Genomic DNA, 128,568 nt, shown 5'->3' on the forward strand with positions numbered 1-128,568 from the left:
GTCAGTCTAAGGATGATCGGTGACGTGACAGGACGGGCAGGTGGTGTGGGCGGGGCCAGGTGGCCCAGGAGTCCCGTCCCCCACACCCTCGGCTCACCTGCCCAGGTCCTGTGTGGCTGGAGACACTGTCAGCCCCAGGCACGTGGCCCTGGGTCCACATCCCCTGGTCAGCGATCTGGCCCTGGAGCTGTGCTGAGGGGCTGCACAGGAGCCTCCCAGAGGATCCGAACACCTCAGGAAGCACGTCCCCTCTCCAGCGCGTGGGAACCAGCACAGCCTTGCTGCCTGGTGTGGGAAGGTCCGTCTCACTTCCCGGGGGGCCTGCTCGGTGTAGCTTCCTGTGATGATCTGGGGACTTGTGGGGCTGACCGTCAGCGCCTACAGAATCCTCAGCAGTGGACAGCCCAGAGATGCAGACCTGTGCCTTCGGAGACCTTTGAAGACCTTCGGAGACCACTAGAGACTCAGGCGTGGGCTTGAGGCCAGTGCCCAGTGTGGACTGTTCCCCTGGGCACACACTCCGGGCCTCCCAGGCTCCCCCACAGTGCTTGGGCTTCCGCACACCAGCCCAGCCGCCAAGACAGGCCCGCAGCTGCCCAGCCAGGGAACCCAGCGTACTGGGCAGCATTAAGGAGAACTGCTCTGTCCAGTGCAAGCTAGCAGGAGGACACTGGACCGACAAGCAGAGCTGGCACAAGCTGTCCAGCCGACACTTGAGGCTTCACTGCTGGCTGACGGGCTCCCAGGGTCAGGACCACTTTCCCCCAGGCCACTCGCCTCCTTCCTGCTCCGTGTGCCCCGGCCACCTCCCTGTGCCAGCGCCTCCTCCTGTTGGCCCGATGTGCTGAACCACTGGCTGCTCTGGAGACAGGAAGGCAGGAGGGAGTGGTGCCCCCGCAGCCCTCCCACCCACGTGTGAACCGCCTGGAAGCCCACCGCGTCCAGCACCCTCCACTCCACGCTCTGGTACATACCTGGTGTCCCTAGAGACCCTGGGCTGGTACACCACGCACGAGATTAGCGTTTTCATGAATGACCAAGTACTTCCTGTTGTTCCCAGACTGTGAATCTGTGGATACTTATTTCGGCCCAAACATCCAACACTGAGACCCTCCCCAAGGGCGAGCTCTGTGGTGGAGGAGAACCGAGGAAGAAGCGCCCCATCCCAGCAGGCCCAGGTGTGGAGAGAGACACGCCCACCCAGCCTCCCCCAGAGCACCTGGGAGGGAGAGAAGCAGAGGGCAGGGAGGGCAGGAGGGAGGTAGTCCTTCAAGTCAGCCTAGAGCTGAGCCTAAAGCTGTGCTCCAAGGAGGCCCAAGCTGGTGGCCTCCATCCCTGAAGGAGGCTGCAGGGGCGTGCTGCAGAAGACCAGAAGGCCTGCCCTGCAGGCTGTGTGAGCACAGCCCAGGCCCAGGCGGGAGGTGCGTGCTAGCCCCAGGGGTGGGCAGGCTCCTGGGTGCCATGGGCTCCCCGGCTTGGGGGCCCTGGACTAAGCCTCACACCTCTCAGCAGACACTCCTCCTCAGGCCCCGCACCCCAGCCAGGCTCAGCCGCCCCAGCAGCCCCAGCATGCACCCCATGGCCACTGGGGCCTGGTCCCAGGGCCTCAGAGCCTCTGAAACAGCACCTGCAGGACGAGTCCAGTCAGCCCTGAGGGGTCCGACCCCGGGCTCCGCCACTCCCCTTCCCCGTGCCCTTGGGTTTCTGGGCTCCTGCAAGCTCTTTGCAGGAGATGAGGGTGCTGACGGAGGCCTGGGTGGAGGGGCGCCAGGTGAGCTGAAGCGCCACCCTGAAGCCCAGGGCCTCCTTGGTGGCTGCAGACAAAAGGGTCCTGGGCACCTGCTGAGGGTGGGGGGAGCGCGCAGCACCCCTCCCTGGGGCCTGCCGGACCAGGAGGGCTCTGGAGGCAGACCCTCCGGGTGCAAGCCCAGTCGGGCTGCATGCTTCCTCCCGGGCCACCAGCCCAGGCAGCTGGAGCAGCTTTGGCAAGACCCTGGGACTCGGGTGGTGACAATGGCAGGTCTCACTGCCACTCTGGGAACCAAGGACCCCTCCTGAGGGAGCAGACAAGCAGCTCAGAGGTTCCTTCCTTCCTTTTTGGAGCTGGGAGGGTGGCCTCTGTCCAGGTAGACACGGAGCACCCGGCAAGGGTGGGACAAGGGGCAGAGCCCCAGCAGGCACAGGCCAAGCCCACCATGGGAAGCACCAGGAGGACCACCAGGGAGGAGGCTGCAGGTGAAGCCCCTTCCTGTCCACAGCCAGCCTCCTTCTCCAAGGCCCACACTTTCCCAGCCTTGCAGCCAGGGGCCTGGGATTGGATGCTGCTTCCCTTGGCTCCCTAGGTAACGCAGCGATGGGCAGGGCTCCCCTGTCCCCGGTGACAGCCCTGGCTGCTCCCTCCACTCCTGCCTTCACTGCCCGTGGAGACTCACAGTGGAGGAGTAGGAGCTGGGCCTGTGGCCTGCAGCTGCCCGTGGGGAGTGTCGGAATGTGGCTGCAGGCTGACCACTGGCAGGGTCACAGGAAGCATGCCAGTGGGGCAGCAGGACCCTATCGGGGTGGCCCCTCAGCAGGCCAGGACCTGAGACACTGGCCGGGCAGGGAGGCCTGGCCCCCAAGGCTCCTGCTTCCCTTTGCCTGGTTACAACAAGGACCCAGGCCTGGGGAACAGCTGCTGGAGACTGCCAGAGGCCAGGAGGCCGGAAGCAGGAGGCCAAGCTTCCCAAGTCTGCCCTGGGCCTGCTTGTCTGAGCAGCTGCCCCTCCTCAGACACAGCGTCCACCTGGCCCACTACCTTGCAGGGAACTGCCAGCTGCAGTCTCAAACACCACCCGCTGGACCTGAGTCTGGGTGGGTGGTGGTGCCACCACGGACGCCTTGCAGAGAACAGCGCCTTGCAGACACTTACTCTCAGACAGCTCCCCTGTGGCTGGTGACCACCATGGTGAGGAGGCTCTGCTTGGCACTTGGCCTCAAACTGCCTGGGACGTGCTTGGTGGCTGATGCCATCCTGGGCAGGAGGAAGGGAGGCCGGGGAACCTGGGCACCAGGGGCAGCCCACCCAGCCAGCAGTCCTCGCTCAGGGCTCCTCCTCAGTGACCAGGGCACTCAGCACCACGAGGCTTGTGGATTTCTCCAGCAGCAGCACAGGGAGATCAGTTGTCAGCTCTCTCAGGACAGCAAAGGAGCCCCCTGTGCTGTCCCAGGCCAGAGGACACCAAGACACGGGACAGTTCTCTGGCCTGTGGAGAAGCACCAGCTCAGTACCCCTCGGCCACATCACGTCCTCCTGCGAGGAGGAGGCTGCTGGCCATGTCTCAGAACCAGTTGGACCACCAAGGGCAGTGCCCTGAAAGTCTTAGTGGGCATAGAGCAACACGATCAAAGTATATGGCGAGGGCCACCGAGCACTGCCGTCCCACACCCGGCACCTCCAGCACCCGGCACCTCCAGCACCCGCCGAAGAGCTGGTGGGCTGTTTCAGAAATCAGGTGCGTGGGGTCCAGGAAGGAGTCCTGCTGGGCACACTCTGACCTGAGAAGGGGAGCTGGGCAGTCTCCTGCAGCTCCTGAGCTCTGCTCTGACTGACAAGCTCGGCAACACCATGGGAAGAAGCATGAGACACCCTGGAAACCCGTTTTGTGAAGAGGCAGGGTCTCCACACAGATCTGCATGGGCATTTGCCTGACACTCCCCTGCTGGCCACATGGCTTGGACCCTCCAGAAGTGCAGCTATGTGTGGCGTCTTGGGTCAGAGGATTCCTGGTCAGGATGAGGCCGGGGTAGGATGTCCACCTTAAGAACCCAGTGGTTTGGTGACCATCAGGAGGGCCAGGGTGGGTCCCCTTGCTTCAGACCCACTCTCAGTTGCCCTTGAAAGGGAAGGCTCCTGTGCTTTGCCATGCTGACCGTTGTGTCCAGGCCCCAGGAGAAGCCCCAGAGCACCAGTGTGTAGGCTGGAAAGGAAAGCAGGTGGGGACAGAGCTGGCAGCAAGTGCTTCCTGCACCACTGCCTCTGGGCCAGTCCACCAGTGTCGGGAGAGACCTGCAGAAAGCACGGGGCTCCAGGGTGGTCGTGGGCAGCAGGAGGTCACCTCGTGCCCTTGAAAGCATGACAATCCCTTCACAGCATGACGAGCACTCACCCAGGTAAGAGCACCCAGAGCCACAGTTGTGCATGGAAGGGGACAGTCCAGACTGACCAGCAGGCTCTCCCAGGCGCCGGGTTTGTCCTGAGCAAGACCCCAGCTCACAAGGCGGTCAGCGTGCAGCACGGAGAAGCGAAGGGGGGGTGCATGCCCCTCAGACTGCAGCCGGGGCTGCCCCGGGAGAGGCGGCACCACGGCAGGGATCCACTGGGTCCCCCAGAATCCCAGGGGCAGAAACAGGTCCCGCTGTGAGGGGTGGGGCGTGCAGCCCTGAGGCCAAGTACAGCTCCTGGCGGGCACAAGCGCGGGTGCACATGTGCATGCGCACACGTACACACAGGTGTGCACAGACACCTCCGCTTCCCCTGCCAGGCTGCGGATCTCCCTGCATTTCTGAAGGGGTGAGGACATGGTAACAGCAACGCCTAGTGACAACCACAGGAGCAGACGGCGCTGCCGGCGGCCACACGGGCCATGTGTGAGAATAGGCACGTGCTGCATTTCATGAGGACAGTGCGGTGCCCTGGCCTTGGCCTCCCTGCAGGGCAGCCGGAACACCTGCAGTCCAGGATCACAGAACAGAGCACGTGTTGCGGGGGCCCCGCCGCCTGTCCCAGGTCGCAGCACAAGGGAAACAGGCACAAGTGGCAGGGTGGCTGCAGCCTGGACGCAGAGGTGGACACAGAGCACCTCCTCATCTTAGGGATGAGGGCAACACCTGAGCACTGTGGACAGATGGACAGATGGACAGGCAATGAGCTGCTGGAAGACACGGCCCCCACAGCCCTCCCTGAGCACTGAGTGCCGATCTATCTGGGGACAGAGCTCTCTGCTGCATCCCAGGGCTAGCAGCACACAGCTCACATGCGGGACGCAGGCTCCACCTGCCCCAGCTGCACTTGGCCTTCCACACCAGCAGCCTGAGGCATGAGGACACTCACCCCACGAGGCTGCTGCTCTGGCCAGGGAGCTGAACTCAGGCCTTCTGAATGACCATGGTGAGAGGGGTTGGTGGGAATGGGCCTGAGAAGAACCTGAGTCCAGAGCAGGGGCCCCGACAGGCCCACAGATGGGCAGAGGCTGTGCTGCGAGCAGGCTGTGGCAGGACACGCCAGGTGACATCGTGTGCAGAGGGCGCCAGGGCTCAGGGCGAGGAGTCCACTGACACTCCTGCCTGTGTGCCTGGGAAGCACAGCCTGTGGCCCTGCCCACTCGCTACCTCCAGGCCTGTGACCAGACTTCTCCAAGAAGCCTCTGGAGTCCCAGGACCAGGCTCAATGTGGCCCCATGTGGCACTGGCATGGCATTCTCTTGTCTCTTTGGGTCAACAATCTGTCTGTCTGGCTGAGGGTGGCCTGGGAGTGGGACAGGAGGGGGCAGTGGTCACCCTGGAAATGTCCATCTGTCCCTGGTTCCACCAGGCTGGAAGCCCCTGGCCACCTGGCTCTGCATGGCAGGTGCCTCACATGCACCAGTTTGCTCTGCCTGGTTGGCCTGAGGTGAGCCAGGAGGGCAGGAGGCAGGTGGGCTCAGGGGTGCCTGTGCCGCCAGAGCCCTTCCTCCCGTGGACTCTGCCAACACCCGGGTGCAGCCGGGCCCTGACGGGTGACCAGGCCTTCCCCTCCCCGCTCTGCCAGGGGCTTCCCTGGAGCCATTCCCCGACCCCTGTGGCTTCTTCCCCTGTTGCCGGGTGCGGGGGCAGCTTCCAGGAGCTGCCTACGGCCCGCCTGGCCACAGGAGGATGAGGTCAGGTAGGTTGGGGGCCGCAGGGTCCAGGTGGGTGAGACCCCAGCCCCGCAGGCCCATCCTGCCCCCCACGCCTCTGTGGCTGTTCATTGCCCTATTCGGGCAGGTGAGTTCGAGTTCCTCAGAGTTGAGAACCCTCAGGACCAACAACCCCAAGGGGCTTCCCTGCATGACCTCTGTGCCCATGGGCCAGGTGGTGGAGGAGAAAGTCAGACCCGAAGACTCCAGAGGCAAGCCCCGGAGCACTCAGAGCCAAGCAGAGAGGAGAGGCAGGGGCTCGGAGTGCTCCAGAAGACCCCACGGAGGCTGGGTGTGCATGGAAGGCGAGCAGAGTGAGCAGCCCGGAGGTATGGCCTTGCACCAGAGCAGATGAGGGACTCCTGCAGCCCAACAAGGGGATGGACACCGGATCTGAACACACGTCTCCAAGAAGACAGGGAGGGACACCACATGGCCCAGCAGCAGGGACCGGGGACACATGGAGCAGAGTTGCTAGGTATACCTCACACCCAGGAGGTGCTAGAGTCTCACACTGTGGACATGCGTGAAATAGTGCAGGGCCCTGGAAAGCTGCCCGGTTCTGAGTGGAAGCAGTCAAGTACTCAGCAATTCCGTGTGCACCAGAGACACAAGGGCAGGTCCACAGCATGCTGGGCACAGGCATGCACAGGACCTCGGCCACTCCAGTCAAGGCACAGAAACAACCCTGCGCCCATCAGTGGGCACGTAAGCAAGCCCCACACAGAGGAAGCACTGCCAGCAGGCCCTGTCCAGGGCATCCCTGAATACATGCTGCACGAGAGGAGCCAGACACGATGGACTGCCCCACACGGGTGCCCTGAGGGGCAGGCCTGGAACAGGGAAGCCCACGGAGACAGAAAGCGGTTGGTGGCTGCCTGGGGCTGGGTGGCGTGGGGGTGCTGGCCCAGGGCAGGAGTTACTCTCTGGGGCAACTATGACTTCTAGGACTGACCACGGGGATGGCCGCACACACTAGGACTGAGCTGAAGCCACGGGATCACACAGCTGGCATGGGCTGGGGGGATACGTGAATTATCTCAATAAAGCTGTAAGGAAACTGTGAATGACGCCCTGCTAACACAGGTCAACAGGACACGCCGGGAGGGTCTGCTCCAGGGTCTGCATTTGCCCAGCTCAGCACCACAGGAGGGACAAGCCAGGCCATACCACCTGCCTCCAGGACACTTGCCCAGTGCCCCAGGTCCCGGACAACTGCACTTAAAGACCAGAGCCTCAGTCCCAAGAAGGAATAAGGCAGTGACCCCTACCCCAGTACACCTGGCCAGGTGTCTCAGCTCCCTTCCGCAAGACCACTCCCCACCATGCCAGCACCCAGGGAGGCAGGTGTGTGTGCATACATGCACTGTGAGCACGCAGCAGCACCCAGGGAGGCAGGTGTGTGCACCGTGAGCACGCAGCAGCACCCAGGGAGGCAGGTGTGTGCACTGTGAGCACGCAGCAGCACCCAGGGAGGCAGGTGTGTGCACCGTGAGCACGCAGCAGCACCCAGGGAGGCAGGTGTGTGTGCATGCATGCACTGTGAGCACGCAGCAGCACCCAGAGGCTCTGGATCACGTAGGAGGGCAGACGTCCTTCGGGCATGTCTTTATGGGGTCCCTCATCTGTTTCCTGGGAGCACTGGGCAGTGGATAAGACACAGCACCCCTGGGACTGGGTCTCTCCACTCCTACTCCACATAACACACAATATTATTATTGTCACAGCAAGTTAACAGGACACCTGGAACCACAGATGACCGGCTACCACCTTCTAGCTTGGGAGTCGGAGTCCACGTGGGTTGGTTGGATGGGAAGGAGGGGGCAGGAGGAGCCTGGAGGGGGCAGGAGGTACCCTGGCCTTGGGACTGGGTCTGTGTGGAGGGTGCTCTGGGCCAGAGCAGGGGTGGGATCAGCAGGGTTGTGACTGGGTGCAGCCTTCTGCCCTGAGGTGTGGGGCACTGGGGTGCAAGGGGCTGGGTCTTCCAGGATGCCACACTCCTGGGGTCTTGGAGCAGGTGGTGGGAACAGTTTACAGTCTGGGCTGCACAAGGTGTAGTCCACAAACCACCTGGCATGCAGCTCAGCTCCCAGCAGATGCCTGGCCAGTGCCAGTGTTTGCTAGGATTGGGGGCAGGTCTCTGTCCCAACCTCTGCCTGTGTTGCGCACCAGCTGTGCGTCCAGGGGATTCCGAGGTGTTCCAGGACTCCATAATAGGGAAATGGCAGCACCTGTCCCAAGCTGACCTAACTGGGCAAGATGGTGGAGCTGAAACATCCTGTGGACATTAGCTCCTTCCGTGCAAGTTGTCCCAGGCAGGAGGCAGGGAGAGGCTGTGGAGGCTCCGTTGAGAATCAGGGGACAGGGGGCTGCTCAGCAGGGAACCGGGTAGACCAGAGGAGGCCTGGCAGGACCAGAGCTGAGCAGGGGCATGGCCTCAGCCATCAGCCACAGCAGCGGCACCTCCCAAGGTTAGAAGCCAGCCGTGGTGGGTGGTGCCCTCAGCAGCAGAGGCTGGATGTGGGGGGCAGCAACGGTTTGTGGGGAAATGCTGCTTTTATTCTCGAAATCCCTGTGAGAGACAGGGTGTCCACAAAACAGCACCAGGGGTGGCGGGGCGGGTCTGGAGCCCTCCAGGGGAGGAGTGCTGGAAGAAGCAAGTGGGTCCCAGGGGCAGTGCAAGGCAGTTTCTCTGAAGGTGGCACCCGGCAAATGAGGGCGGCAGGGGAGGAGGCAGAGAGGGGCAGTAGGACTGGCCACTGGGGACAGGGCCACCAGGAGCAGCACCAGGGACACACTAATTGTCCCTTATGGCATGAGGTCTAAGAGAGGGGTGGGGCTTATCCACGCTGAAGACCAGGCTGGTCTTTCATCAAGGTGGGGCAGAAAGAGGCTAGAGTCAGACCCTGGGAAGGAAGGAAGACACATTCACACCAGCCAGGCCAGGGTGGACTTTGGCCCTCCTAACCCTCTCCCCCTCAGATGCCCTACCAGCCATGGGCGCCAAGTAGGGTCCCTGAGGCCTAGTGTCCCCAGGATCCTCCCTTCCAACGAAGGGGTTCAGGCTCCCCTAGAACTGGCGGCACCAGGCGGAGATGGCCTGTTGGAGGGCGGAGGACATCACCCAGAGTCCTCTGGCAGCCAGAACCCGGGGTCCACAGCAGCCCCTGAGCGCACTCACAGTCTGCCCAGACAGGTCCTTGTCGCTCGGGCGCAGGGTCCCGCTTCCGGCGTTGGCGGTGCCGCAGCGGAGCAGACCCCGGGCTGGTGCGCTGGGGCTGCAGGCCGCGGGGGTCCTGGGGCTGGGGCGGGCCGGGAGGCGGGCCGGTGCGCTGCGGGCCGCGGCCGCGGGGGGCGCTGCAGGGGCCGCAGTTAAGGCTCCGGCGCGGCGGGCGCGCGCGCTCAGAGGGAGCCGCTGGCGCCGCTGTCGTCTGTCGTCGCGCCGCCCGGGCTACCGGAGCCCAGCACGCAGTCCGGCCCTGCGGCCCCGCGGACGCCCGCCCCGGCAAGGGCCGGACCTGCACCTGAACACGCCCGGCGGGCGGGGTCCGGGAGCGCGGCTGCGGCATGGGGAAATTTCAGTCCAAGCACGGTGAGGTGCGGGCCGGAGGGTGGGCGGGGCGCGGACGGGCGGCGCCACTCACTGTCCTTCCCTCTCCCTGCGCCCGGGCCGCGCCGCAGCCGCCACAGCCTGCAAGCGGAGAGAGAGCCCCGAAGGTGAGCGCGGGGACCGCCCGGGCCGGATCCCCGGACCCCGAGCCTGGCGCGCGCCCTGCCTCGCGCTCTCGTCGGGGGAGGTGGCCTGCCGTCCCGCCCTGCGCGGTCCTCGGGGCTTGGGGTGGGCGCGCTGGCGGCTGGCGGCGCGAAAGCGCATCCCGCGGGGCTCACGGCCTCTCCTTCCTCCTCGGTGGGTGCTGCGTTTCCCGCGCGTCCGTTCGCCGCCCGCAGGGGACAGCTTCGTGGTGTCTGCGTCCGCGAGCGGCCGCAAAGGCGCGGAGGAGGTGGAGCGGCGCGCTGGCGGCGGCGTGGAGCGCCGCGCACAGGACAAGCAGGTAGGCTGTGACTGGCGAGCTGGGCCAGCGCCACTCACCCACTTCGCAGGGCCAGAGGAAGTGGTGCCAGAGTTGTGCCCTCTCGCCCAGACCCAGACTCAGAGGGTGCGACCCAGAGGGCTGGCCAGAGTAATGTCCACAGGCCCCAAAGAACCAGTTGCTCCCAACCTCCAGGCTGGGATCCTGGGGGAATGCGGCATTGGTATCTTCGGGGGGAAGCCAAGGCTGGGGATGGGCTGGGTCCCACCCCTCAGGCTGGAGAGCTGGGAAGGGCTGTGGGAAGGAACCAGGTCTGGATGGCCCCTGCTGGTGTTCTGAGAAGTTGGGTGTCCTGGGGCATCCACTGGTTATGGGGTCAGCTGGCATAGAAAAGAGGATCCCACTTAGAGAGCAGCTTTGCCTCCCATATTCCAGACGGGTGACCACAGGCCAGACAGAGAGGGTCACCAAGAGAATGGACAGCTGGTGAGCTATGGCCACCTAGACCACATGTGCAACTAAGGGGCTCAGGGGTCTTGCTCAGGATTCAGGTGCTCCTGAGGGCAGATAGTGAAGTGCTATGTCCGGGAGCAGAGGGCCCCGGAGGGGTCTTGGAAAATCAGACGTGTGTATTTGCAGAGCTGCAGGGAGCGGGCATGACTATCATCATCGTTAAGGGGAGCTGGGTCCTGCCAGGTGGCTGAGGACACCCTGGCCCGTTGCTGGATGCCCGGCACACAGGGAGAGTCAAAATACCCTTTTTGGAAGGGTGTTTTTCTGCTGGTTGATCAAAGAAAAGCTCTGGGTATTATTTGTGAACACTTCTGCTCAGAAACTAACACACAGTCGAGCTTGAGTTCCTGGGAGGGTCTTGTGCCGTGTCTGTGAGGGTAGGAAGTACATTCTGAGATATTTGCTGGGTACAGCAGAGGAACGTGGATGTCCTGAGCCTCTCTGTCCTGGGCGAGGACCTGGGCAAGGCTCTCTGGGCTGCTCAGCCCTGCTCTTGTCCTCACGGCCAGTTGGGTTTTCCTGAGCAGAATACTCGTGGCCAGATGGTGCCTGTTGACACCCTGGTTCTCAGCTGTGTCATTGGTTAGAGATGCAAAACTGGGGCTGGCTGGAACCTGGGACTAGCATTCGCCTGTGGCTGAGAGCTTGGTCTGGCCCCTGTCCCTTGGCCCTCCAGCCTGGGGACCTTCTCCCTGGCAGGCACTGTGGGCTCAACCCTTCGGGTCTTGAAGCGAGAGAATGATGTGTCCAGGATAAGACTGGGGTAGGATCTCCACCACAGAAACGTGCCTCCAGGGAGTGGGGCCAGAGGCGTGTGCTCTGGAAGATGGCAGTTCGTGTGGCCATGGAATCGCCTGGGCAAGGGCTGTGCTGGTCTTCAGGACCAGGGTCCTCACTTGGGGACATTTAAAGAGCAGTGTGGGGTCTGGCTACGCTGTTGCTTTCTGAACAAAGGGTCTGTCTGTGGTGGGAAGACAGCCTCTCAGAGTCCAGCACCGTCAAGCTAGATAGGCCGTGGCCGCCCGCCAACAGCACTGCTTACCCATGCCTGCAAGCCCCCGGCGGGCTCCAGCCTGCAGTCAAGACCCCTGCCAATGCAGCCCCTTGCAGCCACCTGCAGTGGGCGGCTCTTGGCCCAGGTCCAACGGGGCTGGTCCTCTGTCGGCCTCTGCTGCCTGGCCCGAGCTCGGCTGGGAGTGGCAGGCGTTGAATCCACGTCCTTCCGCCTCCCACCTCTGCCCTGCCTTTCCCATGGCACACCACGCTCCATCCATCACCAGGGACCTCCCAGGCAGTGTCCCCGAGGAAGGCCAGCCCTGGTTCTCACTGTACCCTGTGACGTCTGGCAGGGACCAGTGTGGGGGACCAGCATGGGGACCATGCTTCCTGGTCTCTGCCATTGCCTTATGGGCACTGTTCTGCCCTAGGAGTAATCTCATGGTCAGTAAGTGGGCATTCGTAACCCCACTCTCGCCTGCCCTGTCCCACCTCAGGGTAGGGGCAACTAACCAGGAGGAGTTGCTTCCACTAGGACCGTCCACAGGCCTGCAGTGTCCAGCATCCATGCGTCCAAGACGCTTGCGAGTGTTAGCACACCCCCGGCGGGTGGCCCACCCCTCCAGTGGCTCCCCACGCCATTCTGGGAAGCCATTGCAGGCTGGTCCTGGCAGGGCCAGCAGGACTTTCTGAGTGTCTCTGAAGGGCCAGGCTGTGAGTTTGCTGGTGATGGTCACCGAGGCATCTAGAGTGGTGTATGACATCAGGAGCAACTGAGGTGGCGGTGCCTTAAGGTTCCCAGCAGTGACGGGGAGGGTGGTGGCTTTGCCAAGGCGAGCTGCTGTGGAGCAGTGGCCCCAGGTTCTGTGCAGGAGCATCCCCTCACAGGGGTCCCCAGTTTGTCCAGTGCTACCTGAGACTGGTGGGAAACAGCTTGGCAGACAAAAATCACTGTCAACAACTGGATTTTTCTTATGAATTATTTAACACAGATTCCCTTAAGTGCTCAGCCTGAGAAAGGAGTGTGTGCTAACTCAGGGAGGCAGCTGGCCCGGGCCTCGTGTGTGTGTGGAGGAGGCTGTGGGGCCTGCGGCCTGGGGGACTCTGGAGCCAACCCCATCTGCAGGAGGGCAGGATGCAGCTGCTGGGCCTGTAGTGGGCAGCCTGCTCCAGGGCCCTCAGCCTGTTGTGTGCAGCAGGCTGGTGTGCTGCCAGGAGCCTGTCTCCCGTGGAGGTGGCCCTGTGGGACACAGGCCAGCGTGAGTGTGCGTGAACACCTCCAAGGCTGAGCTCTGTGTGGGGCCCAGGATCCACCTGCTCTGGCTCTGGCTTCCACAGACACCCACAGGTAGCTTCTGGAATCAGGCTTGGCCACTGTGGCTTGGCATCTTAGAGCAGTGAGAGTTCCCTGGAGCTGTCCCGGGGCCTCAGTGCCCATCTCCACAGCACTGAGGCCCTGTCCTGCTGTGCTGAGGGCCAGGCTGTGCTCCCCTATACCCGTTCTGTTCAGCAGGAGCCCCGCGCCTGTGGGATTCACAAGCCTTAGCCTTCTGCTCACCTGCACACAGAGCCTGGCCCTGCAGACCAGGGTGCGGCCTTGGGCCGCAGCACACAGGGAAGCAGCCCAGGCCACAGGTGCCCAGCAGGTTCCAGTGGGCTCCTTCCCCCCTTGTCCACTTTTGCAGCTGTGACTGGAGGCCTGGTCTCCCCTGGAGGACTTGCCTTTTTGCACATGGGGAGGGGTCCTGCACCGACACCCACCCTAAGCAGTTCTGGGGGTCAGGAGTTTTCTGTCCCTGCTACGGTGTATGGAGGTCAGCTTCCAGACTTGCTGAGTGGTCCCTGGAGTGACCAGTGTGGGGCGCTCACCTGCCCCTGGGTCTGACCTGTGTGGGGTGAGAAGCTAAAATCCCCCAGAGTGAGAGGAAGGAACCCGTGCCCCGCACAGGCTGCTGTTGGCCCCATGCATGTCCACGTGCCTCAGTGAGACCCCTGCCGCGTCCCGGTCCCTGTCCTCTCCTCGATGCGTGTTTGATACCCTTGAACTCTGCTGGATTCCTCCCTGGGCTGCTGCGGCCATGGGCAGCGATGTAAGCCCCGACTCGCACGGAGCTCCTAGAGCATTCCCAGAGTGGCTGCCGGGAGACAGTCCTGGCTCTCCTGGCTGCTGCCCCCAGCAGCCTTCCTCGCAGGGCAGAGGTACTGCTGCCCAGAGCCTGCTCGGCCCCTCCCCCGGCCCCGTTCACCCTGTGGGGACAGCTGCCGTGGGCAGCCCAGGTGGACGGAGCCGGTGAGCAGGAACCTGCTGGCCTTCACGCCGAGTCAGGGCTCCCCAGCAGGGTTTGACTGCAGACCTCAGTGTCGAAAGCGGGTGGTTCATCCCTCACTGCCGATGGGCGGCTGTCCGACACGGGAGGCTCTCTCAGTCAAGGAGAAAGTTCACGAAAGTTCACCTTGCTTCCTGCACGCCGTGGCCCGTGGCTGTCAGTCTGCACACTGGTAGAAAACAGCTGGAAGGTTCGAGTGGCCTGCTGCGCTGACCTAGGGACAGGCTGAGAGCAGGAGAACCAAACCCAGCCCCACAGCAGAGCACCGTCCAGAATTCCCAGCACCGACCAGAAGGGCAGCCGGGGGAATGGACCAGCAGGCCCAGGGAGGGGTCTGCAGGCGAGGCTGCTGAAGGAGGGACTGACACGTGCCCAGTCAGCAGGTCCAGGAGACTCGACGTGGTGAGGCGCGAAGTAGAACGAGACCCCAGAGGCCCAGTGGGCTGACAGACAGTCACAGTGCCGAGACCAGAAACGGGATGGGCTTGACTACAGCTCAGGCAGCAGAGTTCGCCCGAGGTCGTGCCTGAGACAAAAGGCTGGGAAATAACAGGAGCAGGGTCCACCACAATGGGGCTGTGCCCAGGGCCCAGCCCACGAGACAGGATCCAGAGCGAGTGTGGCAGACCGTCCAGGTCAGACCGCACCTGAGCCGCAGGCCCCAGTGCTCCGTGCAGCCCGAGCAGAGTGCAGGAAACCACTCCAGGGCTGCCCTGGTCGGCCTGCTGGGAACCTGTGGAGCAAAATCTCAGCCAGGGAGGAAAAGCCCCATTCGCACCGGGGCGGGTGGTGAGGAGGGAGGCCAGCAGGAAGAGAGGCCCGGCACCTCACACAACGATGCCCTAGGAGGCGCCCGGACCCCCAGGTCCTGTGGGAGATGCTGTCCTTTCCCCATTTGGAAAGGAGACTGAGGTGTGATGGGTTAGGAGACTGTCCCAAGTCACCCTGGGACAAGCCCTGGAGCCAGGTCCCCATGCAGGGACAAGCCACCAGAGCCTGTGTCCTGGCCCACGACTGTGCTGCCTTCTCCGTGAACTCCTGAGCCTATGCCACAGGTCCCCATGGGGCGAGGCGGTGTGGGAGAGGATGGGAGGGCAACCGCATTGATGTGGCCAACAGATGGTGGGGGAGGTAGTGCTGATGAGTGCCTCCAGCTGGGGGGCTGTGGGTGCAAAGGCCCTGAGGCAGGAGCGAGCAACACATGGCAGAGTCGGGAAGCAGCAAAGGAGTGGCCACCAACGCACGCACATTCCTCCTCCAGGAGCCACTCCAGGGTGCCTCCTCCTCCACCCCGGGAGGCCCTTGTCTGACAGGCATCTCAGCTGGACTGGGGGAGGGGCAGCAAGGGAGCCTTTGACCTACATGTGGGATGGAGGACTCACCCCATGGCGTTCTGGGGGTGCTGAGTGGGGAGGGGTGCCCTTTCTTTCCTCCCACTGACTTGTTTAAAATGTGGTTTCCTAGGAACCCAGGAGACTGGCTCTGTCCTTGGGGATGGGGTGTCTGTCAGCTTCTCCTGAGATCCCTGTGAGGCTGGAGCCGTGTTGATGGTCAGGCGTTGTCGGGCGTGGCTAGGCCTGGCCGAGGAGACAGCCACGTGTGGCGTCCTCAGGGCCGGCGGTGCCCAGCGGCCTCATGGGCTGTGCTGGACAGTGGGGCCCATCCCTGCAGTGGACAGGTGAGGTGGCAGGGAGCTGACCACTGCCCTTCCATGGACTGAGCCCTGTCTGGCAGAAAGGCCCAAGGCCAGTGTGGCCAGGGGACCCTGTGCTGGCCCTGCTCAGCGTACCCGTGTCATGTCAGCATGGACGCTGTCCTCCTGGTGGTAGGGTGGTGCCGCCCTGGGGCTCTGTGGGCCTGGCCTGGGGCTCCCTTCACGAAGGAGCGCGGCACAACTGTGGGCCAGAGCGGGAGGCAGCCTGGGTGCCACGCGTGCTCCAGGGTTTCTTGGGGAGCAGCAGGTGGACACTGAGCAGCTCAGGGTCTGGAAGGCAAGCTCTGGATGGAGGGCAGAGTGGCCAGGCCGGAGCGCCTGCCTCCTGGGCCACTTTCTCCGGCTGTCCCCAGCCCGGCGGCAGGAACAGTGAGTGCTCAGCCATCCAGCCACGGCCCGGCGCCCAGCCTGGTCTCTGCTGCTCTTCTGCGGTTGGACCCACCCAGCCATGCTGCGGCCGGGACTGCTGTGTTCCCAGACAGGCTGGTTTGTCCCGGGCTGGTTGGTGTGTGCCAGGCTCCAGGGACGCTTCTTGTCTTCACACGTGGGCCTTGGCTGCGTTCCTCCGTGGGTGGGTTTTGGCTTTCATTTGGCGAAGGAGCTTGGGTTTGGTCTCTGCTCCTTTAAGGCCCCTCTGGATGCAACCAGATGTCAGGGCCCTGGCACGGCCTCCCCTTTGATCTCCCACGGCCACTGCCAAGAACAGCAGGGTGCAGGGAGCGACTCTTGGGTTGTGTACAGGGTATGTTTCCACACCGCTACGGAGCGGCACGGAAGAAAAGTGGATGCTTGCTGTCCTTTTCTCAGCAGCACTGTCCCCAAGGCTGGTGCTGTGACCAAGAGCGGGCCTGTGGGGTTCAGGCTATGCCTGGCGGGGACGCTGGTGTGCTGGCGAGCTGCACCTTCTGAATCCAGAAGACAAAACGGAAGAGAGTGGCCTCTGGGCAGCTCCGCTGGAACAGGAAGCTGAAAGCTCTCCAAAACGAGGAGACCAGCTGTCCAGTGAGCTTCCCCTGCAAGTCCCACAGAGAGACCCTCCAGTCTGCACTTGAGGTGCAGTGCAGCCGGGCGGGACCGCATTTGGTGGTTTTGCCGCTCTGTGTGGGTGAGCTCAGTGATCGACCACCAGAGAGGGGCCACCCACCCGTGGTCCCCCTTCCCCATGGAATCATGCGTCGGTGCCCCGGCCAGAGGGGAGAAGGTAGGCCCACATCTGGCTAGGCTGACACCCAGCATCAGACTGAGGACAAACCTGCAGTGCTGGGGTCACAACCCGGCAGGCACGTCACAGCCTTGACCTGGACAGCAGTCGCACATGCCTGTGTGTGCCGACGTGTGCGCGGTGTGCCGACGTGTGCGCGGTGTGCCGACGTGTGCGTGGTGTGCCGACGTGCGCGGCCTGCGTGCCGAGCACACTGCGTCCCAAGCCAGGACCCCGCTTGAGACACCTGCAGCCCAGCCACACCTGGCAGAGGACAGCCTGGGCTCCTTCCTGCTCTTGCTGGCAGCCCGGCACGTCACCTGAGCCCCTCCAAGCCCAGACTCTGTGCCTGGTCCTTGCCCAGCTCTCGCTGACGCTGTTGCCCCCCGCGTCCTTCCCGTCTCACAGGTGGCCACTGGCCAGCCCCTCGCTCGCTCAGCAGCTCACTGCACTGGGGCCTGCCTGCTGGTGGGCATGGCCTGTGGGCACTGGGTACCCTGGGGTAGTGCATGGCTGGTTACCCCTACACCTGGGATCCACGTGTTTTGGGTGGGAGCATGTGGCCTACAGACCAGGGGTGGGCGTGGGGGACCCCCATCTTCCTCACGGAAGCCTCCGCCTGCTGAGATGTGGTGGGGACGGCAGGTGGAGGGAGGACCCATGCCCCTGTCTGGCGCGGGAGCTGCTTTCCGCACGTGCCGCTGTGGGCTGAGACCTCAGTGTCACCAAAGCCCGTGATTCGGACGACCCAGAAGTACAGCAGCAAGGCCAGGAAGAGCCCTCTGACTCTGCGCCTGCTGCGTCCTGGACGGACTCGGGTTTCACAGCCCCTCGCGGCCCCTGCTGCACACGTGCTGGAGTCATTTAGCCCGTACAGCGATGGGGTCCATCTGAAACTGCTCAGCTCTGGACGGAGACGGCGACTTCAAAGCCAGCTGTGGCGTTTCCAGACAGAAGCAGGGGAGCCCCTGGAAGCGGATCCGCCCGGCGCGCAGGCCTCGCCTCCGTGCCCGGGAAGCTCGCTGCACCTCGACCCACGAGCACGCGCCCACCCACCAACGGCACCATCTGGCCACACGCTGAGGACACATCTTGTGTCTGGAGTCCCTGCAGAGCAGCGAGGCTCCTTTGCCGTTGAGGGCCTGGGAAGCAGAGACCCAGGCCCGCGTCCCCTGCCTCCAGGGTTTGACAAGTTGGCACGTGTAAGTTAGTGCCCCTGGTTTAGTTTGATAAGTTGGCACGTGTAAGTTAGTGCCCCTGGTTTAGTTTGATAAGTTGGCACGTGTAAGTTAGTGCCCCTGGTTTAGTTTGATAAGTTGGCACGTGTAAGTTAGTGCCCCTGGTTTAGTTTGATAAGTTGGCACGTGTAAGTTAGTGCCCCTGGTTTAGTTTGATAAGTTGGCACGTGTAAGTTAGTGCCCCTGGTTTAGTTTGATAAGTTGGCACGTGTAAGTTAGTGCCCCTGGTTTAGTTTGATAAGTTGGCACGTGTAAGTTAGTGCCCCTGGTTTAGTTTGATAAGTTGGCACGTGTAAGTTAGTGCCCCTGGTTTAGTTTGATAAGTTGGCACGTGTAAGTTAGTGCCCCTGGTTTAGTTTGATAAGTTGGCACATGTAAGTTAGTGCCCCTGGTTTAGTTTGATAAGTTGGTGTGACATGGGACATCCACGTGTCCGGGTGCTCCTGATCTAGTTTGACAAGTTGGCACGTGTAAGTTATTTACCTCTCTGCATAATGGTGGTGCTGGGCAGGTGGTGGGTGTCCACTTGTACAGACAAGGAGTGGAGTCATCTACCTTGGCACCTGTACTCAAGCCGGAGCTGTTCATGGCAAGCTACTGCTTTACAAGATGCAGTGAGCCAGGGTCAGGCACAGCCTGCGAAACGCTCTTCCGTATGCCACGGGGTGACTCAGTGGCCTGCTCTTGACATCTGCTGTGCCCAGCCTCATCTGAGGACCCTGAGGCTCAGGGATTTGGCTGCTCAGGAAGTAGCTCAAGAAGGGGACCTACATCTGGCCAGTGGCCCTGGACAGGTTTTATAGCGATTGAAGCTCTCGACCCTTCTATTTAACCACAGTGGCACAGATGAAAGGGCATTTTCATGTAAACAGGACAGATTTAACTTAAATCACTAGTCATGGAGAGCACAGCGACTGTGCCCACAGGCACGTCTTCCCTTTGATCCCCTCTCTGTTCTGAGGCTGTCTGCATCCAGCTCTAGAATGTTGGGTGTCTTGAACTGGGTGTGGTACTGTCAGGGTGGGGCGCTGGCTGCCGTGCCCCAGATTGCTTCTTGTAGCCTTTTTGGTTATTGTAGCTTTGGTTGTTCCTGGTAGCCTGGGTTGTTCCTGGTAGCCTGGGTTGTTCCTGGTAGCCTGAGTTTTTCATGGTAGCCTGGGTTATTCCTGGTAGCCTGGGTTGTTCATGGTAGCCTGGATTGTTCATAGTAGCCTGGGTTGTTCCTGGTAGCCTGGGTTGTTCATGGCAGCCTTGGTTGTTCATGATAGCCTGGGTTGTTTATGGTAGCCTGGATTGTTCATGATAGCCTGGGTTGTTCCTGGTAGCCTGGGTTGTTCATGGCAGTCTTGGTTGTTCCTGGTAGCCTGGGTTGTTCATGGTAGCCTTGGTTGTTCATGATAGCCTGGGTTGGTCATGATAGCCTGGGTTGTTCCTGGTAGCCTGAGTTTTTCATGGTAGCCTGGGTTGTTCATGGCAGTCTTGGTTGTTCCTGGTAGCCTGAGTTTTTCATGGTAGCCTGGGTTGTTCATAGTAGCCCGGGTTGTTCATGGTAGCCTGGGTTGTTCATGGTAGCCTGAGTTTTTCATGGTAGCCTGGGTTGTTCATGGCAGCCTTGGTTGTTCCTGGTAGCTTGGGTTGTTCATGGTAGCCTGGGTTGGTCATGGCAGCCTGGGGTGGTTATGGTAGCCTGGGTTGGTTGTAGTGGGGAATGTCTCTGGAAGACTAACCCAGAGCCTGTGTAGACTGTTCTTGGTATGTGGTCTGTGTGTACACTTGTGTGTGGAGCTGGGGACAGGGCCTCGGGGTTGCTCTGCTTGTCCTTTCCCACTGAGCTCTATCCAGCCCTTCTGTCTTTCATGTCCACGTTGCCCATGCCCCCTGGGTTTATATTCTGGTCCATAATGCAAAAGCAGATGCTCAGATTGTTTGTAAGACAGAGTGGAACGTACCCCTGAACGTCAGCTATTTTAACTTCATGCTGGACACCCACGCGGAGGGCTGTCAGTGCCAGCCTGTCCCCTCACCCCTTGTTCTTACACCCTCCAGCTTCCTTGGCTTCCCACCCTTTCCTGGGAGCTGCTGTGTCCAGCTGGCAGTGGGGTCACGGGCGATGGACCCCTAGCTTTCAGTGAGGGCTGCTGGTGCGTGGTGGTTCTCAGGCAACGCATCATCTCTGTGGTCCCTGTCCTGTTCGCAGCCGTGGTACATCTGGAGACCTGCAGGATGGCCCTCCAGCCATTCTGGGAGGGGCTGAGACCAGAGGCGGTGGGGAGAGGTTCACAGTTCCCTGAGGGCAGGTGCCAGCGCCCCAGGCCAGGCCTGCCCAGCACCTGCCCTCCCAGCACACCAGTCTTGGAGGTGGCAACCGTGGGTGCTGCAGCCAGCTTGCTGGTACCAAGAAGCAGCTTAAAAAGACACAAGGGTCATTTGGGCTCAGCTCTGGAGGTTTGACCCATGATCCAGGGGGGCTCTTGCTCTGGGCCTGCGGCAGCAGGTCATGATGGGGACACAGCAGAACTGCTCACCTCGCCGGGAAGCAGAAGAGGGAAGGAGAGGCCAGGGGTCCTCTGCCCTCCAAGGACATGTTCCTAGTGTCCTCAGACCCCCCACTGGGCCCCGCCTCTTAAAGGTGTACCACCTCCCCAGGGCTCTGAGCTGGGGCCCCAGCCTTCACAGGTGGCCTTGGGGACAGCCCAGGTTGGACCTCAGCATTCAGCCTGGTGTCCTTGGTAACTGTGCTTCGTCAGCAGGGGACCCACAGTGCCCAGCTTATGCCCTGGGGTGGGGCCCCGTGTCTGCACCTGGTCCTCCAGGAAGAAGCTGAGCCCACAGAGGCCACACCTGGAGGTCCAGGCAGCACTCCACAGGCTGTTTTGTTTTGCAGAAAAAATTAACCAAAACTCAAATTTTTAGAAGTTACTGGGTTTCATCTTAACATCCACCTGGGACAGAGCCCGACCCTGTCCCTCGGGTCGGAACTCAGCTCAAGTGGACGCCGTGTGGTTAGTGTGTAGATGTGAGCAGGCTTCGCGGGGCTGGAGCCAGCTCAGTCCCAGGCAGGTGCAGGTCCGGGCATGTCAGGCTGCTGAGGCTGCTGACTAGTGCGGAAAGCGTACCTCTGACCATCAGGTGTGCTTTCTACTGACACGAGCTCTCGCGTGGTACCCAAACACACCCTCCATAGTAGCCTTTTCCTGACAGCCTGAGGTGTGGGGAGATGGGGAGACAGGGAGGTGCTAGGCACTCGGGTCTCGGCTGGTGATGGGTGTTATTGGGCGCAACTTAAGAACAGACCGATCAGCACTGCGAAGTCCAAATTTGAGAGTCTTCATTAAGCTGGCCGCTGACTGTCTCACACAATGCCCCAAAAAATGGCTATTGGGAGAACAGCCCCGACCACAGGGTGTAGGGGTTCTTATACCAAAAATCACATCAATCATAAGTGTCTGTTGCTATGATTCAAAATTACACATTAACATCATGAGATCATCGACAGAGGGGGAAGTGGGTCAGAATGACCCTTACCTAGGTACAAACTAAAGAACGGTTACTAACATCCACACAATCACTGTTCACATGGTACATTGTTTAGGAGCAATAGGAATCAAAAGAGAGCAATTCTTCACTACAGAGGAGTTGCCATTGTATATTATTAAACATGTCACACCAAGTCACTGATGATGGGCACAGAGGCTGGGTGTTCCCATAGGAGAAGCTTCTTTCCTACATAACATGGAGTCTCAGAGCAAAATGGAGTCTGTTTAGTCATTTCCCTTAGAGTCTGGCCTAGAACATTCTCATGGAGCCAGATCTGTCAGCCATCACAATGGGCAGCTTGCCCCTCTCCCCTGGAGGGCTCTTCCTGCCTGGGCCCTGCAAGCCAGCCGCTTCGGCTTCCATGAAGCCGTTTCTGCGGCAGGGGCCACGTGCCTGGTGCTTTCCCGGGACGGTGCTCAGGTGCCTCCCCAAGCTTCCAGCAGGACAGGCAGTCTGTGCACTGGGTAGAACCATCAGGGCTTCTCACAGCTGTCCTTTGCTCTCTCCTGCTGAGCCTCAGAAGGGCAGGCAAGAGGCCGGGTGTCCTCCCTGGCCGTCCCCCTGTGTGGGGCTTTAACTGCACCCTGTGCTCTGGGACGGAGGGAGGCCCACCACCACACAGAGGAGCATGGGCCCCGGAGGTGGTGCCGGGTGGCCTGGCAGGAGGGTGGCAGGTCGGGCTGGTGTCCCCGCATCCTTCGAGATGAGGAGGGCCTGGCTCCCGTGGTCACTGTGGGCAGGGTGAAAGTGCTCCAGGACACACCCGTGGGCCTCAAAGGCTTTGGATGGACAACACCATGGTGCCCTTCTCTCTGTCTCCAGGGACAGGTTCCAGCTGACCGGGTGCCTTGGGCCCTTGCTTAGCACCGTGTCTGCTCAGGGGCCCCCAAGGCTTTGCAGCCTAGAATAAAAAGCAGAAATGTCCAGAAGCCCCCAGGGCTTCTGGGTGCCCAGGGCTGGGGGCCGTGGCAGGGGGACTGAGCTTGCGGCCCACGACTCTGCCCGTTTCTTTTCCTCCTGCGCTTCATCTGCAGTTCCTGCTGAGCCGGCTCCATGTCTCAAGCTGCTCCCTTTTCCCGTGAGGGCCGGGGAGGCTCTGAGTGGCTCTCCTGCCTCGGGCCCTGCCCTGTGGCTCGCAGAGCTCCCGCAGGCTCTCAGGCACCTCGGGGACAGCTCTGGGGTGGGGGGTGCTCTTGCATTCAGGGGTCAGCATGGTGGGCTGGGCTCCAGGGCCATCTGGAGTCTTGCTTTGAGCAGCAGCTGAGTCCTGGTCCTGGAAATATCGAGGTGGAACTCCACGCAGCAGGGGTGGAGGTCATGCTGGGAGCGTAGAGGGCTGGTGCTTCTGGACAAGACTGAGACGCCCAGGAAGCCTGAGGCCAGTGTCCATTCTGGTCCTGGCCATGCAGAGCTTGTGCCCACGTCCTTCTGTCTGTCCAGCTGAGCCTCATGGTCACTAGCTCCTCTGCTTCCTGCAGGAGCTGCCCAGTGGGGACCCCAAGGATGGACCTTTCCGGGAGGACCAGGGTCTCCTAGAAGGTGAGGACAGTCCTGTGACATCCCCTCCCCGGAACTCACAGCATTGAAGGCCAGTGAGACAGTTGACACCTTCCAGCAAAAGCTATGGCAGCAGCCATGTGGCCACATGGCCACCCAGGATCCTTGCTGGACAGAAGTCAGAGGTTGGGCTGTGTGTCCCCCAGTGCTGTTGCTCTCAGCCTGGGGCTCCCCGGCCCTGTGTATGGGGACCAGGCTCCGTGGACCGTGACTGGACTGAGCCCCAGGCAGGCGTGCAGGGCCTGTGGGGTAGGCATGCAGCAGCAGGGTCACTGCCAGCATGCATCGGTCAGGGGCAGTTCTGCAGAGAGTGACAGTACTCGGGCCACCTGCCCATCAGGTGTTGGGTGAAGGTCTCGGGGCTCCAGGACCCCCTGGTTGGGAACTCAGGTTCTGAGCACCTTTGCACCTTCCCAGCTCAAAGCTGGGTGAGCACTGCCCGACAGGCCCAGGGCCCTGTCCTGAGGACAGGACTTGTGAGAGCCAGAAAGTAAAGGCACTGTAGCCGCAGGGCCTGTCTGTCCACTCCCAGAGGATAGAGGGTCTGCTTGGGCAGCCTTGTCTGCAGGTTCTGGGATTGAGGGCTGTCAGGAAGCCTGACACCACAGAACCATGCTGGAGGCCCCACGAGAAGGACCCTTGTGGGCAGAAAGGCCCAGACCTTCTACAATGTCAGTGGACCCTGAGCCAAGAGCATGCTTGCTCCCTGGGAGCCACTGTGGGCAGCAGGGCAGGGGCAGGACGTACCTGGCTGTGGCTGACCCTGAGAGGCCCCCCCTGCCTTCCCTGCTCATCTCTTGGTATCCTTGTTCCAAGGGTGGGCTCTCAGCACAGACCCACCTGGGAGGGGTCAGTGGCTCGGGGAGAGGCGGGCGGCCGTGGCTCTCTCTGGCCAGTCCCCATCCTCCTGTCCCCTCTGTCTCCAAGTCACCTACCTGGGCTGGGCCCCTTCCTCATGCCTTCTTGTTCCCCCCAGTAGCTCTCCCCTCCAAGAAGGCCGAGGGCCGCGAGTGCCCAGGACAGCTCTTCGGCGTGGACGCAGGGGAGAGAGCGGCGAATCGCGAGGGCTTGCGAGGACTGGGCAGGAAGCACCTGAATATTGATGTAGGCCTTTGCTGCACTCCACAGGGAGCGCCTCTGGGGCCCGGGTGGGCAGTGGAGGCCCTGGTGGGTGGCCGTGGGCCTTCCAGCCCAGCTCTCCTGTAGTCCAGCCAGCACAGGCCCCTAGGCGGGCTCCTGTGTGCCGGCTCTGGGCCCCTCGGGGAGGCCATCCCCGTGGACTCAGCCGGGCCTGGCTGAGGAGGCAGGAAGTGGAGGAGCCTCCCTAGGCTGGTGCCCAGCCTGCGGGGCAGGTCAGTGGGGGCTGGCGATGGGGCCTCGTCTCCCTGTGGCTCCCTGGAGGGGAGCTGGCTGTCCACCCTGGTTTCAGGTCGATTTCTGGCACTGGCAGACTTGGCCGTGGGCGTGGCCTCCTCATCCTAGGGGACGCTGGGCTCATGAGCAGGCACAGGCCACAGGGGGACTGAGCGTGGCACCAGGTCCACCTGAGGGCTGGAGCAGGCAAGGACGAGCTCCTGGCTGCCCACCAGGAAAGAAGACCCCTGGAAAGGTCCCCGGGAGTCACGAGCCCCTGTGTCATGTGCCTGCAGAAGGCCCAGGCTGTGGGGCATGACGCAGGTCCCCAGTCCCAGCAGTATTTCCTGTCCCTGTCCCTGCATGCCACCAGCAGGCCCTTCAGTGTGATGTCTCAGTGGAGGAGGACAACCGCCAGGAGTGGACATTCACGCTCTATGACTTTGACAACAGTGGGAAGGTCACCAGGGAGGTAACGTGCCTGTGCCTGTCCGCCGGCCACCAGAGGGCGCTCGGGCGTAGCCTGTGGGATCTGGAATCAGGCTGGTCCAGTAGGCAGAGGGACAGACGGACACGCCAGTCCCAGAGATGGGGAGGCAGCTACAATGGAAGTGGAGAGGAGAGGCTGGGACCTTCCCTCTGGGAGGTGGAGGCAGACCCGAGGGGCCCGCTGCCCGTCCTCGGCTGGCCTTGGAACCAGGTGCTCTCGACTGATCCTTCCTGGCCGAGCCTGGCACGGTCTGGGTGCAGCTGCGATGCCCTCAGCCGAGCCTGGGCCAGCAGCCTCTGCAGGGCGGCCAGGTGCCAGGAGTGACCCCCACCTGGCTGAGCTGTGAGTCTGGGATCCAGAGGCCTCTTACAGTGGCGCAGGGGACAGGGGACCTGAACTTGTGAGAGGAAGTGGAGCTCTGTCTGCCGAGCCCTTGGTCAGAGCGCTGACTCCAGGACGGCAGGGTGAACTTCCGCCACTGAGGCGCCCCTGGGCTGGCTGAGATCCCGCCTGGGATCTGGATTGATGGAGCTCGGGTGCTGGGGCAGCAGGGTGGCAGTGTCCCCTCTGAGGTCGGCCTTGCCCGCCCCAGGACATGTCCAGTCTGATGCACACCATCTACGAGGTCGTCGGTGCCTCCGTCAACCACTCTTCAGGCAGTAGCAAGGCCCTCCGTGTGAAGCTGACCGTCAGCCCTGAGCCTGCTAGCAAGAGGAAGGAGTGTCCTCCCGCCAGCCAGGGTGAGGCCCTGGGCCAGGGGGTGCCCACAGCACTGGCCCGGGCCAGCCTCGGGGACAGGCCACCAGGCCCCACTGTGCCCACGGGCCCCACACCCACGCCCTGCCCACTCCCCAGTGGCCCTTGCCCCCTCGTCCTGCCCGGCACAGTGCGTGACCCCGGGCCTCCATGCACGCCCACTACCCAGCCCCCGAGCAGCGTCTGTCCCCAACTTCCTCAGGGTCCTGAGCAGGGCCTGGCCCCCCAGACTCAAGACTGTTAGGTCAGTGAGCAGAGGATGGCCAGCAGGGGGGATGTGTGGAGTGAGGGGCACCTTAGTGCACAGTGAGTGCATGGGGCAGGGTGCACGGTGGAGAGAATGGGCAGGTGCAGGGCCAGCCAAGTGGGAGAGCTCCCATCCCTTTCAGACTGGGAGCCCAGCCGCAGCCGGACAGAGATCGAGCTTGCTGAGGACGCCCGGGTGGCGGACAAGCGGCTGTCTGCCCACCTCAGGTGAGAGGCCACTTCCTGCAGGCCTCCCCGGGGAAGGCCCTGGGTGGAGGCTGGGCTGAGCACCCCAGCCTGAGGGCAGGCGAGGCTCTGACGGTGGGCGCTGGGGTGCCGTGCCCCCGCCTGGTCACTGCACACCTCACTGGTTCCAGTGGCCAATCCTGGAGGTGGCAGTGGCCACAGGGGAGCGGAAACACCCACCATGCACTGCCTGAGGCTGAGGCTGAGGCAGGTGACATCCTGGATCCTGGCAGGGCCACGGGCGAGGGGCTGTGGGCCTGGCTCCTCAGGATGGTGCCCAGACCGCTTGTGCTGCCCCTGGGCCGTGGGCGCTGGTCAGGACACCCAGGGCCCTTGATGCTTTGCCGTTGCTCCCTCGTCAGAGGAGTGAGGCTCCGGCTGGGGTGCTGGTCAGGCCCCTCCTCTCTGCCCCATGCAGGAGGCCCAGCACGGAGCCCCAGCCCTGCCCCGTGCAGGGGCCCTACTGCGTGGACGAGAACACCGAGCGCAGAAACCACTACCTGGACCTCGCTGGGATCGAGAACTACACGTCCAAGTCGGGCCCAGGTCGGTACTGGATGTGGTGCCTCTGTGAGGGGCAGGCCTAGAAGAGGGCCCTGGAGCCCCCCGTGGCTGAGGTCAAGGGTGTCCCACCACCCAGAGGACCTGGGCTCACCCTTTCCACCAGCCAGAGCCTGCAGAGCAAGGCAGTACATGTCCAGGTGTTCATGGTGTGCATAGGGCCAGGGGAGAGGCCAACCTCGGGTGGATCCAGGAAGCCCTGCCCAGTGCAGGAGGGGAGGGAGTTCATGGCAGAATCAGAGCTCCCTCAGAAGCTGGTGCAGCACAGAGTGGACAGCAGCAGGCCTGCCCACTGCTGGCTCCTTCTGCCAGCAGCACCTCCTGTGGCCTTCGTCAGGTTACATGCTGCCTGGACCCTGTCCTAGAGGCGCCCTGGGTCCCCTGACTCCCCGGAGTCCTGGAGCTGACTCCCCAAGGAGTCCAGGCTGGGCTTCAGGACCTGTGCCAGTCTGACCACCGGCCTGGCCACCGAGCCAGCCTTGGGTGGGACCTGACGCAGAGCTCCCACTGTGGACCCCGGGCACACGTCACTTTTAGGAAGGGGAGACGGGTCTGACCGCTGTCCTGGGCCTCACGTGGGCCCACCCTGTCCCTGCTGCAGGGCTGCCGGAGCAGGCGAGGCAGGCGCCGCAGGGCAGGGCCGCACACCTCCAGAGCAGGTCCCACTCCCAGGGGCCGGACACCCACGCCGCGCATCACCGCAGGTCCCAGGTGCTGACCGACCACACCGTGCCAGTGGCCGAGCCCATGGTGCGGGTCCTGGACATGCAGCCCCGGCTGAAGGGGCAGGAGAAGCAGTTCCTCAGGTCCCCCAAGGGTCCAGGGAAGCCACTGGGGCTGGCGGTCAGCAGCAAGCCGGGGAAGGTCCTCAGCTACTACCTGCCGGCCACCCCGACCCCTCAGGCCACGCAGGATGGCCCCCACCTCCCACAGCCCCCTCCACAGCCCCCACCACAGCCCTTCGGCCACAAGCGGCACCGACAGAAGGGCAGGGAGGGCCCCTCGCCGCTCAAGGCCCCGCACAGCCAGCCTCTGGTGGAGCCGGAGGCTGCGCGGGAACTGCCGCCCATGCCGGGGGCCGAGGCCTGCGTGGCTCCCATGGTCCAGCGACATGAGCACCAGCACCAGCACCAGCACCACCACCACCACCACCACCACCACCACTTCCTGCCCTCCTAGCGCTCACCCCGCCCTGGGCCCCGCCGCTCGAGGCCCCGCCACCCCTGGGCCTCCATTGCCCCCGTCTCGACCCCACACCCAGCTCCGGGTGTCAGGTGGATGCCATGGGCGTGGCACCAGGACGGGCCTGGCTCAGTGCCGCGTGGACGGGGTGTTCGACGCACTGTCCTGACACGCGCTGTTCTGTGACCATAAAGCCACACTGCACGCAGGGAACTCCCTCACTCGCTTTCCTCCCTGCGTCCGAGGTGGGGCCGGGCAGCGCGGGGTCTGCTCAGTGGCTCCTGGTAGGCCCTGGCTGGGCTTCGCCTGGGCGCATCAGGCTGTCCCTGGTGCGAGGCCAGGTGGAGGGGCATGAGAAAGCCCCCGGGGGCCCTTGTTCTCCGTGAAGTCGGGCACGGGGCCCTGGGCATGCCAAGTGACCTTCCTGCACAGGTCGCAGGGAGAAGGGTGGCCGCCAGCCTCAGCCAGAGACGCCAGTGCTGGCCAGGGAGGCGCTGTGGCAGTGCAGCCCGGGGTCCCCAGCACCCCGGGTGGGCCTGGGCAGGGAGGCGCAGGGTCGGGAGGTGTCACACCCTAGCAAGCGGGAATGGACGCAGGGGTCAGCTGCGTGGCACTCCCAGGTGCCTGCCCACCAGAGCAGGTGCAGGAGGACGGGAGCCCGCTGCAGGGGAGCTGGAGTCTGCAGGGTCCGGGCTTCCTCTCCTGGGTTGTTTTAAGAGCAAGCCCGTTGATGCTCCGCTGGCCCCTGGCTTTTCCTCCAGGCATGAGAGAAGCATGTGCTTTGTAATGCCTCGTGCCCCGTACCAGCAGCTTTCCAGAGCGCTGCGGTCAGTGCGTCTGCACTGAGTGGCCACAGGTGCACCCAGTGGACAGGGTGTCCACCTGGGCTTGTGCAAGGTTGGGGACTTGCTGCACAGGCAGGCGTGCGCGCCACGTCAGGGTTGGCTCTCCCACCGTACTGCTGGGAAAACCCCAACCAAATTGCAAACCCACGTTCAGCTCAGGATACAGGAACCCCGAGGCCAGGGGCTGCTGCATGGACCTTGGCTTGTGCAGGGAGCTGGGCTCCTGGCCAGCAGGGCTGGTTGGAGTGTTGGAGGGGCTGTGTCCTCCTCAGATGTTGTAGTTTCAAGAAAGCCCTGGGGATTTCTGGGGCTGGGGTCTCCCCCGAGCTGTGCCACAGGCACCCGCCTCTGGTTCCTTGTGTTGGCCACATCCTGAGGTTCTCTGCAGCAGCCTGTTCCAGAACATCCACTTTCCACACCAAGCAGGCCTATCGCATGGACATCTGGGCCGCGGACAGTGCTGCTGTGAATGCAGGGACTGTTCCAGGAGAGCCGGTGACCCACGGGGTGACCTTCAGAGGGCGGCACCAGGAGAGAGCCAGTGACCCACGGGGGACCTGACGGTGTCAGAGGGCGGCACCAGGAAGTCCGTGCCAGCGTCCCCACTCCTCTGCACCCCACACCTTGCCATAAGCCCATCTGCTGCCCTCTGGCCAGGGCTTTCTCTGGTGCTCCAACCCACATGCAAACCATGGACTGAGTGTGGGCTCCTGGCAGTGCTGCCTGTGTAGCTGGATGCCAGCTGCCTCCTCCTGCCCAGGCAGGAGATGACCCGAGCCCCCAAGGCTGGTCTGGCTGACCAGTCCTGCAACAGCCCCTCCAAGAGACGGGAGGATGAGCACATTCTCCAGCTCCTTGGTTTTATGCTCAGTGAGACGTGAAACTCTCCAACTCAGATTTCATAGGACTTTATTCTACAAACAAAATCATACAAAGACAAGGAATCTAGAAAAGGAAAGTGTGGAATCGATTTTGATGGCTGCGGTGACAAGGCAGAGATCACAAAGGAAAAGCAGGCTGGGGCGCAGCTCCAGTCCCGGGCTCCCCCGGCTTCCTGTGAAGGGTGCCGCAGCCTTGGCCTTCCCACACAGGCCAGCCCCTGCGGCTCTGCTCCAGCCTGCCCTGGGAGGCCGGTGAGCGGGCCCTCCCTGCCCTACAGTGCCTCTGTCCTGACCTGGGCTCCGTGGAGGGCTCTGTTCACTAGGGAGCCCTGGAAACCAGTGATGGCCCAGGGCCTGGGTGGGTCCTCGCAGGAAGCAAGGTCTTACGACAGTGGGGTCACCCCAAGGCCCCGGGGTGTTTAAATAAATAAATAACCCACGCAGCGGCCAGCGAGGCGGAGTGCTGGACAACCGCAGCCTGCAAACACGACTGACCTAGGAAGCAGAAAGCTCCAAGGTAAAGTGCAAACCCCGTAGGGTTGATGAGGGCGCCAGGCCCGCTGCTGCGTCGCCTGCAGAGGCACAGCCCCGGCCAAGGGCGAGCGGGGACAGCACTCCACAGGCAGGGCCAGCCACCGCGGCCACCACACTGGGGGTCTCTCCTCGCACCCCGCTGCTGGGCACGACCTGCAGCAGACTCCCAGGGCACAGCGCCCTTGGCGGCTGGTCCCAGGCACAGCCCCGCTCAGCAGGCGCCCCCGGTGTGGCCCCCACGCCCCCACCAGCACCCACGTGGCCCCGCGCGGCTCCTTCCGCACTGCTCGGTGTTCAGCGGGGGCTGGGAGGCGGTGGGAGTCCCGCGGCCATGTGCCATTCTGCCCTCGTGTCAGCGACACGTGAAGCCACAGCCACTGGACAGTCCAGCTGAGGGGAGGCTGTCCTGGAGGCGGAGGCTGGGCAGCGGGCAGGGGCCCATCCAGGATGCTGGGCACACGGCGCTCTCCACCCTGGACGGACACGGGGGTCTTTCCAGTCACCTGCTCTCCCTCTCAGGACTTCCTAGAACATTTTCTGCTTGGAGGAAGCCCAGGTGGTAGCTCTAGAAACTTCTGTAGGAAGCCAGCTGCAGCATGTCAGGCGGCCTGAGTGACATCCTGGTCAGTCTGAGTCCTCACCCCACCCAGCAGCCCACGCTCTCAGGTGTTAGGAGTAGATGGTGATGACCTCCCGACCGCCGCCCCTGACCAGGAGCACCCTGTTCAGCCCCTCGGTCAAGACCTCGAGAAACTCCATGTCTGGGTGCAGAGTTAAGGCCAGGTGGGTCTCACCTGGGCTGCTTGTGGGGGACACACTTTATTACAGCAGATTATACCCAGGAAGGGGCCAGGACCAGTCAGAGAAAGACCGGGTGCAAGGGGTGGGTTGAGGGCCCCAGGGAGCAGGAAGGACAGGGAGGGGCTCCTGCTCAGCAAAGAGAAGGAAGCGGAAGTAGCCAGAAACCCCAGACCTCAAACCTCCACCAGTGCCCAGATCAGGGCCGGCACCCAGAACCCAGGGTCTCACACACAACAGCCAGGCAATCCCTGGCCCAGAAACCTATATGTCCACCCCACAGAGCAATCTCGAGGAGTCCAGCGGGACCCCTGCACCAGGACCTGCATTACCAACAGCTGAACTGCTGAGTCGTGGTCAATGGACTTGAGCCTTCAGGCTCGGGAGCAGGCCTCTCATTGTCCACCCTCCTGACCAGGAGCAAGCTGAACCTCAGAGGGTGGCCCAGGGTGCCCGCAAGCAGGATGCCCCACCCCAGCTTGGGGATGCAGGGCTGGCACCACAGGCAGTGGGCACATACTGGGGCCAAGGGTCTGCTCAGTGTGGGTTGTCCTATAAGCACAAGGCCAGGCTAGGCAGCCGCTTCACTGACAGACAGAACGGGACAGGCCTCACTGCTGTGTGGGCAGGTGTGGGGGACGCCACCCTGCTGGGTGGGCCCTCAGGCACAGCCTCTGCTCCTGCTCACTCCTCACCCTAACTCCTTCATGGGCCAGTCAGAGCACTGCGAGGATCTGCCCCTGGCCAGGCCCAGTGTCTACACTGCCTGCTGCAGCCCAGCACTGAGCCTAACGGGAATCAAGAGCACACCGCCAGGCAGCACTGGCCTGCCTGCTGGCTCGAGGGCAGCGCTTCCTCCAAACTCCTTCGGGAACCACCCCACCTACCAAGCCTGTTCTCAGGTCCGGGTCAGCTGCAGAGCCAGCCCACTCCCCATGTCCATCCCAGGCTTCCACCAACCCCAGGGGCAGTGCAGTGGGACCATGTGGTCCGGCATGGCCCTGCCCACCTGCTTCGAGGACTCTGGACAAGAGGTGGACAAGGCCCAGTCAGTCCCTCACCCAGAAACCACCCTGCTGTGCCCACCTCCCTGCAGGCAGCACCTCAGGAAAGGATACAGTTCTCGTCCCCCTGCCGGTTTTTGGGGGGCCCCGGCATGTTCAGCAGGACCAGCTGGGCATCCTGGGACTTGCTGAGGACCACGCCGTTCAGCTTCACAGCTGTGTGCATCCTCCTGACATTGGACTGGTCCCTGCAGGGTGTGGGGCGACCATGGGCAGTCAGCCTTCAGCCCGGCTGGCCCCTGAGGGGTCTAGGGGCCAGCCCCACTGGAGAAGCGCCTGGTGGTGGGCCAGGGTGGGCTGCGGCGTTCCAGAGCAGGCATCGCTGCTGCCCAGGTCTCCAGCAGCCATGCGCGAGGCCGGGGCTACAGGTGCACCCACATGGCATCTGCAAAGCAGAGCTGCAGGCAGAAGCTGGTCAGGGGGCAAGGGCAGCGGCCATCCGGAAGGGCACGGAGTGGGCCATGGGCCCGCGCCTCCTGCGGCTCTGACACCACCCGTGAAATCCCGGCATCCCTCCCGACACGGCGCAGGTGCCTCCGGGCCAGCGCTCAGCATGGAAGCCACCCCCGCCCTGCGGCCCCCACAGTGCGGCTGGGACTTGGCAGAGAATCTGCAGCCACCACCTGGACCCCTCCAGCCCCGGGCGACGCTGCGTGGAGTGGCTGGGGGACGGGTTTCCGGAGCTGGCAGAGCCGGCCTGTGCCTACTGCGCAGTCTCTGCCACTGAGGGCCAACGCTTCCGGGGCCGTGCTGCATCCCTCAGTGTCTCTGATGGCCAGGCCCAGGGTGCCATGTGAGTCTGGGGCACGGCGGACTGTTGCACACTGGCACATGCAGGAGCCCACAGAACAGAGGCCTCAACTGCTTACCCACATGCCTCTACCCAGGGGCAACAGTCCCTTCTCCAGGTCGCCGGGGTCAGCCACCGGCAGGACTGGCACTCCCAGAAGCCACCTGGGGAAACCCTGCTGCACAGCTTCCTGCCTTGGAGTCTGTGTTCCTGACTTCTGTCTGTCTGGCCCACCAGCTGATGCTGTCACGGGGTGAAATCTGTGGCCAGCCCCAGTTAGCTGCAAGCACGGTGTCCTGCCCTCTATAGCCTTGTGCACAGAGGTCATTTGTGCCCCAGACACAGAGGGACAGGCAGGCAGAAGCCACACGCAGGGTCAGGGAAAGGCCCCACAATGTCACGTGCTGGCACCTCTGATCAGCTCCACCCTCAAGCCTAACAGACCCGCGTATGACCAACTGCCAGAGGACACAGGGCTGCAGTCCTCCCTTCTCCCTCCTGTTCAACTTGACAGGATCATAGATGGTCTTCCTGAGGCTCTGTGGAGGGCCTCCAGGATGAGGACCCGAGTCCAAGGCCCCAGGAGGGCAAGGTGTGCCAAGGGGCCTGTGGGGTGAGGACCTGAGTCACATGACCTCCGCCTCAGAGGCCAGGCTGGGTTCTTGGGGACGTGTCCCATGAAGGTCGGAGGGCTGGCGTGGCCCTACTGCCCTGTGTTGGACAGCACCTGCCTCTGCGCCCAGCCCGACTGCGCACCCACAGCAGGGAGCCCTGCAGGGACGCTGCGTCTGATGGAAAGAGCTCTCCAGACCGGGGCCCACGGCCAGACGGCACCCGGGGGCAGAGGAGGTGGAGGCAGGACCACACAGGACACGGACGTGCACACACACGCACACCAACACGTGAGCACACGCACCGGACACACACACAAAGGTGCTGGTGGACGCAGCAAATGTCTGACCACCTCACACCCAGGCTGACCCAAAGGGGCCTGACCGTGACCTTCCAGAGCATCCTGACCCTCCCCGGCAGAGGCGAGCCAGGACTGGATGGAGTCTCTGCGTGTGCGTGCATGTGTGTGGAGGGCGGGCCCCGTGCTCCACACCTGCTCTGACCACCGCCTGCGCACCTTCTGCTCGGAGGGCAGGAGACACGGGCTCCCGCACATCTGCAGGCCTGGTCCCCCGCCACTCGGCCCCTAACCTCTCCGGTGCACGGCTGAGGTGCCCTGTCCAGAGCTCAGCTTTGACACTGCCCTGGGCACCACCTGCCTTAAATACAACAGCCCAGGAGGCTACTGCAAAGGGGGACGGGGATGGACAGATGGGCGGGGGGATAGGGGCAGCCCCAGGCAGGTCCTGCCAGGATGGCCCTCGCAGACTGGCAGCCTGGAGCCCAGCTGTGGGCTCCCCACCTAAGTCTCCCTGGCCCCGCTCCGGCTCTGGACCTGGCCCTGGTGCTCCTCGAAAGCCCAACCTCAAGGGGACTCGATCTACAGCCTCCTCCCTGAAGGTGAAGGACGCTCCCTGCAGAGCCACCTGGCCCCGAGGGCATGGGTGGGTTCACCCTGTGGGCAAGCACACGCCCGCCCTGTGCTCAGCGCAGTCCACCCTCGGGCTGCCCATGGCAGCCCTCAGGGAATGATGTCCAGTGTGCCCAGGGCCACTCTGAGGAGTGGGCTGCGCAGGACACGTGGGGGCAGAGCACAGACATGCAAGCGACAGGACCTCGGCGGTCCAGCAAAGCGGGTGGACTTACAGGTTTCCCCATTCTCTAGAGGAGGAGAAAACACGAAGAGCACATTAGTGCACAGAACCCACGCTGGCCGCGCCCAGGCCGCACCCCCTCTGGCAGACGCTGACCCTGCCCTTCTTTGGGGCATCCCCCACAGGGCCTGGAAAACCCCTCTGCCTCCCCCAGGGACCAGACCTGAGGGTCAGCGCCACCACTGCAGACAGCCAGGCCACGGCTGGACGTGGGACTGAGCCATCCTGCACCCCCGGGACCCACTGCAGCCGTAAGGACGACGGCCGTCCCCCAGGGGGCGGGGGCCCAGAGACCAGCCGGAGCACGTGAGGTGCCACAGTGGTGCGAGGCCGTCACCAGCAGAACAGGGCGGCCCCAGGCCCAGACCTGCCTCAGGCCCAGCTCGCTGGCGCTGAGAGGAGAGGGCAGCTGGAGGATTCTCTGGGCTGTGGGTCCGGAGGGCCAGCGGCGAGCGCAGGGCCTGTTCCGCCCGAGCCTCGAGACACTCACGGTTTCAGGCTGAAGAGGTCTTTGAACCCAGGGCCGCTGGCCTCCTTGTTCCTGTGCTTCTCCGCGACCAGCTTCTCCTTCGTCCAGGTCATCTGCACCTTGTCCGGCGTCGACGGGGCCTGGGGCCTGGTGGCCGCCGCAGCGTGGGATGCAGTGTTCCTGTCGTGGATCAGCTGGGCCTGGCGGGGAATTGCAGGGGTCGGCACAGTCAGTGGCTTGCCAAAGCCACCAGCAGACAGTGGCCAGTGAGCCAGGCCGGCCACAGAACAAAGAGGACCTCAGCCTGAGACCCCACTGGCCACCACGCAGGGGCTCCGGCCACCCCAGTCCTGGAAAGCCATCTCCCGGGCCTTCAGATGGGTCACAGCTCCCTTCTGAGTCCCTCCAGCATCACCGTCCTGTCCTGCCCCAAAGGCCACGTGGAGCCATGTGCCAACCCACAGGGCCAGTGCTCACAAGGTCCCAGGGTGGGACAGGATGTGGCCGTGACCACGGGGAGGTGACTGACCCCCAGAGCATCACGCCACTAAGGCAGGGCTGAGTGTGTGAGGCCTGCTGGGTGACCAGAGGCCCAGCGAGGTCACCTCGGGCATGAGTCACGCTGTCAGCCAGTCTGAGTGTGAATGGCCAAAAAATGCCAGTGCTCAGGTCACGCCAGCCCGCGGGGCACAGGGGGCCACGTGGCACCTCACCAGCTCCCAGGTGCCATGCTGTGTGCCACACGCATCACCTGTGGGGCAGCGCAGCTCCTGGCCGCTGCCTTCCTGCCTCGCCTCCCTTGTGCGCGCCTGGGACAGGAGCCCCGTGGGGAGGCTCTGGGTGCAGCCCACACGCACCTCTCTCTCCCGCTCGTTCCTGGACAGCTGCATCTGCTTCAGCATCTGCGACCGCTGCTCCATCATCAAGGTCTTCTCGTAGGTGAATGCGGAAATGTCGTTCTCGACCTGCGTTGCACAGCCCTGACTGAACGGGGCGCCCGGCAGCCCAGGCCCAGAGCAGCAGCTGCCCTGCGCCCTCCCGGGCCCTCCGACACCACCCGTGGGGGTGAGAGGAGAGCCGGTCCCACCCGCTGACGGAGCCTGCAGGCCCTGGGGCGTCCAGCTCGTGCCACGGGCTCGCCAGCAACTGCTGTGGCTTTCTGCGTGCAGGCTTCCCACATGGAGGTGAGGCCACAGCACCACCGCAGGACCCGCGGGGGACAGCGTTCAGTGCCCCTGCCCAGGGACCCTGGCCTCCACCCGCCACACCCAGAGCAGGCTTGCCCATCACACTCAGACACGGGAGCTGCCAGTCAGTCCCAACCACGGCTGACGATGTCACCCTGGGCGGCGGGGGGTGGCCCCCAGCGGCCCCTCTGAGCCGGCCAGCATTGTGGGCTGAGGGGCTGGGAGGTTACACCCACAGAAGCTGCAAGGCCCAGGGGACGCGGCAGCTCTGCCTGCCTCCCTGTCCAGCCTCTGCCGTCCCGAGGCCTCGTCTGCACGGCAGCTCTTGTGACGTAGGTGTGCCACCATGCAGAGCAGCCGGACCCCGAGGGCAAGCCCACAGCAAGGGCTACGCAGGCTAAGGCCACTGGGCAGGTCACCAGCTCGCAACGGCCAAGGCTCGTCCAGATGCAGATGCACGGTGCGGGACAGCGAGCCCCTCGGGAGAACTGGGGGGCGCTCAAGCTGCTCCTAACCCTGCGCAGCGCCTGCAGCGCGGGAGGAGACCCACACGGACGGCACGGCTCCACAGACAGACAGCAGACCAAGGCTCCGGAGGCCTGGGGAGGACCTTGCTCCAGATCAGAGGGCACGGATCCAGGCAGGACACTGGGCTGTCAGCCAGCCCTGGGGCGCCGCGTCCCCGAGCCGGGCCTCCCACAGCACTGCGGGGCAGCTCCCCCCGGACCCCAGCGGCTCTACTCCGGGGACAGGGCTGAGATGTGCCTGAGCTGGGCAGGGCCCATGCTGACTGGGTGTCATCCAAACCAAGAGTGGCCTGCGTGGACTGGAGCCGTGACACGGCCCAGGAGCAAGCCGAGGCTCAGGCGCAGGGCGCCATGCAGCTGGTGCGCAGAAACCTAGTGGCACGAGCACGGGGGTCCGGGGGCCATGGTGAGGTGGGCGCCTGTCCTGCCCAGGCCTCCTCCACACCAGCCTCACTCTCTGGAGGCGCCTGGCCCTCCGCGGACACTGTCCACAAAGTGCCCCATTGGCAGCCTCGTCCTACGCTTTGTCCCAGGCTGACCCCGCGGACTGACGACCCTGTCCAGCCAGAGGCGGCTGGTCATGCCCAGCCGTGGGACTTGAGTCCAGCTCCTGTGGGCAACCACACCCAGGGGGCCTGAGCAGGCTGGTGAGGCAGGAAGCCCCACGGGCGGCCTGCGGTGGCAGCTATCGAGGCCACACGGACCTCAGCCGGGGCACTGGGACACGGCCCGCCCACGACCCGGCCCCGCAGCACCCGCACACGCACCATCTCCACCACCTCCACCTCGGCGCTGATCCTCAGGTGGTACAGGAACACCTGCAGGTCCTTCTTCATCTGGATGCTATTGTCGTCCACCTGGGCCACCGTGAAGATGCGCGTCCGGCACCTGCGCCACACCTGAGGAGGGAGGGCGTCCCAGGCTGAGTGAGCTGCCCGCACCACCGCCCGCAGGCTCGGGGAGCCCGGCCCACCTTGTGCTGGCGCAGCAGGAAGGGCAGCAGCATGAGCATGCCCCCGTCGTGCACGACCCACCACACGTCGATGCTGCCCTCCCCGAAGCGCTCCTGGTTCTGCGGGAAGGAGTCGACGTTCTTGGCGACCAGCAGGGCCTGCTGGGCCGCCGTGGTGTCGCGGACGGTGTCTGCGGGAAGAGGGGGCTGCAGGTCACCGAGGACAGGCTGGCCGTGACCTCACAGGGCGGCCACAGGGAGGCAGGGTCCCCGTGAGTCCCCCGCCCAGGCCGGGCATCCAGGGGCCCTGACATCACCAGGACCTCTGGGCCCAGCCACAGAGCCTGAGTCGCAGCTCAGGGACCCCCAGTGGAGGGACAGGGCTCTGGGAAGGGGTGGAGCTCAAGACTGCCCAGTGGCTACTTGTCCAGTGACCGTGTGGCTCAGCCCTTCCACGGCCCCAAGGAACATGTGCGGCCTGGTGACCTCGAGACCAGAAAGGGCCGCTAGCGGCCACACCCACCGACGAAGTTCTTCCAGGAGAAAGGGTTGTCCTCCTGCTTCCAGGACTCGGGCCAGGCCATGAGCACCGTGTTGTGCTTCATGCCCCCGAGGCCTGCCGACTGGATCAGGTGCGACGTGCCGTCCCGCAGGTTGGAGGACACTACCAGCTGGCAGAAGCCCTTGGTCTTCTCCAGGCCCATCAGGAGCCGGATGTTCTGCAGGAGAGGGCGAGGAGCACTCACGCAGGGGCCCCGCAGGACCCCAGCCCCCAGTGGCCAGCCGGGTGGGCACACGTGAGGGCCCCGCAGGACCCCAGCCCCCAGTGGCCAGCCGGGCGGGCACACGTGAGGGCCCCACAGGACCCCAGCCCACAGTGGCCAGCCGGGCGGGCACATGTGAGGAAGACAGACACAGCACGCGGTGTGCCGGACGCGGTGAGACCACGGCATCCCACCAGGAGGGCCTTCAGAGCTGTCGTCCCCAGATCACCACTGCTAGTGGACCCCGGGTCACACGCCACCTGCCCAGCATGTGGACATCATCTGAATGGGTCAGTGGACTTAATGGCTTCTGCAGAAGAATACGGGGGGTGGGGTCCAAGAAAAGCCAGACTCTGCTACTGCGCTGCTGTTCTGCCAGGGCCCAGCTGCCGGCACCCACCCCAGCAGCCAGCTGTCAAGGGGGCTGGACGCGCACGATTCGTGATGTGCTGCCACTGAGCTGTGGCTTCTGCCCTAGCAGCTGGGCTCCGGGGTCCCGCCACTGAGGAGCGTGCTGGGCTCTGGCACCAGGAGGCACTGCCACGCAGCTCCAGACTCCTGCCTCCCCAGTCTCTCCCTGTAGGAACCTGAGTGCCTGCCGTGTGGACAGCTGCTGCCCCGCCTCCGAGCGTGGAGACCCTGCCCGAGCCTCGTGACGCCACCGAGGTGGCACACCGTGCGGCACTGGACAAGGTCTGCAACTGAGCTGACGCACGATGTTGCGATGCCACGAACATTTCACTCATGGGACGTGAACTTGGGGGCCAGAAAGTAGACTGCAGAGGTCGAGGGAAGTTCACGTCCCCATCCCAGAACCCGGGACATGGCCGGATTCAGAAGGTGTCCTTGTGGAGGCAGCTGAGGCTCTCAGGGCAAGAGCGCTCTCCACCTGCCTGGACCTTGAATCTGTGACAAGTGTCCAGTCAGGCAGAGGCTGGACGCAGAGCAGAAGAGGAGGCGGGGAAGGGGGAGGCCGGGAGGGCCCAGCCGGGAGCCTCCAGAGCCAGACGTGGCAGGAGGGCGCCTTGGGAGCACAGCCTGCCCTGCTCACCTCAGATGCGTCTCAGACCCTCGACAAGTGGCTGCTGCCAACCTCGGGCCAGCGAGGCTCCGGCCCAACACGAGGCTCACGGGCCACTCCCTCCCCCTTCTGCAAATCAGCTGCCGCCTGCATCAGCCCTGCAGCAACATCGGCTCATCACAGCTCCCCCGGGGTCCACCAGCCGCTGACCCAGCAAAACCCTCCTCCTCCCTCCTGGCCTCACTCCCTGGACGCCTCTCACACGGACCCCCAGGGTGGGGCAGAGGCGTGGGGAGTGTTCACGTTTAGAATCAGCTCGAGCCAGGAACTGCCTGATCACGCTGCCCAAAAGGGAAGCCACCTGTGAGCACCCCAGAAGAGGGAGCACCCGGCACAGGCCCAGGCCTTCCCACGGCAGGGCCACTGCTGGGCCACACGCAGGGGGCCACCAGGCTAAGCCACCAAGGAGCCCCCTGCACCTCAGCAGGACGCCAATCTCTGGGACAACAGCCTCGGGTTAACTCTGGGTTCACATCAAGGGCACCGTGTCCAGGCCCACGTGTGCCGTGAGGCCGAGAGCCACCGGCCTCTCCTGCCCTCCCGCGGGCTCTGAGCTGTGCTCAGCTGCTTTCCAGGGACGTCCACCACTGCCTTCAGCAGGCCTCAGCCTCCCCAGCAACCTTCCCTGACAGGCCACCAGCCTGGGTTCAGTGAGCACTGGGTGAGCTGCGGGCACCCTGCAGGACACACCAGCATGACTGGGCACTCCTGGCCCACGGCGGGGGGACGCTTGCAGACCCACCAACCCAAGAGGCGAGAGCGCAGGGTCTGAGCCGATCTGGCACTGACGCTGCCAGGGAGCAGACTGGGTTCCAACCGCAAAATGTCATAGGGAGGAGCGGGCAGGGACAGGCCCCGGGCTGCAGAGGCCCGAGGACAGTCGGCTCGCAGGGCACGCTGTCCCCTGAGGTTTGTGACTCCCACACAGAGGCGTGAAGGGTGGGAGAGCCAGGTGTCACGCAGCCACCAGACCGCGGTCAGCAGGATCCAAACAGCACAGCACAGAGCAGGGACGGGCGGAACCGGGCAGCAGCGGCCCTCACGCCGCCAAGCCGACAACCGGCGCTCCAAACACTGGAGGGGCTGGGCCCTGGCGAGGGGCTCCAGGTGTGAGGGTCAAGGCTGGACACCGGCCCTCGAGCTGCAGTCACAGCTTCCCAAGGGGCAGCACGGGAGCAGGTTCCTCAGGTTCCACTCCCGCCTGTGTCAGACCCCAGCCTCCCTTCGTGACAGGGACAGCTGCGTGGCACACAGGACTGTTTCCATGCACTGAGGCTGACTGTGCACTGGGAGACCCTCCTGTGCTGCCCCGGCCTGAAGCAGCCTGGCCCCACCCACCCTCCCTCTGCCCACCACCTCCTAGCCTGCTGCCCTCCCCACCTGCTGGTCCAGGACCTGCCCTCCAGCACCCACTGTGCCCACCACCTGCTGGTCCAGGACCTGCCCTCCAGCACCCACTGTGCCCACCACCTGCTGGTCCAGGACCTGCCCTCCAGCACCCACTGTGCCCACCACCTGCTGGTCCAGGATGTGCCCTCCAGCACCCACTGTGCCCACCACCTCCTAGCCTGCTGCCCTCCCTCACCTGCTGGTCCAGGATGTGCCCTCCAGCACCCTCTGTGCCCACCACCTCCTAGCCTGCTGCCCTCCCTCCACCTGCTGGTCCAGGACCTGCCCTCCAGCACCCACTGTGCCCACCACCTCCTAGCCTGCTGCCCTCCTCCACCTGCTGGTCCAGGACCTGCCCTCCAGCACCCTCTGTGCCCACCACCTGCTGGTGCAGGACCTGCCCTCCAGCACCCACTGTGCCCACCACCTCCTAGCCTGCTGCCCTCCCTCCATCTGCTGGTCCAGGACCTGCCCTCCAGCACCCTCTGTGCCCACCACCTGCTGGTCCAGGACGTGCCCTCCAGCACCCACTGTGCCCACCACCTCCTAGCCTGCTGCCCTCCCTCCACCTGCTGGCCCAGGACCTGCCCTCCAGCACCCTCTGTGCCCACCACCTGCTGGTCCAGGACCTGCCCTCCAGCACCCTCTGTGCCCACCACCTCCTAGCCTGCTGCCCTCCTCCACCTGCTGGTCCAGGACCTGCCCTCCAGCACCCTCTGTGCCCACCACCTCCTAGCCTGCTGCCCTCCCTCCACCTGCTGGTCCAGGACCTGCCCTCCAGCACCCACTGTGCCCTCCACCTGCTGGTCCAGGACGTGCCCTCCACACCCTCTGTGCCCACCAACTCCTAGCCTGCTGCCCTCCCTCACCTGCTGGTCCAGGACGTGCACTCCAGCACCCACTGTGCCCACCACCTCCTAGCCTGCTGCCCTCCTCCACCTGCTGGTCCAGGACCTGCCCTCCAGCACCCACTGTGCCCTCCACCTGCTGGTCCAGGACCTGCCCTCCAGCACCCACTGTGCCCTCCACCTGCTGGTCCAGGACGTGCCCTCCACACCCTCTGTGCCCACCACCTGCTGGTCCAGGACCTGCCCTCCAGCACCCTCTGTGCCCACCACCTCCTAGCCTGCTGCCCTCCCTCCACCTGCTGGTCCAGGACGTGCCCTCCAGCACCCTGTGCCCACCACCTCCTAGCCTGCTGCCCTCCCTCACCTGCTGGTCCAGGACCTGCCCTCCAGCACCCACTGTGCCCTCCACCTGCTGGTCCAGGACGTGCCCTCCACACCCTCTGTGCCCACCACCTGCTGGTCCAGGACGTGCCCTCCACACCCTCTGTGCCCACCACCTGCTGGTCCAGGACGTGCCCTCCAGCACCCCTCTCTGCCCACCCACCTCCTCGGCCTGCTGGGCCTCCACGTGCTGGTCCAGGTAGGTGCCCTCCAGCACTGAGCCCACGATGGTGAGGCCCTTGCCCGCCTTCAGCTGCGAGGCAAAGGACAGCAGGCGGGGGTGCTTCACACACTGCTGCGCATCCAGGTTGAGCATCACCAGCACCTGGGGCCTAGGGGACAGCAGGCACCACGGCGACAGGCAGTCAGCGATGCCTCCAACGGGAAGGGCAGGGGCAGGAGGGACAGGAGGCAGGTGAGGCAGGAGGGGAGGTGCCAGGCTGCGTGGAGGTCCCTGGAGCACGAGAATGGGCCTCTCCTGCTGGGCACACGGGCCAGGGCCTTCGGGGCAGGTGGAAGCCCCTGGCACTGGAGGCAGCCTCTGCCCAACTCAGAAGTGCGAGCAGAGCCAGTGGCCACACTCGCCGCAGGGACGCTCACCCCTTCTCCAGCCACTCTGCCTAGTGGCCTGTTGGGGCTCAGGACCCACTCTGGTGACCCTCATCTGTGGCGGCCCCACCAGGACCCCACCCGACGGGCTGAAGACAGAGGCTTTGGGAACAGTGCTCCCCAGGCGGGCACCCCGGCTCCCTTCTGCCACCCGGGGCCGCGGGGCACACTCACCTCCAGTTCTTGGTGTGGGGTGGCCCGTGCTCCAGGCGTAGCAGGGCGTAGCGGGCAGCGTTCAGAGACAGACCCCTGATGCCGTCCCCCCACTCCTTCTCGGCCCTGTGGGGACAGAGAGGTGCTGGTCCCAGCAGCACCCCTGGCCGGGCACCTGAGGATATCTGCAGCCTTATGGCAGGAGCACCCTCCAAAAGCAGGAGGGGCGCAGGGGGACTGTGGCACCAGGAGGTGAAGGTGGCAGGGACCACCCCCTGCACGGGACTGAGCACAGCCACTGGGGCAGAAGGCAATTCAGGTACAAGACCCGGAGCTTGGGAGAGCCTCTGGCAGAGCCGGCCAGGGACCAGAAAAGAAAGGGAGGACACTTCTGCCCTGGGACCCACCTCCATCAGGCCAGGTGGGTCTCCCGGGAAAGCCCAGAGGGCAGGGAGCCCATGACAGAGAGGACCTGGACCAGACCACAAGGGCGAGTTCAAGAGGAAGAAGGACAGCACAGGCCAGAGGGATGAGCTGAGGCCGTGGTGGTCCCTCCCACTTTCCCACGCTGCCCACTCTGGGCCAGGCTGGTCTCAGAGCCCTGGGGCAGGGGAGCAAGGAAGCCAGGGTAGAGCGGTGGGGGCGCCCTCACCCGCGGTACTCGATGTACTTGTAGATGCAGCCGGCGATGAGCATGGCGAACAGGGCGTAGTACCAGGAGCAGATGAACATCAGGGCCAGGCACAAGCTCATGCCCAGGAAGGACAGGGTCCTGGGAGGCACGCAGCTCAGGCACTGCCCGCCCACCCCAGGCCCAGCACCCACACGGCCACCCCAGACGCTGCCTTTCCCTTTCCCAGAGCCCTTCCCGAACGCCAGGGAAACATCCTGGCCGCCCGCTGACTGCAGGGCAGGGGGCCCACGAGGCCCACGCGAGTCCTGGGGTGGACAAAGGGCCTGAAGGCAGAGCGACCGCAGGCTCCGGGCCTGCGGGCAGGTTCTGCAGGCGGCAGCCAGCCTTGAGGACGTCCTCACCAGTGGTAGTACTTGAAGCGGGGACGCCAGTTGGGTGTGCGCAGCAGGGTCTGCACCGCGCAGGCCAGGTTCACAAACATGTAGCACATGAGGAAGAACCTGCAGCGGGCGCACCAGGGACACCACTCAGCCAGCGGTGGCCGCCTCTGCCCTCCATGGGCTCCTGGTCTACACCACAGGCCCCACCATGGGTCCCAGTGTACACAACAGTCCCCCCATCATGGCCCCTGTCCTACTACGGTGCCCCTGACAGTCCCTGCACGCCCCAGCCCAGGTGCAGTAGCAGATGGGTCTCGTGGACCCGCCTGCCCTGCCACCTATGGCCACGACCAACAGGCGGCCCCGACACAGCAGCCTCCGCCAGCCACGCGGGCCTTGATTCACCGCCAGCCCACAGCCACGTGACCCTGCGCCTGCTGCTCTGGCTTCCACTGCACCCTCCTGAATGCACAGTGGCCATGTCCCCACGCCCTCAACCCCTGTGCCCTCACACGGCCACTCACATGGACAGGATGGGGGCCACGCTGTCCAGGGAGGCAATGAGGATGCCCGTCTCACAGATGAAGGTCGTGAGCAGCAGGGCCCAGGTGGGCTCCCCGTTGGCCTTCCCATGGCCGAACACCTAGAGAGAGGGGGCAGGTGGGCTAGGGCAGGACAAGGGCTACCCAGTGCCACCAGACGACACAGGACAAGAGGAGCTGACCTCACAACCCACGGCCAGGCCAGAGCCAGCTGAAGAAACCCTACCAGGGAGAGGCCCTGGGCCGCCCTGTGCACCTGGAGCTCAGACCTGCCCCCAGGGTCAGAGAGAACCCGCCCCTCCTGTGTGCGATGTGTGCTGGGGCTGGGGGCCCGAGGGTGGACCCAGGGCCTCCCTCGTGCTGGACGAGAGCTCCACTGCTGAGCTGTGCCCCCAGCCCTCTTTATTTTGAGGCAGGTCTGCCAAGCTGCCCGATGAGAAAATCGATTTGCTGCCCGTCCCAGGTGTGCTGCGGCCTGTGGCCCCCTCACTCGTCTGCATGAACAACTTCCCATTCACCCCAGCAGCTGCCCAGCCCTAGGAGGCTGGTCCCCAGACACCCAATCCCTTGCTGACACGGCAGTGGGCAACAGAGTGTCCTCCTCAGGCCGGGAGGACCGACAGAGGGCCACACGGCTACTCCCAGGACAGATCCCAGAGGCACCTGCAGGCCTGGATGCAGGGGCTGCTCTGCCCACCACAGCACACGCTTGCCCAGCATCCAGAGGGACAGTGATCCCAGCAGGGTCAGGGCGGAACACGTGTCCACTCTATACCCAAAGGCCACAGCATAGGGAGCAGCCCCTCAGGGACCCTCGTGCACACGACCCCGGCCTTCCTGGGGTCTCTCAGCAGGGCAGCCAGGGCCCACCTGCTCCAGCCTGGGCCGAGGGCTCACCTGCAGGAAAGGGACAATGCCATCGCGGGCGATGGCCTGCAGCAGACGGGGTGCCCCGGTCAGGCTCTGCAGGCCAGCACCACAGGTGGAGAAGAAGGAGCCAATGACAATGACCCAGGGGGATGGCCAGGCCAGCATGCCGATGACCAGGTTCCCTTGGAGGGCCTCTCCGAACCTGCGGGCAGAAGGTGGTCAGCACAGCTTCCCAAAGCTGAACGGAAGGCAGCACAGCCCTGACCCCACAAGAGGGGTTCCTGGCGGAGGGGCAAGGGGGGTCCACAGAGGACAGCGAGTGGCCTGGACCTGAGACCCCCACCCGGCTGGACCGCCAGGTCCGCACAGCGTGGCCGGCACCCCTGGGTGTTCTGGTGTCGAGGACACTGCTCCCTGCCAGGTCTCGCCTGGGAGCAGGGAAGCCCTGGCGAGCGGGAGCCACGGCCCCTCTGCAGAGGCAGCCGTGCAGGGGCCTGCAGCACCACGCAGCCGGGCAGAGAGCCCGTGAGCCCTGAGGTCTGCAGCTCACTGCTCCTCCACCCGCAGCTGCGCCTCGCCCATCCTGGACCTGCGCCCCCGCACCCGCCTGCCGGGCATGGTGTTTGCACCCATGGCCCCCCAGGCTCAGGGCCCATGCTGGTGACTCATTAACGCCTCGGTCAGGCAAGGGACGGTCACCCCCAGCACAAGGGCTCCCAGCTGTGAGGCTCTAGGGTGGTTTCAATTTCAAAGCTGAAGCTGCCCTCAGGAAAGAGAGTGCTGACCACACAGCTCGCCCAAGCTGCTGTGAAAACCAACGCACTTATCTCGTAAGACCACGCCTTCAATGCAGGCCCCAAAGAGCACTATGCAGGAGAGATCTGCAGCCAGGTCAAGGTCGTCAGTCCAGAGACAGTACAGAGGGCCACAGGGGCAGGGTGATGCATCGGTCAGCAGAGTCTGACCAGGCTCCAGGTGGGCCTCCCAGGCCAGGGTCCCTGGAGTCCCCATCCCCACACCCTGACCTGTGGCCATGCCTGGCCCCATGGTCCTCAGGTCCTCCCCACTCTCTGCCTGCGGCTCCAGGTGGTCAGGATGTGCCTGGCCTGCAGTGTGTGCACTGGGGACCACAGGAGATGCTGACCATGAGGACAGACCTTGGCTGGAAGGAAAGAGCCCTGAGTCCTGAGCCCATGGCCCTGCTTCTCAGAGCCCACCCTGGTCAGTGTGCACACCGAATGCTCAGCTGTGCCACACGCATCCAGCCAGACGCGAAGTGCGGACGCTGCCAGACTGCAGGTCAACGCCATGTTGTGGGGCCAAACATGAGGGAGTCCAGCTGTCACGTCTGGCGTGGGCCACTGCACCATGGCAGCCCCAGCTCCAGGGAGGGGGCAGACTCGGCCAGGACCCACCCAGACCCAGGAAGCCCACCACAGGCTGCTGCCGTGAGAGGGGGAGGCCAGGACCCTCCCAAGGATACAGATAAAAGATGTGGTCACGATGGCCAAGATGGTCCCCGTGGGGATGGACTTCTGGGCGTCCTTGAGGTCCCCAGAGCGGTTGGATCCTGCCATGATGCCTGTGGAAGCAGACGGGACGAGCTGATGTGACAGGCAGCCCTGGAGAGACTCGCCAGAGGCCTCGTAAGGACCAGGCCACTGCCACCCTGCAGGCACTGTCCCTGTGGACGAGCTGGCCCAGGGATCACAGCCCAGGCCTCACCTCTCCACTCGGCAGGACGCCTGCTGCAGGGGCCCAGGGCAAGGACCCCAAATGCCCAAGCCATGCATGAGACGGAGGTCCCAGTAACCAAGCTCAAAGCAAGGCCAGCAGGGGGTCCCCAACATGCCCAGGACCCTGCGATCTTGGCTCACCCTCTGGGTCCCAGATCAGAGGCTCCAGGAGGACAGAGTCCAGTGCTGACCAAATTGCAGCCTGATGGTCCCCAAGGGTGGCAGGAACAAGCCCTGAGTCAGCTCGGGTCCTGCCAGGTCAGCCCTGGGCCAGCCTCTCCCTCCAGACCCACAGGAGCAGCCACCACAGCGCCCGCGCTGCTCGGGCAGCACCAAGCCGCTCCCCGTCTGCGAAGCCCAGCTGCACCGGATCCACCCGGGGCACTAGAAGGCGGCTGGACGGCCACGGGTCCTGCGCGGGGTGCCGCCACCAGCAGCCACGTTGGGCCATCCCACACGTTCCCAGGGGACCTGCACTGGCGGGGGAGGGGAGCGGAGCACAGGAGCCTCACCCGTCACGGAGGGGAAGTAGATGCCCAAGAGCATGGTGAAGTGGGTCATGATGTCCGTGAGGACGTACGGCAGCCCGCCAGCCCGGCTCTCCTCGGACACGGGCACAGACGGCACGCCCTCCTTCTCCACAAAGGCCCCCTTGTCCGAGTACGTGCTCCACAGGTTGTCTGCAGGAAGGCAGGAAGGCAAGGAGACATCCTCCTGAGGTTCCGGAACCTTCTGTCGGGGCTCCCTGGGGGCCCCCAGGCCACCACGGCGGCCTGCGACTGCTCACACTGACCCGAGGCTCCACCCGCGATGGAGGACGCCCACTGGGAACCACGTCAGGGAACCCCCTTCCCAAACCTGAGCAGAGACCCCAGCACTGGGGAACCTCACGCCCGTGCTCTAAATGGCATCTGCGTCCTGGGGCACTAAGTGCAAGGCCCTCGCCAATGGGGAGGACCCAGAGCCTGCGGGCACTTGACCAGGTGCATCAGGTACCCCACCGTCCACAGACCCACCAGGCAGACCCCTGTTGGGCCCGCACAGCCTGATGCTGCCGACACACACCGCGGGCCTTCCCCACAGGCACCTCCTGGCCAGACTCGCCCTTCCATGCCCCACGAAGCCCCCGCCGTGGCCACTCAGAGGGCCCCCTCCTTGGGGGCTCAGCACAGCCTCCAGCACAGCCACACACACTCCCAGCCAAACACGAGAAGCAGCCGCAGCCCAGCCGGCTGGTGCCCTCCTAGAACTGCCCCGTCCCCGAACACCAGGCCCGTCTTCCAGGGCCAGAGGTGCAGCCAGCAGTTCTTCATCACATGGCACCATAAAGACAACGGCCAGCCGAGAGGTGGACTTGCTGGCCTGACACACACTTGGCTTCTTTAGCCCGGGGAGGGCCAGGGCCACATGGGGGCCCAGAGCTGGTCAGCAGCAGCTGGGGAGGGCTGGCCTCAGACAGACGTGCCCACAAGACAGCACCCGGCGCCCTGCTGAGACATGCCCCGGCTTACCCAGGAGGACGCCGCTGGCCACACCAGGGATGCCCTGGATCTCGGTGACGTTGTTCTGCACAAAGTACTCGTCACAGGAGGCACCGGGGCTGGAGCTGTTGCAGAAGAGGCTCCAGAGCGCGGTGGTCACGGTGCCGTTGCTGGCGACGTGTGTCTTGGCACAGGCAGCGAAGCTGCGCTTGGCGAGGGTGCGGTTCCCGAGGAGGCAGACCCTGCATGGGACAGCGGACCCTGCCACCACCGCGCTCTGGGCTGGTCCTGCGGGTGACGTGCCACACCTGCCATGACCGCAAGGGCCACACACCAGGGACCAGCACCTCCTCCAGGCCACGGCTCAGGACTGTTCAGGGCTGCCCGGCCACCTGCCCCTGGGTGCCCTGCACGCAGCGAGAGGGTGCAGCCCAGGCCCCAGGCCCCAGGCCCCAGATCGCAAGGGCCAGGCCCCTCCTGTCCTGCTCTGGGCTGGTGGCCCTCCCTGAAGGCCCACTTGCTAGGTGATGCCGGCCACCCCAACAACCTCCTTATCCCAAAGGGAGACGAGGAACAAACCCACGGGAGGGCCTTGTGTGAGGTGCGGGGGCAGGAGGCACACTGGGAAGCCCCACTGCCCAATGTCCCCAGGGCTGCCGGCCACCAGGGCTGAGCAGGGCCTGCACCAGCCTCCAGTCCCTACGGTGCACGCAGACCCACGACCCACGACCCACAGGGCCACCTGGCACCGAGTCTCCTCCAGGGAGGGCGGGACCACCCCAGGACGCAGGTCCGTGCCGGGAGAGGAGCCAGGGCAACGGAGGCAGGACCCGAGGCCCCCAGCGAGGCCCCCAGCGAGGGCCCCAGGGATGCCCCCACTCACGGGATGTCCGGCGGGTCGAAGGCGGTCTTGATGACACCGGCGTAGATGGCCAGGATGGAGAGCACCACACAGGCCAGGAAGACCAGGGCCAGTTTGTTGACGTACTTCACGCCCACAAAGACCACCACGGCCATGAGCGCCAGGGTGCAGCTGCCGTAGACACGCATGTTGTGCAGCAGCGCGGCAGCCTCACCACCCGCCTCCGTGGCCTGGAAGATGGCCGCGCTGGGGGAGATGTAGGTCTGTGGGGAGCGAGGCAGCTCAGCACGGCCTCCCGCCCGGGGCCCTCCCCTGGCCTGGGACCCCACAGACCGGGGCTTCCCCAGGCCCCTCCGAGCCTCAGAGGACATCCGTCATGCACACAGACCCTAGAAGCCCTGGTGGAGACCCCTCTGCACAAACCACAGGCAGTGGGTACAGCCTGTGACGGGCAGTGCTTCCAGGACCAGGAGGGAAGGCTGTCCCTCACCTTCCAGAGTGGCTGTCCTGGCCCAGACACTCCTTGGCAGAGAGGCCATGTGGGAAGGGCAGGGTTCCAGCCACAGCCCTAGGAAGGCAGGCAGTACCACCGTCCTCCACCAATGACAGCCCCAGCTGGCTGCAGCCAGAGAGCCACCGGTGACCAGCCTGCCATCCCGGCAGCCCTGCCTGGGTGCCTCCCTGCAACCAGCAGACACTGGCCAGGCAGAGGGCAACAGTCCAGAGTCTAGCTGCTTGGGTGTGGCCAGCACCAACAGGTGCACGAGGAACTTGCTAGAAATGTAACCGGGGTCCACCTGATGCTTTGGATGCAGCCCTGGCTGCTCTGCCCCTGCAACTGATTCGTAAAATGGACGCGTTGCCTTCTCTTCCTCTCTCCCTGCTCCTCCCTAATCTCTCCCTGCTCCTCCCTCATCTCAGGGGAAACAGGAGTACCTTTCTTCCCCATCCTAGGCAGAGTTATCTGTCCCTGAGCACACACCCACCACAGGAGCCAAGTCATCCAGACTTGGAGATGACACCAGATCTCAGCAATGACATCTCCCAAATCAACACGTGAATCACGACTCCAAAGAGAACATGTGGAGTGCAGCCTTTGAGCCTCCTCTTCAACAGCCCCTGTTCCTGCTGAGGGGCAGCCTCACAGCCTCTGGGACAGGGGTCCCCTTGCTTCTCCTTGGCTAGCAAAACAATAAACCTTCTTTTTCCTTTTTCTCAAAAGCGTGTCCTCATTTCGGATTGGCATCGGGGACAAGGACCGAGCTTTTGGTAACAGAAAGTCTCAGGCCCTGGTCCAGACCCTGACTCAGAACTTGCATGGTCCGAGCTAGGTGTTCCACGTGTGAGGGAGCAGGGAGGCCTCCTCCACAGTGGGCGCCTGGGAGCAGTGGCCAGCCCCACAGCTGAGCTCCCTCTGCCTCCCCAGGCTGGGCCCAGGACCAGCCACCGCCCCAGCTCCAGCTTGGGGTCCTGTCTTCTGGAAGCATCTTCTCTGGGATCAAGCAAGTGGTGGGGAAGGGCAAGGTCCCCTGGACTCAAGGCCAACAGGCCGTCTCTGGCCTCTGGGAGCCAGCGGGACACTGCTGCTCCAGAGTCCACTGAACACCCAGTGGGACACGTCAGCTTAGGGGGAGAGCCTTCTGCTGACCACATAGAATGTCTGCCAGCAGCAACGGCAGCCGAGCAGAAACACGTCACCCAACAGGCTGCATCGGAAAGCAGGGGCGACAGGAGAGGCCGGGACCCTGTCACGGGGCCACACTGACACCAAGGCTCCGACGGCCCTGATGGGTTCTCTTGGAGCATGGGGCTCCTAGCGGAGAGGGACACCTGCCACAGCTGACAGTGGCACCCGGAGCTCCATTTGCAGCCCAAGCCAAGGAGGCAGGGGTTCGGCTCTGGAGCCCAACAGGCAGCGGGGTGCAGGGCAGGGTGCAGAGGGGCGCGTACACCAAGGGGGCGTGGGTGGGGCCTTCCAGCACATGCAAACAGGCCTCAGAGAGGGACCCCAACCACAGCACACTCACCAGAAAGATCTCGATGGTGCCCAGGATGTACATGGCACCTGCGAACGTGGTGCCCAGGTAGAAGCAGAGGCCCACGGCCCCTCCAAACTCGGGCCCCAGCGACCGAGATATCATGTAGTATGAACCTCCAGCTACAAGCAGCAGAACGAGAGAAGCCCATGAGGGGCGTCTCCCAGTGGACTCGGACGCAAAGAGCAGCATGCTCATGGGCAAAGGAGGGGCCCCGAGAAGGGACATGGCCCAGCCCACCCTCAAGGCTGCAGGCAGTGCTGGAGAGGCCCTCGCCCTGTGAGCCCAAGCGTCAGCTTCCTGTGGAAAGAGGCTGGCGCGGGCGGCAGTCGGGGCCATTACACCCCAGAGCCCAGTAGCTCCCACCGAGAGGGCCACGTGACTCTAGTTTAAAAAAAAAGAAAGAGGAGAAGCAAGGTCCTTGAGGAGCTGCTTGGTGTGTTCCATGTCACCTTAAAGAGTCCTCAGTGCACGGGTGGCCACGGCCTGCCATCCCTCCCTGGTCCGTCCACTGGTGACAAGGCCTGGACTCATACCATCCAGCCTCAGCAGGACACCAGGAAGGTCCAGAGCACTCCTGGGGTGCACCTTTGCCCCACCCGTCCCCCTGTCCTGGACAGCCTCGCCAGACCAGCACCATGTCCTCCAGCTGGCTGAGCTGAGGAAGGGGCTGGGGCAGTGAGGCCAGCAGCCCGAGAGTACGGGGAGGAGCGGGGCCAATCCAGGAGCTGGGTGCAAAGCAAGCTCGGCCGCTCACATGAGGCTCCTGAAGGGCAGGGCGGCCGCGTGCTCAGTTCACCACCCGGCAGTGAACCATCAGGCTTGTTAACTACCACGTGTTGACTAGCACTGCTCCTCGTTCACCCCAACGAGAGGCTGCTGCCCTCCCGGAGGACCCCGTGGCAGGGCCAGCGGGTTGCGGCCCCACACAACCCCGTTCTGCTCACTCCCCACGGGACAGACACACAGGCGGGATTCCATGGCTCAAGCGGCAGAGAGAAGCAAGAGGAACGGGACCGAGGCCAGCCCAGCACACAGCTGCCCTCACGCCCTGCGCCCGGCCACCCACCTTCTCAGTATCACTGCACACTGGGCGCTTGGGCTTAGTCTTAAAAATGGCTCCATTTAAAAGAGTCAATGGTCTACGGCAAATCAAAACTCAGAATCCAAACGAGGCCTCGAGCTCACCATGAACACCAGCCCCTCTGTCCCAGGAGCAAAGGCCACTCACCAGGTGGCCTCCCCAACAAGCGTCCCAGGGTGACAGCCAGCGCAGACATGGGACACGCCTGCCCTGCACTGAGTCAAGCACGCAGAGGCTGGCCGCTGCCCACACACAGGGCACCGACACCCGGAAAGGCCCAGACCCTGTTGAGAAGCAGGTCCGCCTCTGGACAGGGAAGTCCATCCTCAGTCACAGCGGACAGCAGGCAGGTGAGGATATGTCTGCACCAGGGCCTGAGAACGGCCCATGTTTTGCAAGCCCTGGACAGCACATGCCCATGCCGCCCTCGAGGGTCAAGGTCCACGTCACCGTCACCATGACAGCGGAGAGCACTCAGCACCACATGCACAGGGCTCAGGTACCGCACTGGGCAAGGCCACCCAGACCCACGACAGGACCTCACCTGGAACCACACCGTTGGTGGCAATGGCACTCATGGAGATGGCGGTCAGCATTGTCTGCAGAGAGAGGCCGCCTCTCAGAACCGGTGCTCTCTAAGCTACTCCGACAAGCACGGACCTGAGCTGCCTGGGGCCCAGCCACGCACTCCAGGGCTCCTGATCTCAAAGGAACCACTGAGTGACCAGGATCAAGAGCTCAGGCCCCCAGGACATCCAAGTGCAGGTCCCCTGGACACCTGGCTCAGACTACCTGGCTCTGCCCTTCTCCGCCCACCACGAAGCCTCACCTTGCACCCACAGGGAAACCCTGGATTGGGATACTGCCCAGCCCTAAAGGTGGGCTCCACCTAAGTGCCCACCTACCCTAGGGACCCAAACTAGGAGTCCACCTATGCCTACCCATGGGGCACAGGAGAACCCTGTCTAGTACCCACAGGATACAGGCAGCCCCATCTAGTGCCCACCTCCCCTGGGGGCACCATGGTGTCCAGGTGAGCCAGGGAGGGCCCACCTCCAGCTACCTGCCCCTGCTCAGGAGAGCCCACCTGTGGGCACCAGGAGTGACCACACAGCCAGGGACAGGCAGCGAGGCCGGGGGTGGTGCTGAAAAGGACTCCTGCTCAGCTGTGCGGCCCTGTTATCCCAGGGAGGGCACGCCCAGGCCACCCCGGGGTGGACAGCCGCTCCTAAGCAGAGGACAAACAGCCGAGGCAGCCAGGGGAGGCAGAGACTCGCAGGCCACCAGGGAGGCCCTGGCGCCCAGCCTGGGCCTGAAGGAGTGGCTAGCTGGCCTCTTCTCTACCACAGGGTCCTGGAGTTCCAGGGGCCCTGCTGGCGGCATCACATCCCCTGGCAGCCCGGCGGCACTGGCATGTGACACCCAGGGGACCGTCAATGCCCCATGGTGCGCCGGGCAAGGCCCCGGGGGACAGAAACAGCCAGCTTCTCCAGGCGCAGGAGGCCCCGCCTACTCCCCGGACAGGCCACGCCTAGGACGGAGCCCCAGCCAGTTGCCCAGGGACTCAGGCCCACTGCAGCTCCCCATGGGAGGGACCCACTCTCGGGCCCCCGGGAGGTGGCCACTCACGCAGGTGCAGCACAGCGAGACGATGAGGAAGGACTCCAGCACGCCGGCCGCCCCCACGATCCAGGTCAGGCGCAGGAAGAGGATGACCCCCAGGATGTTCTGCAGGCAGGGCAGGTAGACGCCGATGAAGGTGCCCATGCGCGGAGCCTGGAAGAGAGCACCACTGTCCAGGGAGCCGCGCCTGCAGCGGCCAGGCAGGAAAGGCCTACGCTCCCGCCGAGCCCCAGCGCTCTGCTCCCGGGCCCTGGGGGTCCGGACACAGGACGCTCTGGGCCTGAAAGTCGGAACCTAGTTCTGAGCCCGGGGAGACCCGGCAGCGAGGTCCACGCTGGGCCTGGGCAGCCACACACAGGAAGCTGGCCCAGGGCAGCACCCTCCCAGGGTCTGGGCGCCAGCACTTGCGGTGCAGATGAGAGGAGGGTATGCTCTGACCCCTGCAAGCCAAGTGGGCACAGGAAGGTCCGACCTACGGTATGAAATGGTCCACAGACAGCACGACACCAGCTCCATCCCTCCAGGCAGAGAAAAGGCTAGGCAGCCTCCAGGGCGGGTGGCTGCCTGCTCGTGGGGCTCAGCCTCTGACCCCGGCAGCCTGAGGCAGCAAGTCCTGCAGCTGGTCCTCTGGCCGGAGCCTGGGGACCCCATGTCCTTCTGAAGAGCACTTCACTCCTGAAAGGCCGCTTGTAGGGATCGACTCACAGCTCAGGAGGCTGGAGATGCCGAGAAGTTGCCCAGACCAATGGTCCTGGCTGGAAACTAGTGCCCGCCTTGGAACAAGCTGTGTGCTCCGCAGGAGGACGTGGGGCAGCCCTGGCCCCTCCCATCCCCAGGACCTGACTGGTCCCCAGTGGGGTGGCTGATTCACCCTCACTGAAACCTGCCCACCTCCGGACACAGAGGCTCTGCAGAGGGACACAGGTGGCCCTCGTCCTGCCATCGACTGAAACCCAGCCCAGGGACCAGCACCACAAGCCCAAGGGACCACAAACAGAGAGCTGGGTGCCTGGGGTAGGGTGGAACATCCTAGTACTTGACCTGGGCCTTCTGTACCCAAGTCCACCACCTGGACACTGGCTGAAGAGCTCGGTGGGAGGAGCGGGCCCTTTCCACAGTGCCTTGAGGAAGGCTAAGCAGGCCAGACGGCACCGGGCTTGGGGGCTGCAGGCAGAAGCACTTGGACCAGGCCCCTCTGCCGGCAAGGGTCACGGTCCAGACCCCACACCCCGGCATGGGACAAGGTCTCCCCAACAGGCTCCAGCAGATGGGGGGCACATACCCGGGCTGTCTGCACCTGAGCTCCTGGGGCCTGGGGCCGCTTGCAGGCCAGCCATACCCCAGAACAAGCCCAGGCACCAAATGCCCACTATGACTCATTCCCCCACGCAGGGTCCATGCACGGCTGTGGGGCAGGCCTGGGGGGCCCCAGAAGGTGTGGTCCGGCAGGCTGGAAGGGGCCCTGCCCAGCAGGCCCTGCCCCGGTGGCCCCTGTGGCCCTGGCACCCCATGGTCTTTGACTCAAGTCTCTCAGAAATGCAGAGTTGGTTCTGCTGTGTCCACGTAAGAGGAAGGAAGGGGAAGACGTCTGCACTTTGTCAAGGCCTGACTTCCCGGGGCCCTGGAGGCCAGGGCAGGCTGGACACCGGCACACGGGAGGCGCTCGGATGTGAATGGGGAGGGCAGCCAGCTGCTACCAGCCCTGGGACGCGGCTGTCACCCCCACCAGCAGGACCACCTGGGACAGAAGCCATCCAGCTCCTTCCCACTCGGACCTCTCCCGGTACCACAAACCCCAGCCTGCAGAGGAAACGAGGCCTCTGGTGGTGTTTTCAAGAACAAGAGCGTTAGGGAAAGTACCACAGGGACAGACTCGGCAGGTCTCCTCACTGGCCCCACCGAGGGAGCCTGGGAAGACGTGGACGCCGACTTTCTGGAAAAGGGGCTCATAACACTGCCAACCCCTCGTGCCCTGGGGAGGCGGGCCTGCACCAAAGGTTCCCCATGTTGGCTCTTTGCAAGAAGGCAAGAAGCCAAGCGAAGAAGGGAGGACTCCTGTGTGAATCTGGGGCCCCAAGGCCTCCGGGGCTCTTCCCAGAGCTGGCCTGTGGTCCTCCCCACGTTGCTCCTGAGGTTGGAGGTTTCCATCTCACTCTGGCATCCCACGGTCCTGTCCTGGAGCCCTGGGGACACTTCTTCCCGTGGTCCCCACAATCTGAAGTGAAACCCTCCCAGAACCCTCTTCCCACCAGAACGCCCCCTGCGGACCCCATTTCGTAGGAGGGACTCCTGGGAGAAAATCCCCAAGCAAAGCAACTCCCGGGAAACCATCACCAGGCTGGCCGTGAGGGCGCAGGCAGCCCTGCAGGACCCGCGGTCCAGGGAGGGGCCACACTTCCAGACAGCTGCAGGGCGGGGTCCCCGACCTGACCAACCCGAGGCCTGGGACACACTCGAGGTGCCCGCAAGGCGCTGGGGCAGCGAAGGCGCAGGCGCCTCGGGAGGGCACGGCTGGCTGGCCCTGACGGCCGAGCCGGAGGTGAGCACGGTGGGCAGGTGGGACGCGGCGGTACCTTGGCCTCCCTGCGCCGGCTGTCCTCGTCCTCCTCATGCTCCACCACGCCCTGGCTCAGGTTGGTGTAGTTGGCCAGCTTGTTCAGCAGTGAGGACACCATGGGGTTGCTGTCCATTTCCTCCTGTGAGGCGGGAAGCCCCAGTCACGTCCACCGACACCCCAGGGCCAGCGGGTCATGCCCAGTGGGCCCCTCCGTGCCCACTGCTGATGCTGAGCCTTGGGCTGCAAGGAGCCAGAGAGGCCCTGCAGTCAGAGGCCACGGTATGGGGACCCCACCCAGGGAGGGGCTGGGCCCCCCAGGTGGTCGGGTTCGGGGATCCCAAGGGCTCCCAGGGCCCCCCCGAGGGCAGCGGTGGAGGGCTGCACCCTGCGGCTGCTCCTGGCGTCTGGACACATGAAGGGCCCAAGTGACCCAGGCAGGGCTGCCCTGGCTCTTGCCCACCAGTGGGCAGCCTGTGAAAGCCACTGCTCACCTCAAACAGCGCCATGTTCTTCCCTTCAAAGCAACTCTCTCTCTCCAGCTCCACGCTGTTGATGAACGGGCTGTTCTCCCTGGGGTTGCCATCGCCTGCGGGGAAGGACAGGGTCATCTCAGACCAAGGGAGCAGGAAGGACCCTCTGGAGGTCAGGGAAGCCAGCTCTGGGCAGCAGCTGGCCCTGGTCCCCTGCAGGGCAGCCAACGTGGCCCGTGCCGAGGGCAACGCCAGCCTGTGGCCGACGCCCCTCCCACCACACGTCCACATCCCGAGGTTCCCCAGGGGCTCCCCTGGCACAGCTCCCCTGGGTTTCAGAATCAAGTGTGGCTGTGATGGCCAGTTCCCAGCCTCGAGGTCTCCCACTTGACCGAGGTCAGGCTAAGCTTCCTCCTCCACACGTCAGAGCTACCCTCCTGGTCTCACTGCTGGCCCCAGCTTTCCCGGGGCTGGGGTCTCCTGGTCAGCTCCACGCCTGCTTGGCCTCCGTCCCAAGGGCTGACAGTGGGGAAGGCGGCACCAGCAGCCCGACAGAAACAGGACTGGTCAGGACCCTGGCCATGACACAGAGGTGCCAGGAGCCTGGGGGGGTCATAGGCATGCTCAGGGGGTGGGACACGGCCCCTCTCTGCCCCTGGCCTCTGACCCCAGAGCAGCGTCCATGCTGCCCACCTCCTGGGCCTGCCTGAACAGCACACCCGTGCCTTGGGAGGGGACACAGCCTGGATCCCAACACTCCAGCCCAACACACCAGCACAGCTGGCCCATGTGGGCTGCTGCACGTCCAGGACAAACCCTGCAGCCCAGTTGTGAGGGGACCTGGGTGCCAACTCCCTCCTTGGCAAGGTCCAGGAGACACGGAGCTCCAGACCCCCATCCCGGGAAGCACGTGTGCCAGGCTCAGTCCAGCTGAGAACTGCCTCAGTTCCCACGAGGGAGACGGACTCACGCCACAGTGACCTCAGCGACCCTCTGCCAGGCACTCCGCGACCACTCGGTCACTGTGGCCAGGTTGGCCCACGGGGGAGGCTGGGCAGCACTCCTCCAGAGTCCCTGGGCCTGAGAGGGAGGTGCAGGAGCCCCACCTTCACCGCCAGCCTGGCGGGAACGGCAGGGACTGCAGGGGCCCTGGGAGCTGGGGGTGGGATGGACGAGACCAGGACCAGGCTCAGCAGCAGAAAGGGGCCAGGGAGGGCCACACCAGAGCTCAGGTCCTGTGGAGCGTCCACAGGGCAACCGAGAGGGCAAGCGGGAGATCCTACAACTCACCCTGGCAGGCAGGTCCCTCCAGCTGCCCCACTCAGCAGGTGGCTGTCTCCTTCCCTACTGAGCCCAGAGCTGATGCCTGCAGGGACCCAGACCCAAAGTGAGACCCTCCAGGGACAGTCCAGCAGCAGCCCGTGACAGCGGCCCAGCCTCAGGAGACTGGGTCCTGGAGGAGAGGGGCCACACATCGGGGCCCAGCTCCGGCAGCTACAGCAACTCACACAAAGGCCCTGGGCACTGCAGGAAGCCTCCACGTCCCCCATTTGGGGACAGGGGCACGCAGCTGGGCACATGGAACACATGGTCTCCAGGGGTGTCCTGCTGCAAGATGAGTACCAGGCACGGCGGTCAGAGGGAGCAGAGGCAGCAGGTCTCAAAGGAGAGACCACCAGAGCTGGCTCCTCCCTGAGCCCACGTCACCCCTCAGTCCTGCGAACACTCAGCCTCAGATAACAAGACAAAGGGCCCGGGAGGACACTCGGGAGATGGACCACAATGTGGAGGCCGGGTCAGCACCTTGTCCCCATGCACAGGGCCGCCCAGCTCCTGCAGCGCGAGCACGAGGCCAGGCTGGACAAGGCAGTGACCCTGCCAGGCTGCTTGTGGGGCATCAGGTGACAAGGGCCCCAGCACCGTCCTCAGCTGGGGAGCTCGAGCTGTGACGTGCCTCCATGCCTTCCTGACACTCTGGGGACAACATTTTAAAGACCAGTGACCCCACCTGCAGGTCAGTGGCTCCAGCACTCACAGCCCAAGGGCACACTCAGTTTGTTTTGCTGTTTTGACAGCAGCTTTGAGTTTCAGATCCCCTGGATCCTGGTGGATTACGATGAGCAGCTTTGACTTTCAGATCTCCTGGATCCTGGTGGATTACACTGGCTTTACAGTAATCCCGTTTGTACAGAGCACAGCTTGCTACCAGGGACCCCACGGGACCAACCCTGAGGCACTGACACGTCCTGATGCGTCCAGGCCCACCTCGGCCCTGGTGGCTCAGAAGAGGCCTGACTACAGACTGGAACGGTCAAGGCCAGCAGGCCATTAAAGCAGACAAAGCACCCAGCCCTAAATTCACACCAAGCCACTCCTAGGCCCAGAAATGTGGTGCCTGGTCACATGTTCCAACACAGGCGGCCCAGGGCAAAGCCTTGGCAGGGCCAGCTTGTCTCTGACCAGAGGCCCACCTGGGACCCACCTGGCATCCCACTGCACAGGCTCCCTGGGCTCCCCTCAGCCCTGCCCAGGAGCTACAGGACGGCAGACGCAGGAAGGACAGGTCTTCCGCCAAGAGCTCTGGGGCTGGTGCTGGGGGGGCGGGGGTAGGGAGCATGGCCATGCTGTGCCTGCCCTGCAGTCTGACTGGGCGCGGCTCTGAGGACCCTGAGGGGCCTGTGGAGGTGCCTTCCCACTGAGTTCGGCCCACATCCCCCAGAAACATGCTGCCCACTCTCCCTAGACACCAGCTCCAGCCCCAGCACCTCAGGCCACGGACTAGAACTGAAAATGCAGCTGGCCCTTCAGTGTCTGGGAAGCGGGGAGAGTGGGGTCTGCAGACCCAACATGCACAGATGCTCACACGCACACACAGCTGCACACGCATGCACAAAGATGCACACGCAGATGCTCACACGCACAAGTGCACAAAGAGGCACATACACGCGTGCATAGATGCACACACACATGCACACACGTACACATAGATGCTCACAAGTACAAGTGCCACCCGTGCATGCAAGAGCCATGTTCAGTGTCCAGGACTCTGCAGCGCTCCCCTCAGGTGCTTCTCTACAGGGACTGTCACAGAATGGACACCAAGTCCGGCCTTGTCTAAGTGACCAAAGGTCAGAAACGGGAAGCACAAGGTGGGCATGCGTGAGTTGGGACACACGGCAGCAGGGCCTGGCCCAAGGGGAGCTGGGGCCAAGGGGAGCCAGGCTGGTGGAGCCAGGGTCAGGGGGACTGGAGGGGAGGAGAACAGGGCAGACTGACCATGCTCTGGAGGGACACTGGCCTGCCTGCCAGGCCACCTGCTCCCCACGTGTGCCCCACCTCCACAGAGGCCCACAGCACCAGCAGAGGTACCCACTGACCACAACAGCTCTTGGGAAGTCCCCAGCTGCAGCTGCCATGTGCATGATCCCCATGTGGGACCAGGACATCCACGGAGGACGGTGACAACGCCAGGGAAACACGCACACACGCACATGCTCTGAAACAGAGACACTCTGGAGAAAGATGCGGGGCGCACAGGCCTGGGTGGCAGCATCCTCGCTACAGAGGTGGCCCTCCGCCTGAATCATCCCGAAGGTCCCCCGGGGCCAGCTGCAAGGATGAGGCCTGCGATCCTGCAGAGCTGCTGGACCCTGCCTTCCTCTGCAGGAGCCTGAGAGCCCGCCCAGCCCGCTCCACTCAGCCAGGCCACCCGTGCTGTGCACCCGCAGTGAGCTGCAGAACCAGGGCCTCAGCGGCCTGCACAGCAACCGGGCCCTTGCTCATTCACAGGGAGGGGCTCTGGGAACTGCACTTATGTCTCATATGCTCAAAAGAAGGAAAAGCGGGAGGAGGAGACGCCAAGAGGCCAAGACCCTGAGCTGGGATGGGAGGCTGTGCCGGACACGGGCAAACCCAGGCGAGCAACCAAACAAAGCCTCAGGCAGCCCAGGTTCCTCTGCAGGGAGCAGTGGGTGAGCAGTGCCAAGGTGCCCTCCGCATGCCAGCAAGGGCAGCACAGGTCTGAGCAAGGCCCCAGCACACTGGGTCCTGGGCCACTTCCCTTCCAGGGAGCACGGAGCAGAGTAAGCCGAGCCCCATGCCCCACTCTGTCACAGGGAGGGAGGCCTTCCACCTCCCCTCATGTGCACGGGCATGTGACCACACGTGTGTGTGCAGCTTCCTAGCCCGTCCGCTGGAGCTGGCATGAAGAGCTACTCGGCCCAGCTCCCAGCCCCTGCTCAGGCAGCCCAGGGCTCCAGGGAGGAGAGGCGATTCCAGGGCTGGCGCAGGGACACGTGCCCCAAGCCTGAGGGTGTACATGGAGCAGGGCAGGGACGGCCCAAAGGCTGGAGCAGCCCACCAGTCTCTCACCTCCACCTCTGAGCCAGCCAAGCTCAACCCATCAGGCCCAAGAGACACACCGACCAGACCTTCCCCACAGAGCACACAGGGGTCCTCCTCCTGCAGAGCACCAGCCATTCCAGGAGGCGGGGCAGAAGCAGAGCCCACCAGGGACCACCATGGGTCTGCTCAGAACCTTCCACAGCCCGAGGACAGATGGGAGGCAGGGCATGGACAGGCCACTGCACCTCCTGACAGGCACCTGGGACGACGGTAGGGGACATGGCTGACGTCCCCATCACAGTCAGGTGGGCCCCAGAGGCTCCTGATCTGCCACCAGGGAAGAGGAGTCATGCTCAGGGGTGTTCCTGCCAGGGAACAAGAATCAAGGAAATCCAAACCAAGGGACGTCAGCAAGACCCAAGCCAGCCATTTGCACAGCTGGAGAGACAGGCACCGAGGAAAGTCCAGAGTGCTACCCTCTCATCCGTTTGGGAAGAAGTGTGTGCGTGACAGAGACAGGCAGAGGAGGGGAGGAGGGGTGGTAGGAACAGTGGACACAGGACAGTGACAAAGGGAAGCCCGTAGGGAGATGGAACTCTCTCTACTTCTGCAACTTTTCCCAAGACTGAAGTTAAATCAGAATCAGGCCTAAAGAAGAACACGTTCAAAGAAGAACGTCTGACGCCTGCTGTAGGGTTAGGGTCTCGGTGAAACGCCGCCGCGGGGGCCTATCCATGGCCTCCGTCTCAGGATGCCAGCTTGGGGACCTCAGGCTGTGATCCACAGGACCAGGGCAGCACTTGGGAGGCCTCAGGATGAGCGCTGAGCTCTCAACCAGGAGCTCTGTCTAGAAGACAGGCATGGCCCTCTGGCCCACTGCCCCTGGGAGGGATGAACACAGGGCTTCGGATTCTCCCTCCGCGGAGCCAAACTCCGCTCCCAACCTTGGACAAAGTCACCAGCTGGCTGGGCTCAGGTTCCTGCCTCCCAGAAGGATGAGGAAGGGCAAGTGCAGGTCTGAAGCCTGTCCCTGCACCATCCTCCACCCTGCTGGCCCTCTCTGAAAGCAAAAGGCAGCGCAGCCAGGGTTGGGTTCTTAGTTTTCAGCTGTGGTGCATGAGAGGCACCAGCCAATCTGAGCCACCAGCCACTGGGTGCACGGCTGCTATGTTCCAAGGTGTCCAAGGACACCACCCTTCCCGACCGGCGCTCCTAGGCAGTGAGACACAGGCACCCTGGGTGCACAGTGCTCCTCTTGCAGTGCTTGGACTCAACCCCACCTGCCACTGAACTCCACAGGAGCCCCCACAGCTGCCTAGGAGGAGGGAAAAGCAGAAAACAGGAGGAGCTTGTTCAAGCTGGGTGAAGACTTGGCCATTCATTTACCTTAGGGGACGAAACCTAGCTTGCTGAGAAACCTGGAAAAATGTAACAGGAAACACCTACAACCAAGGGACTCGCCCTCAGTCCACGCCACAAGAGCCACGGGCAGTGCTGGACGCACCCATCTGCTGCCCACCCGAGCACTCTCTGGGCCAAGTCCTGAACCGTGACCCATAGCATTCAGCCTGAAAAGGCAGCAAGCCAGCCAGGTGCAGGGTCACCTGTCCCCCAGCTGTGGAGGCTGGTGGGAGGACAGCTGGTCCCAGGCCAGCCCTGGTGACTTGGCAAGACCCACCTCCAGAGAGGCTAAGAGGGTGCAGGGCAGCAGGAGAGCGCTTGACCGGCAGGCGCGAGGCCCTGGGCTTGGCCCTTGGCACCAAAGAAAGAAAAAAGCAACGCCGATGCTTTTCCTATTATTTTTTTGACAAATGTCCAGTCACCACATACTCGGGTCCTGGGCAGAAGGGAAATACCCATTCCAGAGGCACCTGGGAGACCCGAACCAGCAGGCGGAACCCAAGCCAAGGAGGAAGACGGCCCCACCTCACGCCACCAGAGCCAAGGAAGAAACTCAGATGCATCTACCGGGGGTTCGCCTGCATTTCCCCAGATGGACGCGCGTGCCCCAGCCTGGCTGGCGTCACTGGGCGCCACACTGCCAGGCAGCATGAAGGGTCATGCTTCGGCCGAGCCACTGGGCTGGGGTCAAGCTGCTCACCTGCTGTGGTGTCAGCAGCCCTGCCGCCATCAGTCAGCGCGTCCATGACGGAAGGAGGAACCAAGCACAAGCCTGAGCAGGAGAGCCGGGCACAGCTGCCAGGGGGGAGGGCTGGCCTCTGCCCACTGAACGAAGCGGAGGGATGGCGTGCCCAGGGACAGTGGGCAACTGAGGTACCCCTGCCCCGCACTTCAACAGACACCACGCCAGGCAGGGGGCAGGACGGGAACCTGCAGTCTGCAGGCAGGTGCCAGGCGGGCCAGCACTCCCTGACCAGGCCAGTGTCCATCACCAGGCCAGATGTGCGAGCACAGTGCCATCAGGTCCCGGGATTGGGCACCACATCCCCAGACTCAGCCCATGTCCTCCCCAGATGGCAAACCTGTCCCTGGCACCTCTCGTACAGGAATAGCTCCGAGCAATGCCCCGCTTCCCATCAGAGGCAACCACCAGCCAGCCACCACCATCCAGGCTGAGCCCCGGACTCCACCTGAGAGGCACGGAGAGAAAGTCACAGCCACAGGACCCCACCAAGCGCAGATGGAGGGCGCTGGATCCCCAAGGCTGTGTGCTGGGTGGAGGTCACGGGGGTCACCCCGTCCCGCCTACCTCGCACTGTGACGGTGCAGCTGCTTTGTCACCGAGAAACGTGACAAGCAGGGTTTTAGAACAGGATGAAGAAAGGAGGCCTGGAACATTGCAGGAGGGGAGGCCATGGACAGGGCGGGCCCTGCCCAAGTTCCCAGGGCCGCCATGCTACAACCAATGGCGCCAACCAGGGGCCTTCCCTTCAGGGGCCAGCACCTGTGAAGCCCAGGGCAGACTCCACAGGAAGAGCCCACAGGACCTGGCTGGAGGGACACAGGAAGGAGCCCACGGTGCTGACCACTGGGCCCTGGCCCCTGTGCCCCTGCTCTCCTCATCAGCACCTGCTTCTGAGCCTCTGGCAGCCGCTGCCTGTGATCAGTCCTGTTTTTATTTTGTGCTAGGGATTGAACCCAGGGGTGCTTAACCACTGAGCCACATCACCAGCCCTTTTCATATTTGAGACAAGATCTCACTAAGTCACTTCGGGCCTCACTAAGTTGCTGGTACTGGCCTTAAACTTGAAATCTTCCTGCCCCAGCCTCCTAAGCCACTGGGATAACTGGGCAATTTGCCTCTGTAGCGCCTTTAAGATGCACACTGAGTGGTCTCAACAGTTCCTGCAGAAAGTGGCCCCACGTTCCCTCAACCACCCCACGGCACGACTTGAGTGCTCGGCAGTAGGAGTGCCCCCTGCATGAGCCCCACCACCTTCTACCTGACACCCAACAGCAAAGGACCCAGAGATGGGTCCATGGGCAGAAGAACAGTGGGATCAGCACCCTGAGGTCCCGGTGCTGCTGGCTGAAAGCAAGGACGGCAGAGGCTGAGTGGGCAACTGCAGGGAGCGGGAAGCAGGGGCCACTCCACGTGGGCACACCCAGCAGACCCCTCTGCAGGTGAGAGGTCAGCAGCACAGGGTGCAGGGACAGCATGCCCACCTGACACCAAGGACACGTGTGTGCCCTTCCTCCCCAAAGCACAAGCCTGACTGGCTGCAGAGGATCAGAGGACCCGCCAACAGGCCTGCACAAACCACCTGATCAAGACCCTCACCCCTGACCACTGGAAGCCAGGCAAGTCCCAGGGCTGGCCAAGGTGCCTGGACGCCAGATGTTCTGGGGGACCCTGAAGCACCCTGGGGCCAACCACCTCTGGGCAGCAGGTCCAGCAGAGGCCACGGAGCTGCACAGACCCACCTAACCCTGCTGCCTGAGAGGCCCTCGGCCCGCCCTTCTGCCTTGAGGCTGCTGTGTGCTGGAGCCTCGCCTGGCCCTCGGCCCTTCCCCTGCATCAAGGAAACCATCCCACGCTAGAAAGGGGACGGCCTCCCTGCGCCCACCTGCCCCTGGCATGTCCAGCCAGGCGGACGCCTTTCAAAGCAAGGCAGCTGCGGCCACCCTCGGGACTCACGACAGGCATGACCCAGCAGAGCCTAGTGTTTAGGGCGATCACACGGCCCCTGTGGAAACACACTTGCAGAGACTCAACACCCACGCCACCAGAAAGCTGCCCCCCCCGAGGCAGCCCCTGGTCTGATGCCACGCGTACCACAGAGGCCTCTGGGACATTGGGCACCGCAGGCAGCAGACCCTCCAGAGGGAGACCCCAAGGAACAGGGGCTGCAGGGTTGCTGCTGTCCCCAGAGGGGGGCTCTCAATACAGAGGTGGCAGGGCCCTCCGGCAGGGGAGGGATGGCCACTCTGTCCAGACAAGCACTGGGTGTGAGAGGCCCTCCGTGGTTCACAGGCACCTCTGAGCAGGCAGGCCCCAGATTCGCGGTCCGCCCACCACCTCGTAGCCCTGGGGGGCTGCTGTGACACCTGGTCAGATCCTTAACTCCCAGCCATCTGGGCCGGGCACGTATTCCCTGTCCAGAGGGAGAGCTGGGCCCAGCCTGCAGCCAGACCCTCCTCAAGTGGCCGAGCTGAGGCCTGCCAGCTCCTCTGGCTGGGGTGCATACGCTCCTCCCACCCTCTCTGGGTCCAGGCTTCAGCCCAGTTCTCTCAGGAGGGCTAAAGGGAGGGGCAGAGAGCTCTCTGAGACGCAGCCAGAAACACTCCCCGCAGTCAGTCGTGACGGCTGGCTAAGGACGCCGGCCCCAACGTCCAGCAGCCCCCGCCCCTTCCTGCCACCAAGCATGGGCAGGAAGTCCGCCTGGTTCCCAGCAATGCAGGCCCCGTGGGGTCATGCAGGGGCCTGTCTGGGCATGGAGGCTTAAGGCCTAGCGGGGAGCAGCCCAGTTAGTAGGACCCTGAAGCTCTGCACCCACAGCAGAGGAGTCCCAGCTGGTGACCTCCAGGGACCACACTCAGTCTCCCAGGGACAACCCCCCATTGCCAGACACAGAAGTCCACCCCCACCCCACCCCACCCCACCCCACCACCGGAAGACACTGCCTGGTGACGGGTGCTCTCGGAAGGGTAAGCGTGGGGACAGTGTCTACAGGATCCAGGACCCTCAGGGCAATGAACGACCTGTCCTTTGCCCTCCAGACGTGGCCCTTTCTGCACCCTAAACTCCAGCAACCTGGCCAATCCAGACGGGCAGAGCACCCCAAGGGCAGAGCGCCAGGGCGTAAGGTCTGCCTTCAAGCAGGAAGAGCTACGCACGCAGCTCCAGGCCCAGAGTGCGGGAGTCCACAAGCTTCTGGCTGAAACAGCAACACATTCTGAGGAACAAACAGAGGAAACATTGAGAACAAGAACCACCCACAGCCCTACCAGCCCTGGGGCCACCCTGCATCTCCCGCATTCAGACCCACATTCCTCCCTCGGTGAGGACACAGGGAGGGTGGCCCCAGCTCCCACCTTGAGCCTCCAGGAGAGGGGCCGTCCTCAGAATAGGCCTCTCTGCAGGGGGTCCCACCCTTCTCCACGCCCTGGGCCCTCCTGACTCCCCGGCTCAGACGTGGAGCCCCAGGCCCTGGCGCCCGAGTCCCCACACCGTGGGAGTGCTGCAGCTAGCCCACCAACGCTGGTCCCCTCCCACCTACACCTACACCCTCCTGCAGCCCCAGCCTGACTCCAAAGGCGCTTCACGTCCAGGCTTCACTGCCCCGAGGGCCCTGGCGGCCAGGGCCGACGGGCTCCCACGCCGATGGCAGTGGTGGGCCCCAACACCCCAAAGTGAGCACAGCCCACAGGGTCTGCCCCAGCAGCGGGCAGACCCCCACCCTCCACAGGGACAGTGCAGGGCAGCAGACAGAGCGGCCAGGCCCGGGGCAAGGCCGAGGCCCAGGAGATGCTTGGCTGTCCAAGACCAAGTGTCCACTCTGCCTACAGAGATGGAGGGCAGTAGAGCCCCAGCACGCTGCAGGCAGACTCTGATGTGTGTGCAGGCATGGACGCCACACAACCCGCACGTCATGTGTGCACACGCTCATGTCAGACACACACGCAACACACGGCAGCCCTGTGTGCTCACGTGTACACACAGCCACACACACTCATCCACACACACAGCAACACAGAGAGCCACAGACTGCCCCAGGGCAGGCCCTGCGAGTGTCTGGGACTTTCCATCTAAAGGACATGACCCCAGGGGAAGGCGGCCTCTGGTGACTTCAGTCCCTGACACCCCCGCGTCACGCGGCCGGGGCTGGTCTTGGTCCAGCCTCTCTTCCGCAGAGACAGAGCTGTGTCAGAGCCACGCAGGGCAGAAGAAAAGGGCACCTATCGGTCCCAACGCCCCCAGCCCCGCCCGGCACCAGCAGAGCCCTCCCTGGGGCTGGCTCCCATTACAGGCCGTCTGGCTGCGGTCAGGACCCACCACTTACGAAAGGAAACCCAAGAGAGGCGGGCGCTGCCCGGCTCTGCTCTCCACTGCGCCCGGTCCTCCCTGTGACCGCGCCGCCTGCCTCCCTGAGAGCCTGCCGACACGCCGGCGCCAGGGCCCTGCAGACGGAGCCGAGGCGCCGCAGGTCACGGCCACCCTCCTGACGGGCCAACTTCTGCTGAGGAAGCGGAGGCAGCCCTCAGGGACGCATCGGCCAGGTGGACATCCCCTGACAGAAGCCCAGGGAGGTGACCCCGTCCAGGGTCCCCACCATGAGGCCAGTCCCAGGACACACAGGGACACTGACCAAGCACAGAGGCCAGCGTGCATGAGCCACCCACGAACCAGCCTCAGGCCACAGTGAATCTGGCCACATGTCAACAGATGGGGCAGCCAACCCCTTCAGACCCTCCCCAGAGGGCCGTGTGAGTGGACGCGGCCCACTGGGGCTCCCCAGGACAGACACAGGACATGGCCCTGCCTGCTCACGTGACACACCAGCCCAGAACAGTCCTTCAACCAACGGCCTCCTCAAAAAGAAACCACCCCAGGAGAGAACCCAGGAGTGCCAGGACCCCGCGAGGAGCCCACAGACTGCTCGTGCCCCGAGCCCCTGCGCGGCGGCACAGCCCTGCGGCCCCTCCTGACGAGGGGCTCCCAGACCAGGCTCAGCACTCCTGCTGGCTCCCCGCAGTCGACCTGCTCTGCAACCTCCCTCCTGCCCTCTGTGGTTCGCTCCTAGGGCCAGAGCTCTCGAGGGCCCAGGAACCCCAGGCCCGCCCACTGCCTGGACACCACCTGTCCTTTCCTCAAGCCATGCACGCCAGGCCCATGGGCCCTTGGCTGCTGAGTTCCCTCACCCCAGAGGAGGGTCTCCCTCACAAGGCCCCAGCCACCAAGGGCTCCTGCCCCAGTGCAGCTGTTCCTGCAAAGGGACCCGAGGGCGCCACCCACCCAGCTAAGCACGGCCCCAGGAGAGCGGTTAATACTTAACCTGAACTTCAAACTTCGCTCTCAGGGCTCAGGCCGCGGGGCCAGAGCACGGGGCTCACCTTCCAGCAACCCTGCCGCCGCGACACGGCCATGGCGCACCACTGCCCCCCGCTTCCTGAGATCATGGTGGCAGGGGGCCCACCACTCCAGGCCCACCAGCTGTACAGACAGGAGAATCCTGTCATTGATGGCACCCAAGGACAGAGGCCCCAGGAAGGCCATGCTGGCCCAAGGTCACCAGCCCGAGCACAGGGCCCTGGCCTGCCTGTGAGTCCCTAGGGCAGGTCCAGCAGGCTTCCCTGCGTGCAATGGGCAGAGGTCCTGATGAGAGCATCTTCGCTCCTTGTCCCTGCGGGCTGGGGACAAGGCCTATGACATTCACTGGCCACAGCAAAGACCTCCCACGACGGCTGCTGCCCACAGCCCTGGACGCACTCTCGCCCTCTCGGCACCCCTCTCTCCAAACATTCCTGCCGACCACAGCAGGGGACACCTGGGGTCAGCTACCTGAAGAAAACCACCCTGAAATGCAGCAGTGCTACCTGCGCGATGGGCAGCCACAGGCCTCCCAGCACCCTTGCAGGCGTGGGGCAAGGGGCTCCCTCCAGGCGCAGGAAACACGGTGTTTGCACACGTGCACACTGCTGGCTGCCCAACCGCAGAGTCCTCCGTGGACGTGGGCAACCCCGGTGGGGCACACCCAAGGCACAGGCCAGCTGGCCACTCTGCAGTCTGCCCAGCACAGCAGCCACTCGCGGCCCACCTGGCCAGGCCTCCCGCACCCGCTCCTTCCCTCCAGGTGCCACTTCCTCTGACCAGAGCTCCCTGAGCAGGTGGAAGCCCTCTCTACGGGGGCGCCTGGGAGTCCCCATGGTGTCACACACGCAAGGCTCCTGGAAGGCTCCGCCTCCTTCCCTGGAATCTCCCTGGCCAGCCCAGCGCCGGGGCTGCACGCCCTGCACACTTTTGAGAGGCCAAGCGCTCGTCCCTGTCACTAACGGAGAGCGCGACACACGCAGATCCCTGCTCAGGCCCATGCTGGGCACCTCGCCACTCCGCCCACCTCTCCAGCGCCTGGCACCACCGTCCCAGCCCGACCCCCGGCTGCTCCAGCCCCACGCTCTCCCCTGACACACCCAGTTGTGTGAGATTCTCGTTCTCCCCAAGACGGAAGGGAGACCATTCACACTGTACTCCAGGCCCATGAGGGACGGGCCGTGAAAGAGGACTTTCCTAGAACCAACAGTGGCCAGTAACCTGTGCCTGTCCCGTCAGAGGGGCGTAGCCGTCCACGCAGGACCCTCGGAGGATCCTTCCCTCTCTGGAGCCACCCCAAACTCCTCCTTTGGGCAGCAGACTCTCCTGCCAGGGAGGTCAGAAGCCGGCTCCAGCACAGAGACCAGGAGGCCAGGAGAAAGTCCCGAAGAGGACACCATGGATCCTGGAACAGGAGGCCCCTCACACAAATGAAAGGCCCATGGCCAGGGACAGGTTCAGATCTGAGGCGAGGCGCTCACCCCCTGCCGTCCCCCTACCAGAGCCGTTCACTGGACAGCCTGACCACAGGGGAAGGAGGGGGACTGGCACCCAGCGCCACGCCCCTCTCTCCTTGGTGTGCACGGTGTCCGTGCCCCCGCCACGCCCACAGGATGCAGACTCACTTTGCCACCGCCTGCCGAGGGCAGGTCTGTCACCTGGAGACCGGGGCACAGGGAGTGCCTCCGGGGCCACCTGCTTCCGGGGCCTCTTTGTTCCCTTGGTGTGGTTGGTTTTCAGTGCTGGAACCGCCTTGGCTGCTAGGCAAGTGTTTGCCACTGAGCTACACCCAGTCCCTCCTCTGGCTGTGACAGAAACACGGACAGCAGCGAGTCCCCAGGTCCACCCACGACCTCAACGCCAGCTCCGACCCTTGCTGGCTTCCCTGCTCAGATCATCAGAGCACCTCTGGGGTCCCTGTGCGCAATCCTGACATCAGGGCTCAGCAGAACAGCCCTGGGACCCCTGTGCTGGTCCATTTTTATGGTTTAGGTTCCCCAAGCCCTACTTCCCCAGCTGACCAGACAGCAGCCTGTAGACGCGTCCTCACCACGGTGGCAGCAGGCCCTCCAGGGCACCATGGAGCATCACCTGCTGCCAGCCTGCCCCCAAAACCAACAGGACAAGGGTGAGCCAGGACTGTGTCGGGGGGCAGGGTCCACCTTACAGAGGGAGGAAAGCGCTCCCAAGGAGACCCACAAGAGTTCAACAACAGAGCACAAAACCATGAAAAGGGATCCAGAAAGAGGAACAGGAACCAGAGGAGAGGAAGCCTGAGTGAGAGGCCGGGGCTGGAGACAGGGTGGACCACCGCGGAGCTTCACCAAGGGCCAGCGTGGACGCTCCTTCCCGGGGCAGGGCCTGTGGGCTACCTCACCAGGGCCCTGCATCTTCCCGCAGTCCCCCACCATCCCCCACCCCCCGGCGTCCTGAGGCTTTGGAGGCTGCGCCTCCTGGGGAGGCCTGGTCAGTGCAGGCAGCAGGCTGGGCCCTTCTCTGAAGTCAGAAAGGAAGTACCCCCCCCGCAAGCGCGTCTCTCCCCTCCCACACGCTCCCTCCAGAACGGAGGCTACTGTGCCTTCTCACTTTCAAGAGACATCTCACATGGAAATAAAACTCTGGATGTTCTGTCCTGAAGAAGTACTGAGGGGCGTGGCCCCTTCCTGGGGTGGGACCCCAGGCCATTCCAGAGCACAGGGAGGGGCAAGGCCTCAGAAGGGCCTACTCCGGGGTGTGACCCAGGAGCTAAGGATGTGGGAACCAAAGCCAGGGCAAGGACGTCCCTTGCCTGCCCCTCCCCCTCCCAAACAACGTTCACTGATTTTGTGGGGAGCAGGTTCCTGGGGGGCGGTGGGGGGAGCTGAGGGCTTCATTACTGACACACACCACTCAGGCAAAAAGGACACCATTTTCTTGGCTCTGAGATGCCAGTCAGGCCCGGCCAAGGTCCAAGCAGTAGGGAGGCAAGGGCTGGGCTCCCACGGTGGTGAGCTCTGAGAAACCGGACAGAGTAGTCCTCCAGAGGAACAGCAGCTGCGGGAGGCCCTGAAGGCTGTCGGCTCCTCTAACCTTGCACATCACAGCCCAGGAGGCCCTGGAGGGCTGTCTGGCTCCCTCCAACCCTGCACATCACAGCCCAGGAGGCCCTGGAGGGCTGTCTGGCTCCCTCCAACCCTGCACATCACAGCCCAGGAGGCCCTGGAGGGCTGTCTGGCTCCCTCCAACCCTGCACATCACAGCCTGGGAGGCCCTGGCTTGCTCAGGTCTGGATTTCACTCAGGACCCCAAGTCCCAAGTCCCGACAGCATGGCACCGTCAAGGTCGCCCTTCCCCATCCCTGCCCCAGAGGGCTTCCCAGAGGAGGGAAAGACCTGCACTGCACACAGAGATGACTCCTGCCACCAGGCAGGCTTGACCCTGTCCTGCACGGACCCCATGCTACAGGCCTCTGGAAGGCCTGGCTGTTCCCAGCTTCTGCAGGACTTTCCCACCAAAAAGAAAAGCGTGCGGTCCCTTGCCCTGCTGGCCATGGGGGCATACCTGAGCACCAACTCTGAGCTGGAAGCCCCCATCAGAAATCAGGACACAACCAAGCAGACTCGAAGACAACAGCATATCACTTCCAGGGGCAGTCAGCAGAGTTCCAAAAACCTCTATGGAAACATGGTGCGTCCCAAAGGCCCAGGTGCAAGTCCTACAGGAGCTCAGCCAAATTTCCCAAGTCCAGCTCAGACCATAAAAGGGGCACTAAGAAGCACAGAGAAGGCCCACACTTGCCCGCCCCTCCGTCTGCCAGCACCCAAAGCGGGTCCTCAAGCCCTCAGCAGGAACTGAGCACAGGCAGCAGGCAGCTGGTGCCAAGAGGGTAAAATGCGAGCAAGTGGGAGATGCCCTGACTGCCAGAGATCACACCCCAGTTCTGAAAGAACTGGACGTGGCCTTCCATAGACTGCTGGATACCCAGGAGCACCACTGAGGCGCCTTCTGGGAACCCAGACTGGCTTCTGGGGCTGAAATGAGGCAGCCTACCCTAAACACAGAACCACGGACCGTGGAAAAAGCGGACTCAGGTTCTGCCTTGAGTCTCGCCTCGTTATACACCCCAGCCAGGCCAGGCAGCAGCCCTGACCAATTCCAGCAGGATGCACCAAAGGCTGTCTGCATGCAAGAGCCTGGAAAGCTTCTCACTCCAGGTAAAGGTCACCGAAGGTGGCAGCACTGACCCTGTGTGCTGGGCCACTTCATAGCGTGTCCCTAGCCCATGTCTGAAGGCTCCTGAAGTGTGTCCAGAGGAAGCACCCGCCTTTTCTGCCCAGACAGGGGCAACGAAGCTTCTGAGACCAACTAGACGTAGAACCTGTCCCTGACGGGCCTGCAACCTCTTTCCGTCTGCTGCCCCTGGAGCAGGGAGCCTGAGTCTACATGTGAGTCCCCAGCATGATGTCCACACACTGTGGACTGCGTTCTCTCACCTTCTCAACAGCCCCAGAAGGAAGGCCCATGAACCCCAATTTCCAGAGAGGAGCTAAGACCCACAGATGAAGTGGCTAGCTCAAGGTGACCCACCCTCTGCAGCAGGAAAGCCAGATTTGGAACTGGGATGGAGAGACCCGGATGGGGAGACTTCCAGGCCTGTCCCCACCCAGAGAAAGCGAAAGTGCCAGAGAGCTCGGGATTCCAGAACAAAGAGCCGCAGAGAGGACGCTGGCGCCGGCGGCCCCCTCCCCAGTCCCCCAAGGACTGCTGTCCTTTCTCGGGTGACCCCAGGGGAGAACTGGCTTGTCCAAGGTCCCAAGGTCGGGTGGAGGCAGAACTGGGATCCCAGCCCGGACTTATCTGCCGTCCTGGGTCGGCCAGGAGTGAAGAAAGGCAAGACAAGGGGTAAGAGGCACAATGACAAGCCACCACCCCGGGTCCGCACCCCTTTCCCCCCACCACCAGGTGCCACCGGGGGGGCCCGGACCCGCCCCCCGCGTTCCCATGGCTACACCCAGCAGTTCTGCACCTCCACCCCCGTCCCAGCCGGAGTTGAGAAAGAAAAGTGGTTTCCGGTGCCCCTGCCCCCGGTGCCCGGGACAGATATGCAGCGGGGTGGGGAGCCCGGGTCTCGGGGCTGGCAGGCGCTGCGCCGGCCGCCGGGCTGGGGGCGAGGGGCTCTACAAGCTGGGGACACCGGGAGTGGAGCCAGGGAGGGCAGAGGTCAGAACCGCAGCCCACGCCCCAGCTCGCGGGCTCGCGGCCCGGGTCCCCCTCCTGCTGGGCCGACCCCGCCGGCCCTCCCGGCAGCCTCCCACCGGCCGCCCGCCCCGGGCCGCCCCAGGCCGCGCAGCGCGGCAGACAGGCGGCGGGAGGCCCGGCCTCCGTCTTTGTCCGGCGGCAGGTGCGGTCGCGCTCACCCGGGCTGGGGCAGTCGGGCTCCGCGCCCCCGGGGACCGCGGGCGCCTCCGCCAGCCCGGCCGCCTCGTCCCCGCCGCCGTCGGCGCGCGCCTCCACGGGCACCACGGTGAAGTTGGTGGGCATGGCGCCTCGCTGCCCTGCGCGCTCCGGCCGGGCGCAGCCGCCGCTCAGCCGCCGCGGGACTCGGGCGCAGGGGCGGGGTCCGTCCGGCCCGCCCCGCCCCGCCCCGTCCGCCACGTGACCTCACCTGCCCGCCCCCGCGGCCGGCGGAAAAGTTTGCCCGCGGCGGGGCTGCCTGCCGCGGAACCGCGCGCCCGGGACCCCGCCTGCAGCTCCTACAGGTGCCCCTGCCCAGACCACTGTCCCTCAGAGCACCCCGCTGCCCCTCTCGGGGCCGAGACCGCGCGGGCGAGGCCGACTTCTCCGGTCCCTGGCCTGGCGGGGTCCCACCGGGCTGCCAGAGCGAGGGATCCTGGGCTAGTCTGGGGGGTGGGGGGATGGGGTCCTCTGGAGTTTGCTGCGCACCCCCCAACCCCGTTAAGATGGTACTACCGAGAGGAGTGACCGGGGTTCTGTGACCCAGACCGCACCTCCGGGTGCCCCAGACTCATTTTATCTGTGGGGGCATGCCCTGCTACCCCACCCTGAGGGACCCTTCCTGCCACTCCTGGGGATACAGGATACATCCCTTCAGACTGTGATCTGGCCCAGATCACATGGGAAAGGGAACCCCGAGTAAGGTGAGGTTCCAGACCCAGCCAGGTCACACTGGCAGCCTTCCCTGCCAGCACCTGGTCCATTTTTCAATGACTGGTGGAGAACTGGAAACAACCAAATGCCCAACCACAGAGGATGGGTGTAGAGTCACGGAGCTTGGGTGCAAGGAAGCACCCCAAAGACTTTTACTGTGTGAAGCCGAAGTGCAGCAGCTGTGGCCGAGGGTGCACTGTGGAACCCGCCCCTCAACAGGCCTCCTGTTTGGTGGGGAGCTGTTTGGTGCCCCAGAGGCAGCTGCCCAGCTAGCACCTGTCTGGGGCGTGGGAGTTACAGGGCTCTGCATTGTGTTCTCTTTGACGACCACACAGTAGAAACCAAACTCAGAAAAGCCCAAGAGCACCAGGGTGACAGCCCGGCTGCGCCCAGCATGTCCCCGGTCCATCACTGGCCTTTTGCAGAGTTGCAGTGCAGCAGCCTGGCCATGTGCCCATCCCCATCTTCTGTCCCACAGGGGTCCTGTGGGAGTCAGGCTGTCACCTGCCTCTCTGGGTTGGCTGAACAGAAGGTGGGAAGGGTCGTAAAACGCCTTCAGAGGCTGGCTTTGCCGGAAGACCGGGGTGCTGAAAGGCCCGCAACAGAAGTGCCCCTGGTCTGTGGTCAGATCTGCCCTGGGGGTGGGGCAGGTCCCCTCCCCAAGGGCAGCACTGACCACACCCCAGTTTCCCAAAGCTATTTTTTTTATTTTTTAAAAAAACAAAAAAGAATTTCATGACTTATTATGTATTCTACAAAGAACTGAGGGTGCAGAGAGGTGAGAAGTGTTTCAGGAGGAAGGCTAATTACCCTAATTTATCATCCATAGTGTGAGGAACTATCCTGTGTTCAGCCGTGCACGTCAGTTTACAATAAGAAAGGAAAGCAAAGAAGGGTGGACTGGCCCTCCCAGCAGGAGGGCTGCAGGGACAGGGGGATAGGAGCCTTTGGCTGCCCTGCAGGACCTGGACTCTGACCCAGGAGAATCCAGCCTGAGGCCAGATGGTTTCCTCCGGCCTCTGGCAGCAACACCCGCAGCAGCTCAGGGGCCAAGCAGACAAGTACAGCAGAGGCCCCACGCCCGCCCCAGGCTCCCAGCAGGCAGGAGCACAGCACTTGCTCTCTGACGTCCCTGAGACTCTGGGTTCTTTAAAATCCTGGCCTGCCGCGGAACCGCGTGCCCGGGACCCCACCTGCAGCTCCTACAGGTGCCCCTGCCCAGACCACCTCAGAGTACCCCGCTGCCCCTCTCCGGGCCGAGACCTTGTGGGCAAGGCCGACTTAGCTGTGGTCACTAGGGAAACCAGCAGATGAGGACTGGGCCTCACCAAAGGGCCTAAGCAGACAGTCCTGTCCCCAAGTGCCCCAGTTGGGTTGGGAGTGGCTATGAAGGGTACATTGAGATGGGCAGTGGAATGTGGGCATGCACGGCACTGTTACTGCACATTGTGGCAAGGTGAAATTTTCCTAAGTAGAACAATTGCATAACTCCAGGTAAAGGGCCCTTATTTCAGAGCAGCCAGTGGCGGTGTCCTGAAAACACTGGTCTCCAGGAAACTGCTCTAACACCTGCTGCAGGTGCAACCTGCTGTACATCCCCAGCCCCAGGGTGGGTCCTCTGTGCCTGCGTGACCCTCACTGGGGCGGATACTTAACCTGCTGCAATGGCAGTCCAGATCCACCTGGCCAGAGGCCTCCAGGTGGGACCTTGAGCAGGGATCAAATCCCTACGCGGGAGGCAGGAAGCAGCAGGAAATAGAATCTGGACACAGAGGGCAGATCTCTGCATGCTCTCCCACAAGGAAGAACTTCTCAGGGCTCGGCTTTGCTGCCACCCTCCTCAGTCGGCCCTTGTCCAGAGTCAAGATTCCTCCATGCCACAGGCCACTTGCCTTCTCTCCAGTCCTTGTTCATGTTAAGTGATTTAAATTTTTGCACGGATGTTCAGATCACACCAGGACATTTGTAAATCGTGGGACAAATTGGAGGCATCTCATTCTTTAAGCATCAGCATCCAAACACTGTTACCCTGATGCTTGTTCTTGTCCACATGTCTCTTCTTTCTTTCTCTGTCTCAGGGTGCTAAGGATGGAACCCAGGGCCTCGTGCAAGCTAGGCAAGTGTTCTACCACGGAGCTACATCCAGTCACTTCTCTTTTTTATCTTTTTTTCCTAAGGTACTATTTTTTGAATAAGTCTTAGACAAAGGTCTGCTTGCTGTCAGCTGGGAAGGCCATGCCAGACGGAGCCCAAAGGAACTCAGCCAGGTGCAGGGCCAGGTGTAGGGCCCCTCAGAAAGAGAGGAGTGCCTAGGCCTGAGGCAGGAATTGTGGGACACAGAAAAAGATAGAAGGAGCCTCAAAAGGGAAGTTCCCAGGAGCCCTTGTATTGCAGGAAACCCCCATGAACCTTTGAAATGCAAAGCAGTCATCAGTGAGCCCTGCCTTGCGCCCTTAGCCTGTGCCCTCTGTGGCCCATGCCCCTGCCTGCCAGAGGTAGCAGGAGGGTTGTGCGTGCCAGGCCAGCCTTAGCCACTTAGCAAGACAGTGTTTCCAAGTGAAGGGCTGGGCGTATGGTTCACCGTCCCCAGGACCCCAACTACACAGGACGGAGAGGGTCACGTGCAAGTGTTGGAGAAACCGTGTGTGGCCTATGGACCCCGCCCTGGCTCCACCTTGGCTGGCCCCTAGCCATGGTCCCTGCAGATTGAGCACACACACGGAGGGTTGCCCTCTCCTCTGTGGGAGACAGCGTTCTCCCCGACCGTGCATGTATTACTTTACTCCAAAAAACGTTTTCCTGGATAGCCCCCATTCTCCCTCAGGGTGCCTCTCTCTGGTGTGTGCTGAAACTCCTTTTTGTCACATACATATTGTATTCCACTTGTCCTGGGTCCAAGTACCCCTTCTCCAGGAATTCCTCAGACCTCTGGTGACAGGCCAGGTCCCGCAACTGTCACTTGCCCTCTGAGGCACTGTGGCCAAGCATTGCTAAACCTCTTGAAAGCCAGGGAGAGCTGAGTCTGGGGGATGTGGGGAGCCAGAGTGGACACCATCCCCAGCCCTGGCAAGGTCATGATGAAGGGGATCAACTGGGTCAGAACAGTGTCCAGGGATGAGTAAAGTCTGGATGTAGGTGGCCCTGGGAGAGGAAGGACTGTAACCAGGGTCCTCCTGATGCTTTGGATGCAGCCCTGGCTGCTCTGCCCCTGCAACTGATTCGTAAAATGGACGCGTTACCTTCTCTTCCTCTCTCCCTGCTCCTCCCTAATCTCTCCCTGCTCCTCCCTAATCTCTCCCTGCTCCTCCCTCATCTCAGGGGAAACAGGAGTACCTTTCTTCCCCATCCTAGGCAGAGTTATCTGTCCCTGAGCACACACCCACCACAGGAGCCAAGTCATCCAGACTTGGAGATGACACCAGATCTCAGCAATGACATCTCCCAAGTCAACACGTGAATCACAACTCCAAAGAGAACACGTGGAGTGCAGCCTTTGAGCCTCCTCTTCAACAGCCCCCGTTCCTGCTGAGGGGCAGCCTCACAGCCTCTGGGACAGGGGTCCTTGTGCTTCTCCTTGGCAGGCAAAGCATTAAACCTTCTTTTTCCTTTTTCTCAAAAGTGTGTCCTCATTTTTGGATTGGCATCAGGACAAGTATTTATGGGAAGCTCTAAACATGTGTAATCAATCCTACATTTAAAACGTCACCAGCAGCCATGAGAAGCACTGCATGTCCTCTGCAGTGCTCTCAAAGCATGCGGCCAGCTGCGTGGGACACAATGGCCAGCCCTGTTCTGCTGCCTCCTTCCCTACCCATCTCTGGGAAGGTGTTTCTGCCCCTGCTCACTGGGGCCAGCAGGGCCACTCTGGAGCTGCTGGTGGAGACTGTGCAGCTCCCCATGTGGTGCCACAGACCCACCCCAGGTCAGCTCCAAGGAGACACTTGGCATGGGTGTCACATGTGTCGAGCCCTCGGGAAGAGTCACAGCTGCCCAGGCTGCGACGTGACCTGATCACCCACTCCTGTCCATGTGTGGCCACCACGCTGCCTGTCCCACCAGGGGTCAAGGCAGGGCATGCACCGCCTCGGGCAGCCAGGCCTGAGTTGTGCTCCCACGACCTCACCCCACCCACCCTTGCACCCCAGGCAGGGACCTAGCCTGGCCCACCCTTTTCTGGAAGTCTGCATTCAGACTGCAAGCAGGCAGCACACCCTGCGCCTGCCAGGAGCCCTGTGCCTTCCAGGAGTTCCCCAGGGACAGTTCCTGGGATGGCCAAGATGGGCTGGTCAGCACAGCCCTGTGGAGGGAGGGCCAGGTCAGGAGCAACCAGCCTGGGCCTGTGGGCCACTGACCTCCCTTAGGTCACCTGCTCCCTGCTGCTGCTCTCCCTCCACAATCCAGCTGGTCCTGGCAACGGCTCACCCAGACGATCACCCAGCAGGTCTTCGGTCTGCCTCTTAGATTCCACCTCCTGTCGCTAGTGTCCCCCCAGGGTCTTGCTGCCCACTGGACAGAGGCTGGCAGTTTTGTTTCACTGCTCAGATTACAGTGGATGCTCCTGGGCAGTGGGAGGCCAGCCCACCCCATGAGCTCCACAGGAGGCCCCCTGGAGCAGCCCCCAGAGGCCCACGGGGAGGGCCCAGGCTTGCTGCACTCCTGGGGTCAGCGGCTACCAAGGAGACTCTCTCGGGAGCAGGGCCGCAGGACCCTCCATGGCCTCCTGACGCACTCTTCACAGCAATCACTGGGAGGGGGCTTCACTAAAAGGCACCCTTCTGTTCCGGAAGGCAGTCGAGGTGGAGAAGCAGATCCAGGTGCACAGGGCAGCTCTGTGCGTGTGACCAGCCAGGCCTGAGCTGGATTCTTGCAGTCACAAGGAAAAGCCTGAACTGGAGGGGAGAGCAAGGTCCTGAAGGACCCTCTACAGAGGACGATGTGCAGGCAGCCACTGCCCCAGAGGTCCCACAGGCTGGTCAAGGGAATGCCACCCTCTGGTAGTACCCACTGCAGCAAACCTGGCCCAGTTGGGTGCTGGGAGGGTGCTGAGCCAGTGGACGCTCCTGCACCCTTAGGGCCTGACCCTGTGCAGCCGCCCTGGGACATTGTGTGGCAGGGACCCCAGACATTAAAGGTGCATCTCAGTCACAGCCCAGAACTCTCACCCCCACAGACCCAAGACACACAGGACACTCAGCAGCCCAAGCTGAACCTGCCCACATGTCCACCAACAGGACAGTGGCGAAGAGAACAGAGGGGGCCTCCAGCAGAGGGTCGCACCGTGGTGCAAGCAGGACCACAGTGGCACGCAGTGGGGACTCCCGCACAGCTCTGCTGAGGGGTGACACTGTCCACCCATAGCCCAGAGCAAGGAGCCCAGACAGCCTGAGGGCAGTAGCTCCCAGTGGGGTCAGGGCAGGCCAGGGTGAGGGTGTGGTGGACCTGGGCATGGAGCTCACAGGCGCAGAGTTGGAACAGGCCTCAAGGGCACGGGTGCCTCAGGGGGAGGAGGAGGCCTGCTCAGCCTGGCAGCGCTGGTGCTTGGCCATGCCCTGCTGGGGCGCTCCTGCCCGGCGCCCTCACCTGTGTCCTGCACCGCCTCCCATGTGCACCGCCACCCCGCTTTCCTGGCGATGGAGACCTGGGTCGTTTGTGACACGTACCACTGTTGACAGGAAGGGCAAGCCGGCCAGCTAAGGACAAAAGAACTCACCAGACCAAGTTGTCCCCAACAAAGGTGCCTGCGCAGGGGCCTGGAGTTCCACAGGCAGCATTCCCAGGAGGCGGCCCCTCTAGTCCTGCAAGTATCTGCCCGAGGCCAACAGGGCCCCATGGCTCCCTGCACAGCTCGAAGCCTTGCTGGCCAGGATGGAGGCCAGCGCCCACACCCGAGTGTCCTGCTTCCCGTTCCAGCTCCAAGCCCTCTGGCTTACCAACACACCAGCACACACCCGCAGCAGAGGGCGCTCTGAGCCCTTGTGAGCACACTCAACTAATCATGGAGCAGAAAATGGCCACAGAAGGAACAAAGCTGCTTCCCCACAGCCCGCTCAGCACTGCACACAGCACAGCTCCGTGCTGGGCACACAAGTGGGCCCCAGGTCCAGGGCTCCATCTGGACCTCGGACCTGTGGGGCGGCCCTGGCTGCCCCACTCCTGAGCCTCATCCCCAGGCCTGTGGTCAAGCAGGCAGCCAGACCTGGGGTGGCTTTCCCACCTCCCTCTGGACATCCTCCAGACTCCGCTTCTCGGATAGTCAAATCTGTGTCAAACCACATATACTCTCCCAAGCTGGCCTGGCCCTGGACAAGCTGGCCCTCTGACCCTCAGAGAAGCCAGAACCTCCTGCTTGCAGGGCTGTGGGAGGGAGGAGCCAGGCTTGGGGAGGCTTCCGAATCCACTGAGGGTCAGAATGCTGGCCATATCCACCCTGTGGATGTAGACCTTCCTGCGCTGTGCTGGCCATGGTCACTGTTCCCAGCACAGCTGCGGGCAACTGCTGAGAAATGTGTACTCATTTGGACTCTGTTTCCCTTTTTTCAGTTTCATTGTTTCTTTTTAAAAACCAGTGCACTGTAAGTATACACAGTGGTAGGATTTGTTGTCAGGTGTTTGTACATGTATACCACATAACCACACAACCTGGTCAGTTTCATTACCCAGTACCTTCCTTTCCCTGCTGTCTTTCCTGATGTCCTAGGACACTACACCAAGAGGAGCTCCTGCCCTAACAAGGCCACACATACAGGTGGAGAGAAATCCATCCCAACAGCTACATAAAACCCAGTCCGGAATCCAAGAAAACATGGAAAAACAAGGTAATGTGACTCCTTCTAAGGTTCATAATTGCCAGCGACTGACTTCAAGGGTACAGAAGCTGATGAACTACCAGATAAAGCATGGATATTAAAATGATCAATGAATTCCAAGAGAACACAGAAAAGCAACTGAATGAATTAAGGAAATCAGCATAGGATATGAATGAGAAATTCAATGAAGAGGAGAGATATTGAAAAAGAACCTATCAGAAATCTTAGAAATAAAAGACACAATAAATCAGATTAAATGTTCAGTTGACAGTCTCTCCAACAAGCAGACCATGCAGGAGACAGAATCTCAGACTGGAAGACAAAGTGCCAGATTTGAACATTCAGACAGCATGGAAGAAAACAAGTAACCATGACCAGAACGTGCAGGAACCCTGGGGCGAGGCCAAGAGACCAGATTTAAGAATCACTGGACTCAAAGAGGATTCTGAGAGGCAGGCTGAGGCTCTTCCCTTTTAAAAATATTTATGTTTAATCACAGTAAATAAAAATGACATAAAGTTTGCAAGAAATCGTCACCATTCTAGAGTGTCCAGTTCTGCGGCAAGGCCCTGTGACAGTCACTTCTGCCCATATGCAGAAAGTGCTTCTTCCAGGACTGGAGCTCTGCACCCTAACCCCAACCCCCACCTCCAAGGCCTGGAGGCCTCCACCCTCCCTCATTCCTGTGGATGTGACAGCTCTGGGGCCTTGCAGGAGCCGACTTGGACAGCTCTGTCCCTTCCTGACTGGTCTGGCTCTCCAGCACATGTTCTCAAGGCCATCTTGCTGCAGGACGTCAGAGTGTCCTTGCCCTTCCATCCACACTGTGCTGCCATGCACACACACTGCGCTGTGCTCGTCTGCTGCCCACTGATGGACAGGCGGTGCCTCCACCCCGCAGCTGTGTGAATGGTTTTGGCTTAATGAATGATTTCTCCCATCTGGAGTGAGGGGCGATTCCCAAGGGAAAAGTGAAGTGTCTAAAGCGTGTGACTGCCTTTGTAGAGAGCCCCTGGGAGGGACAGGGACAAGCAGTGGCTCTGCCTGCCGGGGAAAGCTGGCCTCCCAGGGCTGACCTCCCCCACGCCCCACATCCTGTGGCTTGTGCCAGCATTGTCCGACAAAAGCACTTCACAGTCATCCAAGTTAACCAGCTGCCCCTGCCCAGAGATGGTCAGGCCCACTCAGTGCCTCCGGCATGATCTCTGTCCTATTATTACCCTGGCACAGATAAAGTGACACACAGCTGAGGTCACTCCACACACTGTGGGGAGGTAGGGGTGGGGGCTTTCAGAGTCCCTCAAGGGAGGGGTCCTGGGACCCAACCAGAGAGGCACCCCCAGAGTGCAGAAGAGAGGTCCTGCAGGGGCCCCCAGCTCAGAGGAGGGGACACGGGAGCCACTCTGGGTCCTGGCACCTGCAGAGTAGCCCTCTAGTCCAGAGGTGCCAAGGCCCAGGATCCCAGCCAGAAGGACCCCAGATAAGCAAGGACAGCCAGGCCTGCACCTTGAGGGGCAGCAGCTCAGCCGGGCAACAGGCCGGCTAAGGACGTAGGTATCAGGAACTGACGTTCCCTGTGGCTGGTGGCAGCTACGCTCAGCTTCCAAGCGTCCTCTCCTGAGCCTGGGACAAGTGTGCACGCTTGGCCAAGGACGCCAACAACCCAGCTGCCGTGTATCTGCAAGGTGCCTTCCAAGCTGACTTCCCATCTCCTTGAATTCCAAACTTAAAATTTTGCTTGAAAAACTGCAGAAAATCAGTTTTTTTACTTTCTCCTATCGTTGTGTTCTGAGCAGAGGGATGGGGACAGGTTGCCTCACTGTGGCCGAGCTGGGGACTCTGGAGGGTCAGTCACCTTGTCCCAACCTTGAGCATTTGGCTTGGATCCCACGAGAGCAGTCAGATGAACACAGTCAAATCCACTGCCATCGACTGAGAAGCATGTCAGTGCGAACGCCGCGAGTCATTGATTTCCATTTCCTCGGGGCAGTGAGTTCAAAGCACAGTCGAAAATGGCTCTGGTCTCCCTGCAGCACCCAACAGCACACGCTGCTCACAACTCAGGCCCACACTGACACCCGCTGGCCCGCCCGCCATGCAAAGCCAGCGCCTCCTTAGAGACGAAATCACAAGCCACGAAGGCCCGAGACCAAGGTGCTGATGAGTGTCCAAAGGAAAGACCTCTTTTCAATGCCCGGCCGGAGCTGGGGGTGTGGCTCAGAGGCAGAGCACTTGCCCAGCAGGCCACAGGGCCTGGTTCCTGCCCCAGCACCACCGTGAAAAATAAAAAAATTAGAAATAAAGGCCAATCAAGGCTGCCTGCCTGCCACACACTGTCCTGGACGAGAAAAGATCTGCCTGTCAAGAAGGCAGAAACCCTGGGAGGCCAATCAATGAGCCCTAAGCTAGGGAGACAGGAGCAGGAAGCTGCTGTGCACTGGCCAGCCTCCTGGACTCCCAGGAGGGCCACCGCAGACGAGGATGATGCACCGCTACTGCTGCAGGTTAGAGGAAGCCTGGACGCTCCCACTTGGGAGGCCACAGGTGTTTGCTCTGCTGGGTGTTGTCAGCCTTGAACATCACACAAGGCTTCCGGTTAACCTGCGCCATGTCTGTGTTCCTGCGCGTTGGTTAAGTGGACATAACCAAAAACAAACAAACAAAATCAGGTCCATGACGCCAGCTCTGGCCACCCAGAGCTCCTGCCTGAGACAGTCCAAGAAAGGGCAGAGTCCAGGCAGCACTGGAAGGATACCGGCCACGCACACAAAGGAATCGGCCGCCAACCAAGATTCCCACCCAGCAAACACACTCATTCAAAACAAAAGCAAAATCAGACATTTCCAGGCAAACAGGCGGGGAGGGGCAGGGGGTGCATCCCAAGCGATGAATCTGCCCAACTCCAGCTGCGAACGGCACCAAGAGGGGCGCCCTGGAGTCTAAACACACAGATGCAGACAGGACCGAAGCTACCTACAGCCCAGGAGCACGGAGGAGCAGACCCACCTGCCTCTCAAGTGACGGAAGTCCTACTTACGAGTTCACCTGAACAAGTCAGGCCTCTGTTCACACAAGCACTGGGGCCACAACTCCAAGAATATAGACTGTATGTTGCTAAAGAATACAGCCTTAGCCCAAGGAAGCAAGCAAGAAGATGGCCGGGGCAGGCGCAGCCCTGACACGGCAAACCCATGCTAAGAGGAAGGCACTTCCCCAGGGGCACTGGACCTCGGGTGCTGCTGCACAGGTGCAAAGAGTCACTCGGTGAGGACAGAGGGACTGGGACATGTGACGCAGTGGAGCAGGAGGGACACAGCCACATGGGCACCTGGCACCACCACTCCCTCCAGCAGCCCAGAGCCAAGAGGCCGTGCCAGCCAACTTCCAAGACACGGGTAACAGATTGCCATCTCGAGCACAGAGGAATGGAGCAGAAAATCAGTCAGCCTCCGGAGACGAAGCAACACCTTCCCAGAACCCAGGCTGAAGGAGCCGAGGAGGGCCCCGTACTGTCCGGAGCCACACGGCGGTGGAACACAGCCCGACCAGGCACACACGGGAGCCCAGCTCCAGGAGCCTGCAAACTGGACCTGGAAGGAGGTGGAGGCTGGGTGGTGCAGCCAGAGGCCCAGGACCCCTGGAGGCCGAGGGGCGGAGAGGCAGGAAGGAGCCCCACACTCCGGGTGAAAGCCCAGACTGTGCAGGCAGCCCCACCCCTTCCTACTCGAGTGCAGGGTGTCCCAGAACCTCAGCACCTGCTCAGGCAGTGGGGACAGGCGGGCTCCATTCTGAGGCCCCAGTCTCCAGGGGACCTGAGAAACTTCAGGACTTGTCCTGGTGAAGGGGCAGAGGAAGTGCCAGTCCCCTCTGCCCTCCTTGCGATGTGCACGATTCAACTAGGAAGTTGCTGGGGTGTCCAGGGTAGGGGGACATGGCCCCAGGTGCCCAGCTGGCATCCGCCACCTCCGCCCACAGTGTGGCTGGCACCTCCAGGCTTCCTGAGCCACCCACGGCTGCAGGAGGAGCTGCAGCCTGGGCTCTGCTGGAGGGTGACCTCTGGACATGATTGGAGAGGAAGGAAACGAAGGACACAGGCTGAGATCACATTCAGAATCACGGAGCCTGCCCCCGGCTCTGCGCCACTCCTCTGCCCGAAACCTGGCCATGCGACCCCTGCTGCCACCCTGCTCGGCAGAGGCAGGCTGCGCGTGGCCTCTCTCCAACACAGTAGCCACGACCTGGGCCGCAAGGTGCCCGAGTCTGGGGTGGGCAGTCCGGGTCAGCGCCAGCGGCGTCAGCAGGCTCTGCACCTGTTTCCCTTCGAGCGAGTCTGGGGGTCCAGCAGCCCTGCAGGCCGCCTCTGCAGGATCATTTCAGGGTGAGGTTCACAAACCACCGTGGAATCGCCTAAGACTGAACTTGGTTGAAAAGCGAGTTCTCCTGTGGGTGACTTTCTGTAGCCCCAGAGCCCTCCAGAATCTTCTAGAACCCACGGCACTTGCATTGTCTCCCTAGGGCACCTAGCTGCCTTCTTCCTCCCAGGGTTGCTGCCCCCAGGCCACCAGGACAGCGGCCAGCTGGGTCGTCAGTGCCCGTGGTCTGGGAGGCAGGGCCTGGGGCAGGCCGTGGGTCTGCATGAAGATGGACAGGTGACAGCCGTGGGAGGGGCACTGGTAGCCTCTGGGGCCACCCACCAGGTCATAGATGGAGGGTAGGGCGGGGGAAGGCCAGCCAGGCAAGGAGGCTCAGAGAACCATCCTGGATGCTGTGGACATGGCTCCAGTCCCTGAGGACGTAGAGCCATGGTTCCACACGTGGGCCTTGAGGAAGCCAGATGGCCCAGGAGCCGGAGGAGAGCGGGCCTAGGTGACCCGCAGGCCCGCAGGCGGCCAGGCCGCGATGCCTCCGGAGCCTTCCTGGCTTCTGCTCCACCCACTGGCGTAAGCAGCTGACCTCTGCACTCTGAGACTCGCTCTTCCAATCAGGGCTTGCGACCGCAGCACCCCAGGGCCCCCGCTCGGGCAGCACTGGGCGCCCAGTCCTGGAGACCACGGGTGGCCACAGGCCCCTGCGGCGATGCAGTGGGTCCTGCAGAAGCCCCTCCCTCTGCGCCACACCTCCTCGCGTCACCCACACAGCTGCGGGAGCCTGTGGAACAGAGGCCCTGGGAAAAGTCTGGGAAAGTCAGAGAACGCCCGTCACGACCGCCCAGCCCCTCTCAGCCCTGGCGTGACGGCAGTGTCCTCCTGCTGCCCTTGCCCAGTGTCCTCTGCTCTCCTGTCCCTGTCCAGCTTCCTCAGACCACCTGTCGCCCCACCCTGGGCCTCCCTCCTCAGTGGCCTCCCCGCCCAGAGCAAAGAGCCACGGCTGGAAGGCAGCGGTCCACCTCCCTCCCGCTCCTTCCAGGAAACAACCATGCCAACCAGCGAGCCCACTCCCAGGCCGGTGGAACGCTGCCACCATGCGGGTCGTCCTGGGGCACCGGTAAGGGGCTCTTCCACACAGGGTCCGGCCGGTGAGAAGGGCTGCGTGCAGCCCCTCCACACCCAGGACTCAGCTTCGGAGAAGGCCTGTGCCGCCCATGGAAGTACCCGCCCACCCTCAGACACGGAGGAGGGACAGCCCCTCAGGCCATGTGGGCCGCGTGGAAGCCACGGACGTGCCTCGCGGCTGCAAGGCCACGCCCAGGCGTCAGGGGAGGTCCACTCCTGCCTCACGAGCTCGGCTCTGGTCCTTGTCCTTGTGCAGAAGGGCCAGGGCGCAGCTTTCTCAGGACAAGGCCCCACCTCCTACACTGTTAGGAGTGGACATGGAATAGGGGACTCGCCCTGGCCCTGGGCAGAGGCCAGCATGTTGTCCCATAGTGGGACACCTGTACTTCTGCTGCCCACTGGGCCACACTCCCTCTTGCCTGCACACGTCCAGTTTCTGTGGCCCACATCCCCCACACATCTCCCTCAGGAGACCTGGGCGCTTCTGAAGTGACCCTTCAGGGAAACATTGACCCGAGCTGGGCGGAGAGCCTCAGCCCAGCTCCCGAGTTACGCCCATCACTAGCTGTGGGCAGAGTCCACTGGCACCACTGAACGCAGGCAGGGCTGCCAGGGCACCTTGCCCACCAGCCCTGCCTCCTTTACCCAGCCCGAGGGCAAGGCTCGCGGCCACCATCTCCTGGGGAGGGTCATCGGCTGCCACCCCAGGAAGAAAGCTAGAGGGAGGGGCTTTGGCAGACTGGGGGGTGAGGGGCTGTGTTGTGGGCTGGTTCCTAGGCTGTGGACTCTGCAGAGTGAACCTGGAGCCGTGGCCGAGGCAGGCCTGCCCTCTACCGGGCCTGCATGGGGCATCTGGGCCTCGCTCTGGTCACAGGGTCTGTGCCCCTCTTCCAGAGCTCCTGACCCGCCCTCGGCCCACGCTGCCACCCTGTGGTGGCACCTTGCAACAGCAGGGCTTGCCCCCACCTCCAGGCAGCCCCCCAGCCCCAGAGGACGTGCCCACCACACTGACGGGCCAGGGTCAGGCCCCTCTGACCCCACAGAGAAGACAGATGCTGCCCAGCCCTCCTTCCCACCAGTGGCCACATGACTGTGCTACCCTGTGGGCAGCCGTCTCCCCCTTTACTCCGTGTCCTCTCTCAGCACAGGTCTGGTGGCCTCTGAGGGCACAGGTGCCAGCACATGCCAGCACATGCCAGGTGCTGCTGCTGCAGAGTACCCCAGTCCCACCGCCCAGCCCTGGAGGCCTGAGAGCTGCCAGGCCCAGGGCCCCACCGTGCCTGCTCCTGCGGGTGTCCCCCAGGGAGCTGTGCCGTCCTTGGAAGGCCCTCAGGAGACAGCTCTCAACAGTGGGCTGGCTGGGGGCCCAGTCCCGCATCGGGATCAGGCAGGGCAGGCGGGTGCACAGGACCCACTTCCTGCAGGCCGGCCTGAGAGGGTCTTGTCCACAGACGGCAGAGGCCTCACCCTGTTCAGCTAGTGGAGGAGGCCCAGGCCCACAGGCCCTCTGCCCCAGCCGCCCACCCCTGCACGTGCACAGGTCCTTCTCTGAGGAAGACAGCCCCAGGTCAGTCAGCCCAGCCAGGGGACAGCGTGGCCCCCTGGACCCAGTTCATCCTGGCTGCTTGCCGGAGCACCCCTCAGTTCTGTGACTAGCGCAGGCCTGGTGTACACCAATGAAGAGCGGTGGGCAGAGCCACCGCCCAGGGCTGTGGCACCACCTGTTCACGCCCCTCCCTTCCCAGGAGCCCTCGGGAGACGGCTCTGTAAACAGGGAGCGGGTCCCAGCAACCTCACCAGCACGCCCAGGACCGTCCCTTGCCTCCGTTTGCCCAGGAACGTGGTGCTGCCCCTGTGGTGCACCATCTAGTCCAGGGGGAGGAGAAAGCTCTGGTTGCTAAGCAATGAGATGGTGGCATGGAGGCGTCCAGGGCCCCAGGGAGGACTCAGGTGGCCGGCGGAGGGGGTGCAGCAGAGACTGGCAGAGGTGGCTGCTGGGAGGGAGACGGCCAGGTGAGCAGTTAACAAGCACTTGCCTGGAGAAGCAGAGCCCAGCACTGGCCACGGAGCTGAGACCCCACTGTGGACCCTGGAGAAACTGTTGGGGGACCAAGTAGGGGACTCTGGGCAGAGCAGAGGCTTGGGGCCGAGCGGGGACAAGCAGGACCTGCTGCCCCTGCACCTCCTCTGGGACCTCTCCTGGCTCCCGCTGTGAGCCCCCTGGTGCCCTCTCTTCTCATGAGGCCACATCCCGTGGGACGGGCACCACCACCCTGCTTGGCTCTGATTCCTCTCTACAGGACTCGTGCTGGGAGTGAGGGCTTTGCCCATGAGTCTGGGGACACAGTTCAGTCCACAGCAGCCGCAGCAAGTGGGAACTTCTGTGGGTTTTCCAAGGTCCCCTCACAGTCCAGCCCTGTTTCTCCACCTGGTGCCCTTGGCTGGCTTCCATGCTCTAGGTGTGTGGCAGATGCCATTGGCATCTGTACCCTGCTTGGTCTCCACCCAGTCGGGCACCTTCCCGGCGCTGCCCCAGGGCCTTGGTGCCTGCAGAATGTGCTCAGAATCACAGGGAGCCCCCTGGACAGAGTCCCTGGCCTCTGTGGGCAGCCCCCTGCCCTTGGCACCCACTCCCACTCTCCCCAGTTCCTCCCAGGCAGGGCTTTCTTCTGTGGCATGTCAACCAGCCACCAGCTCCCGTAGGCCAGCCCAAACCGTCACCTCAGAGCTCACCCTGGAGTCCAGAGCAGGAAGGAGACTGGAACAGAGGAGGTGTGTCTGAAAGCACCTGTGCCCAGGGAGAGGAAGTCCTCTGCCTGGGTCACGTTCCCCTGGAGGGCCTGTCACAGAGGGGGCTTCTGCAAGGGCATCCAGAAGAGCGTGACTCTTCTAACTTCAAGACGGCGAGATGACCACACCTTTCCCTGTCGGTCACTCCCATCGTTTGGCCGCAGTTGGCAACGGGAATCTAGCCACAGGAGAGGGGCCTGCAGCGCAGATCGGGGCAGACACACAGAGAAGACCACACAAAGGATCTGTCTGAGAGCAGACACCTGCTGGACGCAGCGGGCAGGCTGCAAGCCAGGCAGGAGGATGGCCACGCCCAGGCCAGACCCTGTCTCAAAACAAACTGTGAAAAGGCCCGAGTGGCTCAGGGGTGGAGCACCCCGGCTCCATCTCCAGTGCCAAACCAAAAGAAGGCAGATGCGCAGGGCTTCGCACACTAGGGAGTGTGGGCACTTGTCGTTCCACACCTGTCTGCTTCCAGTCAGATCCCAGCTGGGCACTGTGAACGCCAAAGGTGAGGACGTGAGGCGGCGTCTGACGCCTTTCTGCAACAGCTTCTAGCAGGAAGCCAGAGTCACTTCAAATGCCCTGTCCCAGACTTCCTGTCTCATGCACCATGATGACCTGCAGGTCCACTCCAGCTCGGAGTCCTGCAAAGTCTCTGCGTCTGGTGATCACCAACACTGACCACAGCACTCGGCCACACACGAGTGCAGTAGTTGGGATTCAGTCCCCACTGCTGCCTCCCTGGCAGCCACCAGGTCACACTGGGACACCCGGCGGCACTGCCTGACTGTAGGGCCCGTGGCACGAAAAGCTGGCACGCACCTGCCTCAATGCTGAGGGACCTGCACCCACAGAGGGAGTCCTGGCGCACAGCCTACAGAGGAAATCTGGACACCCCTGGAGGACTGGAAAGAAACCAAGGCTCACCAGGGGTCACCCAGAGGACCGCTGGACAGGTGCTCGCAGGGCCCTGCTGCCTCTTCTCAATGTCTGTGTTTGGCTGGTGTTGCAGTGACTTGCTTTTGGGTGTGTGTGCACATGGGTGGATGTGGGTGGATGTGCACATGTGTGTGAACACCTGTGTATGGATGTGTGCACACATGTTCACCTGTGCATGTGGGTGTGTGTATGTGGGGAGTACACATGGGTGCCAGTGGTGTGCATGTTGTGTGTGGGTTATGTGCACATGTGTGTACATATGTGCACGTCGGTGTGAGGTGTGCACGTGTGTGCATGTGGGGGGCAGGTGGGCGCACGTGTGTGGTTGTGCATGTGTGCGTGTGGGAAGTGCATAGACAATGCACGTCTTTAAATGAGGCATTTGCTGATCCACTGAGTGCTTCCTCAGTGCTGGCCAGGTGCTGGGTGGTGCTCAGACACTGCCCTGGATGGCCATGCGTCCTAGGAGAGGCTGGCACACAGCTGCAGCACCTGGCCAGCCCCTTCACAGAAGCCTGAGCAGAGCCCTCACCCGGGGCTGGCAGGCGGCAGTGGCAGCGGGACGTGGAGACAGGACAGGAGAGCAAGCACAGGTGGGTTGGCACTGCAGGCCCGTCATCCTGGGTCCCGCTCAGCACCCGCCTTCTCTGTGTAGCCTGTGTGGCCAAGGGTACTCTGTTCACGGAGACCCCTCTCCCTGTAGTCTCCAGGGAGAGGCGGCCACGGGGCCCTCCCCTGAGTCCTGACTGGGGTGCCCCTGCTGGAGCCCCATGTGTCCAGCTAGGGTAACTGGGGCAAAGCAGAGGCTTCTGGCCCCAGGGGAGCTGGATGGAGGACGGAAATACACGTGCAATCCCCTCCTGTCTCTGGCCCTCCCACAAAGGATGTTATTTGAGACAGGAAGGTCCCTGGGCAAGCCGCCTGCAAATGCACCTTGCAGAGAGTAATTCAGATTAAAAAGGACCCTTCCTGGAAGGGCTGCCTTGGTGTGAATTGATTCAATCAAGTTGGTATCCTCCGGAAAGGAGCTGGGGCCAGGCCTCCGCCCTCTGGTCCGTCTCCAGGCCCAACCTCCTGGCTGCACTTCTTTTTTCTTCTTCTGGGTGTTTCTGTATTGTGGCAGAATATAATAACAAGAAATTAACCTTTTCTCTCTCTCTCTCTCTTTAAGGTACTGGGGATTGAGGCCAGGGACACTGTACTACTGAGCTTCACACCCAGTCCTTTTTATTTTGAGAGAGTCCTACTAAGTTGCCCAGGCTAAATAGAACCTGCCACCCTCTTGCCTCAGCCTCTCCTATAGCTGGGATCACAGTTGTGGCCACCACGCCTGATTTTCTTTTCTTTTTAAAAGACGGAATCTCCTTGTCACGCAGACAGGCCTCGAACTTGCAATCCTCTTGCCTCCCTCTCCTGGATGGCTGGGACCATAGGTGCATGCCTCATCTTAGCCGTTCCTAGACGACAGGTCCAGGGTTGCACCTGCAAGGCCTGTCCCACAGGGTGAGACTGGAGCTCTGCACCCATCGACCCCGTCCCTGGCCACCTCCATGCCACCCCTGTCTCTGTGCATGTGACAACTCCAGGGACTCAGGTGTCAGAATTTCCCTCCTTTAAGGCTGAGGATGCTCCACTGAACTGTCAAAAGACACAATCGCCACACACTCAGCGACAGCACTCAGCTTTGACTCCTGACTCAGAACCAGAGCTGATCCTGTGAGAGCAGAACCCCTCGGCAGCACAGAGCAGTGGGCGCTGCCAGGTGGGACGAGGGCAGAACAGAACGCCCGGCCAGTCCCCCTCGGGTCACGCTCTGTGATAGCAGAAGCATCAGGGACCTCCTGCCTGGTCAGCTGGCAGGAGACTGGAGCCTCCATCCAGGACCTCCTGCCTGGTCAGCTGGCGGGAGACTGGAGCCTCCATCCAGGACCTCCTGCCTGGTCAGCTGGCGGGAGACTGGAGCCTCCATCCAGAACCTCCTGCCTGGTCAGCTGGCGGGAGACTGGAGCCTCCATCCAGGACCTCCTGCCTGGTCAGCTGGCGGGAGACTGGAGCCTCCATCCAGGACCTCCTGCCTGGTCAGCTGGCGGGAGACTGGAGCCTCCATCCAGGACCTCCTGCCTGGTCAGCTGGTGGGAGACTGGAGCCTCCCGTTTTCAGGGAACCCTGTCTGTTGGGACCTGCCTGCTTCCTTCCACCCCAGGCTGAAGGTGTGGTGCTCAGCAGGGGTGACCCAGGTGCAAGGGGTCCTCAGCCGTGACCCTGTTCACTGGCCCACACACTGGCCCACCGAGCAGGGCTGCCTCCTCTTTGCCAGTGTGGCCTCTGCTGTGCACTGGGCATCCTGGGTGTGCAGCTGCGAGGTGGGCAGTGCTCCTCCTGGCTGTGTGGTGACTGCCAGGCTGCTGGACAGGGCAGCTGCACGGCGAGCGAAGCCCTACTCTGGACACATCCTTTGCCCACAGCCATCAAGTGCTAGCGAGGGGCTCGCTGTGGAGCTCAGGCTGCGCTGCCCTGACCCCTGGTGACTCGGGCATCTTCTTGGGCTCAGCAGCCATCTGTGACTCTTGGAGAAATGGCTACTCAAGTCCTTTGCCTGCTGTCGGTGCATCTGGGTTCTGGTTACATGTGGAAGCCCTGGAGAGTCTGGATAGCAACCTAGTCAGATTATGACTTCCAGGTATTTCACCCCGTTTTGTAGGTCCCTTGCATGAACCAGAAGCTTGTGTGTGCCTGTGTGGACGTGCGCATGTGCCTTGGGACCCAGGGACGCTCTTTTCATGTTTTGTTTTGAGAGGGTCTTGCTCAGTTGCTTGGGGCCTTGCTAAGTCAGCCAGGCTGGCTCTGAATTTCGGTCCTCGGGTGGAGCCTCCTGAGTGTCTGGGATCACAGGTGTGCAGCACCTTGCTCGGCTCTGTTTGTGCTATTACCTGTGCCGGCATTTACTGCGGACCCTCACTGACACCTTCACACAGTAGCTGATCACACACACGTCCAGAGCCCCCGGCTCCATGCCCTTGTTGGCAGGGCTCAGAGCTCGCCAGGCAGCCTGCTCTGGGGCTGTGGTCTGCCCGACCTCACGGTGGGTTTGAGAGGGAAGCATGCCCACTGGACACAGGTGTTCTCAGGTGATCTCAGGTATTCATTTTCTGTGTGGACCTAGACCAAGAAGACGCTGAGAGTTGGGATCACCCAGCAGAGACCCCGATCCTGCTGTAGGCAAGACCCCTAACTCACTCCAGGTAACTGTGCTCGTCTCTCTCGGACATTAACGCCTTTAAAGAAAGTTCCAATGCATAAGGGAAGTAGACGCCTCTGAACCCAGGCCCAGAGCAGAGGAAACAGGAGACAAAGCAGGCAGCAGGCCCGGGGAGAGGTAGTGCAGTCCAGCCTGATCTCGGTAAGCCGAGCAGAGCCACAACGACAAGGGCCCTTTAAGGGGTGACAGACAGGGGCCTGCCCAACTCCGCCAGGAGCTGGAGGCAATTTACAGGTTACCAGGAGGGCCAAGCACCATGAAATATTTAAGCAGAAAGAAAACGGAGTCTGCCCAACGGCAGCCGGGTTCCAGACACAGAGCCAGCACCCTCAGCTCCCAGCATCCCGCGGGACAGAGGCAGCCACCAGCCCTGCTCCTGCAGGAGGGAGGCCTGGCGCAGAGACCCAGGACCTGGGAGGACATCGACTGACACTGGGCCACCTAGCCTGGGAGGTGGGCTCCCAGGCACCAGGACAGAAACTGAGGGTCAGGGTCTTATTCTGTGTCTGGCAGGGGCAGGGCCATGGCTGGTGCCTGAGGACAGTCCTAGTCCTACCCTGCTCAGCCTCCAGGTCCCCAAATCCCAGACCATGGTGTAGGTGCCCCTGTACATGTCTCTGACTTGGAACTGTCCTCCACGGGAGCCACTTCCAGGGCTCAGACAATGTGAGCACAGAAAGTCAGAGCACTCCACAGAGACACACGCAGACCACACGAGACACAAGCAGAGACACACAGACGCAGATGGCAGGGAGACTCAGGCAGACACTCGTGCAGAGAGACACACCCAAACCACACACACAATACACGCATGCAGGATACACAGAGACCAACACAGGCAAGCACAGACACACAGGGATGCATGTATGCAGCACACAAGAACACAACACCAAGAAACCCCAGCCTGGCCTCTGGAATCCGGCACAGGCTGGGCGTGTCCTCCGGGAGCTGGGTTTCCGCTGAGTGGGACCTGCCTCAGCCCCCACACTCAGGTGGCTGTCTGGCGTCCAGAGTGCTGAGCTCCAGGCTGACCCTCCAGGTGCAATTACTAGAGTCTGCAGGATATGTGCCCCCAGCAGCCCTAACATCAACGGAATCGAAGGCCAACCGCCAATCAGGGCTCTACCCTGGTCCGTCCCAGGGGGCGAAGCCACATGGAAGCCAGCAACCCTAATGCCAGGGTAGGGAGCCCGCCTGCCCCCAGAGCACAGCCCGAGGCAGTCTGAGACGGGAAGGTAGGGCCTGCTCAGTCCTGCCTGCCATCGCCCCTTGTCCCTGTCCTGGAGGACTGTCCTGCACATGGTTCTCCTTGCTCTGGGGGCCTCTCCTGGCCTCTTCCCTTCTGACCTGCCATGCTCCAGGTGGCTGTGTGTCCCATGCCCCACAGCTGGATCTGGGACGCTGAGGACCAGCAGCAGTCCTAGACACAGGGAGGAGAGGTCCCCCCAGGCACTCCGCAGCCACGGGCGGCATCCCGAGCCCTGGGATTCCTGGGCCCCTCGTGCCCAGTGCTGCCCTGCTCAACCCGGCACTCTGGTCGCCTCCCCTCGCCCTGTCACCCTGGCCTCTGCCCCATGCTCCCAGAAAGCACAGCCACTTCCAGGAGCAGGGAGTCACACCTGGCTGCAGGTGTGTGGCGGGCTCACTGCCACGCCTCTGGTGGGTGCCAGTCACACTCAGCAAAGCAAAGAGAAGGGTGCTGGTGGCACACGGTGGAGACCTGTGTCCAGGACCGCTGTCCACACACCTCTGCAGAGCGCAGGGAGACCTGCCACCACGCACCGGTCAGCCATCACAACCAGGCCAGGTTCCCCCCAGCGGGGGAGGGCCACGGAGCAGCAAGAGGCCGGGACACTGACTCCGCAGTAGGAGCCTGTGAGCCAGGAGGCCTGGCGACCTCAGAGGATCAGAGGACTCACCTCAGTTGCCTGCCCCACACCTGCAGTCAAAGGGTCAGCTCAGGGCAGATGTCCCACCCAGTGCCCAGCTTCAGGCATGGTACCCAGGGTGGACCAATAAAATCTTTGTTTTCAAAACTTAGTTCACATTGTCTTAATGACAGCATCAAATAATAGGTCTTCTGTCCCCACGACGTGGGCACAACACAGGGTACTCTGACTGAGCACTGGCTGGGGCCGTCACACAGCTCCACACACAGCTGGAGCCAGGTGTCCACAGACAGGCCTACGTTCCCTAGCCATGCACAGCCCAGCTGGGGCCCCACATCCCCAGGGCTGGTCCTCTGCCCACCAGTGAGCAGCTGGCAGAGCCCTGGGCCCTCCAGCCAAGGTCAGAGCACCTGCCCGCACGGAGGGAAGGTGGTGGGGGCGTGAAGAGGCGTGGGGCTTCCTGGTCCCAAATAGCCTGTTTCCACCTGCTGTGTCCAGGTGGGGCATGGCCTTTCACCAGCAGGAGGACAGAGACATTACAGCTCCAGCGGGGAGGGAGGACGAGTCATTGCCTGCTACTGTCCCATGCCACACATGCCAGCATGAGGGGCGCTGAGGGCAAGGGCAGAGGAGCCAAGAGACGGGGGACCTGCAGTGTTAGACTGGTCCCTGTCCCTGCCCAGGGTGGGTGGACAGTAGCCCTGGGCACCAGTTCCAGCCAGGAAGCAATATTGAGCCCTGGGGAGGAGCGAGGGGGAGCAGGCGATTCCTGATCAGAGTCAGTGTGGAACATGGGGAGCGGGGCACAGCCCCTCCATGGAGCTCAGGGGGCCAGACGCTGCCCTGGAGGGTGGGCCGCCACCCAGGGAGCAGTGTGGAGGGCCACCGCTGCACCTGGAGGCCCTCACTGGACTGCTCCACTTGGACTGCAGACCTCCGTTGTTCAAGCAGGACCTACAGGGCCTAGAGCCCGGGGTCCCCACCAGTGCCTCTGACCCCGGCCAGTGGGTGGTCTGGCCCATCGTGGACGTGCTTCTTGGGTTCCGCAGAGAAAATCAAAAGAAGTGTGTCCCTGGGTGAGTAGGAGATGCTACTAGGTGTCCTTGCTGCATTCAGGATTAGGGGTGATCCCAGTGCAGCGGCCGTGGGAAGGCTGGGGAGAGGGCCCTGTCCTAGGCGGGAACCTCAGGGTCCAATAGGCGCCATGGCTCAGGGTTGAGGGTGACAGGAGGGCCCGAGAGCCAGCCTCACCAGCAGGACATCCACCCTGTGTCCACTGTGCCCCTGATCTAGAGGTTGGAGTCGGGGCAGACTGAGAACCATCCACACTGCATCCATTAGCACCGTCAGGGCGATCCTGGGGGCAGGGTCTGCACGCACCTAGACCCAGACACAGAGACACACAGACACCTCGACACAGACACACAGGCACACACACACCTAGACCCAGACACAGAGACACACAGACACCTCGACACAGACACACAGGCACACAGAGACACACGGACACCTCGACACAGACACACAGGCACACACACACCTAGACCCAGACACAGAGACACACAGACACCTCGACACAGACACACAGGCACACAGAGACACACGGACACCTCGACACAGACACACAGGCACACACACACCTAGACCCAGACACAGACACACAGACACCTCGACACAGACACACAGGCACACAGAGACACATCGAGACACAGATACAGGGACACACAACACACAGACACACACAAAGAGACTCATACACACTACACACCCAGAGACACACCACCACAGACATACACACAGGGACACACACAGAGACACACACAAAGAGACATACATCACACACACACACACACACACACACCAGACCCCGGAGTGCCCAAGCGCACACCAGGAGGCGGCTGCTCAGATTTCATGGTGAAGGACGCTCCCCAGCAGAGGCCTAGCTGAGGAGGAGTCTCAACTCCCTGCGCTGGTGGCCCAGGGGCAGAGCTGCCCTCACTGAGGCCCCCACATGGGTGCACACGGGACCACAGCGTGACACAGTGCACACGGGACCACGGCGTGACAGGTGCACACAGGACCGTGGCATGCCTCCCAGTGGAGGCTTTGAGATGGACAGCCTACGCTTCCCCCAACCCGGGCAGGGCGAGTGGTCCTGGGAGGACCTGCCACTTGTCACACCGACGTCAGCCTGGCTCTGGAGCTGCCTGTCCTGTCCAGGAAGGGCAGGCGGGTAGACCTCAGGATGGAGAGGGTCCCTCTGGGCCAGGCCCGCAGCCTCTGCCCTCCACTACCCACAGAAGGACTCCAAAACAGGAGTCTGCTGGGGAGGACCCTGCTCCCACCACACTTCCCGTGGGGACCTGGTGTGCCCCCGTGTGGGCAGTGAGTGGTCAGGAGCCACCATCCTGGGCCCCCACATCAGGGTTGGCCAGGGAGGAACACTCCTCAGTTCCTCCACCTCAGAGTGTCTGAGCTCTGGAGCCACACAAAGTCAGAGGCCTGAGCTGGGCAGGGGCCACTTCAAGAAAGGGCAGCCAGCCAAGCGTCTCTCAGAGGACTGTGATGTCCCACTCACTACTCCCACGGAGGCCTCCCTGACCCATGGGTGGTCACATCAAAGGTCCCCTGGCCAGGACAGGAGCTCCCTTCCTTGATGTCCTGGAGTTGACTTGGTCTGGAGGTTGGGAGGTTGAGTAGTGAGGTCAGAGGGCACCTGCGGGAGCTGTCACCACCACTCTCGGTGACAATGTCCCCACTACTGCCTCTACAGACTGCAGGGCAGGGTCAGGGCAGGCAGCCGTCAGGAATCGGCTGGGCTCATCCCGGGCGGGGACCAGGGACATTACTGCAACGCTGTAACCCCCTCCCCCCGCGACACACAGCCGTCCCCAAGGCCGGGGGACAATGGTCACCTCCTGATGCGATGCGCGGGCAGACGCAGTGAGCCCCTGGCGCGGCTGCGCTGCAGACGGCAGGCTGCAGCAGGTGCGATCCTCGAGGGTAAGCCCTGCTGGCCCGCACCTACCGTAGCGGCTGGGCTCGCGGCAGTAGCGCAGGATGGGCAGCGCGTCCACGCCGGCGCAGGGGTCGGGGTCGGGGTCGGGGTCCGGGCGGGGACGCTGGCTGCTGCCGTCCCGGGCCGCGAGGCCCACGTCCCCCGCCCCGCCCGCCGCGGGGGTCACCACGAAGCGCAGGGACATGCTGGCGTCCGAGGGTGGGTGCAGAGATGGCTGCGGGATGCGCGCTGGGGCTGGGCGGCCGGGTCTGCGGCCGGGGCGGGGCGGGGCGATCGCGGGGCGGGGCGATCGCGGGGCGGGGCGGGGCGGGGCGGGGCGGGGTGGCGGGTGGGGACTGCGAGCGCTTTTGCCGGGTCCTGCCCACGGAGACTGAAGCTTTGGTCTTGAGGCCAGTGGCGTCCCCTCAGTGCCACGTCGGGGTCACACTTCGTGGCTTGGAGATGCCTCCATTGCCAGGGAGCCCGGGTCAGGGAGCCGCTCAGAACCTGGTGGGAGGAACCAGCCCCCGCATGGGCGCGCTGAGGCCAGGAGCTCTGATCCCGGACAGGGTGAGCCGGCTGGGACCAGCGATGTTGCCCACGAGGGCCAGCACCTGAGATTCTGGCAGTGAACCAAGGGGAAGCCTTGCTGACCACTGGGACTGGGAAACGGCGCCCTCTGTGCCAACGTCCCCGACTCAGACCTGGGGGTACCTGGACTTAGCCCCTGGGCCCAGGTGGCCCCCTCTGGGCCCGAGCCTGGGTAGGCCCCTGGAGAACAAGGGTAGAGGCAGAGGTGAGACTTCAGGACACTGGAAATGGGGCACCAGCTGCTCAGATCTACTTCAGTCTGGACCTTACCTTATTTACACAGCTCCGTGATACTTACATCCATGCCCCAGGGCCTCCCTGTGCTGGCCCTGTGATGACAGCAGGCAGAAACCCCAGCCTTCCTAGCATACCTTTTAGAGGGGAGGCAGAGATAAAAACCCTTAGGCAAACAAAGAAGGAGGGACAACTGCAATTAGGTGTTAGGGAGACCCTCCAGGTGAGATCCAAACAATGGCATCTAGCAAGTAAGCAGTCTGCTGTGTGTAGCTTCCATCCACATGCTGGTCTCATGGTGCAAGATAACTGCTCTTGGTCAGCCACCGCCCTTGTATTCTAGCAGTAGAGAGAAAACAAGGGAAGAGCCAACGGCTGCTCCCTCCCAGGGCACACAGCACCTCTGCTTGCGACATCAGTTATGTGGCCATGCCTCATGAAGAAACCTGGAAGATGTGCCCAGATAGTGTTTGGGCACTAGGGAGGAGGCATCAGAGGTTGGATCTGGAGGGCATGTCTAGCCCAGGAGGAAAGGCCAGGGGCTTCGTTTTGGAGACCCAGGCTCCTTTTTCTGGAAAACCCTCTCACCATTGACTCACCTGCATTCACTTAGCATCTAGAAGAGGGGAATCAGGACACAAGTTCTCACAGTGAAGGACACCTGTCCACATCTTCTCATACCCACTAACACCTGCCCGCACCTGCCCACACCTGTCTGTACCTGCCTATACCTGCCTATGCCTGCCCAGACCTGCCCACACTCACACAGGCCCACACTCATCCACACCTGCTCATACCCACTGACACCTGCCCACACATGCCCACACCTGCCCACACCTGTCTATACCCACCCAGACCTGCCTAGACCCGACCAGACCTGCTCACCTGCCTTTACCTGCCCACACCTGCTTACCCCTGTTCACACCTGCCCACACCTGCCCAATCTGTTCACACCCACCCACCTACCCACACCTGCCCCCACACACACAGGCCCATACCCACCCATACCTGCCCACACGTGTGCACACCTGTCCACACCTTCTTGGACTCTTCTGGGAACTGCGTGGAATCTCTCTTCCTCCCTGGCTTCTTCGTTACTTTCTAGGCCATCCTTACCTGTTTCCGCCCAGAGGAACGTGTGGATTGTGGCTTCATGTCCCCCAGTGCACTGGCGCTCTGCTGGAAGGGCCTGGAAGCACTCACAGACGATGGAGAGCCTCGGCCAGCCGGCGACTCTCCTGGTTCGCAGGCTCCCCGTTGAGGTCACTTTTCCTGCCACTAGCTGGGTTCTGCAGCCATGCTGATACAGAACCAAGCAAGGCTGGCTCCTCTGTTTCCTGTGACCTGGCCGTGCGGAATCCCAGGTCTCTGGGTGGTGGGGAGAGCACTGCCTTCCAGGTGGGTCTGCATTCCCACCTCCTGCAGTTTGTGAGGGATTTTTTTTAGCCTATAGAAAATGACAGCTGTGTCCTTTTCAACCCTTTGTTCTTATTCTGGAGTTTCCTAGAAATTCCAAGGCAGTATTTAATCCTGCTGGCCAGCAGTGCTGCCGCCTGCTCTGGGCTGGCGTGAGGAGGTCCTGGTGTCTGTTGCCAGGGGTGCTGGTCAGGACGTGCATGTCGCGTGCTCTGCTCCGCAGGGCAGGCCCTGGGTGCCCTTCCATTAGCCCCAGAGGGAGCTCACAGCACGGTTCTTCCTCTGCCTCAACCTCCTCTCTCTGGATTCAGGGTGCCTCAGGACACCAGCCTGAATTTCCAACTTTCATTCCAATATGTCAAAGCCTGTCCCGTCCAGCCACACTGTCTGCTGCCCGGGCCTCATTCAGTGGTGCCCTAGGAATTTGGGAAGTTCATACAAACCACCAGCCACACTGACAGCCCTGAAGACTTGCTCCTGCATCCCAACTTTGGAGGTCCCTGCAAGGGCCACCCTGGGCCTCAGACCCCTCTGGGGCTGGGCATGGGTGGGACCCAAGGCCTGGGAAGCCCAATTTGCCCTGGCCATTGCTGTATCGGTATGAGAGAAAATATATTAAATATTCTGTCCTTTAAAATATTTAACACAGGAAAACAGTCCACACTGATCCCTGATTTGGAGCAGTGTGAGGGGTGAGGATGGAGATCCTGGAAGGCCAGGGACCTCAGGGAGGAGGAGGCTGAGGGCGCAGAGGCAGGCAGGGGACACGGGAGCCACAGGGTGGGGACAGGACCCAAGCAGTGCTGTCCCACCCTCTTCCCCGCGGTCAGCCTTTGCTCCCTCTGACTTACTCCTCCTGCCATCACTGTCTGACTCTCTCTGAGTGAAGAAAACTTTGAAGATTAGATACTTTCCTCTGAAAACGCCTTGGCCTCTCAGTGCCGGCCTCCTCTGCCACCTCTAATTACTCAGTCTCACTGACCCGGGGGCCGGCACCCGCCTGGTATTCCACCAGTGGCGGTCAGACGGTGCCTCTGCGAGGTGGCCCTCCCCCTACGCAGCCCAGCCAGGAGACCTCAGACCAAGGGTTAGGAGGCCCACCCCGGCTCCACAGACGCCCCAGGACAGGCCCTGCACAGCTCTCCAAGCCAGACTCCCATGGTGCTCCCCGGGTGGCACTGGAGGCCTCTCAGGCGGCAGGACCCGGGTGTGGGCACAGGTCAGAACAAGCCAGCCGCAGGACCAGAACACCCCCTCCTGGCCAGGCGTGGGCAGGAGGCCTCTCTGACGGGAGGGTCCATGCTGGGCTCTCCCCGGTCGGGGCCCAGGAGGCCGTGCTGCCTCCTCCTGGGGACCTGCTGCCCTCCCCTCAGTAGCACCGGCCCTGGAGGCCCTGGAACACGTTCAGCCAGGACACGGCAGCTGTGAAGCTGGGGAGGAGACCTCAGGCCTCTGGTGTCCTGGGAGGACAGAGCCAGGGCAGGCTGGTGGCCCCAGAGCCTGGCGGTGTTTGAGCAGCCCTGAGGCAGGATGGGCCTCTCCCCCCGCAGGGTGGGGAGCCAGGGCTTCATGGAGCTGCCAGGTCAGGACATCACACCCCAGAGGTCCAGCTGCCAGGCCTGGGAGGCCCACGGCCACTGGCCTGCAGTCACCTCCAGAGGTCACCAGGTCTGGGCTCCATGACCTCACTCAGGAGCCTGTCCGTGGGAGAACCCTGGCAGGCTGCCTTCCCCAGCGGCCTCCAGAGGGTGGCAACCAGGCAGGAGAGCCGTCGGGGTGAGCAGAGGGCTGGTGGGGAGCAGCAGAGAGAAGGGGACAGTCAGGGAAACGAAGAGGGGAGACTCAGAGACAGAGAGACAGAGACAGAGAGGTGTGCCATGGGTGGGCCACACCGTCAGCATCTGTGTCTTCCCACGTGTCCGGCTGTATTGACTGACAGGTTCACAGGCTGCATCGCTGTCACCAGCACTGATTCGCCAACACTCATCAACGCTCATGGTCCACCTGGTAGCCTCAAGCCGGCCATCCCAAGTCCTTTTATTCCATTTCAGTCTTAATTACAAGTGTCCGTAACGCTCAAGTCACGCATCACACTTTACACAGTGCTTTCTGGGTTACGGAAGGCTCAGAAAGGATTACCAGTGGCCACAGGTTTTAAAGAGGCAGAACTGAGAGCGAGCAAAGGCAGACGTGGCTGGTGGTCAGGTAAGAGGAGGAACAGGCAGAGCTTACTCTGTGCCAGGGTACAGAGCACAGGCGATCTCCCAGTGTGTCATGTCAAGCAGGGAGCTGGAGCTGAGCTGAAGCGGTGGACAGAGTCAGAGTTCCTTGCAAGTTGACCTCCAGATCAGTTCACGGGATGGTCTGACAAGACGACAGGTTGCTGTGTGCCACTTACCACTTTGTTTTTTCAATGTAACTTTTATTTATTTATTTTTATGTGGTACTGAGAATCGAACCCAGTGCCTCACACAAGCTAGGCGAATGCTCTACCACTGAACTACAACCCCAGGACCACATACAACTTCCTGAGTGACCCTCATTTTATGGGTCTTGGTGAGGGAGTTATTCCATCCTGTGATCTGCTGTGTCTGAGAAGCTCGTGGGCTTGGAGTCTTCTGGTGCAGGCTTGGTTTGCAATCACACATACATCCCTGTGAGAGTGATTTAATGCAAGGTCCAAAGGTGGTGGTGTTTGTTATCACAATTTACTTGTCATTGTGTACCTTTGGGTTCTGCAGCACAGATGATGGCTGTTGACTTGTACAAGCTCTGGAGTTGTTCTACACCAGAACTCAAATCAAAATGGAGCAGTTCAGGGCAACACTGCTTAATAACATGCAATCAGTCAGGGCAGGCATAGCCTGAGAACTGCTGTTGTACACCATGGAGTCACTCAGGGCAGGCACAGCCTGAGAGCTGCTGTTCTACACACCAGGGAGTCACTCAGGGCAGGCACAGCCTGAGAGCTGCTGTTCTACACACCATGGAGTCACTCAGGGCAGGCACAGCCTGAGAGCTGCTGTTCTACACACCAGGGAGTCACTCAGGGCAGGCACAGCCTGAGAGCTGCTGTTCTGCACATCATGGAGTCACTCAGGGCAGGCGCAGCCTGAGAGCTGCTGTTCTGCACACCATGGAGTCACTCAGGGCAGGCGCAGCCTGAGAGCTGCTGTTCTGCACACCATGGAGTCACCCAGGGCAGGCACAGCCTGAGAGCTGCTGTTCTGCACACCAGGGAGTCACTCAGGGCAGGCAGAGCCTGAGAGCTGCTGTTCTGCACCATGGAGTCACTCAGGGCAGGCACAGGCTGCTGTCGCTGAGAGTCAGACAGGGAGCAGGAGGTGGCTGGACAGGTAGGTCTGCCCCTCTTTTCTGTTTTTCCCATCCCTGTTGGATGCCTTCCCTGCTGCATGTTACCAGGCCCTCTGAGGCTCTGAACCCTGGGGTCTTGCAGAGCTGACACTCTGGAACAGAGGACAGCGAGTGGAGACAGGTGGGGAGCCACAGGGCAGGGGCATTGCCTGGTGCAGCGCTGCTCTCAAGAGCCCAGCCGTGTCTGGTGGCTTGTGTGCTGGGCTCTCCCTCCAGTGGGGTGGCCACTTCCGAGGCTGTGTCTAGTGGAGCATGTGCTTGGGTTGGAGGTCTCACTGGAGCAGGACCCTCTGTGGTATCTGGCAGACCCTGGGAGGAAGGCCTGTCCCAGCAGGCCCCCGCAGGAGGTGCTGTGTAGCTGCAGGGGTGTGCTGGGGAGGCTGACCCCTAGGTCAGGAGCCAGGTGGCAGTCATGGCTCTGGGTTCCGTCCTCTCACTGGGCCTGAGCACCAAGGCCCACGCCCTCTTGCTCACTCCTCTCCTTTCACCTGACCAGGCAGAGTGGTCCAGAGATGCTGCTGGGGGCGCACAGGCCCCATAGCTGGCTCTTTCCATCCAGGACCGCCCACAGGAGACACTACTTGGGCCTGGGGGGACCAGGTGGAGACTGACCCCATTGGGGCTGAGCTTTGCCACGAGTCTCCACAGTTCCATGTCAGGGGACAGAAGCAGCATGTGTCTAGGTCTTGGACCAGGCACTGGTCAGAAAGCTGCCAGGGAGAACGGAGGGAGATTCACGAGAGAAGTGACCATGGGGCTGCCTTGCAGCTCCAGGGCCCATGGAGCTGGGTCTGAGCTGGGCCACTGCAGGAGTTAGGGGCCTCAGCTTTGTTTCTTGTCTCCTCATGCCAGGGTCCTGTCTCCTCCTTGAGCCTGTGCCAAGTGGACAGCCTAACCTAATGCCTGGTACAGTCCCCAAACCAACACTCTCTCGGCCACTCCCACCTGCAGCAAGTTGAACAAAACCCCCATCGTTAGAGGTTCTCGTGTATAAATATCCACAGATTCCTCATCATCTCATGGAAACCAGTCCCGCCTGCCCCATGAACAATTCCTAGAGATCGTCAAACAGTGGAGGTGGGTCTTCCCCCGAAGCAGATCCCAGGTGACCAGAGCCTGCTTGGGCTTTAGGAGGATGCTGACCGCCAACCCAGACTTCCAAGAAGAGCAACTTCGGCTTGTGAGCCGAGAAGGAAAGAGAGGGCCAGAGCCCCTGGGAACATCCTCAGGTCTCATGGACAAATGTGGAGATCCCTCTGGGGTGCAGTGCACACACCTGCAAGTTCAGAGGATACAGGTGCAGGATTGCAAGCTGGAGGCTGCCTGGGGAATTTGGTGAGATGCTCAGCAATATAGTGAGGCCCTGTCCCAAAGTAAAGAAATAAAAATAAAAGAATGGGGATATAGCTCAGTGGTAGAACACCCTGGATCCCCAGTATTCTCCACCCCCCCAAAAAAGTTTGTAATCCCCTTAAAATGAAATGTTCTCTGCTCCGTAAGGGGTCTGTTCTGCTGAATGATTTTCTTTTTAGTTCTGTCTTATGCTCTGGCGAAAGGCACCACACTGCTGAGCCCGGCCCCCACTGAGGCCACAGCCTCTAGGCCTGGCTGCGTGAGAAGGAAGCATCTGGAGAAGATGGTCTTGGACAGCCCACCCTCTATGTGAAGGGTGGGGACGCCCCTGCTCAGACCCTAGAGGCCAGGCAGCGGCCCCCTCCCACTCTGTGAGCTTGGGAGCCAAGAGCAGCCCGTTTCCCAGACGGGAAAGTCACACGGTAACAGGTGAGCTCCCGCAAGCTAAGGACCCAGGTGGAGACAAGATGCCATGGGCTCACGCTGAACCAACGTAGCGCACCCTGAAAAGTGGTCGTCACGAGGGTTGGAGCCACAGCAGCTCTCTGTAGGCTCCACTAAACGCTAACCTAGAACTGCTCTCAAACTGTCTATAGGTTTAAAAAGCCAGGCAGAATACACGGACATGAGCCGTGGGCTGTGCGCCTGGTTCTCAGCTCTCTCCACAGGTGTGACGCTGGTCATCGGGGAAGCCGTGACTGCCACTCAGACAAGGACACGGTGAGGTGAGGGTCGTGGTGGAAAGGCCTGTCCCACAGGCCAGGGCAGGTCCCCTCAGGGGCCAAGGCCCTGCCTTGCCTGCCTCCTGTGCTCCCACTTGGGGGAGAGGCAGGCAGGGCGGGCACACAGGACGGGAGTCTCACTCTGCAGCCCTGAGAGGGCTCCGGCTTCCCCAGCCTAATGGGGTGGCACAACATGGATGCCAGACTCCTGCAGCAGTAGCCAGCACCCACCCTTCAAGGGATGTTGGACACCCCTCTTGCTCTGGCAGGATTGGGAGGATGCCCCTTTAGGGTGCAGGAGCTGAGCTCTGCCCTGCCTGGTGGTGCTGGAGGCAGATCCATGGGGTTCAGGACAGTGCAGCCCGCCGTCACTGTCCCCAGGGTTGGAGGGCAGCCCCCACTCCTCAGGGTGCTCACTGGGGGATTTTGAATTGCTCTCCAGGGATGTCCAGACACCCAGCCCCCGGGGTGCTGCTGAGTGCCCCCCACACAAGCAGCGGGCGTCCAGTCCCTCTGGAGGACCTCCCAGGAAAGATGACGGCTTCCTCCGTGGGTGCTCTCTGATGGCCACCTGCACTGCCCAGGTGTGCTCCCACACTCCCCACACCTTGTTTGCTGAAGACAGCACTTTACCTATCTAAAAAGAAAGCGTCCATCCCGGCACTTCTCTGGGGCCGGGAGTGTTGTGGTACTGGAATGTCCTTGGGAAAGGGGACCCGGCTGTGGGACACACAAGCCCCTGTTGGAGGGGAAACCCACAAAGAACGGGGCATCCGCTCATCTCCGCAGGCTGCCTCCCTTCCCAGGCCCACAGGAGGGGACCCGTGGCAGACCCAGAGGAGGGGGACAGGGGTCATCCTGGCTGTCACCTGCCATGGCCATCGTCCTTCCAGGGAGGTCATTTTCCGGCCAAGTTGGCCAGTCCAACTTCTACTACTGGCCGCCAGAAGACAGACGAGAGTCACCATGAGAGGGTGAGGGGCAAGGCTGGGGCTGTGCAGTGCCCAGCCCATGGAAGGTGCTGGACGTAGGCTTGGCTGCTGGACAAGGCCAGGGAGTAACCTACAATGGAGAGTGGGCAGGGGAACACAGGGAGGCCCCCCGGCCCCCTGCTTCTGGAAAATGCTTCCCAGCTGGAGTCCTCAGTGGCTGAACCAAGGGGCTGCTGAGCCTTCCTCAGCCAGCAGAGCCAGGCCCCAGGCACAAGGGACCCCAGGGGGCAGACCCTGTGGCCTGCAGGACGCCAGGTCCTTTCCTTCAGTGCCCCCTCCCCTGCTGGGCTCACCCCTCGAGACCTGATGCAGTGCTGGTCGGGCGAGTCCTGCTGCGGCTGGGTAACCTCCATCCCCCGTCCTCCGCGGGGTTGCCAGGGTTTCTCTCAGGCTCTTTGGTTGAGGAAGTGAGGTCCAGTCAGGCTGAGCTTTTGCAAGGTGATGGTGACATGCTCAGAGTGGCCCTAGGCAGAACTCAGAGCTTGAACAACGTTCCGGTTTCCTGCCCTGCCTTACCAGACGACTCCAGAGCCTCAGGCCTCGTGGGGATGTGGCTGTGGGGCACAGCGTTCCTGCAGCAGCTGCTGCGGAGGGCAGGGTGACCGAGGGCAGTGATGGAGGCGGTCAGAGCCAGCGTCCTCACCCCAGAGGGCTGGAAAGGCAGCTTCGACTGGCAGGTGGGGCCCTTTCTCACGCAGCAGAGCTCCTGGGCTCAGTTGGCTCCTCAGCTCTTCAGTGAGTGCCCAATACCGAGCCATGCAGGAGTGCCTGCCACTTGCGGTGCCAGGAGGGCCTCAGCGGGGGAGTGGACTTGCTTCTCACGCCGCCTGGGAGGGAGGGACCACGGCTACCCCACTTTACAGAGGTGGGCTGACTTTCCTGGGAGGGCCAGAGCTGGTCCTTGCACAAGGGACCCGTGGTGGGGCTGGAGCTGTGGTGCAGGGCTGTGCGGGGCTCCCAGGCGAAGCCCAAGCCCGCCAGGACCTCCCAGCCAACGGCATCCTAGCGAGAGTGAGGCTCCCTGGGGCAGCCCAAGCCCGCCTCCACAGCCCGGCCTGGCTACGTGATGCTGGCCGTGGGTGTGGCACAGGAGTCAGGTGGGAGGGGAGGGTGCTTCTCGGGCTGTTTTCTGCTCAGGGTGCTGGTTTCCTCCTGGGGCAGAGGCAGGGGTGTGGGGACCACCAATCCTGGGATATGGGGTCTGTCTGCAGGGTCCTCTGTGACCAGACAGAGGGAAGTGGTCCTGACCCTTACCTGGGCTCACTGAGTGACCAGGCTCAGGTCAGAGGGACAACTCCAATGGGCCCCTAATCGCCCTGGGAAATGGGTCTTGGGGAATCCTAGGTTTGGGGTGCTCAGAAACCCTCAAAGGAGACCTGGGCTGCCTCTTGGCCATAGCAGCTCCCAGGCCACCTGGGCAGCCTCAGCCCTGGGCCTCCCTGTGGTGAGACCTGCTCCACTTGTATCTGGAGACATGGACACTTGGGCCAGGGAACCATCTGCTATGGGCAGCAACCAGATCCTGCTGCTCCCTGGACCCACGTGCCTCTGCCAGGTCAGGTTCCTTGCTGCCTCTCCTGCTGGACCGACAGGTGGGGTGACCCTCTCCCCCAGGCCCCCAGGCCCCTTGTGGCTGGGGGCACACAGTATGTCAAGGCTGTGGCCCTTGAACGGCAAGGGGTCTCAGACACCCCGGCTCTGCCCCTCAGGGTGGCCAGGCATTGCACCTACACAGGGGACAGTGAGACTCACCCAAGGGTCAGTATCCTGTGAGTCTGAGTGTGTCCATGTGTTTTCCTGTGTGTGACAGTGCCAGGACCAGGGGGACATCAGTAGGCCAGGTCACCAGGGACCAGAACAGCGTCCCTGCCTCATCTCATACAGTGGTGTGCATACGTGGGATGTACAGACACCCCACTGCAGACATAGACACAGAAACACACACACACACAGGACATGGACCCACCCTGACATAGACGCACGCACAGGGACATGGACATACCCAAACACACACAGACACAGAGACACACACGCACACTGCAGACAAAAATGCACACATACAAATGCTCCTCCTCTAGGACTGATTGTCTCATGGGGCCCACCGTGATTGACAGGGAAGCTCTGGCTCCTAACATGCTGGGAGATGTCCAGAGCCAGGAGAGACAGAATTTGTCCAGCATACTCTGGGTGGGTGTAGTGACCACAGTGCTGGCGGCAGAGCCGGAGTGTGGATGACACTCTGTCTCTTGCCAGCAGCAGGCCTTGCCAGATGTCCTTCTTTCTGCCAGAGGACTTTTGTGTCTTGTGGGGAGGTGGGCAATGAGGGACATTTCCAGACTGGACAACTTGATTTGGAGATCTCAGGGCCCCGCCGGTCGGGTGGTAGCACAGGTCTCTCAGAGGAGACATCTGGTGGATACCACACTTCTGCCTCCTGCCCTCTTAAGTGAGGAGTGAGCTGAGGCCCCGGGGACCTGGGAAACGCCGCTGGCCAGGGCTAGCATAAGACAGGCCACAGTCACCAGGCGCTGCTCAGAGGTAAAGGTCCGAGAGTGGAGCGGGGAGAATGGACCAAGACCCACACAGACGGACTCTACAGATGGCCCCTTGGTAATCTCCTGGGCCCCAGCCTCCTCAAAGGTTGGCCTGTGTCTTCCTTTTGATGCTGAAGACCAAGGCTCAGCTCCCTGCTGTTCTGCAAGGGACAGTTGATAGGGGCCCTGGCCCAGCAGAGGAAGGTACAGAGAGGTTTTTCAGCCCCCAAGAGCATTAAAAATGGAGTGGGAGGACCAACCCTTCCAGCGAGGCTCCCAGGGACAAATGGCAAAAGACCCCTTGGGGCTGGAAAAGTGCAGGCCCCAGGTAACACCCCAAATGGGGCTCTGCCTACTGGGGTTCAGGAGTCTAAATTTGTAACAAGCTCCCAGCCAATCCCAGTGAGGGACAATCCAAAAGGTTACACTATCTCTGTAGAGTTAGGGTCCTTTGCCCATGTGAGCAGGGCACAGGGAGAGGCTGGTTCCTAAGACACATGCCCCTGGGAGGAAGCAGGCCCTGCAGTACATCCACTAACTCAATCACTCATTCGTTCACTGGTGCATCACCCACCAACCATTCTCCTATGCACTGATCCATCCATTACCTAGCTCTTCATCCACCACAATCTATTCATCCACCGTTGCACATTAGTATGAACACCCCATATTCATCAGTCCACTCAAAGCTCTGTGCATCACTGTGCACATCCACACATCTATTCCAGATCCAAACCTCCACCCATCCACCCATCTTTCTATCCACTATCCATCTCTTTACCCAAATTCATCTATACATCCATCCACACATCCCTCTCTCCTTCTGTCTTCTATTCACCACCCCATACCCATCTATTCACTCATCAACTCATCAATCTGTCTACCCATTCACCCATCCATCACTCCATCACTCCACAGGTTGATTATCCTTCCAACCAACCATCCACCAATCCCTCTACCTATAATCGATCTGCCCAGTCACCCACCCACCCATTTAGCCATCCCCCATCCATCCATCTATTCATCCATTCACATATTTGCTCACTAAACCATTCGTTCACCCAAACATCTATGCCTCCATCTATGTATCTATCCATTTCTTCATTATCCATCTATCTTCATATCCGTCCTTCCATCCACTTATCCATTCTTCTATCCCTCTATCCACCCTGCACCTATTTATCCACACATCCATCCATCCACCCAACCATCCACCCATCCATCCATCCATCCATCCACCCATCCATTCACCCAACTGTGCATCCACCCATCCATCCACTCAACTATCCATCCACCCATCCATCCGTCCATCCTTCCATCCATCCACCCAAACATCCATCCACCCAAGCATCCATCCACCCAAGCATCTATCCTCCCTTCCTTTCACATATTCACCCAACCATCTATGCCTTCATATATGTATCCCTCCATCCATTCACTAGCCATCCATCTGCCTATCCATCCTTCCATCCCTCTATCCCTCTATCCAATGACCCATTCATCCATCCATGTTCCAGGCACGTGCAGGGAATGAGACCCCTTATACAAGGGTCAAAAAGGTGAATCTCTTCAAGTGGCTCTCCTGTGACTCCTGCCCACCAGAGAGAAATGGGAGGATTAGAAGGGGTGTGTGAGGAGCTGTGGGACAGTCAAAGTCGTGGGGTTGGTGGTGCTGGGAGGGACAGGGGAGCAAGTCCTGCCCTAGCCTTCAGGTCGAGGCAGGACATCAGTGGGCGTCAGGAGGAGGCAGAGGTGTTCAGGTAGAACGAACCCCGGCTGCAGGCAGCACAGGATGAATGGCACAGGTTTGCAGAGAGAGACCACTTGGCCTTGCTGGCACTTCCTGGCAGTGCCCCACCGGCAAGGCTCCTGGGCCAGGACAGCTGTCTTCTGTTGTTCTCTTCTACTTGTGAGTCTGCCAATTGATGAAAATAACTGAAACAACCCTGACACAGGTGCTTCTTTCTTCCTCTGTTGAGGCTGCCCTTGCCCTAGGGCCTTCAGAGGCTCCCTGTTACCAGATCTGAACGCTGTGTGCTCTCAGGCTCCTCGTGGCTCTGCCCCTGTCCAGGCACACCCTTAGACTTCGCCTGCCCTCTGTGAATACCCGCCACGGGCCAGCCTCCCTTTGCCCGAGCCCATCTCCCTGTCTTCCTGCTGAGGCAGCCTTATGCTCACCGGAGCTGGCCAGTCCTGAGCGGGCGCAGACCCCAGCCCCTCCCCCGTCCTCCTCTAGGGCGTCTTTTCCTCCTGTTGCTCTGCAGTTGGGTCCCCTGTGGAGCGCCTGCTGACTCCCACCCTCTGGCCTGGGTGTGCCCAGACTCCCTGCGGCCCACAGGCCTCACTCAGAGCCCAGCCATCTTGGCCTGGCAAATGCTCCCAGCCGAGGACTGAGACTCCAGGCACTCAGGGCTCTCAGAGTGCAGGCGTGGCCAGGGCACCATCCTTGGCAAAGCCAGAACCTTCTGTGGGAGTGTCTCAGCCATAGGCAAGCAGCTGAGTGCCCCCACAGCAGATGCTGGCACCAGGGGGCACAGGTCAGGTCGGACGCTGTGTGCATCTGCTGCCACCCATAGCAGGGACATGTGCACCCCCCGAGGCTCCTGCTGTCCTTCCTGTGGCCTCTCCCTGCAGGGAACATCTGACCCCTTCTGCCCAGGCAAGTGGGTGCTCTGCCGGGCTTCCCCTTCTCCCGTCAGAGTGTCCCAGATCTGCCTCCAGGAAGAGCACCCTCCCCAGGGTGGACACGCTGCAGCTGGCTTGCCTCTTCTGTGGATGGACGCTGGGCTGTTTCCCATCGGGGACAGTCGAGGATAAAGCTGCTGGGACCTCCGTGGCCAGTGTCCGTGGCTGCCTCTCCTGGAGCTGATGCCCTCGGGAGCAGAGTCCAGGTCAGGAAGGAAACGTGCTCAATTTCCTGAAAACCGTCAGCATTTCCATGTGCGTGTGCTGCACGCCCCTGGTGCTCCCCAAGTCTGATAAGGCAGGGCACCCGTTGGGCCTGCAACTGGCCTCTCCCCTGATCTTGGTGCTGGGTGACCACCAGGATGGGCCGCTCTGCTGGGCATCGTGTATGCTGGTGCTGGACAGCCTTTTCCACACTCCTGTGGAACCGAGAGACACAGGCGTTGCTACAATTTACAGACAGGCAAACTGAGGGGCAGGTTAGTGGGTGACAGCTGGGTTCCCAGCAGGCTGGTGGTCAGTCTGACCTCACCCCCCACTGCAACACAGGACCAGTGGCGCAGGCTCCCCTTGGGCCTGAGAGGGAAGCCTGGAAAGGCAAAGGCCTCAGGCCCTGGAGGGAAGGAGGCCCGGTCCCCAGCCACAGGTGCTCTGAGGCAAGGAGGCCCTGACCTGTGGGGCTCTGGTGTGCCAGCTGCTCATAGCCGGGCCTCCTGAGCTTCCTGTCCACTCCCACTTCCTGCTTCTCTGCTGCTGTGGTTCATGTGTGGTTTGGCCAGAGGTGTCATGTGTCAGAAGCCTGGTCCCCAATATTTTGGTTTTAAGAGGTGGTGATGTAACCAGGGTCCTCCTGATGCTTTGGATGCAGCCCTGGCTGCTCTGCCCCTGCAACTGATTCGTAAAATGGACGTGTTGCCTTCTCTTCCTCTCTCCCTGCTCCTCCCTAATCTCTCCCTGCTCCTCCCTAATCTCTCCTCCTCCCTCATCTCAGGGGAAACAGGAGTACCTTTCTTCCCCATCCTAGGCAGAGTTATCTGTCCCTGAGCACACACCCACCACAGGAGCCAAGTCATCCAGACTTGGAGATGACACCAGATCTCAGCAATGACATCTCCCAAGTCAACACGTGAATCACGACTCCAAAGAGAACACGTGGAGTGCAGCCTTTGAGCCTCCTCTTCAACAGCCCCTGTTCCTGCTGAGGGGCAGCCTCACAGCCTCTGGGACAGGGGTCCCCTTGCTTCTCCTTGGCAGGCAAAGCATTAAACCTTCTTTTTCCTTTTTCTCAAAAGTGTGTCCTTGGTATTGGATTGGCATCGGGGACAAGGACCGAGCTTTGGGGACATTTACATGGTGGGCCCTAGGGAGGAGATGAGGGCTGATCGGGCAGCAGTGTGACAGAGCTGGGTCTGGTCCTCAGAGCCTGGCTTCCTGTCTTGCCCGTGATTGCTTCTCCGTGCCCGAGCTACCATTCCAAGGCCCTCACCAGAGCCAAACTGACGGGGCTCCTGACCTTGGACTTGCAGCCTCCAAGCCAGTGGGCTAACAGGCAAGTTTCCTTGACAACTGGCCTGGCTTCAGGTGCTTTGCTCTACTGCCTGCTCTTACTACCCTGGGATTGCCCCTGGCCCCCTGGGGTGTTGCTGCCTGGCCTCTGGCCTTGGGCTCCACTCAGGGGGCCAGAGCCCTGTGCTGGCCTCCAAGGGCAACTATTGAGTATTTGGGGGCTTCTGAGTGGTTGCAGCTTGAGGTCAGCTTTGTGGGAACACGGGCCACAGACAGTGCTGAGTGCTCCCCAGGGTGTGCGAGTGTGCCCATGTGTGTGCGGTGGGCGTGTGGGCACGCCTGTGCGGGCTGGCCACCAGCTCCCCGGGCCCTGTTTCTAGGCACCTTGAGGCCTTAGGACACCGTCAGACCCAAGCCCAGTGGGTGGTGCGTTTAGGGCAGTGGGTACGTAGCGCGGTGTGGTGGTTGTGGGGGTGGGCGAGACACTTCCCGAGATCCCGCGGGCTCGCCATCCCACCCACGGCCTCTCTGCACACGGCTTCCTCCTCTCTGACAGGCAGTGTGGCCGTGGGGCCCAGCCCTTCCCAGGCCCCTTTCTCTTGTGGTTGGATTTTCGGGACTAGAGGGCTTTTCTTTCTTAGGACTTGGTATTTGTCATCTTCCGGTCACTCTCAGGGGACACCTGGGCCATCAGCTAACAGAAGGAAAGGTTTGCTTTGGGTTTAGAGGTCTTCGTCTGTGGCTACTTGGTCCCGCTGCTTTGGGCCTGTGGCAGCTGTTGTCGTGGGAGGACACGTAGCAGGGGAGGGCCTCTCGCCTCAGAATAGCCCGGAAGCAAAGAGAAAGAGACAGGAAGGGGCGGGTCCCCATGTCCCTTCAAGGGCACACCCAGTGACCTCACCTTCTCCCACCAGGCCCACCTCCCAGTAGCACCCAGCTGGTGACTGAGCCTTGACGTGTGGGCCATGGGGCCACTGAAGGTCCAAGACGTAGGTGGGCTGAGCAGTACTCCGGGTGTGCCCAGCTCACCCCCCACCCGCTGGAGCTGCAGCTGCTTCCACGCCTGGCCACCCGTGAGAGCCACCCTGAGCATCCTGTGCAGGTTTCTTTCTGTGTGGACAGGTTTTCACAGAGGTTGGAGTCCCCGCTGCCCCATGTCCTCGCCAGCACTTCCTGAGTGTGTTCGGGGCCGAGGCCACTGCAGTGGGCGTAGTGGCACCTCCTCCTCACTTCTTTGGGGACACAGGAGGATGTGGAGCATCTTCTCATCTGCTCCTTTGCTCACCTTTCACCTCTGTGTATCTTTTGTGAGGTGCTTGTTAAGGCTTTTGGCCTATCTTTTAATCAGGTTACTTGTTTGCTTATTGTTGAGTTTTAAAAATTCTTTGTGGCTGCACACAGTGGCACATGCCTGTATCCCAGCACTCGGGAGGCTGAGGCACGAGGTCTGCAAGTTCTCAGCAACTTAGTGAGGCCCTGGGCAACCTAGTGAGGCCCTGTGTAACCTAGTGAGGCCCTGGGCAACCTAGTGAGGCCCTGTGCAACCTAGTGAGGCCCTGTGTAACCTAGTGAGGCCCTGGACAACCTAGTGAGGCCTATGTAACCTAGTGAGGCCCTGGGCAACCTAGTGAGGCCCTGGGCAACCTAGTGAGGCCCTGGGCAACCTAGTGAGGCCCTGGGCAACCTAGTGAGGCCCTGGCCAACCTAGTGAGACCCTGTGCAACCTAGTGAGGCCCTGGCCAACCTAGTGAGACCCTGGGCAACCTAGTGAGGCCCTGTGCAACCTAGTGAGGCCCTGGGCAACCTAGTGAGGCCCTGTGCAACCTAGTGAGGCCCTGGGCAACCTAGTGAGGCCCTGTGCAACCTAGTGAGGCCCTGGGCAACCTAGTGAGACCATGGCCAACCTAGTGAGACGCTGGGCAACCTAGTGAGGCCCTGTGCAACCTAGTAAGACCCTGTGCAACCTAGTGAGGCCCTGGCCAACCTAGTGAGACCCTGTGCAACCTAGTGAGACCCTGTGCAACCTAGTGAGGCCCTGGGCAACCTAGTGAGGCCCTGTGTAACCTAGTGAGACCCTGTGCAACCTAGTGAGGCCCTGGGCAACCTAGTGAGGCCCTGGGCAACCTAGTGAGGCCCTGTGTAACCTAGTGAGACCCTGGGCAACCTAGTGAGGCCCTGGGCAACCTAGTGAGGCCCTGTGTAACCTAGTGAGACCCTGTGCAACCTAGTGAGGCCCTGGGCAACCTAGTGAGGCCCTGGGCAACCTAGTGAGGCCCTGTGTAACCTAGTGAGGCCCTGGGCAACCTAGTGAGGCCCTGTGTAACCTAGTGAGACCCTGGGCAACCTAGTGAGGCCCTGGGCAACCTAGTGAGGCCCTGGGCAACCTAGTGAGGCCCTGTGTAACCTAGTGAGGCCCTGGGCAACCTAGTGAGGCCCTGTGTAACCTAGTGAGACCCTGGGCAACCTAGTGAGGCCCTGGGCAACCTAGTGAGGCCCTGGGCAACCTAGTGAGGCCCTGGGCAACCTAGTGAGGCCCTGTGTAACCTAGTGAGACCCTGGACAACCTAGTGAGACCCTGGCCAACCTAGTGAGGCCCTGTCTCAGAATGAAGAATAGGAAGGGCTGGAGGCACGGTCAGTGGTTGAGAGCCCCTGAGCTCAATCCCTTGCACAAAAAAAAAAATTTCCTTATATGTTTTGGATAAGATGCCTTTTGTCAGATGCTTTCCACGAATATTTTGTAGAGATGAGGCCAGCTGGGCAGGCCACCTCTCAGCACAGCCGCTCGGGTGGTGAGGGTCCCCAGGGCAGAGGAGAGTGGGCTGTAGGCTGATGGCTGTGGAGGGAGGGAGGAGTCGCCTAGGAGGCAGGGCCAGGCCAAGGAGCAAGGCCGTCCTCCCTTGAGCCCCTGGACAGCCTCAGGGGCCACTGGGCTGATGGGGCGCTGCCTGGGCTGGGCACTTGCTCTTTGGCTGACCCCCCAACTTCTGCTCTGTCTTCTCCTCCTCCTGCCCCACAGCCCTGACCCCATCCGGCTCCCACGGTTTCCTGGGGTCCCACAGCCCTCGAGGCCCAGGGCTGGTGCTGACCGCACACTTGAGCCTGGTCTCCACATTTGGCACTAGTGCCCGCAGCCATCCTGGCCCGGTCTCCACCAAGTCCCGCTGTCCCTGTTTCTCAGTGCCTGCTGCCTGCCAGCCCAGAGCTCTGAGGCCCCCAGGAACCGGCCCGCCTTGGCAGTAGACTCTTGGCTCTGAGTGGATCTGCTGGGGCTGGGATTTCGGGAGCTGGCAAGGAGGCTGAACCTGCAGCCGAAGCCCTGGGTGAGGCGAGAGAACAGTGCGGGGCCACTAGGACCACCCCCCACGTGGCCACCAGAGGGCCTGGGGGGCTGGGGGACCCTGGCGCCCCTCTCCTTGAGGGGACTTTCTGGTTACTTGAGGTGAGCCCACTGCGGTCCTTTTAGCCACACAGGAGCAAGAGCAGCACAAACATGGTGAGAGGCCATGGTGTCAGAACGTCCCTGTCACCCAGATGGAAGGTGGCGCACCCCAACAAGGGGCATCCTGCTGGTGAGTTCACGGCCCAGCCAGGGCCACCAAGTAGGGCCCCTGTGGGGGGAGGTGATGTGGCCTCAGCAGGAATGGGGACAGTAGGAAGAGGGAGTCGTCCAGGAGGATGGCACGGACCCTCTGCACCTGACCCCTCCAGGGCAGGGCCATGCATAGCGTCCACATGCTCCATGATGGTGCCCAGCCAGAACCAGGCCCCAAGCTTTGCCACAGCAGCCACGGTCTGGTTGGGAGGGTCTCGGTTTTCGGAGACGTGAGTCAGAACAAGAACAAGGTCTGTGTTCTTGGTGGCGAACCAGGCAGCCTGAGCCCAGGCCCTCCCTGTCCAGACGTCCCTGGCTTGGCCTGCAGTGCTCCTTGTCCCTCCATGCCCCCCGCCCCAGCTGCTCCTGTCCTGGGTTCTGGTGGAGGCCACACTGCCTGTGCTAACTATTCAAAGGCACAGATCTCTCCTGGACAGATACCAGATAAGATCAGCTCTGTCCTCTGCCCCAATTGCTCCGCCCTCCCAGGCCAGGTCCAGGATGGAATCTCTATCCCACTGTGTCCAGGACAGAGCGCAGGCCTGAGCCTTGGGTGGGAGGGAGGCAAGGAACCAGCTGGAGGGCCGGCCCACCCAGACCCCAGCTCTTCAGGACACACCTCTGCATTCCCGTGGGGCACCTCCAGCTTGCGGCCAGGCCCCCGGGAATGAGCTGGGGGTGGCATCCCTGGGATGGCCCAAGACTGGTGGCTACCCAAGGACCCCTCAGCTGGCCCCCCACCCTCCACTCAGAGCCCAGAGGACTCCTTGGTCAGATATGAATGCTTTCCGGGGTCACCCAGAGATCTCAGCAGAGGTGGGAGTCTAGGGCTGATTGGGACCCCTGCCCAAGGACCTCTCAGCTGGGCCAAAGGGCCATTGTCTTGGAGACTGGAGACATGATTTAAGGAGAAAATGAGAAGAGCTGGGAATGGTTGGGAAGGAGGCAAGAGGAAGCCCAGGACTGAGCAGGCAGACAAACTCCCGCTTGTGGTGAGCCAGCGATGCCATTAACACAGCCAAGGCCTGTCTCTCCACAGTGCCAGGGTTACTGAGTAGTAAATTCCCAGGGACACCACGTTCGGCAGTAGCAGTTCGCTGAGACTCGTGGGTCAGCTGGTACTCATAAGCTGGACAATCCAGGTCTTTTTATTCCAATCTTGATTTAGAATATCAGTAACACTCAAGCGACAATTGACCCTTCCCACAGTTACATATACAGCTTGCAGAAAGGATAGGAAGGGACGAAGGCGGCCACAGGGCTCAGAAGGCTGAGCTGAGAGCAAAGGCAGCGAGCAGGCAAGAATGCAGAGTCACTGCGGGTTCCTTATCTGTGAGACGAGGCACCGGAGAGAACTTGGTCGGGGCCCAGAGCTCTCGAAGCACAGGAGTTTATTCTAGGCCAAGGTCTGGAGGGAAGGCGTTTCAGTGTAGTGTTGAGTGTCACCTGGAGACACAGGCTGGGAGTGGGACGCACGTGATCGTCCTGGGCAGGAGAAACCGCACTCTGCTAAGGCACGAGACAGATTTGGAGGTTCACTAATGCAGCCATTTTCCAGGGCGAGGATCATGACATCTGATGGGCTGCCAGGGTCAGTGTGTTGCCACATCAAACTCAGGGTACACCTCCTTTTGTGGGTCGAAGGGGAGGGGCTGCATCATTCGTTGGTCTGGTGTGTTCCATGAGATCACGGGCCTGGATTTTCCAATATGAGTTTGGCATACCCTGCATCCCTGTGCTTCCGATTTATCACTGGGTTAGCAGGTGGTCAAACATATTAGCACAATTAATTTACTTACCAGCTTGGGCCTTATAATGGTGCCAGACAGATGGTGCTACTGACATGTACACACAACCTGTGGAGCCCTTCCACCTCAGCACACAACTGAAAATGGAGTAGCTTAAGGAACACCAATGCTTACAAGAGAGAGTTACTCAGGGTAGGCCAAAGAGCTGCTGAGAGCTGCTGACCTACACACCATGGAGTCACCAGGGCAGGCACAGCCTGAGAGCTGCTGTTCTGCACACCATAGAGTCACTCAGGGCAGGCGCAGCCTGAGAGCTGCTGTTCTGCACACCATGGAGTCACTAGTGCAGGCACAGCCTGAGAGCTGCTGTTCTACACACCATGGAGTCACTCAGGGCAGGCACAGCCTGAGAGCTGCTGACCTACACACCATGGAGTCACCAGGGCAGGCACAGCCTGAGAGCTGCTGTTCTGCACACCATAGAGTCACTCAGGGCAGGCACAGCCTGAGAGCTGCTGTTCTACACCATGGAGTCACTCAGGACAGGCACAGCCTGAGAGCTGCTGTTCTACACCATGGAGTCACTCAGGGCAGGCACAGCCTGAGAGCTGCTGTTCTACACTGTGGAGTCACCAGGGCAGGCACAGCCTGAGAGCTGCTGTTCTGCACACCATGGAGTCACTAGTGCAGGCACAGCCTGAGAGCTGCTGTTCTACACCGTGGAGTCACCAGGGCAGGCACAGCCTGAGAGCTGCTGTTCCACACCGTGGAGTCACCAGGGCAGGCACAGCCTGAGAGCTGCTGTTCTATACACCAGGGAGTCACTCAGGGCAGGCACAGCCTGAGAGCTGCTGTTCTGCACACCATAGAGTCACTCAGGGCAGGCACAGCCTGAGAGCTGCTGTTCTGCACACCATAGAGTCACTCAGGGCAGGCACAGCCTGAGAGCTGCTGTTCTACACCATGAAGTCACTCAGGGAAGTCACAGCCTGAGAGCTGCTGTTCTACACACCATGGAGTGACACAGGGCAGGCACAGCCTGAGAACTGGTATTCTACACACCATGGAGTCACTCATAGCAGGCACAGTCTGAGAGCTGCTATTCTACACACCATGGAGTCACTCAGGGAAGGCGCAGCCTGAGAGCTGCTATCCTACACACCGTGGAGTCACTAGTGCAGGCACAGCCATGGAGCTGCTGTTCTACACCATGGAATGACACAGGGCAGGCACAGCCTGAGAGCTGCTGTTCTATACCGTGGAGTCACTAGGGCAGGCACAGCCTGAGAGCTGCTGTTCTACACACCGTGGAGTCACTCAGGGCAGGTACAGCCTGAGAGCTGCTGTTCTGCACCATGGAGTCACTCAGGGCAGGCACAGCCTGAGAGCTGCTGTTCTGCACACCATGGAGTCACTAGTGCAGGCACAGCCTGAGAGCTGCTGTCCTGCACCGTGGAGTCACCAGGGCAGGCACAGCCTGAGAGCTGCTGTTCTGCACACCATAGAGTCACTCAGGGCAGGCACAGCCTGAGAGCTGCTGTTCTGCACCATGGAGTCACTCAGGGCAGGCACAGCCTGAGAGCTGCTGTTCTACACCGTGGAGTCACCAGGGCAGGCACAGCCTGAGAGCTGCTGTTCTACACTATGGAGTCACTCAAGGCAGGCACAGCCTGAGAGCTGCTGTTCTACACCATGGAGTCACTCAGGGAAGGCACAGCCTGAGAGCTGCTGTTCTGCACCATGGAGTCACTAGGGCAGGCACAGCCTGAGAGCTGCTGTTCTGCACCGTGGAGTCACTAGGGCAGGCACAGCCTGAGAGCTGCTGTTCTACACCATGGAGTCACTCAGGGCAGGCACAGCCTGAGAGCTGCTGTTCTACACCATGGAGTCACTCAGGGCAGGCACAGCCTGAGAGCTGCTGTTCTGCACCGTGGAGTCACTAGGGCAGGCACAGCCTGAGAGCTGCTGTTCTACACCATGGAGTCACTCAGGGCAGGCACAGCCTGAGAGCTGCTGTCCTGCACCGTGGAGTCACTCAGGGCAGGCACAGCCTGAGAGCTTCTGTTCTGCACCGTGGAGTCACTAGGGCAGGCACAGCCTGAGAGCTGCTCTTCTGCACCGTGGAGTCACTAGAGAAGGGTGCAGAATGTTCCACACACTGCTTCTGACTTTATGACTGCCCTTGCCCTCCCTTAGTGGCAAGGTCCAGCACCCTCTTGGAACCCCCACCTTTGCCATGGCATAGAGGGCTCCCCGGGGCCCCTTGTGCTGGCCTCTTCCAACATATTTGATCTCCCCTGGCCCCAAGTGCCTCACAGTGCTGCCCTTCCCATCATGCCTACCATTGGCCCTGTAGCCTTTGGACCACATGCTGCCCCAGTTCCCCTCTGCCTAACCACCCCTCCTGCCTTGGATCAGGGGTGGTCTGACCAGGGCCTCTGCCCAACACACTGCACCACCATGTCCTCCCAGAGGCCCTCCCTGACCCACTGCACCTCCCATGGTGCTCCTCTGGTCTGTCCTGGGTCTGAGGGTGGCCTTGCTGCTGTGCTTCGGTCCTGGGCCTGAGGTATGGGAAGCAGGATGGTGGGTGGACATCCATTCAGAAAGCCACGCTGGCCCCATAGCAGGTGCCTGGGGCTGTGATCCCAAGCTGACCCCATGACTGGCAGGACCCCCTGGCTAATGTGCTGGGGTCCCTGTGGCATTTGGGATCACTGTCCCAGGGTTAGCACGAGCCAAGAGGCGCCTTGCAGTCACCCAGAGCAGCTCTCAGTGTGCGAGGCCAGGTCCTGGCCTCCTTGCTCCCTGGGGAGGGGGCAGAGGCCCCTGGGAGGCGTGAGCGTGGGGGTGTGGGATCAGGAGGCTGGGGTACTGTGCCTCTCAGGCAGCAGCAGAGGAGGTGTGTGCCGGGCAACACGCCTCTCGGCTGACCCTGGGGACGTGGTCCCTGGGTTGCAAGCTGAGGCCAAACAGCAGGGGACATGCTGCTGCAGGGCACCCAGAGTGGCCAGAGCGCTCTGGGAGCTGGACCGCCCGGTGGTCTGGCCAGGGTGTTGTGCCCTCCTGGGCACGCCCACAGTCAGGGCACGTCTGTCCTCGTCCGTGAATCCGTCCTCAACCGTGGGCTTCTTGTCTTTGAAGTCGTGCGTTGGGGCAGCTGGACTTGGTGAATGAGGAATGCCTCCACTCCCTCACCGTCTTACCACTTCCGCCCCCAGGACCTGTGGAGTTGTGATGTGTTGCGGGACATCCCTGTGGTGGTGGGTCTGCCTGCCAGCGATGGCCTGGGCCACCTGGTGTGCGCTTTCCTTTGTGCTCGCACCCTCTGCTGGCGGGCGTAGGCTCTGCAGTACCAGGAACACAGACCCCATCAGCAGCCCTGTGGGCTTTGTCCTCACAGCTCCAGGTGGCTGTGCAAGCTCCAGTCATCACACATGACTTCCAGCCAGCAGGACAGTGGTTAATAACACTCCTGGGAGCCACGGGAGGCTGGAGGTTCTGCTGGGTGAGCAGCTCAGACTCCAGAGCAGCCCCTCGGGACCTGCACACCCTGCCCGCAGCTCTGCCTGTCGCCCTCCAGGGCCTCGCGGGCAGACCTCGAGTTCTCATCCAGACCTTCTGAAGAACAGTGTTTTAAAGGCCTGCTGGTGGAGTACCACTTAGACCATCACCAGGAGGGGACAGGGCTGCTGCTGAGGGCGAGGTCGGCCTGGTCTCCCAGCCAGTGGACGGGAGCCGCGGGAGCAGCTGTCTCCATGCCGCGGCTGTCCTGGCTCCTGTCTGCGTGGTCGCCCTTCACGGGCAGGCCCTGCCCAGTCGTGTCCGACACACTGGAACTGAGCCCACCAGGGGCCTGGGGAGCGCAGTGTCCACCCCTGGACTCTGGCTGCCCGGGGGGATGTTGGGGCTTCCGCAGGGGAGGCTGGATGCGCCCGTCTGCTGGCAGGATGAGGCGGCCCTGGGGTGTCTGCAGAGGCACCGGGGCAGCTGAACAGCCGCCTCAGAGCCAGCTGGCCCCCACTGGCTCTCGGCCCTCCTCCACCATGGCTCAGGCCACCAGCGCCGAGGCCTGTCGTGAGCGGTCGGGCTGCACCTGCGGCCTCAAGAAACAAGCTGCTCCAGGGCCACAAGGACCCAGGTTCCCTGCCCACCCCCTGCAGGTGCCCGGAAGCCCTGGAGGTCAGAGGCTGCCGCCCCGGCTCTCTGCTCCTCACTCCCCCAGCCAGCCGACGCCACCGCCACCCGCTCCACTTGAGCGGCCAAGGCCGCGTCACTGTCCACCAGCCCTGAGTTAGAGGAGGCTGCCACTTCTCTGGAGCTCAGGCTACAGCACCCACACGCCCCTGGTGTCTGTGAGGGTCGCTGTGGCTGGGAGGTCCAGGAAGGCCCCAGCACGTGCCCTCTCCACGTGGTCCATTCTCTACTGAGGGCTGCAGGTCGTGTGCTCTGGATCCACGTGTCCAGTCCTCACCCCACAGCGATGGTGCTCGGAGGTGAACCCAGCAGGTGAGGAGGTCTCGAGGGTGGGCTCAGGGGACGTGGGGTCCTTCTGAAAGTGGCAGGAGACGCTGAGAGATCTCTCTCCAACACCTGATGACTCACCAGACGCCCCCGCCTTCCACCTCCAGCCTCCAGGACAAGGACAATGGATTCCTGCCCTTGGTGCCTTGTTACTGTGACCAGAAAGGGCGGAGACACTGTGCTCGTGTCCCCTTTCCACGCAGTGCTCCCAGGAGGCCCTCTCCCCCTGTGCCCATGTGGTTGAGACTGGCTCAGGTTTCAGCAGTTGGCAGCACCGGGATCCAGTCAGGGACTAACCCTGGGAATGTGGGGACAGCAGGGTGGCTGTGGCCCTGGGCCACGGTCCTGAGGGATGTGATTCTGTGGGAGGTGCGGGGAGCCACCCCAGGCACCCTGCCCCTTTCTGTCTCTGCTTGTCTCGGGCAGTGGGTCAGCCCTCCCGCTGGAGTGCCTGAGATGCAGCCTCTGGGTCCAGCAGAAAACCTACCCATCAGTGTGTCTCAGCCCAGCAGAGGGGTGGGCAGAACCAGGAAGAGCCCCGTCCCCACCTCCTGCACACTGGGCATTCTGGACAGGCAACAGGCAGACCTCTGGACACTGAATCCTGCCCCTGCAGAAACGGCCCAAGGCTCAGGGCACTGCCTTCCAGAGACAGCCAAAGGTCTATGTCCCTCACCGCTGCCCGCCCATGCCCATGCCCCACTCCTGCCGCCGGGGTCTGGACTCAGGGAACCGCATGGCTGGCAGGGGTGTAGAAGTCATTCTGTGCCCAGTACTGACCCTCCTGGGGCAGACTTTGTGGGAACCAGGGGCCTGAGGCCATTATGCTTGGGTCCCCAGCCATGTCTCCTCCCCTAGAAGTCCACCCTTGAGTCTGAGAGCAGAGAAAGGCCTGGAAGATGCTTCCCAGAGCCACTCCCAGAGCCCCCAACCCCAACCACAAACTCAAGGTGCAAGTCCCGAAGTCTGCACGCTCAGTGTGGGCACTGCTTCCTCTGTCCTCTGATAGCTGAGCACTCTACACCCTCTTCCCCTTTCCAAAATTTCTACATTGAACTGTGTTGTTTTATGTTGAGAGAAAAAAAAAGTATTTTTAAAGATGGCAAATTTTCCCTCTGTAGAATCAGTAGGAGAAAGTTGGCCCAAGCAGCTTGAGTGATGGTCCCCAAGAACCAAAGCTGGGAGACCAAGCCCTGCCTGAGCCCCTGCCAACCTCAGATGAGTGCAGCATATCAGCTCTGCTCCCTCCTTACTCACACACTCCCCAGCCAGCCAGTCACCCACCCACCCATTCATCCCATTTATCCGTCCATCCATCCATCCATGCACCTATTCATCCCATCTATCCATACATACATACACCTACTCATTCATTCACTTACACATTCATCCACCCATCTATCCACCCATCCATCCATCCATCCATCCATCCACCCATCCATCTACCCACCCATCCATCCATCCACCCACCCATCCACTCATCCATCCATCCTCTCCTCCATCCATCCAATCAGCCATCCATCCACCCACCCACCCATGCACTGATTGATACAACTATTTACACATCCAGTCATTCATCTGGTGGGATTTCTCCTGGGCTCGGAGTTCAGGAGCAGGTCCTGCAGGACACACAGGAGTGGGTGACCCTGGTACTGGGAGCACCACAGCCTGGCCCCTGGGGAACAGCAAAACTACCCTAAAAGCGCTTTCTCCCACTTTCATTGTCAGGAAGCACACACAGCCAGAGCAGGTGCAGCCCCGGAGCACATTCTTCCCTGTGGCCTTCTTCATTCTTCACGGTGACCTGGGCCTCAGTGAGCTCCCTGGCCTCGAAACCCAGATGTCCTGCCTCTAGATTTTCCCATCCGCTGTCCCTGTGGTCTGAGGCCTGGGACCCTTTTTGCAGAAGAGAATTTTTGTCTTTTCAGCACTTCAGATGAGGCAGCTCTGCACCTTGGCCCCTGGGGAGTTGGGTGGACTCTTCCAGGAGCTGCAGAGCCCGCCCTCCCTGGGCGCAGGTCTTACTGCTGATGCTGGGGTTGGCAGTGGTCCAGGCACTTGCCTCAAGGTTTTCCCGATCTGAGCACAGAGGCAGGACCCGACTCTGGGCTGTAGTGACTAAGGGTCCAGGTGGGGTCAGGCCTCGCCCCAGGGCCAAGTTAGGTCAGAAGGGACAGTTCAGAGAGCTATCTTTAGGCTGCGTCCAAGAGATAGCAGGCCACACCTACCCCTGGACGGGGAGGGGAGGGGAGGCAGGGAGATAAGAGAGGGGGAGATGGGGAGCAGGAGGGGAGAGGGGACGAGGGAGGGATGTGGACCCTGGGAGGAGCACACACACGCAGGGAAAGGGACAGGGGCTCCTGACCCCTAGAGACACCGCCCTAAGGGTGAGATTCACTGAGAAGCAGAGGAAGGATTTTTCTGCCAGCCCCGTGGACTTGGGGAGGGTCCACCCTGCTCCCTCCTCCTTCCTCCCTTGGACCTCACCTGCCGCCTCTGCCTCCAGCCCCTCCTCCATCCTCCCGTGACCTTAGCACCTGCCAGTCACTCCATTGTGCCCTCGGCTCCTGGCTCCTGACTCACCACCCAGCCTCCCCTTGGGCTTCCCCGACTGTGACTTTGTCCTCGGACCCTGACCAAGAGCCCCAGGCCACACCCGACCTCCACAGTCCCACCTCAAACCCGAAGCCAGGCCAGCTCGGAGGTCAGTGTCCTCACGATCTGGCTTCAGCACCCTCGGGCCGAGCGTCCGGCCAGCCTTCCAGTCTCCCTCAGGTCTTGGCCATCAGGCTCAGTCTCTCTCCACGGAGCCCCAGAGTCCCTCCCTGGGCCAGGGCCTCCCCTTAGGCCCTCCCATGGGGCCAGCACCCTTGCCCAGAAGGGCAGGGCAGGGCCACTGCTGCCCAGGGTGGAGAAGCCTCCGCCCTGGCTGGACACAGGTGGCCTCTCCAGCCTCTGCCACCCGTCCCTGACTCCCTACCCCTCGAGCGTGGGAGCGCTGGCCCTGTTCTGGGAGGCTCCTCCTCTCTCCTGCACCAGTTCCCACCGCAGCTGCCCCTCGGGCTGCGTCGCCGGTGAACACTAGAGTGCCCCCTCGGTGGCTCTCCTGGTGGATGGCAAACTCCCGGGGCAGGACAGGCCTGCGGGCACCCACACCTGCTCATGTGAGGCATCTGGCTGGTGGTCGCAGGTGAGGTGCTCGGCCTCCTGTGAGTCATCAGTGGCCTCAGTGGGTGGGGGCTGTCTGCCTTCTCCCCAGGAGCTTCCTGGGGGTCACAGTCTGGTCAGGTGAAGACACTGTGACCGGCGGCCTGCACACCCCTCTCCTAGCATCCTGCAGAGAGCCCTGGCCAACCCAGACTTCTGTTCAGGGTCTCACAGGAGCAAACCTCCTTCCTGGGCTGTGGCCTCGCACAGAGGAAACCCTTGCCAAGGGTGCCTGGGCGGAAGCCCTTGGGCAGCCCTGCACCTTGTGAGGAAGGACACAGGCGCCCAGACCAACGCACTGCCCATGGCCAGGGCTGAGCCTGAAGAGCTGAGCAGGGAACTCAGGGCAGCTCAGATTTGCTCAGCTCTGCCTAGAGGAACACAGGGGCAGATCCCAGCAGAGACCGTGATGGGGAGCTCCTGCCTCCAGGGGAGGCCGGGGCGCACTCTTCCCAGAGTTCCTCAGGACCACACCGTGACTTCTGCTTCTGCAACGAGATATCCCTGTGTGTTTCCAGGAGCTTCCATTCAACATGGAGCGTAGGGCTGCAGGCCCGTCAAGTAGGACACGCCAAGCCAGGCGCAGAGGTGCACACCTGTAATCCCAGCGGCTCGGGAGGCTGAGGCAGGAGGATCTCAAGTTCAAAGCCAGCCTCAGCTAAAGCAATGCGGTGAGTAACTCAGTGAAACCCTGTCTCTAAAAACAACACAAAATAGTACTGGGGATGTGGCTCAGTGGTCAAGTGCCCCTGAGT

At 62.2% G+C, this 128,568-nt stretch overlaps 2 protein-coding genes across 8 annotated transcripts; one reads left to right on the forward strand and one right to left on the reverse strand.

Annotated features, from left to right (window-relative positions):
- Positions 1-9,359: 9,359 nt before the first annotated feature.
- Positions 9,360-30,875, forward strand: Nkd2 (NKD inhibitor of WNT signaling pathway 2). Of its 7 annotated transcripts, none has more exons than XM_047554827.1 (10): positions 9,360-9,504; positions 9,594-9,629; positions 9,861-9,964; positions 22,948-23,008; positions 24,003-24,130; positions 24,753-24,851; positions 25,462-25,609; positions 26,015-26,099; positions 26,512-26,663; positions 27,280-30,875. In XM_047554827.1, exons 1-10 carry the CDS (start codon positions 9,480-9,482, stop codon positions 27,855-27,857), a joined length of 1,416 nt encoding a protein of 471 aa, XP_047410783.1. In that variant the 5' UTR covers positions 9,360-9,479; the 3' UTR covers positions 27,858-30,875. The 7 variants fall into 7 exon arrangements, with proteins under 7 accessions (XP_047410783.1, XP_047410786.1, XP_047410784.1 ...); XM_047554830.1 differs by having other exon boundaries at positions 26,536-26,663; XM_047554828.1 differs by having other exon boundaries at positions 24,756-24,851.
- On the reverse strand, positions 29,598-74,589 carry Slc12a7 (solute carrier family 12 member 7). The gene is made up of 24 exons (XM_047554826.1): positions 74,406-74,589; positions 57,195-57,289; positions 56,720-56,842; positions 54,153-54,299; positions 53,068-53,122; positions 51,431-51,561; positions 49,425-49,666; positions 48,572-48,783; positions 47,573-47,740; positions 46,808-46,906; positions 46,148-46,205; positions 45,352-45,526; positions 44,437-44,555; positions 43,934-44,032; positions 43,551-43,670; positions 42,920-43,024; positions 42,300-42,468; positions 38,197-38,392; positions 37,695-37,864; positions 37,489-37,620; positions 35,865-35,972; positions 35,029-35,207; positions 32,037-32,170; positions 29,598-30,881 (listed from the first exon to the last, which is right to left on the reverse strand). The coding sequence occupies exons 1-24, from the start codon at positions 74,527-74,529 to the stop codon at positions 30,790-30,792; spliced, it is 3,252 nt and encodes a 1,083-aa protein (XP_047410782.1). The 5' UTR covers positions 74,530-74,589; the 3' UTR covers positions 29,598-30,789.
- Positions 74,590-128,568: the final 53,979 nt, after the last annotated feature.

This window comes from Sciurus carolinensis, chromosome 6 (assembly GCF_902686445.1).
Source record: "Sciurus carolinensis chromosome 6, mSciCar1.2, whole genome shotgun sequence".
In the NCBI taxonomy this organism is placed as follows: domain Eukaryota; kingdom Metazoa; phylum Chordata; class Mammalia; order Rodentia; family Sciuridae; genus Sciurus; species Sciurus carolinensis.

Excerpts from the sequence above, each read along its gene's own strand:
- Nkd2 (XM_047554827.1), top strand. The coding sequence starts at position 9,480 with ATGGGGAAATTTCAGTCCAAGCACG. Across the intron at positions 9,630-9,860 it reads GCGGAGAGAGAGCCCCGAAG|GGGACAGCTTCGTGGTGTCT; the intron begins GTGAGCGCGGGG and ends CGCCGCCCGCAG. Across the intron at positions 26,664-27,279 it reads CACGTCCAAGTCGGGCCCAG|GGCTGCCGGAGCAGGCGAGG; the intron begins GTCGGTACTGGA and ends TCCCTGCTGCAG.
- Slc12a7 (XM_047554826.1), bottom strand. The coding sequence starts at position 74,529 with ATGCCCACCAACTTCACCGTGGTGCCCGTGGAGGCGCGCGCCGACGGC. Across the intron at positions 53,123-54,152 it reads TCTCGCTGTGCTGCACCTGC|ACAATGCTGACCGCCATCTC; the intron begins GTGAGTGGCCAC and ends CTCTCTCTGCAG. Across the intron at positions 48,784-49,424 it reads TTCGACCCGCCGGACATCCC|GGTCTGCCTCCTCGGGAACC; the intron begins GTGAGTGGGGGC and ends TGTCCCATGCAG.